Source organism: Tubulanus polymorphus, chromosome 5 (assembly GCF_964204645.1).
Source record: "Tubulanus polymorphus chromosome 5, tnTubPoly1.2, whole genome shotgun sequence".
Lineage (NCBI taxonomy): Eukaryota > Metazoa > Nemertea > Palaeonemertea > Tubulaniformes > Tubulanidae > Tubulanus > Tubulanus polymorphus.
Genome location: NC_134029.1, coordinates 23,171,492 through 23,304,434, shown reverse-complemented (window position 1 = coordinate 23,304,434; position 132,943 = coordinate 23,171,492). Strand labels below are relative to the sequence as shown.

General features: G+C 39.5%; 6 protein-coding genes and 1 non-coding gene across 14 annotated transcripts; 2 read left to right on the top strand and 5 right to left on the bottom strand.

Annotated features, from left to right (window-relative positions):
- Positions 1 to 9,262: 9,262 nt before the first annotated feature.
- Trnak-uuu (transfer RNA lysine (anticodon UUU)) lies at positions 9,263 to 9,335 on the bottom strand. Its single transcript has one exon. It is a non-coding gene; the product is annotated as a tRNA-Lys (tRNA).
- A 22,153-nt stretch (positions 9,336 to 31,488) lies between these two features.
- LOC141905712 (uncharacterized) lies at positions 31,489 to 44,147 on the bottom strand. Of its 5 annotated transcripts, none has more exons than XM_074794694.1 (4): positions 43,980 to 44,147; positions 43,601 to 43,698; positions 32,609 to 33,086; positions 31,489 to 32,432 (listed from the first exon to the last, which is right to left on the bottom strand). In XM_074794694.1, the coding sequence occupies exons 2-4, from the start codon at positions 43,668 to 43,670 to the stop codon at positions 32,021 to 32,023; spliced, it is 960 nt and encodes a 319-aa protein (XP_074650795.1). In that variant the 5' UTR covers positions 43,671 to 43,698; positions 43,980 to 44,147; the 3' UTR covers positions 31,489 to 32,020. The 5 variants fall into 5 exon arrangements, with proteins under 5 accessions (XP_074650795.1, XP_074650796.1, XP_074650797.1 ...); XM_074794695.1 differs by having other exon boundaries at positions 43,999 to 44,137; XM_074794696.1 differs by having other exon boundaries at positions 44,025 to 44,120.
- A 3,683-nt stretch (positions 44,148 to 47,830) lies between these two features.
- Positions 47,831 to 49,410, bottom strand: LOC141905744 (zinc transporter ZIP1-like). The gene has a single exon (XM_074794745.1). It carries the CDS (start codon positions 49,223 to 49,225, stop codon positions 48,200 to 48,202), a length of 1,026 nt encoding a protein of 341 aa, XP_074650846.1. The 5' UTR covers positions 49,226 to 49,410; the 3' UTR covers positions 47,831 to 48,199.
- A 1,021-nt stretch (positions 49,411 to 50,431) lies between these two features.
- LOC141905076 (regulator of nonsense transcripts 1-like) lies at positions 50,432 to 61,061 on the top strand. Its single transcript, XM_074793813.1, has 19 exons — positions 50,432 to 50,762; positions 51,380 to 51,522; positions 52,582 to 52,875; positions 53,139 to 53,277; positions 53,358 to 53,431; positions 53,512 to 53,684; positions 53,852 to 53,950; positions 54,155 to 54,263; positions 54,348 to 54,702; positions 54,793 to 54,881; positions 55,127 to 55,241; positions 55,324 to 55,467; positions 55,799 to 56,130; positions 56,835 to 57,134; positions 57,435 to 57,609; positions 57,978 to 58,071; positions 58,254 to 58,421; positions 58,734 to 58,885; positions 59,237 to 61,061. Exons 1-19 carry the CDS (start codon positions 50,568 to 50,570, stop codon positions 59,477 to 59,479), a joined length of 3,393 nt encoding a protein of 1,130 aa, XP_074649914.1. The 5' UTR covers positions 50,432 to 50,567; the 3' UTR covers positions 59,480 to 61,061.
- Positions 61,062 to 61,902: 841 nt separating this feature from the next.
- Positions 61,903 to 71,251, bottom strand: LOC141906116 (uncharacterized). 2 transcript variants are annotated; one of them, XM_074795326.1, is made up of 10 exons: positions 70,849 to 71,251; positions 69,942 to 70,071; positions 69,253 to 69,353; positions 68,690 to 68,838; positions 68,331 to 68,457; positions 67,823 to 67,998; positions 66,985 to 67,147; positions 66,010 to 66,096; positions 64,644 to 64,775; positions 61,903 to 64,389 (listed from the first exon to the last, which is right to left on the bottom strand). In XM_074795326.1, exons 1-10 carry the CDS (start codon positions 71,009 to 71,011, stop codon positions 62,537 to 62,539), a joined length of 3,081 nt encoding a protein of 1,026 aa, XP_074651427.1. In that variant the 5' UTR covers positions 71,012 to 71,251; the 3' UTR covers positions 61,903 to 62,536. The 2 variants fall into 2 exon arrangements, with proteins under 2 accessions (XP_074651427.1, XP_074651428.1); XM_074795327.1 differs by lacking the exon at positions 66,010 to 66,096.
- A 2,079-nt stretch (positions 71,252 to 73,330) lies between these two features.
- Positions 73,331 to 81,096, top strand: LOC141906090 (chondroitin sulfate synthase 1-like). Its single transcript, XM_074795282.1, has 2 exons — positions 73,331 to 74,448; positions 75,869 to 81,096. The coding sequence occupies exons 1-2, from the start codon at positions 73,612 to 73,614 to the stop codon at positions 77,429 to 77,431; spliced, it is 2,400 nt and encodes a 799-aa protein (XP_074651383.1). The 5' UTR covers positions 73,331 to 73,611; the 3' UTR covers positions 77,432 to 81,096.
- Positions 81,097 to 85,059: 3,963 nt separating this feature from the next.
- LOC141905819 (uncharacterized) lies at positions 85,060 to 128,449 on the bottom strand. Of its 3 annotated transcripts, none has more exons than XM_074794868.1 (12): positions 128,359 to 128,449; positions 108,134 to 108,229; positions 99,402 to 99,524; positions 98,677 to 98,807; positions 97,671 to 97,774; positions 97,067 to 97,162; positions 95,650 to 95,730; positions 93,737 to 93,784; positions 92,275 to 92,572; positions 91,629 to 91,728; positions 90,813 to 91,050; positions 85,060 to 90,252 (listed from the first exon to the last, which is right to left on the bottom strand). In XM_074794868.1, exons 1-12 carry the CDS (start codon positions 128,439 to 128,441, stop codon positions 90,082 to 90,084), a joined length of 1,569 nt encoding a protein of 522 aa, XP_074650969.1. In that variant the 5' UTR covers positions 128,442 to 128,449; the 3' UTR covers positions 85,060 to 90,081. The 3 variants fall into 3 exon arrangements, with proteins under 3 accessions (XP_074650969.1, XP_074650967.1, XP_074650968.1); XM_074794866.1 differs by lacking the exon at positions 128,359 to 128,449 and adding an exon at positions 113,159 to 113,342; XM_074794867.1 differs by lacking the exons at positions 93,737 to 93,784; positions 128,359 to 128,449 and adding an exon at positions 113,159 to 113,342.
- Between the last annotated feature and the right edge of the window lie 4,494 nt (positions 128,450 to 132,943).

Here is a 132,943-nt window from a genome sequence, read left to right as displayed (position 1 = left end):
ATAGGGAAAGACCTTCGAACTTCAGATTTAACATAATCATCTCTAAATGGAGTTCTTTATTTTGAAAATACGTAAAAAGTTACAGGTTATTCACCAGCCGATGAAGACAATGAAATCAACACGACTGAAGCATATTTCTACAAGACCTTGGAAATGTAAATGGCTGAGATGCGTATCTGCGTGTAATATTTCGAAGACGAAAATAGTTGACGGTTTGACAGTGTTGAAGATGTTTACAAATCATATATACGTGTGCATTAGGCACAACTGTCTTCAAGATCAGCGAGGATATAAAGAGATAAGAACAACTGACGTCGGTTTTTAAACCCAACTGAGCTCTGTGGTTGCAGCGGCGGCAGCGGCGGCGGCGATTACATACATATATATACACGAGCTACTTGCACCATGTGACTGGTATTTGATCGCTGAAACTTAGGTATAAGACATCCGGTGTATGTATTCTACCATCGCCGCCAGTGTTGGTACCGTACCCACTGATGAGCCAGCTGTCCTGGGTGTTACAGCGAGTTATATATAGCCCCGGCTTGTGAAACATATGGAAGTTGTAAAGGTGTGTTAGTTAAGCCGGAGATATCTGCGGCTCTTGTGAGAGGTAATTCTGCTGATTTCTCGGCGAGCACCCGTTCACAACGAGGTCTATATCGAGTCAATCGTCTCTCAAGCACATCATCATCATCATCATCATCATCATCATCATCATCATCATCAACGTAAAGCTATACATGATCAACACGATGATGAATGATACCAACATACTTTTATGATTTCAGCCGCGCTCACAGGCATCAATGGCGTGGCATTTTATAAGCGCCACACCAGCGCGGAGGATGATGATAGACGTTGAAGTTTGTGACTCATATTCAGTGAAGCAGCCACAGGTGCTTGAAGAATGCCAACTCGAAGAAGCCGCGGGGACCGAAATTCCTTGAAAAAGTAGTCACTTCATTCGAAAACGAAAGCGAAAGCAATGGACAAAAATGTTTCTGAACTCGTTGAGCACCTTCTACAAACACCGTATGGTCACATTTGCTCCAATAATAGTTTAAATATAATCGGTTTGGTGTTGCCACAAAACCAAACCCTCACTCATCATACTTACTATAAGTAACGGTGGCGAAGAAATGTTTGTCACGTTACTGTTTTAACGGCACCTAAACGGTCGTCTGCTCCACTAGCAGAACACCGGTAACATGCGTACAATGTCATAAGGGGTTAACATTATTCATTATTTCAATAAAGACCCCCTGAAATAGGATTTCGTACCTCGGGGACGTAACGGAATTTCATCGATTTCTACCGCTGTTGTGGCGCGAGTGTTCTCTCTCCAGTTATTTTTAGATAGCCAGGTTCGAATCACTTCATAAAATACAAAAACTACATCTCTGTCGGTGCCTCACTTGGACACATCGCTGATAAACAGAAGACATCAAAACCTGATAATCTAACCAAGAATAACATTATCTTTAGGCGAACAGCTGGCTTTATAGGTTGAATTACTTGTTTCTCCAACGTGTTCACAGTCATAATTTTCCTCCTGATCGCTTCTCTCCCCTCATGGTTAACACACGCAGCATCCCCCGGAACCTGAACAACCTGATCTGTGCAATAATTCTGTACACAGCTGAATAAAACACTTTTACACACATTAAGTCTCATTTACAACACGATGAAATTTAAAAAAAAAATATTCAAACTTAAACAGCAAACTGTCTGAGCGATGATTTGAATCGATGAAACGAGTTGACAACGACTCGTTTGACCCACCAGCCTTAATTTGAGGATACGCATTCAGACGCCACACTGGAAAATAGCCGAACATTTATTATTGAGAAATTATTTCGCAAAAAACATCCATCACTTTCGATCCGGGAAATATTTACGTGTGATTTGACACAGAGCGCGGGTTATTGTGTCTCCAGAGGAATGCTGTCCTTATTCATCCCTCGCGAAGTGAAACTATGTCAAGACAATAGGTTCCGACGTCGACATTTGTGCAGATATTGCAAATATGACATTCCTAGCATGACGGATGCCGGCATGTGTCGTCATTTTCAACATGCCACAGCAACCGTCACAGATGGTAACACCGAATAGAACTGCGAAACTGCTAAACTACCGACGTGTCAAATGAAATGCACCGCAGTTGACTGTCTGCTGCTATATACATTCAGGAATGTCACCGTCATCAACGCATTCTTGTCGTGACCCAACTGCTTCAGAAATGATAACACAGTATGATAACTTATAACCGTCAGTGTCTATATATCGGTTATGGTTGTAAGAATGGCCCCGTCTTAAATGGATTTAGACAAACCTGGGGAAACTCCTTAACCTGCTAACTATTACTTCAGTATAACAAGAGGAAAAGAACGACTTGTATTTAGTAAGTCGTGTTCACTAGGAGGTTGTTCTCAAAATGCTGGGATTTTAGAAGGACTGCAATCATTTTCTTCTGTAAGACTATGGATGCCAAACACAAACTTCCAAATCTAATCGAAATGAAGCGTAATTTTGGTGTAAGCACACATTAATCCATTAATACCTTACAAACTAGAGGGGGCTGCAGATCTGTGAACAGCGGTGACTCATTTTCAGGGGGAGTTGATGTAAAAATGACAGGGGTGGCCGCCCTTTTAAACAAATAATTATGAAATTCGACCGACCGTCAAACTATTACTTCGATTTCCGAGTTACAAATCAAACTCCTTGTATCGTTCTCGGCAGGTGTTGTGGATTTGTGGACACCAAATCAAAATCAATCAATCAATCAAATTAATAAGAGGGATAATCCCTATATCCAGATTAAAACCTCCGATGGAGAACATGCAGTGGACTGCGTTCACATCTGGACAAACACGTTTAGCGGCAGAAGTTGATTATGAACACACTGGACACTTGGTTAAATGGACTGAGAAAAGGAAGAGTCGATATCTATTAATCAACAGCAGCCGTCTGCTGCAAGTCACAAATCACAATCAACATCAACGACCATCAACTCGATTCGCCTCGAATGACAGGCCATTAGCTCTTTTTTCATCCCATCGATTACCTACGAGTGTACATACTTTCGACAATTGATTCTCGGCGCTGTGCTTATCGGTGGCTAATAATTGCCCGGCGTGATGCTGTGTCACCTGTCATTGACAGCTATCTGAATCGCCGAGGCTAACAATCGGCAATAAACACCGACCCGAGATGCAACGACCCGGCGTCGTCTTGATAAATGTCTGCGCCGTTTTGCCGTTTTTTTGATTGAATCGCCAGCGATTTCTCTCAAAGCGGAATAAATCGTACCGAATGTAATCACGACTGATGAATAAATCTGTGTCGTTTGTCTCAAGTCGTTCAGACGATCAACAGCCTCCGATAAACGGCCGGACAATAGGACAGACGGCAATCCGGTATTTGTTTCGAATGTCGAGAGGAAATTAAACGCGTCATAAAAAACCGAAAAACCATCCCGCAAGAAACATCAAATAAGAACAACGAGACAGCCACCTGAATGTCCATCACCGCCTGCTGACATGTTGACACATATTAAGTACAGTTGGATGCAAATTCGGGGCTTCATTTCCATAAGACTATCGGGCAAATGAAATGATTTTGTCTTATCGACTTTCACCACATCGCGGTGACTGTGTTAAGACTCGACTCGCTCAACTTCGGACACTTTTCTGAGAGTTATTTCTTCCAATAAAGCAACGTACGTACAGCGAAAAGGAGATAAAGATTCGTTTCTTTGGTCGTATACCAAACCGGGTTTAGGGGGGATTTAGCTGGGGGAAAGTTCAAATATTTTTCGTACAACAGTTTAAATCATAAGACTAAATCTATAATCGCTGCAATTCTACAATGTGTTTTCACAGGTACGAGAAACAATATCTGATACATAGATAATTCTAACATCACAGTTTAAATCTAATCACTGAATCTACGAGGATTGACAAACCATATCTAATACATTCAAAAATAATTTCAATGTTTAATTTCATATACTTACCATGAACTACCCAGCCATGCTTGCAGCCGTCACAAGTGCGTAAGTAAGACTTGCCCGGGGTGTAACAGTCACACGTACAGCTTGGTAAAGTACAGCGTATCGCCTGTAAGAACAATAAATACGGATACTTGAAGATATTGCCGTAATTTGACAATCCGTAATTTTGTCTGCGACTGAAATCTCTGTAGTAGAACCGGTCCAAATCACCACCGTACATCCTGTCATTATACCGATACATTTTTTTCGGTCGCAAGTTTTCTTAAAAAGTCTCGCACGCTAAACCTGAGACTGCATCGTATTTCGGTTTAACTACTTTTCCGAAGTTTTCGACAATTTCGGATACAAAATTCTTCGCCAAAAATGATTTGTCTAAAAGCTTTAGTCGATCCAGGTCGGCGTAAAAGCGTTAAATTCTAAACAAACGTTTTTGCACGCACGGGAATAAACAAGACAGCGCGTTACAAGCATCACAATTCCGGTGTAACAATGAATGAGAGGTTCGAAGCCCGAATGACATGTATCGATGAACCAAACAATTATACAAGCATCCTCAGCACCACCAATGATATATGCTAATTTCCCAATACAGACAATTTATTCATGGTCCATAAAAACTTGGCGTACACAGGCTTAAGTATCTGCAACCAGCCAAACTTTTTGATTTACGAATATCACATTGAAAAATCAGATGAAAAACCGATGATACCCGGTATATAAGTAAGTTTGTGAAGATCAAGTTACGTCGAAATCTGTACATGTGTGAAGAAATACCGTGTCCCTTAGTTCGGATCTCTTCACTCAGTGCAGAAACTGACAGAAATGATTATCCGTTCAAAAAACAATCATCAACGTTTAAAATCTCGGCCTCATCGCAATAACAATAATAACAATAGTTCTATCGAAACTTCAACTCGGAATAATATCATAAAATATCTAGATGTCTATAACACATGTATATGACAATGGCAATGTTGATACGACGATGACTTATGCATAATTGAACAGAAATAATCGGCAGGTAAGATATATATACTGAATATAAAGAGCGACACTTCAACAGCAATTGTTGTTTTTTAATTAACAGAAAATGAATATGAACGAGTCACGTGAAGAGCCAAGTGAAGTTTAAACTGAAAACACTCGTTTATTATGCGTTTATAATGATGACATATTGAAGAACGGCTTCACGAACGCGGGACTCATTGTGATACGAGTCACTTGTCGCCTGTAACACGCGTTTACAAGTGACAATTCACCGACGAAACCGTGATTTCGTTCGGCGAATATTTTCCCGATACCGACCGTTCGTCGGTCGAATAGCGGCGTATCGCTTAACGATACCGAACCCGTACTTATAATTGTCACAATGTTGGTATTTACTCTCGGAATCGGTTAACAATATACGAGGTGGATATCGGTAAAATACACGGTGACATAAAACCGATGACATATCTTGTTAATTGTCTTGTATTGCCGGTGTTATTCAAGTGACTGTTGAAATTGAAATTCCGATTCCACCTCCCCCAATGTTGCGTGAAATGACATGGCAAATCCACCGCACAAAAAAAGCCGTAACTATAAATTTCATTCATTCGAAATTGCCACCAGTCTGTTGTGGGTGCGAAAATGAACAAAGCTCTAAAGCAATTGAAGAACTAGAGCGAAATATATAAAAAAAGAATCAGTTGGCCAGATTTGTATCGAGCCCCACTTGAGATTTTCGTGAAGATGACAAATGACATTTACCAACCTTTGATGTATCCTATTCGGTGGAAAAACTTGGTCGCCTTTCGGAATCAAGTGTCACCATAAAAAATAGACAGCAAAAGAGCCGCCGACCAAATACTCCCTTCCCGCTTTTCCGAAGAAAATTAGTCAACGAGACCACGTTGACAAAAGATGAAAGTACCGAAAATACACATGTTATTAATGCACTCAAAGTGTCTCTTCTATTCCGCCAATAACAAGCAACATTTATACATCGTTTAAAACTTTATGAGCTTTTATCATTAATACAAAAAAAACTGAGGCCAAAGCACACGAAATATCTACCTTATGAAACGTAGGATATGGCCAACAGTTTGCCGGTAGTCCTAATTGGAAGATGTGGCAAAATATCGGTGACGTTTTAAAGAACGGTGACACTGGTGGACACCTGGGCGTGGTTAAATCTATAATCCTTGTCTCTGTACCGACCATACCGCCTGCGATTGCATCGTGGTTCACAGCAAACATTTAAGTTAAGCATCTTCAATTAGAAGGATTTAACAAAAATCATCTCCTTTTTCAGCAATCCAAGTCGCTCATAATCCTTTCATTGTTTAAGATCGAATGACCAGTCGGCACTTTGAGTTAAAATCGGTAACATCACAATTTAAATCGATCAGTTGCGATCAGAACGTTTAACAGATATACGAGGTCCCCAGGTCTGAGTTCAGAATCGACAGTTGAAATTCACCACACAAAAAACCAAGTCCTCAATCCGTAACAGCGATTTTATTGAATGGTGACGACATATCAGTGGCTATTGCCGACATCCAGAGCAGCGCTGCATCCGCAGATGCTGAATGGTCGGGACGAATGGAAACTTTTTGATTAAAACTTGCCGCAGTTATATGTGCGACCGGACAGACACCCCTGATAAGATGCTGCAAACACGGACGCGTGAACGGCGCACAATGTCACATGCCGACAGACGACCATTTTTATATTGATTGGGATTAGCACGGCAAGCCAATCCCCGCTGGACGCTGTTAATCAACGGCTTCTTTAAATATTCACGTTACGCGATCGCCATTGACGTTTCTTTATTCAAAGAGATGACGTTACGTTAACGTTAGAAACCGATGCCGTCCCCAGGGTCCCTTCTTCGCTACTATTTTATTACATCAAATTTGCGCCAATCACATCCCAACGAAATAGACACTTTAGATTTGTCATCTCAGGTAAAATTTCGGAAATAGAATGAAAATTCATCATCATTCGATCCAAAAAGATAAAAGGATAATCCAGAAAGCCTCACGAGTGATCCGATCTATAAAGAGAGTGGTCATTAAACTATGGCTATATGATATTGATAATAAACTCTTGTGTATGAAGGACTCGGGATCAAACTGATGTTAATGTCATCGATGGAAGAACTGAGATAATTTTTAATTAATTCTTCGGTTATCACACGATGCCGCGTGCATGCAGACAAACAGATCTCACAGTGAGTCGCCTAACATAAACCCCCCGATGACAAGTCCCCATCTGTTGTAATTGGCGGCATGGGACATGATAATTACTAATCAACAAATCACGGTCTCAGGCGAACAGCACAAAATTCATCCTACGAACTCAGTTGACATCATAATAGACAACAGTGAAAATTATGCAGGCAACTAAGCTGTATATAAATATATATATATATAAAAGTCTTTTACCGCCAAAGTTCAAAGAGCTGAACAGATATTAAAATCATACATCAGATGAAGTTCGTGTCAGTTTGCTGCATGAACACCGATTCAAATAATCCCGTTCATAAAGGAATTAGATTATCGGATTCAGATTCAAAGTTCTTGAGAAAAAAATTATATCTTAATACAACAACTTTCGATTAACGCAGCTTTAAGATAGTGAATTAATTTCCTGAATAGGTTTGATCATGTTCTGTGCACGATGCAGACCATCCCTTACGTTTCGCGGAATAGTCACCAGTTGACTCCCTCGACTACGAAAATTGTCATTCCAGCTCCGTACACGAGTGCATAAGAGGTTGTGTCACATTCTTTAAGAAAGTCCATAAGGAAATCATCTTCACCCCCGACTGACAACTGATACTGATAATAAACACAACTTTACATCGACGTACCCGGCATCGACGCGAGGAAATGTGGGGAACCCTGACAAGTGCTTCATGTCAATATCTGATAACTTGTCGCTGAAATGACATGAATTAAGTCAATGTCCTCCATCATAGCGGGATGTTTTTTCTTTATTTTCCTCCATCGGCATAAAATTTAATTTCAAACTTCGCTGTTACTACGATATGTCATCCTTCATGGAATTCTCACTAGAGTGGCACGCAAAATAGTCATAAAAGATTGGTGTGGCGACATTTTTCCAAGCTTATGAAAAAGCGAAGAGAAACAAAATAATAAATTAAACCATAGCTTTTGTTTAGATATATACGTTTAGGACCTCGAGGGATATAACAGTTGAATGTATAATCGGAAAAAGTTTTCTATTCTTAACGGGATATCCGCATATTAAAATTCTAACAAGCTATCAAATTTACTTCAGTTAAACCCACTATCGGAGAAGCCGGTTTTGTCTTGTAATTTTTGGCAAGAAGGTGGTGATCGATTCTAAGAAGTGGCACTTTGCCCCGACACTAGAGCTACGCTTTCGGCGATGTTGAGAATGCTAATGAAACAACAGAAATATGTATATGCGGCGAGCAAAGTCACCTCAACCGAAATACAAAAACGACAGCGGTCAACGACGTATAACAGATTCAGGGCTATAAAACTCATCTAGACATATAACGTCCATCCGTCTTGTGGACACTCTACGATCATTTAGTCTGCCGTATTGTCCAACGGCTAAACCAAGTCATCAGCGGCGGCGAATTGATGACCTCCATAAAATATCATATTCTATAGCGAACGTGGCATCGCATAAGATCTGATCGCCGCAATCTCGAATACGGCGCGATCTCACGTTCGCAAGGACATCTTTGTTGATGACGGTCTTAATGCGCTTTTTGTCGTCTGGAATAAATGCGCGGTGATTTTCGGTCATTTTTCACGTTTTGCGTCACGAGAAAGGCCAAAGTAGAAATATCTGAGCGTTTTTCGTTTCGAAAATCTATCATTTCAAAATGTCATAATAGCCAAAATACCATGTGTCGTATGTCAATTGTGAATGACTGTAATTAGACACCTGATGCCATTTAATATAACTTGTTCTTCGTGGCGCATAAAGATTGTGATCATCATTAAAACCATCGTTATAAATGGCCAGTGCAGTTTTCGAAAGTTGTAATTGAAGGTGGTAATCGATATAAAGAGTGATTTGGAAGATTTATGACGGATAATGAGACTATGACCGTCATCGCGTAATTATTCGCGAAGATCGCGAAGACACGTCATATTCCTTTCTTATCTTTATTGCTATCACGTCAAAAGAAAAAAGTATACGTCACGATGGATAATTTTTTTCAATTTTTTTCTATGAAGGAGGTATAAAAACGATTCTCGCCCGGTATGGGACTCGAACCCAGGACCCTCAGGTTAAAAGCCTGATGCTCTACCGACTGAGCTAACCGGGCAGCTCTGGCGGAAATATAGGTGGCTCCACCTTGAGCCTGAAGGGCATAAAAGAGTTGAACTCAGTTCACCAATTTTGAATATTTTGAATTTGATTGGAAACATGAAAATATTGGCAATTGCTTGTATCTAAATGCATTGCAGAACTTATATTTCTCTATTCAAGGTCTTAAACTAAATGAACTTAATATTGTTTTATTCTTTTCTAAACTAGTTCATAGTTCATAGAAGGTTAATAGCTCAATTATTATCCGCACTGGTCACACGAATGAGACCCGATAAGATTCTACTTTTCGAGTAGTTTTTACTTTTCGTATCGTCAGAAACAACACTCGTGAACCTTTGTCTTTGCGATGAAAATTCCCTGTGAGATTCGAATACCCGTATCGAGTGAACCGCCAGTAAATTCGGTCATCAGATCCTACACTGCCGCCCTTTACACTTACTGCCCTGATATTACCCCGTAGAAATAACAACAGTTAAACGAAGGGGAAACAAACTCATCAACGATAGCCTAAAATATCTCTCATATGTTACAGAAATCGTTTACATTATCTATCAAATATAACTGAAACGCTAAGAATGAACGGACCATTTCCTAATGATTATGAGTTGTTGATTAGTGCACTAATCTGTGATAAACGAAATCCCATGCACTTGACAAAAAATAATTATTGATTCACTCTCATATGATGGCTGAGAGGATACAATAAACTCGATAAACTCTTTTCTTTCCTAATATAATACTTGCTAAAACTCAACAATTCTATCAAAGTCTTATGAAAAATTCTCGAAATTATCTTCATTTCAGGTTTAGAATAAGAGCGCCATTACGATCGAGAAACGGTAAAAGTTTGTCAAACCAACTCGATAAGTTCTACGTGGATTCTACGTGGATGCTTCTAGTATTGCAAACACTAGCGCAGCTTCGTGAATTTATTTTTAAACGCTTTCGCGAAAACTGTCGAAGAAGTTTTGATAAGACCATAGTTTCCATAATTTCAACCGTAAAACGATTTACCGTCGTTTCGAAGAGGTTCATTCTGTTGGTCATAGAATCTGAAATAATCCTTCCGCGCTGAATCTACTTTCAAGAAATTTCAAAACGGTATCTGTCACGCGTCACTATTCGGACAAGTTTCTTAACAAAGGGAAAAAACTCGAGAAACATTACTCACCTGATTCAAATTGAAATTCATGATTTTCTCGATGTCGTCCGGTCACCGCAAAAAGTTGTCACGTGACACGCGTGTCACGCCGCTCGGTCCGTCCCTCGATCGACTATTAGAACTTTGACTAGATTCAACTTCTTTTCACGCGAAAAGTTTTCCGAGATTTAGAAATGGCTGCTATAGCTGCCTATATGGCTGAATCGCAGCAGCGCAGCCACACTGTTGATGACAGCTGCTTGACTAAAGTTATACAGAATGACTAGCATCATTATCATCCTATAGGAGGATGGAAGCTGGCTGCTGTCTCAAGCCAAAAATATCCCGGCTCTCTCTCCAGCTTCTCAGTCATCTAACATACACCACTGATCACTTATCTCACCTGAAACTTCACTGCGTGGTATTTTCGAGGAAGAATATTTTCACGGAATTTCAATCATTGCCCTCTCGACACAAATACAGAGACGAAGACGATAAAGTTTTCTAAGTATTTTCGCATTAAAGAGTTTTATTTATCAACGGATTATTATAATATAAATATCTCAAAAACAGTTTACAATATACTAACTCGTATTATCATTGTGTGGCCTGGTAAACCGCTTCAGAATATCTCCGATATAATTAAGAGGTTGGCTTTTAAAGCTTATGATTTTGCTATATCAAGTTTTAAAAGCTTTTACACTAACGAGACTAAGCAAAAGATTTTTCTTACTGAAAAGGGACTTTCAGTACTGTGTACCACGGAGTGAATTAAAGAATCTCACAAATATAAGAGTTTTATAGCGTTTGATCGCTAGAAAGGGTTAGTCAGGCGTATGTCAAACTGAGTTGTAATGATAACATACCTTTGGCGTTTATGTTCACTGCAGGGGGTTTGGATGTCTCATGGTCAACAAACAGAAACGATGCTACGATTAGATGCAGCTGCAGCTATTTTCATCCCTGCCTATATACATCGGGAGTCCGGCTGCACAAAGGGCTGAAGCTGCAGTCGGCTTTCTGAGATGTTTGATGATTGGAAACAGGTTTGTCAATTAATTGACGTAAATGATGCCAGAAGTGAAGGTAAATCATCATCAGTGTGTAACAAACTGTGTGTTTGAAACATCAATTTTATGGTCAGAGGCCCCGCGAAATTTCCAGTAACTGTATCCTGAATGGTATTATGGCGCGGGAAAGTAATTAAGATGCGCAATTAAAGAAAATAAAACAGAAATAGCCGCGGAAGAGTCAATGTAACATATAGCGCGCATAGTTTTGCGTTTCACAGTTCAACTTAAACGATATAAGACTCGAGGAATTGATTATATTTTAATTCGAACACCCCAAAAAAAATCCACTATGACAACTAACATTTTTCCGACACATTCAAGAGATAGAGAATGTCTCTAAAGGTTACGGTTCAACTTTACCAAGTCTTATACACGGAAAGTTCGCTCGCAAGAAGCCAAGCCATTCAGAATACATCATATACAGGTGATTAAGATTAAGTAATCCCATACTGTAAGATTAGAGGAGATCATGGATTACTGTTGAGGGTGACTTCAATAGCTTCACTAAACCAGAGGATCATTTATCTGTGTGGCTAGATATCATCATCAGTAACTATATTTAACTCCCCATACCCCACACATAAATGTGAATTATGGTGATTTTTCTTGCTCAACACGTCCCGGTGTTTGTACTGGTAAATGTCTTGTGTTCAGCCTTGTGTATGCAATCTGTTGGCTATGTTTAGATGCAAGTTTCTATAATTATACCCTGCCAACGTACACCACGCGAGGATGCGGATCCACGAGCACTGTGGCAAAGTTATAAACTTTGACTTCAGGACGGTGATAAACTGCGCGAACAGTCAGTCTTCAATCAACCCGATTCTGGTAATCTATCAAAAACGATATTTCTCCAAGATGGTAGACACCAGGGGCCGGTTCCGTAGTCATGGCTTAGACTTAAGCCCAGTCTAAGACCATGTTAGTTTTATAGCCAATCTAACAACTTAAGACCAATCTTAAGACTTAAGACTTAAGCCCACTTTTGGACTTATGTCTCGACTGTGAAACTGGCCCCAGAGCGTTCGAGCTTATAGTTTATATTTGACAAACAACTTCCGATTTATACGAAGATTTACCAATAAATAGATGAAATAAAATACAACGGGTTTTTTTTCTGATAGAAAGCTGGATTTCATAAAATTCTATCGTCGCGATTAATTTGTTGTGGCAACCCCACCCTCTCTAGTGTGGTTCCCGTTTCTGATAATATTGCGGACACCGAATTCCCTTACCGCTACACTGCGGGGCCACTGGCAACACATTTACATCAATCGCATTTTGAATAAAATTATCGTACGACGGCAAATCGTCCAATTGACACGGGAAAGTCCCGTAAACTGAACTCACATCGGCGCGTGTTCAGCAATTGGCCTAGAGACAATTGCCGAGTTGATTAAATTACGCCCATTCTAGTCGCAAATTGAGATGACAAAAAAGGCATAAGCTGTCATTTTTTGTTCAATTCCACGTTCAATTATGCTAAAACGTTGAGGGAACGCGGGCCATCATTGCGTTCTAAGTGGTCACTGATCGTCGCAGTCGAGGGTGCGTCACAATCCATCCCTCGTGCTGATGTAATAATGTCGTCTGCTATATGTACACCATTTGCTGACAAATTAGACCTTCGGGAGACCAAATGAATGGCGGCCCGAAAATTGATGTTATACAATATGAACGATGACAGCCTAGGACAATATTATATGCAGATTGAATTAGCACGAGTGTACTAAACACTTTCAACGGCAATCAACAGGACAATTTTGAATCGAGTTTTGAAAACTTCATCAAATTTCATCCGCAACACATCCGGTGACCCCAGGAGACGCGCACGAGTAATGAAATCCAGACATCACGGCAATAACGCATCTATCATCAGATTGGGGCAAGACTTTTGGACCGAGATAAAAACAAAAAGCTTATAAACAATCTGCGCATGACTGGATGTAACTGTACGGCTGATATGATAGAGCCTGAACTCGGTACAAAGATAATAATGTCTCAGTGTAATCTGACACTTTCTGGGACATGATCGACATCCCAGACATTTCCGCATCATTTCCACGTATTTTGTTGTATGTCATGTAAATGTTATACATGTATAAATGTACGTGAAAGTGAGTAAGAATGTCCGTAATGCTGCTCATTATAACGCCAAGGTATGGTTGAATTGAGCGAGTAAGTTTCTGTAGAGCGGTTGTGTCGTTAGTCAGTAACCTGTCTGTGGTTGGTATATAAGCCCGTCCGATCATAAAAAGCTTACCGCCAACCATGTGTCGTTTTTTGTCTGCATACAGACAATTTTCAAACTTCAGTTACAACTTCATCTAGATTCTAGACGAGTTTCAGCAGTTTCTGTAGCGCTAAAATCGTTTTGTCTCGCTTTATTTTAACTGGTGAATTGAGCATATCAATAAAATACATCTTGGACAAGTCAAGAGACGAAATAGTTCTGTAGTGTGTAAGAAAGACGAAAAATGTTCGCCCTCGTTTACTTGATTTTATCTACATTTTATCCTTTGTCGTTTTATCTTATTCGGAAAGAGCCGGAGGAAAAATAGCAGCCAGACATAATTATAATATTCGTGACATAAATAATGCGTGGCATTCAAGTATCACGGAAAACAGCCACAGGAAGTGACACGGGGTCAAATTAAGCCTGTGACAACATAACTTGTCAATTCTAATCAGTCTATAACAGCATATATCATTGTTTTTGGAGACAAGTGCTTTCACAGCGAGAATCTAGGCCATGTCCTTTTCCTGTTGAGGTCACATACGTTCTTGGTAGTGCTGTTGTGGAAGCAGCGTGAAGCCTTATTTGGTTGCGGAGACAATCGAGAGACTGAGAGTATGAAGAGCGAGAAGACCTAAATTGCCTTTTTTTTAGAAACGTAAAACAGCTCACGATGCCGGATCAAGTTACCGAAATCGAAAGACGTCGGACCGTGCAGATTGAGCAGCTTATTTTTCCATAGACGAGGTTTCCTCAATCGGCTCAATTCAGCAACTGTCACTTGGTACAAAACTCCCTCCATCTTGTATATAATATGTATATTTATTAATTTGTATATTCATGTCAAGCTATTCGTGTCGATAGAGTGCCTGGATGGCAACTTTCATCTTTATTGCCCTCTTGAAATTATAACCAGTCTGCTAGTAATTATTAACACAGTACGACACACGAGACTCAGAGACAGACATTATCTCTGAGAAACAGAACAACAACGACTTTGATCGCTTCCATCTGGTCTATCATGATAAATACGACGACAAATCTCTGGTTTCATGGAAGTGGTTTGCCCCAGTATCTAACCATCAGAAATGGGGACATCGTGTTCAGTAAGAACAGTGCATCTTAAATCGCTGTAGTCAGCTATTTCTACCAGTCGAAAACTATACACACCACGAAGCATTATCAAAATTTCTGAATAACAAATCTAGGTTGCCGCGTCTCTAAAATCAATACGCTTTACGCTTTAACAATCTTTTTAAGTCAAATCAAATTTACCGACGGGCTTCTTCAAATAACGAGTCTGATTATTCTTTTTCTGGGGGTTGGCAGACAATCATTCGATTCAAAACGCTGCGACTGATCAATGCGGAATCGATGAGCAATACTGCGAAGAGTTGACGCGTGTCGCAGGACTGCAGCGTGTGACAGTATCACTGGTGATTTTGTCGTCGTTGAGTCAGAAAAGTGTGTCGTCTACCGCCTGTAACTGTCACATACAATGACTCAGATTGAATTACCAGTGACAGTTCTCATTCTCTGCAGTAATAAGTGACGGGATGCAACTTGTTGGCTGACTGGTGACTGTGACGACGGACAAAAAAAAATTTAGTCACCAGCGCTATTCCCCGAGAGGAAAAAATTCCCCACCTCTGAATTGAAAAATGTGATACCCTATTGAAAATATCGTTCTAAAGTTTCTCTACGAAAAGCCACCGCACTGAATCAAAATCCGAAAAAAACTTAAACTAAAGAAATGTATTGAATTCTACTGAATATTCTATCTACTCCAGAATACCCGTAGCAGATCTGGAAAAAGGTTTGGTCACTATACTCAATCATAATGTGTAACAGCATGACCAAGAAATATCTCATTAGCTCGGCAACAGGGTCTTATTACTGCTGTGAGGACCTTCCGATGATTCAATATATAAACAGAGCATTGAACCGTCAAGAAGTTGCTGAGGGAGTTGTCTGGTCAATGTGCTGTTTACTTTCCAAACATTGCGACCCATTCCGCGACCCCCATTGCTTTCATAGCCATACCAGTTACATTGGCCTAGTTTAATATCAACGTGCGTCATTGTCTTCAGTGGATTTAGAAAAACATAATTTGAGGAGAAATTAAAGTAATTTTGAAAAAGTTTACTTCCATTACTTCCGAGTTTGTCAAAAGATGATTCCAAATAGTGAGCTATGAGTGGCTATAAATAATAGTGTGAAAAGCCAAGATAACAGTAATGATTTGTCGATTATATTTTTTTCAGTTTCGTTCAGGGTGAATTATGTGACATGGGTTGAAGGACTGTATTTATAGAATTCAGCTCCATGAGACAAAGAGAATGCGGTACAGACAGGGATAAGCGGTGATAAGCAGCCACATGTGATCAACAGACATACGTTTTGAGACAAAGACCTGGTTTGTTGTGACGAAAAAGAAGAGGGTCAAATGAGTCATCATCATCATCTCCTCTATCCTGTATATAGGAATCGATTGTGAAACAATGACACGGGAAAAATCAGCATAGAACAACAGGAACACTGGATTCAAAAGATTTATAAATAACTGACTGAATATCTTCTTATCATTCTAACAGTTTCGTAAGATATTCTAAAGGTCATTTTAATACGCCCAAATGCAACTTGATAAGTAATGATCGCTGTGATAAGCAATGATCTTTTTAATCGATCCTATTAAATAGTCCAAAAACTTCATTTCGATAATTATCAATGCAGACTTGAACTTGACTCGAAGTGGACACTAAAGTTTAAGCAATGTGTTAATAAAATAAGTTTCAGTTAGAAATTTAATCAATTTAACCTTAACATCACTACTAAATGCCTACGACGATTAATGTGAAAGAAATATCATATCAGCGATATATACATGCAGCATCACTCCATTAACCATGGTATAAGTTTTGCCCGCCGTGTTATTCGTAGCTGAAATTTAAATCTTAACTTATCGCAAAAACTTATTGGTGACTAACCTGCATCTAAGTTGTACAGCAATATGTAACGTAAATGTCTCTAGAACTTCTCTTCTCTTTCTTTGTCGTTGTTCCTCTATAAAATCTGTCTTCTAAAAGTTGACAAACTTTTCGTGAGTTAACTTAGTCAGTAGATCGAGTATCTGGTAGGTAAGATAGCTGAAGTAGTGGCGCAGAGGTGTGCCTGTCCCGCGTGGTCAGAAGAAAATGATGTGGATATTCAGGTCGCATGTGTTGAGTGTGTGTGTATAGCGTGTATACGACTATAGGCATGTCACTGTGCTACAGCACACTAGAGAGGCTGTAAAATGATGCCTGTTTCTTATCAACTGTTTTCAGTATCAACAGCTGTCACTGGTAATCAGCAGGATGCAGTACACATTGTCACACAGTGCATGCTGCTGCGCCGCACACACACACACAATGAAATCAAGCCCTCGACCCCTCACCTGGTCAAACTCTTATACAAATAACCGAAGCGAAATAAGTAGAATTCATTAGCGACAAGAAAAGATTTTGAAAAAGATTATGACGCAGATTTTAATGCGTGACGCTATATACGGCAACAAATGAAAATTGATGTTTGAATTGGCTCACCATTCATTCTTTCTAGAATTTTATCGCCGATATTGCCACACATTTTCGTGTATAGATTATTTTTTTCTGCCAGAACTTCGAAGTTTATATTTGAACGGCAAACGTTCACATTGTTGGTGCAGAAATCATCACACAGGTCTTATTTCCTCGTAACTGAGTCACTTCTACTAAAAATTAGATTCAAACACATTCTCTTAATATGAATATACGTAGTTCAAAGTAAACTGGACACCGGTGGAAATCGACCCAATATGAATTTCCAAGTTCATGGACTCAGAAACTGAGAGTAGATAGCGACCTCTCCTCTCGTACACAGCCACCATCTCATAACTATCTTACTGTCTGTCCCCATAATCTATTTGTCCAGTAGGAAGCGCGAGCACGAATTCATCAATGATAATTCAATTATAGCTGAGTCAGATGTGACGTCGCGGGTATTGAAGTCATCTCTGATCGGATCACGTCGCTGATGTCAATAGTAACAAGTGTCACACTGATGAGGAGACATTCCGCCGCATCAGCAGCAGCAGCAACAACAGCAGCGACAGCGTTGGTGCTCTCAGTCGCTGAAATAGGTGAATATAGACCTAATCCATAAAGGGAAATAGAATCTATTCATCTCAGAAGAACCGCAATATTTCACATACTACAAAAGAATGCATTATCAAAAGACGATGGATCCACTCAGAATAGGCATACATACTCTCCTAAATATAGGTGAAAAGATTGTTAACTTCAATTTTTTTATTTCATTCTTCATTTCTCCTTTTGTACCAGGTTTTCAGTCTGGAAATTATTTACCTTCAAGAGAAAACATGTTTTTCAAATTTGTCGTCCGTGTCCATAAACCTAATAACATCACATGCCATTGATTGAAACGGTCCTTAAAGAGCCGCGGGCTCAATTAGAATCGACGAGACCTGTCGCATTTCACAACACAATGCAAATACTTGTTGACCCGGTGATAAGTGTGAAATGTAATTAAATCAACCAGAGACCCCGTAGTGTGCTACATCTACTACCAATTAAGTGACTCATTTATGACACGACAAAAAAAGCTTCGCAGATATTCTATGTCACATAATATGTCATTAGGAATAACATTCGTCAATTATATGGGACAACTGAGACAGCTCGATATACGAATGTGCTATCGATTCGTATTATACAGCCATATCTACTAAGACCATTGTCCAGTGCGCATGGATGATGGCATCCCGGGGGGGGGGGGGAGGGGGGATACCTATCGATATCCCACGTGGGATACCTGTCATCGGTAAATGGAAGCCATAAAGTCAGTTAGTCATTTTTGAGTCAGTTTTAGGGCCAGGGTTTTTACTTTTACTTGCTCCATGGTTTGTAGTCATTAGTCAACTGGACTCTGATGAAACAATTACGTCCAATCTAAACTAAATCTTAAGTCATCGTTATATTTCATTAGACTCTCAGAGGTAGTTTCAAGTATGAAGTTCTGCTGACCCGTTTCCAATAGAACGACCCTTAAATTCGAAATTCATTTTCGAAACATTTGTTTAGGCGTACGTATATATATAGGAACTATGACGTACAGGCAGCCATACTGCGGTGATCTGTGACTAGCAAAATGATTGACAAACAGGAGACCATTGATCAGTTATTATGGAACATTCATTAATTACTGGTGTCTGTATGAGATAAGTCAGCAATCAATCCGTGAAGAGAGGAGGTATGCACTATTATACCAGATCCCGACTCAACCTGTACTGCTGGAAATGTGATGTCTGTTGCATTTTCATTTTCAAGCCCTATTAACATATTGCACAATACAACAATTTTCAATGCATAGTGAATAATTCAGATCACTTTAGATGATTAAGTATTTCTTGTCCCATTACTGTCTTTCCTCTTTTGACAAGTTACAAATTTGGGAATTCATTCTAAATTGATCTATGGTTTATGATTCTATAACAAAAAACCCAAACAACCCATATACGAACCATGAAATGTATATTACGAACCAGGCATAATTCTAGGCAATTAGTTAATTAAGGCATTCGCATTGCTTTTAATCACCATTCATAAAAAAGTTGTTTTTCACTGATCTAGTTGAGTCAACTGATAATTCTTGTCAATTGAAAGGTTGCTGGCTATTCAATTCGTAAACTGATACGTGTTCAAACTACCAAATGATGTTAACTACCATAGTTTTATACGTAGTATAGAGATGGTTAAATACATCGGAATATTTCCTCTTGAATACCAACATAACATTTCAATAATCCTCGAATCATACCCCCAAAATCTACCCTGACACAGTCAGGCCCTATTACGTATTTATCTGATGAAATACAGAAGCTTCCTTTACCGCGGAGCTGTAAGCGCTGACCAACATTATCATCTCATCTGACAAGATTCTATTCATACAATTGACTAGTAATTAAATCTAAACTGAAAACCGTAGCCTACCTCCTGGGCTGCTGGCATCGTGATCCCATCGTCGCAGTGTCATTCCGATTGCTTCATCAACTGCGGCTATATTGAGGAGACTTAGCGACATTGTCGTCACCACCGCAGTGCTTGAGTCAACAACTGTCTGAGTGTCACTGCTACACCATTCCACAGCACGTCAACCCGGCGTCAACGATACAGACCAACCCGTCACCAAGTTCACCAGCGTTCAGATGGTCGCCGGACACTGAATCGAGCGATTCCTATTCAGATTATTAACTATATGCGATGGTGACAGCGAATGCTAACGACACTAGCACATTACCTATAATAATTAACGGAACATACGCCACACAATACATGCTGCCAATAGATATATATATATATATATACACGACTGTGTATACGTTAATTGATATGAAGAAAAAAACTGGACGTAATTATTACAAAAAATACGTCAACCTTGTTTGTATAAAGTTCAGTTAGGGGGAAAACGGTAATGCCCCCCCCCCCAAAGATAGTCACAACGGGGCTGCTGACCATGACCCCCGCACACGAGCCGAATAACGCGGACGCAAACCCTACCCTTAATCCTGAGAGGGGAGCATGAAGGGGATTATGACACCGGTACTGCAACTGCAAGCAATCAACTGAACTGTTGTCAGGGTCCCTGAAGTTCAGAAGTTCTGTTTTAACTGATGTAACTTCTTTAACAGGATTCAGGAATTTGAAAGGTTTTTTTCATGGTACGAATTTAAGATGAATGGGTTTCAATGTCTTCGGTGGTTTTTCATCTTTTTCGAACTGTTGATATTGAGTCAACCAATAACTCAGTATAAGCCGTGTCAGTCGCGTACGATAAATAAAACCATGATCATGAATTTCATTTACGGAGATGTCATCTGGCAGATAGAAGCCACTTAAACCGTGATCAGGGTTTACCATAAACTATCTCATAAAACCAATCTGCATCGATCGTTAGTATTAGATCAAGGAAAATAGTTGAAACTGATCGCGAATAGTTATCCATCTTGTTCTGGACCCGGTTCCACAGTTCTGAGTTAAATTTGAATCTAGAGTTGAAACATTGAAAATCAACTAACTCAGAGTAAACTCTAACTTACTCACAACTGTGGAACTGGGCCCTGGACACTTGAAGAAACTTACGAGATATTCAGATTGGATTCTTATTCTGTGTACAACTTGGGGTCAAATCTAATTTTTTCCCGAAATTTCCAATGATTTACTTCGATTTAAAGAAGAAAATTCTGCTAATTCGACCGCCGATCACACAACTATATCTCTACTTCGATTTCCAATTTCAAAATCAAACTTCCTGTTTCGCTACCGGCAGGTGTGGTGGGTTACACCAAATCAAAACAAACAAATTACACCAAATCTTCCAATAGAATAAATAACAAGGACAAACCCTAATTTAATCCAAAATCTTAAGGAAGAAAAAATTGTTTCAATGGAGAAATTAATACAGCGCACTTTACGCGGGTATTGAAAATTTAGCTAGAAAATAATTACGTAATTAGAATACCACAATAAATAAAGGAGGTCCTGCTATTGAAGGAAATCTAATCATATCGGTGACTGGAAACATTTTTACGCACGAATAATCAAATGAATAAACAAACAAAACCTAAGCCGACGATGGACGAGATGGCGTTGACTTTGCATCGATGCGTCGGAGAGTTGCTATAATTGTCAAATCACCACAAAAGCACGATGCATCACGGCACGATCAGGCAAAGCGCCCGGCACGCTGATTCTGCAACGGTTTACGGGATTAAACCGCGACTATTCGATCCATCACTTTCCCCATGTAGCGACATTAATGACAACGATGTTTGTCTTCGGGAACAGCTTGGAAGTGGAACGACGCAATTGGGAATGGCGACGCGCCCATCTGTCGTCATGTCAGAGAGTATATTTGCCGTGTTTACCTCACCGACTAGTGGCACGCGGGGAGACAGGTGAATTATAACTATCCCGATACTATTCGCTTAATTTAATGAAATTCTTCCGATGCCGCCGTGTCAACGAGTCGGAGTTACCCGCACGCTGTCATTTTATCGTATCTCATCTTCGTTTTATGCAAATGAGAAGATTTTCCGATCGTATCAGACATTCGAAATGTCATTTTAGTATTTGCGCGGAGTAATGCGATTAGACGCGAGTCCCCGTATATCCGATAAATGATTTCAATTAGTGACTTGTTGATATCTGGACAAGTTGTCCTGGACTTCTTTTGACGTTGACATATATTTGCGGAATACAGACACTGAGTTAGACATATGTACGACCTTCAAAACCTTTCAGGGGACATAGATCGGTGTCAAATAGAGATGAAGTAATCCAGCTCTGCCTTCGTGATAGGTATAAAATGGACTTCTATTATACTAGATTATTGACGCTGGTCTCCGATGATGGAACCCAGTTCCTCCGCAACTATCAATCAATCAATATATCTCAATCGAGTTGAAGAGAAAGAAACTGGGGAATATGAAGACGACTCGAGGGAGATTTGTCGTGTGTGACACGGTTCTAAATTTGTCGCCGTCAACGACAGGAGATTGTCGCTAGTGAAGCGTTGAAATCACGCCGGATATTGGATCACTGATTTGTAACATCGATCTCATCTAAAGTTGACGTGTATCTCGTGACGACTGCCGACGACGAAGAAAAATAAATCGATTGCTGAATTCTTCAAATGCGTCTGACTCGTCGTTCAAATTTCAACATTTCGTCGTCGGCTTGGACATAACTTATAAATGAAACACTCTGAATCCGCGCTAAAACGATCCACAATATCAAAGAAAAACTACGAAATGTTTCCTAGAGCTTAAGTTTATTTTTCGTTTCAACTTACGTGTGGGGGTTAGAGTCCATATGATATATTAAGCTCCAGGGGCCGGTTGCATAGTCATGGCTTAGACTTAAGACCAGTCTAAGACCAACTTCGTTCTATAGCCAATCTAACAACTTAAGACCAGTCTTAAGTTTTAAGACCACTTTTGGACTTAGGTCGCGACTATGCAAACGGCCCCAGTTTGAGTAAATTACAATAGTTCCAAGAAAAACGTTGTCGGTGAAACTATAGAATTGGGGGATCGGTTATATCAAAAATATATAAAGAGTATTCTCATTATGTATTTTTGGTTATATTTATTCGAGTGAAATAAAAAGAATTATGAGATTGATATTCATATATATTTTATATTGGCGACTGTATCATAAAATTCAATGATTTTTTCCGTTCACTAAGCGTTTAATTGAATCTACTAATCGATGATCTTGCAGAATCCTCGCCCGTCATCGCAGACGAAACATTTTTTGTCGAGAATTTCTTTCCGGAGAAAAAAAATGGACGAATTTTTGCGTATAAGCTGCACGCGCTTCCCTCCCGCGAGACGGAAAGTGATTGGCGCAGGGGGGTCGCAGGTCAAGCTTTCAGTTGTCACACGTGATAAGGAATTTGCGTTGGATATCGACTGATTGCGATCCGCTCTGATGACATGACGGCTCTCCTCTCACCGTGCGTCGTGTCGCTAACTCCGATGCGAAAAAGACAACTTTCCGAGATGAAAATTGCTAAGATGTGATGGCGGCGGTATTCATAACTTCTAATAGGTTCCTCCCACGGTGTCAAAAGTAATTCGGACCGGAAGGAGTAAATGTTTGTTTGTCAAACGAATTCACCAGTCCATTTTCAAGAGATAACTGCATAGATTTCCATGTAACAACTGATTGAAAATCTATGTTCGAAAATAAATCATAATATGCAGGATCCAGTTCAACAGTTGTGAGATATAGTTAACTCTGAGTTGAAATTACGGCATTTTTAATGAGTTGACTCAGAGTCAAATCTTAACTCAGAACTGTGGAACTGGGTCCAGAACACCATACATGTCTTTATCAAATATATGTCAATCACTCGATTAAATTTCTTTTAATTCATGCGATAATTTCGTTCCCAACAGAAAAACCTCACGTTTCCGAAGAGAAAGTTTTCATAGCTTCCTTCTTGCTGTCGCAATGCTTACAACAAAAGAAAATAATCCAAATCATATCACAATGGATAGCAATGTGGGTTACTATTTCACCGTTAATATCATATGTAGAGATAAGAAACGCGATATTTCTTTGAGTTTGCCTGGCGAGGATCTCGGCTTGTCAAGAATATATGTAGAAGATAAGTAAATACGCATCAATGTCACAAATGACTGGCAGGAGTCAACTACGCTGCTGACCCTGAAATCCAACCAATATCCCTGCACAGACCAGGCGTCTCCGTGTGACAACCGTGACATGGTCAGCGAACCCTCTCCGACGTCGTGAATGAAACTCGACGATGGTAAAAGTTTGATTGCGGTGAGACCCGTCAGTCATCTCCATCGTGTCGAGAGCTCTGATACGGGGCTCAGGTGACTTATCGCAGCGGGTCGCGAGCGATTCTTAAAGCAGATTGATTATCAGGAAATATCGCCAAAAACACAGTCTTCGTTGTTCTCCAAAGGATGAGAGGCTTGGAAAACAACCGATATATTCTAAGTTATGGGAATTATTGCAATTCGAATGTCATATTTCTCTGAACTGCCTGATGATTAGGGGGTTTGGCTGGTTCCATGACTGTATGGATATATCTCAACTGCGGTTGATGATTTTCGTGACAAATGGAATATATCGAAGACTGACTTGCATTGATAATTAGGCCAATTAGTCGTATAAGGGACACTGCATTGATTAGCAATAGCATACCGCAATGCACTGGAGTGTCATCAAATATCCTAAACACAGAGCTTATTGAGTTGCCGGTCTCAAGGCTTGAAAATTGATCGATTACTAAATGATGACCGTCAACACTTTCTCCATATTCATTCCGTATGAAACAAAAACCTCATTGAGCCACCTGTAGCCAATTCAGTGACTCTGATTTGGCCCGTTCCAGGCACGGACCCGTTTACAACGGTCTAACTAGTGTGACGCGCCTTCCTTCGAACGACAAGTCAAACAACGCACCCAGTGTCGAGTCCATGCAGCTCAAACTAAACACAGTCACTCGAGAATGGTTGAAACGTCTTGTATCGTTTTGAAGACAAGTTAACATTCATAACAAACTCTTATATAATTTTTGGTATACAACAAAATGTATATACGCGATTGTGGATGGTATTTTAATATTCCGAGCAGAATCCATCATTGTCCCTCGTTACTGATGTGACTAGAGCTCTATTAGAAAGAGTGGTATTGTCCCTGCGATTGTACCATCGGGACGGTCTGCCATCGTCGCTTCGTCATGTATATTTCATTTTTCGGCCACAAAATCATTGCCATCGGCCTCTACTGGGGCTTCATAAAGAGCAGCCCTGCATCGTTTATTACGTGTCGAACTGCATTGTCGCAAACATCGCGCATGCATAATATTTCCATAAGCACCAGGTGTTTAATTCACCTCATGGCACGTTTTAGGCTGCGCGGTGCCACGGCATCATATCTCAGAGCCGAATGTCCAGACTCGTACATCGTTACCGAGTGAGTTGATAGGCCATCAAATTATGAGGCAATGATGATATGACAAAGGGCAAATGCCATCTATATTGCTCGCCGTTTCCCAACGGCCCAATAAAGTGTCACAAACCATAATAGCTGGCATATCTTGACCGAAGCGAGTCAAATAGCATTTGGGATCCTTATTGACCAAAACCAGGCGTTCTTCCCAAATTGCTTTTGCAACGAGTCCATTATTTCATGATGCATCCCAGCAACATCCTAGGGTGTAATTATAGAAATATTGTCCACAAATATTTTATGTCCTGATTTATTCCAAGTCTCATTTTCATGGTCTTGTGACGAGTATATATTGGAAGGTTATCGATGTTTGAAAGTTGAGCTGCGCCAACCGCAACTTGAATTTAATTAACCAATGTCTTCAATATGGCAAGGGTAATACCTACTGTCACCGCCGTCCCGTTCATGTCGTCTGTTTAATCAGTTAGTGTTTTTAGACCTGTCGTCTGCGCATACTCCAATTCAGACAATGTCGCCGTAATGTTTTTCTTTCAACGGAAGATGAGACAGCCAGCTCACTCGCGATTCAATCCATCAACGATGATGGTTTCCACTGTCATAGCAGCAGCTTTTTATCCGTTAAAATTTACTGGAAAATTGACTCATGACCATTCCTGGCATGTGCGCGCGTAAAATGCTTTCATGCGACCAGAAAAAAAGTTGCGCAGTTCCGCCTATTAGTATTTGTTCGGGAGTGAAAGCCAACTTCAGATCAAACCATCGGCTCAGATTCCAATTCCCGACGATTTTGAATACATTATATATATTTACCTCATTGATTTTTCCTGATGTATCCGAAATATTTCGTTATGTTTAGTGTTACACACTAACAGTAAAAGGTGTCATTTGATACGCTTTTTAAGATAATCTAGTATAATACCATTGTATTGTTTTAAGGTCACCCGCTTCTCTTCGTATTTCTTGCCATCCGTTTCAACACGAAACGCACCGCGGAAAAAACCGACGAGTCTTTTCTTCCAGTGGTCCTATAACGAATTGATGGAAATTAACGGAATGTTTTTAATTTCGCACTGTGTGCTTTTTCTAGACGATAGATTAAATGTGTAACGTTTCTTGAGGTTAAGATGCATTTTACGAATGGAGATAATTTGATAATAGGGAAGTTTCCAGTTTCCAGGCACCATTTTGAGGCGCGCTAGAGGTTTTAGATTAAAAAATGTTAAAATCTGTCCAACAATGCGGGACCCGTGGGACCGCCTCAAAATGGCGCCTGGAAACTGGAAACTTCCCTATTATCAAAAGAAACTAAGAGAGAGAGAGAGTGACGTTCCGACTCAATTCTATGAGCAATTTTCAAAACATATAACGTTACTTTTTTTTAATCATAATTGTGGGTCTTTTTAATTGTAGGTCTACGGAATGCCTGAAGATGTATTATATCTATTTGTTATTTGAAGAAAAATAATGTAAATCTGTATCGAATACAGGGAAGATGAATAGGGAATTATTGGCAGGCCACGTCACGACCTGCCGAAAGACGCATGCGGAATGTCAGTAGCGCAATGACACGCAATTTAGTCGGGTATAACGGCACGATCAGCTGGCATTGACGGTCGAACACTCGTCCTAATTGTCGATAGAGAAATCAAGTAGATACGGAGACAGTCATCAAGCGAGGCATGTGATGTTGTCACTAACAAACTTAGAGCTCGCTCTCTCTCTCACCCAACATTCCACGCGCGATTCATCAAGTGTCGATGACAGTTGCTCAATGTCGTTAAAAGCGCCACTAAAAGTATAGAGTCATGCGTCCAAAAATGCACTTCATAAAAAAACATTTCACCCCGCTTGTGGCCGATGAAATGTTCGCCTCCTTAATGGGGAAGATGTTGGAATATTTCAGCAACAAGTCACAATCATATTCGAACCCGTCGGTAGAGCGTAGGTCATCTATTAGGCTAAATAGATAATTTCAAATGGACTTTGTTACCAAACTAAACTAATCTAATTACATCGATGAATTTTGCGAAATTAGTATCTTAATTGTAGGTTAAATATTCGGTTCAAGATTGTCCGAGACTATCGCAGGTCAATCTATCATCAGAATTTAGTATCGAGCACTATACAACACTGATCCACACATTAACATTATCTCAAAGATAATCACAGTTTGGCTTGCATTCAATGAAGAAATTGTAGAAAACGTCAGGCAAAAAACCAGACCCGTTTGAACTCAACAGGTTTCTATGTTCGCACAAAGATCGATGCTGAGCCCGTAAACAATGTAACAATTGGTCAATCTCTGAAGTCATTGCTAGAGAAACCGTGGCGACCCGGTGCCAATACTGATGTGACAACATGAGACATGAAAAGTGAATTTCTCATTCAAATGACGGCAATAAATATCACAGAAATGTCTGCCAGATTGCCGCATGACTGCCAACTATGAAAAAGACCTTTATTACGCGTTTCCAGATACAAATTACTTGTACATATTATCACATGGCAGTTCAAGCTAAAACTGAAGTAACGTACTGTTAACTTATACCCCACATACACATTTCCTTAGAAAACAACAAGCGCGTATCCGGGGGAGGGGGCAGAGAAACTAGCCCCCCTAACTCCTTTAAGGTGCCCTCAGAATTTTTAGGGAAACAATTTTTTTTTCTTTTTAGATATAGGAATACGAATTATTCCCTCATGGCGGCCATGAGATATTCATCAAATAGCCTCGGAGAACACCAACATTTTAAAATCTTCTGGGGGCCATTCGCGATTACTTTGGTGCCCTTCAGTACCCTGGCTCTTCCAAAAATCCTGGCTCCACCCTTGAACAGGAAGTTACTGTAGTTGCAAGATTTCATGTGATAGATTCATGTGGTAAATTTGATAACACAAAAATTATTTTCACGATAAAATGAAGGAAAAAGGATATTTTGTTTGTCCGAGTCTTTGAGAATAAAATTAGAATCCTATTTGGTATGTTACGCATACAAGCTAGAACAAAAAACAATCTTGTGCTGTGCTGAAAACATAAAACCTAGTGGTGAACACTTGAAATTCTCCAGTCGTCAGTGAGCAGAGCGACTTGTGTGGCATATTTTTTCAAAATGACCTGCATGGCGGATACCGTGGGGAAATTACGTTTGACGACCAAAGACAAGTCGGCTCAGCAACCGCGGTTACATTGCAATCAATAATTTAACCTGGCACTATGTTAATTAAAAAACAATAATGCAATTACTATCAATTATTTATCAAAATGGCAGCTAAAATAGCCAATGTCGTGTCTACCGTGCTTCAAGACGATTCTTTAACTGCGCAGTCCGTTGGGAAATTTGACAACACGTTGTAAGGTGGGTATATGATGAGATGATGAAAAGCGCAGTGGATTTTTTTTTCAATCAGAACAACTTAAGTTAGAATTAGTTCGGACCGCCGTAAAACAGACGCAGAACTACGTGTGAATATGTACGTCCCCGAATAAAAAACTGAAAAATAATAGATCGCGAAATCTAAAACTTGTTGTTTTCCAACAAGGACAGACACAGCGGGTATATGAAGAATATATGTATATTTATCAAAAACCTTCCGTCAACTTATGTATAACAATGAATTTTTTTTTCACCAAGAACCGAAGCTATAGTTTAGTGGTTTAGGCCACGGACTATAAAACGATATATTCGTCTTATAGTACATGTTTAGGTGTACGATCCAAGTCTAGGACTGGGTGAATCTAAATTTAGAGGTTTACAACCTATACGTGTAGTACGTACGTAATGACCACGGCGTTTAGGGAGGTTTATCCATCATTCTACCCGCTGCGATCATCAAAAAGAATTCATGAATTACGGGAACTGTGGACCCGGTTCCACGTCGCAAGTCATAGTTAACTCTGTGTTAAGTATCAGCTCAATTAACTTGAGATTTACTTTAAACCGATTTTATATTTGAAAAATTATCTAAAGCGCTCTAATTTTCCATGGTGAATGCATGTCAACGCATTCTCGCCACCTAACGTTATGTAGCGCCATGAGAGCATGAACGCCGAGCCGGGTGGGGGGAGGTTATTTGATCAAATAAATACAATTTCTTTTCGGTTAAACGCATAATCTTCTCTAAGACATGAATGACACCGGTGAATTTTTTAAAGTGTTGCTTTCGGGTCGGAAAATTACGAAAAATTGGATATTAGTCAAAAGCGCCGTGATAAGCTTTTGTACTTTGCTCATTGTTATCTATATCTTAATGATTGAAAAGCGGGTTTGACAAGTTTGTTACAATGTATCAAAAGATAGATAGGAGTCATATAAGGGGTTATTTATTATGATTTCGAAAGATCTTAATCGGTTTATTTTGTCTAGCACTGGTAAAGAAAAATAGTTTTTTTCCAACATAAAAAAGCAAATCACAAGTTATTTTTCAAGCCTTTGGCGCCAATATTTATGCAAATTAACGAATTTAGTGCAGGGATGGATCCAAGGGAGATTGCAGGAGGTACGCACCCCCTAGAATATTCAAGTTGCCGTGAAATTTCACGGGAAAATTAAAAATGTTAAACCGATACCTAAAAAAGTTAAAATTCGCTTGTCCTCGTATTTCCAAAGTTTTCCGATGATTTTTTTTCGGGTTTCCTTTCTAAATCATATGATGCGTGCCCAATTTTGGGGTTGCATCCTTCCCTGAATCGACCCTATCCTTCCCTACAACATGTGAGTCCTGATAATTTTTGAATGGGTTATATTTGTACTTGAGTATATAAAACCAGGGAAGTGTCACACTTCCCTGATAAAACCTTCTGCCTTTTTCAGTACTGCAATTGTCTTGCACACATGGAATGTGCAATCTTCCGATGAATAAACAAATCCTTTTGAAATAAATTTGTGTCTGGAATATGCCGTGTATTGTAAACTTTAAGCGGTCATTACATGCTTTGAATGATTCCTAGAGGGCATCTGTCCAGACCAAAGACAAAACGTTTTGTATAGATTGAAATTTTCTTAAAACCATTATATTTATTATCTTTCTTAAAGTCAGTTCTGCATATCTAAGATGCAACAAAAACAAAAAAACGTACGGATTCCCTGAATCAAACGAGATCACTTATAATAATTACAAACATGTACGTACGATATATATTAAACCTATTAACTCTCTACCAAACGACCCCCGAACAGAATCTTAACAGTAAACCATAAGTATTTTTGTATAGTTTCTGGCTTTCAACCGAAATAATGTCTTGAAACAAAATAGACTTATATCGTTAAACGACCTTTCGTCACTTAGGCAACAAGTAATATCAAATTTATGTACAATGATAAATTGTTTAGTTTACATATTTCATCGCCAAGTCCATTCTCGTAAAAGTTCCATCGCCGCAGTTTTATTTCCCTATTACTGATTTTGTAATGTACTGTTCGAGCGCTATGATGCCGAATCCGATGATCACCATTAAACAGTTTATTATGTTGCCCAATTTCGTTCCATCGAATTTCAACATTTCAAAAAATGTCACGTACAAAAAGCTGCCGGTTGCAAATCCGACAAGAATCGCTTCGGTCAGGTGTGATTCGGTGACCGTTTCGGAGAGCGCCGTCGATATGATCCCACCTAATGGTGACATCGTCGAAAATAGAATGACCATACCCACGATATGCTTGAGACTGAGTATGTGTTTCAGTTTGTGGAGTTTAGAACCAAGACTGAATGCGACGAGGATTTTGTGGAACAGAAGCGTGAAGAAGAGCTCCCAGACGCTGACATCTGTTTTCTGAAATCCGATTTATTTATTCATTTGATTAGATGCGTTTTGAAAGAAGATCCGTTTTAAAAACGTCTGAGGTTATTTTGAAAAATCCAGTTCAACACTGCGAATTTGCTAACAGCAGCTGGGGGACTGGTCAAAACTGTTCAGTCGCTTTTGTACACTTATATCCAGAAATCAGATCATTGTAGCCTATTTTCCATTCTTGAAATAAAGGGACATTTCGTGATTTGCAAAGTACAACCGATCCCAGTATCCCTAGTTCGGAATATAGCCTACCCCTATAAGGTCCAATTGTACTTAAAAACAGACTTTCGGGTCGGTTTCCGAGGGTAAACCCTAGGTTTAACATGTTGGCGTGGAAGTGAGGGTGGAGGTTACGATCTCCGTTTTTCAGACATACGATATCATAATAAATAAATAAAAAAACACTTTTAAGTAATTTTTAGAGTCTAAGTAATTTTTTATTCGTCATAAGGTTTCGCCGTAATACAGGCTTCATGAGCAAAATTTTAATTTCCTGCTTCCCGTTTGTTTGCTAAACGATCAGCGATTAAAGTTAAATTAAATTGAAAACTTAAAGATGAAATGCAAAGGTTTTAGATTTTTTTCATTTTTTTCTGAGATGAAAGATTCCAATGAGATAATTGAATCTAGAAAATTTGAATGAAATCCGAATCATATTTTCGCAGCTATGCTACTCGAATATCGCGCTGAAAATGAAATCACGTACATATTATTGTTTAGTGAGGTCGATTGTATAATTAGAATGAAAAATCTCAATTTTTTCAAAAAGCTTTGCATTTGACCTTTAAATATCTTGAATATCTTAATTAGTGCTTAATTAAAATCCAATGTATTTTATAGTGTATTGTATCTGACTATATAGGCTATCGTTCGATATACGGAAGGTTCCTTTAAATATCTTCTTCGCTGACGTCACGGTAACAGTGCATGGAATCGACGCCACGCCAAATACCACTCGTTGTCACCATATGGCCAGACCCTTTAAATGAAAATATCATTTCATATGGAACTTCCGCCTCCTGCTCATGCAACATAACCTTAGCCGTAATTAACTTGCCCGCTGGAACTTTAACGGGGAATTCGAAAGTCATCTCTCGGCTCTCTGTAGTTACATCTTCAGTTGTCCAATGGTGGTCAGTTTCGAATCCCATGCTCAACGTTGCGTCTAGTTCGGCAAAAAGAGGGATCGAAGCTTTGAACCTGGTGGACATCCCAATGCTGAATTTGAATCCACCAGTATACGACCAACGGTGTGATTTTGACTGGGTGTATGTAACGGTAAGTTTATCTTCTTGTGTTAGGCTGAAAAACATTTAAACCAGAATTTTTACGCTATTGAAATGTCACTAATCATATCATATATCGGGAGGGACCCCGTGTTTTCACTGAAATGACCCAAGGTGATAACTTCAATGGGTAAAATTAGCCAAATTTCAGATATTCGCGATATACATATTTTTGTTGCGGTGTTTATATACCTTGTTCCATTGCGGAAGGTGCGTTGCGTGATCAGCTTCGGAGGTCTATGCAGAAATCTCGCTGAATTCAGTTTGAAATTGACAGCTGATATAGTTGGTTCCTCGAACATAAAATGGAAGAACTGGTCATCGTATGGGAATACATTACTACCACACAGTCCAATGTGGTTACTATGATCTCTAAAGTAAAGTTTTCTTCTTTTATCGTGACTTATGAGCTGGAAATTAATATCATCTTTCGGTTGAAATTTCCAGAGCTGGTCACTATATTGGTAGTATTCTGTACTGATCATGCCACACTCATTATCTCTATCCGAGCTGACGTAGAGCCTTTTATTTTCAGTCAAATTAATGATGAGATAATAATTGCTTTCGCGGCTTGGTTTTAGAGTCCACCAGCTACCATCATAGTAGTTATAATCGTTTCGTGTAGTGCACTCGCCTAGTTGTACTCCACCAACTGCTGTATAACCGGAACCTGTGCAAAAAAAAATCATACATTTAGTAGTGCTTGATCGTTTGTGAGGTTGGGGCCTACATAAATTTGGTCAAGGTCGCATTAAATGACCGAAAAAACATGACAAGTCAGGATGAACTTTTAGGATTCTCTTTACATAGGGGTCAGGTTAAATTCATATTCATGCAAAACTAGAAATAAAATTGAAAGACCAGTTATTGAATGAATATGATCACAGTATACACAAAAGCCAATTTTGAATTTTACGATTCCCATTAAATGGACCAACTGAATCTAACTTTGAAACTGTAATTTCCCTAGATAATGAAGAAAATCCAAAAATTTATCCATGCATCGTCCAAATTTTAATAGTATTCGTTAGGGCGGGCAGGTCGGGGCGGCTCGGCAGCCAATTCTATAGGCTCCCGAACTTCATAATACAAATTTCAAAATTTAATTTTTGAAATCCCTTTTTTAATAAAACTACTGTATAATTGTACGGAAAGTCGCTACTACCAGTTTTTTATAATAATATTGTAATTTAGCCCCCCCCCCCCCCCCGTCCATGATGTTACTAGGGATTTCAGGTCACGTGATCAAAATGGGTCATAATTAGCGTTTTCCACGCTTCAAATTTTCAATCGCTCATAAAAAACGTATTCTATATCCGATCAAAGCCAAACTTGCTCAGTATACTCACTTTACCGGTAATTTTTTGTGGTGTAAATTTCATGAGTGTTCGACGCATGTCAAATAATGTCAAACATGTAAAGTAGCAAGTTACTTCCTGGTTAAGATGGCGTCTCTGCGAATTTGCTTAGCTTCGAGCGATATCAAAATTGCCCTTTACAATGAACGGAAAGACATTAATTGCTGTTACAGAGAAATAAATCGTAGTTCAGCGCGCGTCGGCTCATTTCTAGGAAACAAGATGGCGGCCATGTTTGTTCATGCATTTTTCAAACACGTGAAAAACGCATGCAATTTTTTGGGTCAAATCCGCGAGCCTGCTGCTGATTGGCTGGATATTTGACCTCAGAATATTTTAAGAACATGTTTCATGTAGAGCATGTCAGTGCGTGCAAGTTTTGGTAGGCCCTGTATCACTCGGAAAAGGTCGTAAACATAATTCATTATATAAGGCTCAAAATGGGGTCCCAAAATTAAAGTTTTTTCCATATTACATGTAATTTGTAATAAAGTCCCTGGCTTCATTTAGCCTCAATTCATGATACAGCCCTATATACATGATATCAAAAATACATAAAGATCTTGATGTAAACTACCTAGTAATATTTGGCATAAATATGTAATTCAATGTAATTCGCTGTAATTAAAGTGTAATAAGCTGTAATAGCTGTAATAACCAGATAAAACATATGTAATATTTGGCATAAATCTGTAATTCAATGTAAATCGCTGTAATTAATGTGCAATAAGCTGTAATAGCTGTAATAACCAGATAAAACCTAGTAATATTTGGCATAAATCTGTAATTCAATGTAAAATTCGCTTTAATCGAGGTGTAATAAGCTGTAATAGCTGTAATAACCTAGACTGGTTACCGGTCTCTATCTTCAAGTAGAGACCAGCCTCGCTTGCCAGGGGTCCGGTATCACTTCCGAACTCGCTTCCACCAGCCCCCTGGCCTCACGAAGCGTGATTTCATTACTGGCGCTGTTGCGAATGACGTCATATATCGATTTGCGAAATACTTCCTTGTTCAGTAAAACGTTCGCTGATTGGTCCATTTAACGGGAAAACTTATAGAAGCCTAAAGTCGCTTGTTACAAGCGCTGTGATTGGTACGACCGGATTCTGGTCGGCTAGTAGCGACTCCAACGACTCGTGAGGTCAAGGGGTTCGGGGAACAGCTTTAGCGTTCGAATCCCTTGACGGGTGAAGATGAGTAGAGACCGGTTGTGCCCATCCTCCATTTTACATTTTCGACGCATGTCGAATAATGTCAAACATGTAAAGTAGCAAGTTACTTCCTGGTTAAGATGGCGTCTCTGCGAATTTGCTTAGCTTCGAGCGATATCAAAATTGCCCTTTACAATGAACGGAAAGACATTAATTGCTGCAAGTATCAGATAAATCCGCTGATAATTTACCAGGTACTCGGAATACAAACCAACAAGGATCGAAATCTAATACGAGGTGAGCTCTGCCGGGGTCCTGCTAAAGTACGAAACTACGAAATTACGAAATATGAAACGAAATTACGAAATATGGAGCGAAATTACGAAACGAAACGAAATTACGAAATGGAAATTTTTTTAGCCAGTAGTGCTAAAATACGAACCGAAATGGTCACATTTCAAACAAACGCCCATACTATGGTCAAAGCTCGTTATAACGCTACGGGACTGTAAAAATCTCGGCGGTGCATGTAAATGATCTTTTGAAAGTACTATATTCAAGAATTTATTTTCTCAAACTGGAAGGTTTTAAGAACGTCTACAATTAGTAGAAACTTGTAGGATGTTCTCAAAAACAAATAATGAATACGCTGCGCCATTTCCACGAACTCAGACGCGGTAAAGCATAGTGAAATGATAGGCCCTACACATGGACTACATGACGATCTTTTTACCGCTTAACAGCGTAGTGAAGAGCAATTTGAAAAAAATTCCGGCCGTGAATTTTCTTTTCGAATCCGCATCCCTTGCAAAATCCAGACAGGGTAAAGATCTTAGTTTATTTCATTTTGATAATGGAAAATAAATGATACAGTGCGATACTGCTGACCACATGTATCAATTATTAACATAACAGACGGGGGAAACATCATTGGCATATCGGGCTACGACTTACGCGAGGTATTTTGGATGAAATCAGAAGATTTGGAATTTATAATTGATACGACTTACGTGAAAATACGACTTATAAAGTACGAGTTATAAGCATTATTTTATAAGGTTTAAAGAAGAAAAAAATCGGGACCAAAATAATTATACGAGAGATGTGATGATACGACTAATTCGATGACTACTTATGCGGGGTTGACTGTAGCAGAAAGGAAAGGCAAGCGCTTCACGCGACACCGAGCTTGTAACCGCGATAGGATTATCCCGTTCTTGGACACCGGCCGACATATCTGAACCTGTCTAGTATCGATCATTTAGCTCAGAAAAAATTAATGTGCAGGGTAAATTAGCGGCCGGTCGGGTCAACTTTTAAGCTCCTCAGCAGAGGAGAAACGAGGTATCAATTTCTTAGCCTAAACACTAAAGGATATATTTTAAGGCACACTTCGTTCTCTAACCCGTAATTTATTAATCGCTACCTTCCAGTTGTATATGAGCATGCGCAGATCATTCTCCCTGATGGCATCGCTAAACTCAGTCGCGGCACGGAACCCTGCCACACTAGACCGGGTGCGCATGTTTAAGCCAGCTCCACGAATCCGCTGCTATAGCGCAAAAAATTACAAAATTTTCGTTTCGTATTACATTTTATACTTTAGCAGGACCCGCGAAAAAAATGAGCATTTCGTTTCGTACTTTAGCATTTCTTTATTTCGTTTTGCATTACGTAATTTCGTTGCATATTTCTTAATTTCGTAGTTTCGTACTTTAGGGGCGAACTCTTTTATCAGATCGGAGAATCCGTTTGCCTCCAATCGTACTCTTTTATTGGTCACGTGACTTTTTGGAGTCTCCGAAACCTCCTTTCTGTCGAGGTGGTGGTTGTTAAGAGGAAAGAATTTACCAAATTCAGAATCAGTTCTCACCACCTCCAAATTGAATCAGACAGATATGCACGTCCCAAAATCCCTGTGGCAAATAGAATTTGTTTACTGTTTACTGAGTTCTTTGTTTGGGTAAAATCCGAGAGTTCGTTGATTTCGACGCTCTCTCATCTGCGCAACAATTTTGCTTCCTGTCGTCATATAATTCAAACGACAGCGAAATAGGGAACATAGTTTGTGATCTAGTAAATTCTTTTATTTCGGAACGGGATTGTATTTTGAAATCCTTGTAGACTCTCGGGTCTATCAATTCGATTGTATCATTCGGCTGTTTCTTGCTCTGTTCGGTTTTTTTTTTTGTCTGTTTGGATTGTATGATGTAAATGACTGTATCGTATACTGTATGCTGCGGTAACCTCTCATCCTCGCCTGACCGTCTCTCCCGCCGAAGCTCATTCATTGATTCGGCTAGGTCGTCGGACCCTGGCAAGCGAGGATGAGGCAATTGTATTGTATGTATACCCTACCGGTCTCTTCTTGTGCTCGTTTTTTTGTTTGTTTGTTTTTTGTATTACACTTTCTATATTTTGTACTGTGTATTGCTTTATTGTACTTCTGCTACCGATAATGTTATGTAACATCAAGGATCAATAAAGTTATTGAATTGAATTGAATTGGTGTGATTCGGATTTTGTGTGGAGCGAACCGGAGATTTCGGACGGAGACTTCGGAGGTCATAAAAGAGTACGCCCTAGAAGTACCCGCTCTGCCGCGACCGTCACTGCAAGGAAACTAGGTGGCGATACAATCAAGTGAATAGAATATAAAAAGAATCAAAGTGTTGAACGGAGGGCAAATAAAGAGTTAACTAGGTTACATACAAGGCTGGCAATTTCATGGTCTCCGTTGTTATAAGACATCAAAAATAAGAATTTATCGAAAACACAAAAAGACTCAAACTCAGTGAAACATACAAGTGAGGATAAAATGGAAACTCTGGCAGGATGAAGCGAGGGACACTCGAGTAAAAAGTGGGATTCGTCCTCAACGACTTTATTTACAGTACAGTAGAGGCAAAATCTCTCATTGGCTGGTAAAAATGGACGACAGTGACGCCCTGTCTTGATTTTAAGCCGATGGGAACCGAGACGCAGTTTGGAAAATTCGCGTCTTTTAAGGAAAGAGTTCGAAATTATATATTTTTCTAGTTCAAAGCGTTTTTTAAAAAGTTTATAAGTTCTTAATTTGGGGTTGGAATTACTGTCGTTGATTTGAAATAGCCACGAGGAAGAATATAAAAGATACATTTTAGACTGGAGCAGCTTGATAATTTTATTGGGGTGGTTGGAGCCATGGTTAGACCAGCTAGACCAAACACCATGAAGATCAAATTATTTTAGTATTGAGAAAATGCCCGAACACCAATTTGGGAGTGTGTCCATACGTTGCACACAGTCCAGATAGGATTTATACACTAATGAGGCGGGATTCAATTTACAGAGGCGAAACCAAAATTTAACCATCAGGGGAATAAATGATATAAGCAAGGGGAACTGGCCTGAGTCACTGCGAACAGCCGCATTAACGGACCTTTTGTTGACACCAAGTAGGTATTTGCCAAAGTTCAGATAAAGCTTTTCGCAGGGCAGGGAGTTACAGGTGTTATAAAAATTAGAGGGTTTCAGCTTGGAAACAAAGAAGGAACACCAGACCTCAGTACAATAACCGATGATGGGACGGATTAGGCCGTTAAAGAGAAAATATGCAGTAGGGACACAATCCCTGATGTTAATAGTTTTTAATTTAAATAGGGCTTTAGAAGCACGTTCAAGCAGGAGGTCACATGCATTATTGAATTTACCAGAAGGAGTGAACGTGATACCTAGATAACAATAGCTGTTGACAATTTCAATTGGAGAACCTGAATAGAAGAAAGAAAGTTTGCTGATGATCCGACCCCCCTTATTGAATATAATTATTTTAGTTTTGGCAAGGTTAACAGATAGACCCCACGTATTACAATAACGGGCCAGTTTATTAAGGGCACACTGTAAACCAGAGTGGGATTTGCTAATAATGACAAGGTCGTCGGCATAAAGTAAGCAGTTTATGTCTACATCATATAAGGAAACTGGGTCACATTTGTCAAAGATAAGGGGAAGATCACTTATAAATAAATTAAACAGGATAGGACTTAGTACACAACCTTGTTTGACACCAACATTGGAATTGTTAGGAAATACATTGAAAATGGCAAAAATATCTCAAGAAGAGTTAATAAACCAGATTCATATGGTTAGAAATAAATTAGAAAACAAAGAGTCGGCTTGTTTTAAACCATGTACTTTTGCGGGTAGAACACACGAAGATGCTAGAACTTGGTTTACAAAATTCGAGCAATATGCACTTTTTGCAAATTGGGCTGAGGAAAAAAAATTGAAAGCATTCCCTTTGTATGTGAAGGGCCTAGCATCCGAGTGGTATTGGAATAATTATTTAGGGGAAGCAGAATATGGGAATGAAGACGGTGAGGTTGTCTTAATCAGAAATGCACCAAAATGGAAGAATTTGGCAGATTTGAAAACTGATTTTTTGGAAAAATTTGATTCTAAACAGACGAGATGGTTAAAAGAACAAAAATTAAGTGCACTCCATCATCGTATTGGAGAAAGTTTAGATGATTACATAACAGACATTCATGCCATTTGCTCATCCTTGGGAAAAACTTCAAGTGAACGATTAATGCCATTTATTTCGGGTATGCAAAATGGCATGAAGATGTTCGTTATCGCTAATGGTCCATCAACCATGTTTTTCACGCCTTTATGAATCTGTCAATTCACTTCAAAACACAGTTCCGATTGCGGGAATATCTTCACCTTCTGATTCTAAATTAAACACTGTTTCGCAAGTTGTTTCGGAAATGAAGGAAATAACAAAACTCTTAACCAAACAGATGGATAGTTTTCAGAGAGAATTATTGCGTCTCAAAATTCAAACTGAAAGAATGCATAAAAATTTGCCTACAAGAGACCAAAGAAACTATCAAGGCCGAATCATTTGTCAGCGTTGTGGTAAAACTGGGCACCATGAGCGCACGTGCTATCAGAATCCTAACAATAATTACCAGTATAATAGAAATAATCCACGTCAAAATGACAGGTCAAATTCGAACTCGGAAAACCAAAACAGGCCTGGGTTCAAGGGGTAGACTCTAGGTCTAACAGAGTGAATACAATCCCGACAATTAGCTTAGAAAAAATGATGAATACACGAACTCTGATAAAAATATAATTACAAAAAGTAATTCTAAAAAATCTAATCACATTTGTCAAAAAACCGGTTACCTCTGCAAGCGAAGTTCACCCATTATTTCGAGCAAAACAACATTTAATTCAAAAGAGTCAAACAATCGTGTAAACATCAATGCAACTAAATTACCCCCACGTCCATTTATGACATCGTTAGCGATGACAATAAACGCTAAAATTAATGGCCAATCAGTTGAATGCCTTATTGATACGGGTGCTGGAATTTCGGTTTTGAGCTTGAAAGTATACAATAGTTTAAATGAAAAGCCCGCATTTAAAAAGGGAAGTTTTGAAAGAGCAATTTCAGTACAGGGAAGTAATTTCAAATTATTAGGATTGACCTCGATTAATTTGGATATATACGACGATACAACCACTCATGATTTTTACAGAGTTGATAATCTTATTCATGATGTTATTTTGGGAAGCGATTATCTAGAAAAATATAAAGCATTTATTGATTTTGAGAATAGATTATTGACTTTAACAAAAATAGGAGTGGTAGCACCACTTGTTGGTCAAGTTAGTTTAGACGGAAGTAGTAAAATTGCAGCAAGACAAAGTGAGAAAATACCAGCAAATTCTGAAATTTTTATTATGGGTAGTGTTCAAGCACCTATATCAAATGGCACTCAAGGGATAGTAAATTCTGATTATAATTTACCAGCAAAATATAAAATATTATGTGGTCAAACATTAGGAACTGTTAATGAACTTTATATACCGGTTCGATTAATGAATGTAAATGACGAGGATGTAATTATACGTAAAGGAACCACATTAGGTTATTTCCTACCACAGTATAGTAATACGGGTAAGGAAATATTTTCTATTGAAGAATCTTCCAACAAGGAAGATAAACCAGAAATAAGTGGAATAAGGTCACCATTTTATCAAACTGCAAGTGTTAAAGACAACTGTTAAGCACAACTGTTAAAGCTAAATTCACTGTAAAGGAGGAATCAGATTTATTAAAATCCATGTTAATTAGTGATTAACTGGTTGTGACTTGCAACGATTAATCACAATTATCAATCTTATTGCCAAAAATGAAGATTTCGTCTGAGCAGTCAGCTTTATAAGCACTTTTCATTTGAGTTTTTTCATCATAAATGAAACTGGTATTTCATTAATTCCTAATGACTTAAGCCGGGCGTAGGTCGGCATTGCGACGGCTTGTGACTCACTGCGACGCCATTCCCTGCGATTGCAGCGACGATTGTGTCGCAACGACTCATCGACCTACGCTCCCTTGCGACGGGTTGCGACTGTCAGCATCGCAAGTAACAAGGAGTCGCACGTGTTCTACTTTCTGCGAAGCGACACGACTGTCACATCCGACCTACGCCCCCTTGTGACTGGCAGAAACTAGTCGCACACAGTCGCTGACAATTGTATCGCAACCCACTTGCAGCGAAACTTGCGATGCAACGCGAAACGCATTGTGTCTCAAGACCGACCTACGTCCGGCTTTAAGTTACTGCGGAGCCCTAGAAATATCTTTTTTTTCGTTCGAAAGACCTTTCGCTTGAAAATTCTTTCGTCAGAACAAAATTTATTTCGTTCAAACCAATAATATTCTGCTCGATTGAACCAATTTGAAAAAATCGTTAGAACAAAGTTGAACAAACTTTTTTGTCGAAACGAAAGGTTTTTCGTTCGAACAATCATTCAATTGAACAGAATCGTTTTAATTTGAAAAGAATTTTCTTGTCAGAACATTAAGTTTTTCGTTCGAACAAGTATATTGTAAAAAGTTTCACAATCGTTCATCGAGCAGAATTGTTTTCATTCAAACATTCGTTCGAAAAAATTGTTTTCGTTCAACCAAATTTTTATGCCCGGACAAAAAGTTTTTCATTTCAACAATAACATAGCTTTTTATTCGAACACATTTTTTGTCATAATGAAGAAAATTTTGGGTCAAACAAAAAGTGTATTGCTCGATCAAACAGAATTGTTTTCATTCGAACAAGATTTTCTTGTCGGAACATTAAGTTTTTTGGTCGAACAGCGTGTTAAGGTCGTTTTGGAAATTTACTCGGTCTGGTATATTTTGGATTACTGTGTATGTCATTTGTCAGGACATTAAACAGAAGACGACTTAGGATACTACCTTGTGTGACTCCACTAGTTAGACCGTCTCATTCCAAGATGAGGCGTTCCGTTGATTTTGGCTACAAGTTTTCGTTCAGAGATAACTGCTGAGCCATTTGGGCGACCTATCATTGATACTGTTTCCTAATAGCCTGTACAGTCGGTAGTCCAAAAAAAGGCTATGAATACCAACGCATGCGCTTACTGAGATCGCGTTTCAAGCTGGCGTTGCGAAAATGTAGGAAACAGGAGGAAACTTTTAAATCCGATTCTTTAGCAAATAGCCTATACGCCAAGGACCCGTGTCAATTCTGGAACAAAGTTAAATGTTTCAATAATAAGTGCGCACCTGTATCAACGTCTATCGATCACGCTACTGGTGATAAGGAAATAACCGAATTATGGAGAGATCATTATCAGAAATTGTTTAACTCCGTTACTAATGATAGAAATAGATCAGATGTAGAGGAATTGCTCTCTTCTAGTTTAGATGACCACCTCGTGATTTCGCCCCACGACGTGGATCGTGCAATAAAGTCAATTAAAACTGGAAAAGCTCCAGGTATTGATGATTTGCAAGCTGAAAGTTTAGTAAATGCGTCACCGATTATCGTTATATTAATGAATATATTACTCATATGCGGTCCTTGGTTTCACATCGTCACTGTTCTCAATTGTTGCTTTCAAAAATTCCAAGAATCGCCAGCAAATATCTGCATTTCATTTCCTTTAAAATGGTGTATAAATTGATTTCGTCGAGCGAGGGGCTCCAGAACTATATGATATTCAATCTAAACTTATGTTTTAAAAATGAGCGCAAATCATCGCAACAATGGGGACCTCGAAGGACCGCCACAAAATGGCGCCTAGAAACTGGAAACTTCTTTATTACTTACATGAATCCAAACCAACTTTGTATATTCAATTCAATTCAATATTTATTTCACGGAAAAGCAGAACAATCAAATCATAAGAAAGCTAAACAAATTTAAAAAAGAACGAGAAAAAAAAACTATAGACAACATACTGACCAAGTTTGGTTTTAAACGGATAAAAATTCTGGGAGTTATTTTGGTTTTAATGTTGAATTTAATTCATTTATCTGGCTAAAAAGCAGCAAAACCTAGACACTTCCTGTTGGAAATGAACTAAAGACAAGTGTATTGCGCAATCGAATGACAAAGATACCCAAAATTTCCACCCTTTCATTGCTTCTAACTTTTAAACCGCTTGACCAATTTTGAATCTGTAAAGTGCTGTATGCTTATACTATCCCCTTCTTCATTTTAAGCTATTAGAACTACACATAGGACACATCCTGAAATCCCTAATGTGACGATTTTCCTGAACCGCTCCCAGTCAGTAAATCTCTACAGCGGCTTTTCGTAGCGAAAGGTTAAATTTTGATTAAAAGCAAGAATTAAAATACCTACCTGCTTGAAACATTTTGTTCATGTAACTGGACAGTATTCTAAATCGTATCCCGGGAGTCGGAATCCACATTTTGGATCAATGAACCATCAAAACCCACCACAAGATAAAAGAAGATTCACGTGAGGAGTCCGCCTTCGCGCACCTGCTCCCAGGGCCAAATTCGGTTTTCGTATCTAGTCGACTAGTGGTCGGAACTAATAACCGAATGCACTTGATTTTCGAACTATTTCCGGAATATCGTTCCGACTAACGGACATTCGGTTTCGTTTAGTTCGACTATAGTCGACTAACTCAGATAACCGAAGGTGGCCCTGGCGGCGATGATCGTCAACTCGGTTATTTTGAACCGAAACAATCAATGGCGCCATTCACCATACCGCGCATCGCCACTTTTACCATCCTCCCTCTGCATGGACTCGAACCTGATGGCATCGCTACACTCAGCCACGGCACGAACTCCTGCATCAGTCATCCTCGCTTGCGGTATCGCTCCCGAACTCGCTTCCACCAGCCCCCTGGCCTGGCGAAGCGTGATTTCATTACTGGCGCTGTTGCGCATGACGTCATATATCAACACGCGACAATACTTCCGCGTTCGCTACGTGTTCGCTGATTGGTCCATTTACCGGGAAATTCCATAGATGCCTAATGTCGTTTGTAACAAGCGCTGTGTTTGGCTCGACCTGATTCTGGTCGGCTAGTAACGACTCCAACGACTCGTGAGGTCAAGGGGTTCGGAGAACGGCTTTAGCAGAGTGGGTTCGAATCTCTTGACAGGTGAAGATGGCATCAGTGGACCGATAGAGGTTTTTGTACGATTGCCTCTATTGGCTTGTGATCATTTTCAACTTTTACTTGACGAGCATAGACATAATGATGAAATTTCTCAAGGCCATAAACGATGGCCAATGCTTCTTTCTCGATCTGAGCGTAACGCTGCTCCGTCTCTGTTAATGCACGACTTGCATAGGCACATGGGCGGCCATCTTGCATAATAGATGCCCCCAGTCCATTTTTGCACAGATACACAACGCAGCATCAGAACAGTGCATGACACAGTTCTCTCAACACTGCCTCAGTTGTGAATTTCGGGTGTTTAAAACATTGGTTAAGACATTCATTCACGTAATCTTTGGATCAAAATTAATATGATTGGAATTTTTAGCGATATGTTCTGACCGTGTTGCCCACCCATATGCAGCATCTTAGAGGGGGACAGGCCCATTGCGTAGTTTTTCAGAATGGTTCCATACCACAGACAGGTTACTGGCAGTAGGGAGGCCCAAACCCAGCCTCTCGCAATGGCTCTGGGGGCTGCCGATGCGTGCGATGGTGGTAGATTTTATAAAAAAGCGTTCAAATAGTACATACGGTTTTTGGGGAGGGGTAACAAATAATGTACCGGTAGTAACTTTGTACGGGGAGGGGGTCAAAGAAAAATGTACGTACTTTTCTGACAGGAGCTCTCTTGCAAAATGTATGTATATACGAGAGATATAAAAGAAATAATGTCAAATAGTGATACAAAATACAGAATCCTAATTATCATCGTCGAGCGACTACGTTGGTATTTTTTCAATGAATGGCAGTCCCACACTTTAAGCATGATATCATGCAATTCGTTGGTTGAATGGAGGGGCTTTTTCAATGAACGTACGGGTGGTGTGGTCAATATAGTAAATGCTCGAACAAGAAGCAGGGGGCCTAAAAACTGTTGGGGCCGAGAATTTACGGTTAGTTATTTGAACAAATGGTTTTGTACCACAGACAGGTCAGACGGGTAGGGGAGCTGGTGTGGGGTTGGTTCCAAGAACTCTGAACATTTGAAGCATTTAGATTCATTTCCCGACCGATTAAAATGAATGTATTTCATAAGCAAAATGCAGGATGCAGGATTTATGCGCCGAGGTGGTGTGCTCACGACCAATACACCCATGCGCTCAACGACAAAGCCGTCCATTGGACGGGTATTTAGCTAGTATCTAATAATACTAGTCGCTCCCTACACTACGGCACATACGATCTGTTAAGGCTCTTTTCGAGCCTAAAAATGATCTTATTCTCTTTCACGACCTATCCGGTATGACATACCGGATACAGAAATCACGGAATAGCCCAGTCCGGTATGACATACCGGATGGCATTTTCTTTCACAGCAGAGTAGATAAACTTATGGAAGTTGTCGTACTGTCGTTCATATCAACAGCAGCATCCAGTGAAGCAAAAGTACAATGGTGATTTCATTCTAAAGGGATGTTGTGGGCCGTTTGGGGGTCAAATTGCCAGGCCTGGACCAGGCCTGAAAGACCTCCTAAGCTCCCCCTGGCGTTAGAAATGATAACAAAATTTGCATATGAATGAATAGTCAATTAGACACGAGCTAGATATGTTCTAAATATATTTTGATGGTTTTTACGGTCATAAAAAATCGGCAAGGGGGTCCTCCAGGCATGTGACCTTGACCCTAATTTTTGGTCTTTTGGACCCTTAAAATTTTGGCCAAAACTGATCAGAATCGAAAGACTAACACTAGAGACATTACGTGCATGCGTTATAAACATGATATAAGCCCTATTCTGCGTATTTTGGGGTTTTGAAGGTTTTGGAAAAAATGCCCGGGCCATTAGAGAACATATAGTGCGGTCGTGAAAGGGTTAAAAAGAAATCCTGTGGATTAGCTTTTAAATGATTTTTCAACTTCGAATGTTCTGGGAAGTGAGGTTCTTTCTGTGGCCATCCAGCGACGAGTATTTGTTCTGTTAGTTGTCGTTAAAACCTGAGTGGATACATTAGGAGTGGTTGAACTGAGTCGCCCTCAGTATATAGGAAAGTCTTGTTCTATACCAAAGGTCGAACATTATTATTAGGCCACGGACTATAAAACGATATATTCGTCTTATAGTACATGTTTAGGTGTACGATCCACGTCTAGGACTGGGTGAATCTAAATTTAGAGGTTTACAACCTATACGTGTAGTACGTACGTAATGACCACGGCGTTTAGGGAGGTTTATCCATCATTCTACCCGCTGCGATCATCAAAAAGAATTCATGAATTACGGGAACTGTGGACCCGGTTCCACGTCGTAAGTCATAGTTAACTCTGTGTTTAGTATCAGCTCAATTAACTTGAGATTTACCTTAAACCGATTTTATATATTTGAAAAATAATCTAAAGCGCTCTAATTTTCCATGGTGAATGCATGTCAACGCATTTTCGCCACCTAACGTTATGCAGCGCCATGAGAGTATGAACGCCGAGCCGGGTGGGGGGAGGTTATTTGATCAAATAAATACAATTTCTATTCGGTTAAACGCATAATCTTCTCTAAGACATGAATGACACCGGTGAATTTTTTTTTAAGGTGTTGCTTTCGGGTCGGAAAATTACGAAAAATTGGATATTAGTCAAAAGCGCCGTGATAAGCTTTTGTACTTTGCCCAGTGTTATCTATATCTTAATGATTAAAAAGCGGGTTTGACAAGTTTGTTACAACGTATCAAAAGATAGATAAGAGTCATATAAGGGGTTATTTATTATGATTTCGAAAGATTTTAATCGGTTTATTTTGTCTAGCACTGGTAAAGAAAAATAGTTTTTTTCCAACATAAAAAAGCAAATCACAAGTTATTTTTCAAGCCTTTGGCGCCAATATTTATGCAAATTAACAAATTTATTGCAGGGATGGATCCAAGGGAGATTGCAGGAGGTACGCACCCCCTAGAATATTCAAGTTGCCGTGAAATTTCACGGGAAAATTAAAGATATTAAACCGATACCTAAAAAAGTTAAAATTCGCTTGTCCTCGTATTTCCAAAGTTTTCCGATGATTTTTTTTCGGGTTTCCTTTCTAAATCATATGATGCGTGCCCTATTTTGGGGTTGCATCCTTCCCTGAATCGACCCTATCCTTCCCTACAACATGTGAGTCCTGACAATTTTTGAATGGGTTATATTTGTACTTGAGTATATAAAACCAGGGAAGTGTCACACTTCCCTGATAAAACCTTCTGCCATTTTTTCAGTACTGCAATTTTCTTGCACACATGGAATGTGCAATCTTCCGATGAATAAACAAATCCTTTTGAAATAAATTTGTGTCTGGAATATGCCGTGTATTGTAAACTTTAAGCGGTCATTACATGCTTTGAATGATTCCTAGAGGGCATCTGTCCAGACCAAAGACAAAACGTTTTGTATAGATTGAAATTTTCTTAAAAATATTATATTTATTATCTTTCTTAATGTCAGTTCTGCATATCTAAGATGCAACAAAAACCAAAAAACGTACGGATTCCCTGAATCAAACGAGATCACTTATAATAATTACAAACATGTACGTACGATATATATTAAACCTATTAACTCTCTACCAAACGACCCCCGAACAGAATCTTAACAGTAAACCATAAGTATTTTTGTATAGTTTCTGGCTTTCAACCGAAATAATGTCTTGCAACAAAATAGACTTATATCGTTAAACGACCTTTCGTCACTTAGGCAACAAGTAATATCAAATTTATGTACAATGATAAATTGTTTAGTTTACATATTTCATCGCCAAGTCCATTCTCGTAAAAGTTCCATCGCCGCAGTTTTATTTCCCTATTACTGATTTTGTAATGTACTGTTCGAGCGCTATGATGCCGAATCCGATGATCACCATTAAACAGTTTATTATGTTGCCCAATTTCGTTCCATCGAATTTCAACATTTCAAAAAATGTCACGTACAAAAAGCTGCCGGTTGCAAATCCGACAAGAATCGCTTCGGTCAGGTGTGATTCGGTGACCGTTTCGGAGAGCGCCGTCGATATGATCCCACCTAATGGTGACATCGTCGAAAATAGAATGACCATACCCACGATATGCTTGAGACTGAGTATGTGTTTCAGTTTGTGGAGCTTAGAACCAAGACTGAATGCGACGAGGATTTTGTGGAACAGAAGCGTGAAGAAGAGCTCCCAGACGCTGACATCTGTTTTCTGAAATCCGACAACCATTCCGTCAAAAACCGAGTGCAGCGACAACGCAACGACTATCGCGTACGAACGTAAAGCCAGCGTAAAATCTACTTCCTGTTTTTTCATTTCTGCTGACTTTTCGGCATCTTGATTGTGATCGTGTTCGTTAGGTACTTCGTGTTCGTCGGTTTTAGGCGAGAAGCTACCGTACGAATGCTCGTCGTGGCTGTGGTGTAGAAGGCCACATTCGGATTCGTCGTGTATGCCGTCGTGAGCTTCCAAGACTGCAACCACATGTCGTGACTTAGAGTCAGCGCCTACTACTGATCGGTCCAAGCAAAACAAAATGAAATGCTCCAGAACTAGAAACATCAGCAGTCCAATCGCTACAACTAGATACGCAAGCGGGAATTCAGTTTTGACCTTCGCCTCTACGAACTCCTCCACTACATCTGGTATTAAGTCCAATGTGATCGTGCCCAAGAAAACCCCACCAGCTACGAATGTTAGCAGTCCCAGCACGGCAGTCACGTACCTCTTGTGTTTATCAGTGCCATAACGGCGGACAAAGATATCAACTAAAATTGGTACTGTTCCGAAAGTCAGTGTCACAAACCACATTAACGCCAAAGCGGCAATTTTCGCTACTAGTACTTCCATACTGGCTAAAGATTGTTAAGTGACCTCTCCTCGCCCAGACGTCGCAATTCAAAATGCTTTCACATATCTTACAAAGTAGGCTAGATATGTTGAAACGAGTTCACATATCACGTTGACAGCGTTTCACATTACACTGACCCATACATAAACAAATATATATATAATATACACTGACTGCATGTTCTTAGAACGCGAACAAAAGCAAGATATCTAAAATCATACGCAGTACTTAATTTTGTGAAGACTAGCATTCCTACTAGACATGAACCATACAAATCTTAGACTTGTTTTGGTCTTGTGTATAACAGCTTGTGTATAACAGCTGATCGATCTAAAAATCTTTTAAAAAGTCAGCTGATCACACCTGTACATTTTTTCTGTGGCCGGAATACTGCTCCGGATACCAGTTTTCTTCTTTGAAGTTGAATAGATATTTAATGAGTATTTGTCTTTATTTCCAAATAATATATAGGCCTATACAAATCTTCTATTCAATACTGATAGGGCTACATTTTCATTGAACTACCATAGGGACGTCAAAAAGCGTCGTCCAAGAAACCATCGCTAAACGTCCCTAATTGTATGCGCAGTAGACCGGGTAACTTAACTGTCACGTTTTTGAACATTGACAACAGGTCAAGCGCAAGTTGAGTCGTGCAAATTATGGCCCGGGCCAATCTTGTCGCATAAAGAAATCGAATTACCAGGTCGTACAGTAATTCTCAGGTATGCCCACACACTAGTCTGTACCTGTCTGTCGCATCACGCACAATAAAAATAGGCGCAACATGCAGTTCCTTTCCTAAGAAATTCGATCTTTATTTTACGAAGTTTATTCTAGCTAGGCCTACGCATTTTTCTCAGACGAAAATAAATTTCTCATGGTGTAGATTTGAAAAATCACATCTGACTCACGACACGGCCGGGTCCACGCAAATGTCTTAATTAGGCCCGGTACACTTTTGGCGAGTTTTGTGGCCGTCTGAACAATTGTTGCTTTGATGAAAAAAATTGAAAAATTTCGGATAATTTTTATTTCATCTCATGACCAGAACATCGCAAAATTTTAAATAAACGTAAGTCATCGAAAATAGAAATTGTTGAATAAATTTGAATTTGAATTTGAATAGGTACCATTAATGCCTACGTCATCGATCTAAGCGTATTGACCCAGGGTTCATAGTGACGTCATCAGCACGAGGATACCATGGCGTGTCAAACTTAGCTCGAGTAGAGACATATTCCGAGCTATTGAACTCGTTTCTCGCGACGAACACTCGAACATTTGAGCGTTTTCTTTAAGGAAACGCGAACTAGATGCTGGACTAGATAATCTGAGAGAATGACTAGCGTTGATACGTACGCACCGACCGTCGAAACGCCTCTGACGTTTTACGATCCGGAAGATGCGACCGTCGACCTGTTGGGCGCCGATACTCAGGGCTCCGAATTCGATAGCTACGACTTTACCCTGCCCTCGCAGACCCAATCCCAAACTCAAGCGTCTCAGCTAGACATCGGTCAAAGTCAGAGCCAGGTAATATTATCCCCAGACCTAAATAAACCAGTGAAGGCCTAGGCCTCAAAAAGTGAAGGGGTCTGGACCTGTGCAAGGTTGGGAAATTGTTATTCACATTGAAACCAAAATATATAAACGATGAAAGGTGTCCTCGACCTCAGACTAGTTTTATAAGTGATACTATGATTTTCAGCAAAGTCTACATGAATTTCTTCACTGTTTGAAATTCAATACTTGGTGATTTTTCGTAACCGCATACAGAAATGAAAGTGGATATTTTGCCGATACGGTATTGTTTATAGGCCGCCCTCTATAGGCTACAGTGTGAGTGACATAGAGACGGCCGGGTTGGATCACCAAAACTACAACATGTGCGATTCATTGTAACTGCGGTTGCGTAGCTAGTCGGGTCTCTTTGAGATGCGATCATCATCGTTGGTGGTCGTAGAGAATCATGTAACGAGGCTGACCTATACCGGCCACCTCTGTGCGCATGCGTCATGTGAATTAGCCAATTGGAATCTGCATAGTAACGTTAATAAGGATAATACCACTTCGGCTAAATTTCCACTCTTCCATAAATTAACCGTTAAAAACCTTCAATGATCAGTGTCGGTTTTTTCAATGTTTAACAGGTGAATGGTCCGGAAGGTTTAACGGTAGTGAATGGTTTAGATGTTGATATAAACGCGGTAACTCACGGTGTCGGTGAACTGACGTTCGAAGAGGATGAAGAAGATACTTATTACACTAAAGATTTGCCTAAACACGCGTGCAGGTAGAGTTTATATTTAAGCCTGCTAGGGCTCGGCTAGCAGCCGGGCCCAGATTGCCCTTACCTATATTTTTTAACCCTTTCAGTGCGGTGTATAAATCAGTGATAGATTTTGCTAGTACACCGCACTGCGGTGTATTGATGTAATTAGTAATTAGTAATTATCTCTCTTGAAAAATGGCAGCACGTGTCAAACATAGTGAAATACTAGTAACTAACGATACACCGCGCTGCGGTGTAGACGCACTATAGTGGTATTCCCGTTATTAAACACACTAGGGTGGAATTTTTCAAAATTTTCAAATTTCCCTTACAACTCATGCAATTTATTTACACGCGATTTTTTTCAAGAAGCTTGAAAATATCTTTGTACGTTGGACCACCAAAATTGTCTCATTACACTGGCACTTAATCGTGCCCTTTCACCTTCCTCCGTTCCCGATTAGGAAGCAAGGAATCATAGTTTCTATGTATTTCAGTCAATAACGATTATTTAAGTTTGACTCGTTGCTTGCCGATGAAATGTATGGAACCTATATGTAATAAACGAGCTCCGACGTCATTGAGAAAATCTGTTACTATTGATAAAAAATCTATACTAAAAAAATATGCTCAGTTCAGTTAAAGGTGTATGAGCAATTCTATCTGGGTAAAGCATCAAAATGCCAGCTGGTAGGCCTATAGGCCTGAAGCTGATACTGGTACATTGTGCTAATGTATTGCTACTAACTAATTGTCACTGATATAGGACTAGCTGGAATGTAAAAATATCAATGATCTGGTAAAGTGAAGATGTCTCGTTGCAATTTGATCCATAGTATTGGTCTAAAACTGGGTACAATCAATACTTCTGCACTTATCTGTAACTTCATATATAAATCCATCATTCACATTTTACTGTGCACAATCTGTCCCATTGTTCACCTGAGATCCTATAAAAACCTGAAAATGAGGTTACAGTCATCTTCGACTCTGAAAGATGAACATCAACGCTAAACATCAAATAACAGGTCACAAATCTTAACGTGAAAATTATTGAAATTAATTATTTTATAATTTCAGTTACTGCGGTATTCACGATCCAGCGTCTGTCGTTTATTGTAATACGACGAAGAAATGGTTCTGTAACGGACGCGGGAACACCTCGGGTAGTCACATCGTTAATCACTTAGTGCGCGCGAAAGCAAAGGAGGTGACGCTGCACAAAGACGGTCCACTCGGTGAAACGGTGCTCGAATGTTACTCGTGCGGTTGTAGAAATATATTCCTGCTCGGGTTCATTCCGGCGAAGGCTGATTCTGTAGTCGTGTTACTGTGCAGGCAACCCTGCGCAACTCGGTCTAACGATATGAACTGGTACGTGTTTGAAAATCTCAGAAAAAATCAGGGAAAACTTGGGGAATTAGGATTATGTTATTGACCTTGCGTTTCTGTATCAGTGCGTTGATTAAATGAGAAATGAATGAATTGTAATAGACTTTCGATCTAAGATCACTTTATTCACGACTGTGCAACTGGGCCCTGGGGATTTGTAAATGGGCAGAAAGTAGCCACTGTGCATTCTGATCAAATTATTTCGTGTTTCCCTATTGAAGATATATGAATTGTTCTCTATGTAGGGAGGCTAGTTCGTGGCAGCCTTTGATACAAGATCGGCAACTGCTGTCGTGGCTGGTTAAAGTTCCGTCCGAACCGGAACAACTAAGAGCGAGGCAGATCAGCGCGATGCAGATTAATAAGCTAGAAGAACTGTGGAAGGTTTGTGAAGATTAATCGGATTGTACAGGATTCAAATAATCCCGTGAGATGTCCTCTAAAGTCCGTGGTTTGTTTTTCAGGATAACCCAGAAGCGACATTGGAAGATTTAGAAAAACCTGGAGTTGACGAAGAACCTCAACAAGTTCTCTTGAGGTATTGTACTCAAAGGTTTTAGAAACAATAGGCAAAATATTGTTAAGGTAAAATGTGACAGGTTATGTTTTATGTTGAAGGTATGAGGACGCGTATCAGTATCAGAATATTTTCGGGCCGCTCGTCAAACTAGAATCGGACTACGATAAAAAACTGAAAGAATCGCAAACGCAAGACAACATCATCGTACGATGGGTGACCGGTTTGAACAAGAAAATCAACGCTTTCTTCCAGTTCTCAAAGGCTAACGAAGGTAGTGAAAATTCAGAATCTTTCTTCTCAATCCAGTTCTTAATTACAATTTGCCGACGCTTGGTTTTAAAACATCGAACATTAACAGAATCTAACTCCTAGAACTGTGGAACTGACTCTAAATGCGTGCCTCGTGTATATATTTGTGATGAAAATTTTTTCTTCCAGAAATGAAGCTGATGCACGGCGATGAATTGAGACTGCGGTATTTAGGTGATGCTCATAAACCTTGGTCAGGAGTGGGCCACGTGATTAAAGTCGCGGACAGTATCTTTTTCAATCTAAAATGAGATGCTAGTCTCTGACATCTGGACACAGAGTTCTATAGGGAGATAGGTTTGAATAATTTCGTTTTCAAATAGGTCAAATTTTTTATCTGAAACTCTGGAACGTTTCCCAGTGGAGTCAATTGTTGAGTCCTCAGTCGTGTCAGTATAATGCTATGTTGTTAGATCTTTGACCGAATTGAAGATTTTGGAGATGAAGTTGCGATAGAGTTGCAGAATAACGTCGACGTTCCGGTCGAATGTACGCGGAATTTCGTCGTAGATTTTGTGTGGAAGGCGACGTCATTTGAAAGGTAAGAGTTTCATCGCGACATCCGCGGAGCTTGTTGCAGCATTCAGGGTTCGATGTTTTGATTATTGTGTCGTGATGTTTATAGAATGCAGTCGGCTATGAAAACGTTCGCCGTTGATGAATCGTCGGTGTCGACCTACATCTACCACAAACTTCTGGGACACGAAGTCGAAGACGTCGTACTGCGTTCCAATCTACCGAAACGTTTCAACGCTCCCGGACTTCCAGAATTGAACCCGTCTCAGCGTTACGCCGTGAAAACCGTTCTGCAGAGACCTCTCAGTCTAATTCAGGGACCTCCGGGTACGGGTAAAACGGTGACATCGGCCGCGATCGTCTACCATCTCGCCAAACAGATAATGGGACAGGTTCTCGTGTGCGCGCCGTCGAATATAGCCGTCGATCAGCTCACTGAGAAAATACACAAAACAGGACTGAAGGTAGATTAGAATCTGCTTACTCAAAATTTGCTGAAATCATTACAATTTAGAGAATAAATTATTGTATTTTCGTATGTCTTTATTTTGTAGGTTGTTCGACTTTGCGCTAAAAGTCGTGAAGCTATTGATTCTCCGGTGTCGTTTTTAGCGTTGCACAATCAGATCATGAACATGGACGGGTAAGTGTGTGTCTGAACACAGACAACTCTTCAATTCAGAACTGTTGTGCAGGATTCAGACCTATTCATTGAATCTTAGTTTCCTGAGAAAGCAAAATTTTTCATTTAATTTCTATTGGTTGCTTTGTGCTGTCGATAAGGATAACAATTAATGATTAACCGTTTTTAAGCTTTAATTTATTTATGAAACTGGAGTCTGATCTTTGATCGATGTATGTTTGTTGTATTTCATGTTTTGATTGTAGATACGCGGAGTTGAAGAAACTGCAACAACTGAAAGATGAAACCGGCGAATTATCATCGACCGACGAACGTAGATTCCGCGCTTTAAAGAAACAATGCGAGCGAGAGTTACTTCAGGTAAAAGTCGATAGAAACCCCCGTCAGATCGAGAGATCAATCGATGTTTTATATCTAATCATTATCGCGATGTATTTTACAGCATGCCGATGTGATCTGTTGTACTTGTGTCGGTGCTGGTGACCCGCGTTTATCTAAAATGCAGTTCAGATCGGCGCTGATCGATGAAAGCACTCAGTCTACCGAACCGGAATGTATGATACCGGTTGTACTCGGCTGTAAACAGGTAAGTCTTCACACTGGCCTCTGAAAATGTCCCCCTCATCGAGATAGACTATACTACTGAATCTTCAATTGAGTTCTTTTAAAATTACGAATTACTGAAATGATTTAGGCCTTTTAAAAAGTAAGAAATGTTTCTTCTTATATGTTTTACCTTGTATTTTAAAGATAGTAGAAACTGCTCAAAATATTTCTACCACTAAATGAATTATCTTTAGTCACTCTCATGATATTCTAAGATTCTTATTTATCTACATCTCAGGTGGATTCCGTTATATTGTCATTCGTAGTTTATTTGATCTTACAGTTATTTTCATTTTACTGATTTACTGTAGTTGGTGTTGGTCGGAGATCATTGTCAGTTAGGTCCGGTAGTGATGTGTAAGAAGGCGGCTCGAGCCGGTTTATCTCAGTCGTTATTCGAACGACTCGTCGTGTTGGGAACGCGACCGATCCGTCTGCAGGTTCAGTATCGTATGCACCCGGCTCTCAGTTCGTTCCCGTCGAATATATTCTACGAGGGTTCGCTACAGAACGGAGTAACCGCCGACGAACGTACGCGCAACAATCTCGATTTCCCGTGGCCGCAATCCGATAAACCGATGTTCTTTTATACGACGACCGGACAAGAAGAAATAGCAAGTTCCGGAACTTCTTATCTCAACAGGTCAGTGTCATAATTAATTACGGGCCGGTTTTATTGACCTTATTCCAAATGTGGTCTTGAATTTTAAGACGAGTCCCAAGTTTGATTGGCTGTAGAACTAAGTTGGTCTAAGACTGGTAATAAATCTCATGAATGTGCAACTGGCCCCTTATTTCACATCCTCCCCCGGCAGGGATTCGAACCTGATGGCATCGAGATTGCCACGGCACGAAACCCTGCCATAATCGACCGTGTGCGCAGATACATGCGCAGTTCAGATGATGAGATTTTTAGCCAATCAGAAATCCCGTTTTATTTTAGCCCGGGTTTTCCCATTTATAGTTCTTCCTTGAAATTTGCCTCAACGATTATACAACGAGCAATCTGATTGGTGCCGCCAGTTTTCGTTCGGAAAGCTGCGCATGTACCTGCGCACCCGGTCTACTGATGCAGGGGTTCGTGCCGTGGCTGAGTGTAGCGATGCCATCAGGTTCGAGTCCCTGCAGAGGGAGGATGCTTATTTCATAGATCAGAATTATGAATGTGAAAATGGCCCCTGATTTCATAAATCCTTCATAGAGTTTGACTTTACAGTTAAAAGTAATTCATTTCCAAATATTTGATCCTGGAGTCTGATACATAAATGATTATGGTAGGGGTTGGGTTTAAATAGTTACCGAAATAACTAACTGAAAATAACAAATGCACTGGTTTCAATTTTCTAGGACTGAGGCTGCAAATGTTGAAAAGATCGCTACGAAGTTGATTCAAGGCGGAATTTCTCCGCTGTCAATCGGAGTTATAACCCCGTACGAAGGTCAACGGTCGTATATCGTACAGTACATGCAGTACAGCGGAAAGATGAACTCGAAACTCTACCAGGAAATCGAGGTGGCCAGCGTCGACGCGTTCCAAGGTCGCGAGAAAGATTTCATCGTGTTGTCGTGCGTACGCGCCAACGAGCACCAGGGTATCGGGTTCCTGAACGATCCACGACGTTTGAACGTAGCTCTCACAAGAGCGCGGTAAGTAGGAGAGAGAGAGAGAGAATCGACTGAAATAATAATGATTGAAGAATGTTGTCATTTCAAGCAGACATAAGTTTTAGTCTTTTTACAAACTCAACTACTCACAAAAATATCATAATACTCTCAAAATCAGAATAATTTCTGCTTCATTTTCATGAAAAATTAAAAAATTTGTGGTTCAATATTGCTGTTTGTAACGTCACGTTGTCAATGAGGAAATCAATTTAAACTTAACGATTTTCAATTTAAACTTACTTATGAAACTGGAGCCTGATCTTGTTGATCATATCGTTGTAGGTTTGGTATAATTATCGTCGGGAATCCGAAGGTTCTTTCGAAGCAACCGTTATGGAATCATCTGTTAAACCACTACAAGGAGAACCACGTGCTGGTCGAGGGACCGTTGAATAATCTTAAAGAAAGCATGATTCAATTCAGCAAACCGAGAAAACTCGTTAACACAGCAAACCCGGTAAGTTTAAATAGTGAAAACTAGAACCAATGTAGTACTAGATGGCGCCACATTCACTTAGTAAAAATTGGTTCATTTTAAATGAAATACGTAGAAGTGGAATTTTCTACTTCCAAATTCTAATGTGATTAAAAGCGAGTCATTGAATGAATGTGATATTCTCACTTGGTGCACGGTATTGATTTCGTCGTAAATTTATCCATATTCAACCAAAGTCAAATGGAGTTTGCTCAAAATGTAGAAGAAATTTAAGCGCAGTAACTAAGTGTGATACTTGGTACATCCTCGCGGTATCCTCACTTGCCACGCGTCCTCATTCAATGCTGAAGTGCCAGTAGATAAAGATCTGTTGTAATGATTGGTTTTAGGGCGGAAGATTTATGTGCACTACAATGTTCGATGCGAGGGAGGTTTTAGTTCCTGGAAGTGTTTACGATCGCGGACATATGAATGGAGGAGGAGGTTAGTAATGTTTTAGTCATCAGCAGACGCCAGTTTCACAGTTCTGATTCAAAATGGAGTAAACTCAATTTGAAAATGATGTAACTTAATCCATGGTAGAGTTAACTCTCGACTTACAGCTGTTCAACCGAATCTGAAAGTTCCACTTTTGATAATGCACGTTGAATTTATTTTCAATCTAGGTCCGAACTATCGACACGACGGCTTCGTACGACATCACGATCAGATGGGTTTTATCGGACCTAATCGTACGTATAACGGAATGGGTTTGAATTTCCCGGTGCCGGTGAATATGTTCATGCCGACCGGACCTCCGCCACCGTTTCACAATCAACACGTCGTTTCACCGTGTAAGTAGTGTAGATTCTCAGTCAATCTTGTTCTGAATTTTAACCCGCATTTATTTTGTCAATTATCTCGAAAAAGGTCTTAAGCCCATCTAACCTTGGGCCGGTTGTATAATCACGGCTTGGACTGAACACCGGTCTAAGACCAACTTAGTTCTATAGCCAACCTGACAACTTAAGACCATTCTTAAGATTTAAGACCAGTTACATCAAATGCGTATCTGATATATGGAAGTTTGAGTTCTTCGATTATTCCGGAAGATCTGCCCTGAATATCCACACATTACTCTGATCGATGAAATTCTATTATTTCAGTTGGACACGGCGGTAAAGGGTCTACTCGTGGGCGCGGCGCCGGCGGTAACAGTTCGCATTACCGTAAACCACCTCGATACGGTAATACGCAACAGTCGATGAATAACAGTCAAATGAGTCAGAATACACCAGTTGATAGCCAGGCGAGCCAGGTAATAGATCGATCAAAACCTGTCCGATTTACGAATATAGATTCAGGACCCAATTCCACTACTATTCCACGTGTTTATTTACTTCACTGGTGGTAAACAACCTGGTTCTATAGTTCTGTGTTGATATTTGTCTCGGTAGTTTAAAACATTGGAAATAAAAACTAATTTTAATATCACGTGTTATACAAAAAAGTAAGAGCCAACTGTTGAAGCTTGATCTAGTCCCACAGTTGTCCAGTCCCTCAAACTGTGACGTTGAGGCGATAAAAGCCGTTATATTCAAACTCGTAGATCAGTCCTGTATGTTATATACTGACATTGTTTAAACTCTTGTATTTTGAATATTTCCAGGATGCGACTCAATCGTACTCGCAAGGCCCACTAACGCAAGCCGGTCTCTCGATGAGTCAACCGTTCCCGATGAGTCAGCCGGGTCTGTCGCAGCCCGAGTTCTCGCAGGATAGCTACATGGGCGACGAGTTCAAGTCGCAAGTCGATCCGCTGTTGTCGCAGGATTCGACGTACCAGGGCGACCGCGCGTACATGCACTCGCAGGCTTTGTCGCAGGGCGGCGGACAGTTCTCGCAGTTCTAAAACGTTCGATCGGCTGAGACTGTGACGTACACCACGCGACGTGTGGCCGCTGTTTAAATTCAAGCTCGAAGCTGAAGAAGAGAAGTTGTGATGATCACGCGATCGTGAGTGACCACCTCATCCTAACGACTGACCGACCGACTGACCGACCGACGGTGTCAAAAATACCTCCCTACGATTCTTACCCGCGCATACAAACGACGACCAGACAATCGAAGCCCGAATACGCGATGAAAGAGCTGAATGCACCAACCGCATTTCACGCTGCCGACCGACCGGGTGGGAGCCTGCGTCTATTGAGTCGTTATACCGATGTATCGAAATGATGATAATATCGTTACTATTATCATCATCATCATCATTGAAATCGAAATAAGGGAGGGATATTGACTGACACGCGCACAAGAGACCGGGAATGAGCGCTCGATGATTCGAGCGCGGGTTATGGTTGTTAGGTTCATTAATCAATGATCGGTCCTCCGATGAAAAAATAACAAAAATAAAGACTCGACGTCAAACGAAAGTAGTCTCCGCTGCTACTGCTGCATTAAATACTGGTGTAACATGTGTCTGTGTACAACTACAACCAACAACATATTCTGGAAGCGAGTACCTCGCGACAAAGCGACGCCAGCCGCTCAATAATCGTTGGGCAAGAATTTCCGAAATATTCTGAAAGTTCCGTGGCTAAACGATGTTCGAGTGGGCCTAGTCGCGAGTCGTCGTGCTGGTATTCTGTGGGTTAATCTTACGATACGTTAATTCAAGAATTGAATTATTATAATTCACCTGGTAGGAGACGTTTTTAACGATGAAGCGTTCCCAGTGTTCTATCTCTTTGATAGCGGACTGTTCGTATATATATATAAATCGTGTTTATTTAGTTATAGGAACGCTGTAATGTCTTGTTTTATTAATCAACCATTTTAAGATATCACCGTTATTGCATGTCATAGATTCTCGAGCCAGACCTATTTTCGAAAACTAAGTCTGTGGTTTTTTTTTTTTCGTTATTCGAAAATATCCGCTTGGCTTCTTGATTTAATGATAGAACAATTGCTCATCTTTTCGAAACAGCTATGATGAGTTGAAAGTTGACTAGAATTTTACACTCAAAAAGCACTTGACATGTGTTCAGTTTTTCTGATTATAGGACGAACAACCATTAATTTTATCCTTAGTTTCATTCTACTTGCGCTAATTTATCGGACAAGAATTATTTATCCTACGAACTTGGAAATTACCATTATTCAATATATATATACTGCATATACATATACGTGTACGTACATGTACGAAATCATTATTGCTTACTGTAACATCTGTGAAAATGCCGCTTATTCATCATAATAGATAATTTTGCGCTCATATCTTGAGTTAGTAAACAATTGATTTTGTGGATATTTTAAGCTTTGCTATGCATGACAGCTAATGAGACATCGACATTCTAATGTTTTACCTATTTGAGACCGAGCTGTTTTATTTATCTTGAACGGTGTTAGTTTCCGGTTATTTGTGTAAACTATGGCTGTGGGTAAAGAAACTATCAGTAAAAAAAAAAAACGTACAACCTTCTTTAAAACGAATCTAAGCATCAATTAATTTCATTATTCTTCCATTGTTATTGTTGTTTCAGTCGCTTAGATCCTTCGTCGCTTATCAAAATTTTATACATTTTTACCCCGAAGTTTCGAGAATTATTAGCTCCTCACCAATGTTGAGATTGTACCGAGTATAGTGATAATGCGAATTGAATGAAGTTTTAGAAACACTGTGAAGATCATTGATCAGGAATTTCCCTTTCAGTTACGTACTACATTGTTTACGTTTGAAAATTCTATCCAGTATGTGATAATATTCTGCTTATGGAAGGGTTGAAATGTGTGCCCCGTGAAAATCATTCTTTGGGTTGGAACAATAAAGTCTTGTGCACTTAATTTTCGAGTTGTTCATGAATTTATTATTTGTAGATCTTTGCATCTTGAGATTACTGGAACATAAGAGGCCAGGATCCACCAGTAAGATGTCATTACCCTATTCCCTCTGGTTAGAACTGAAGGGTAGTTGAAGGTCAACTTGTGACTTACCACTAGCAATAACTTAGGTAGCTAACTAGAGATAGTGGTAGCCTATATTGTCATTGTTACTGGATCCAATCCCTGTGATAGCGACTGACTGATGGTAAGTAGGACAAGTGTACTGGGCTTGAGCTGCAACTGGCATAGCTGGGACAGTTGCAGAGTGTTCATGATATCCATGCATGGCCGAGCTAAACATCCAAAGGACCCAGCATTTTTACCGACTGACACATCTGGATGAAGTGAAGGGATACCAATAGTTATCCATATATTCTTTAACAAACAGAAAAAGAAACATAAGAAGTAAAAGAGCTGATGAATTAATTAGAAAATAATGTGCTGATTTTATTTTCATCTCAGTTAAAACGATTTTTCTCCTAATGCATATTCTCCAGGAGAATCTATTCAACATCATGATCTCACACATTAGTGACGATTATAAACTAGATTTAAATTCTGGTCGCTTTTAAAACCTTTTCGATAGAAACATTCATTACAGCAGCCGCTATTTACATACATTACATAAATTTCTATTTACACATCGTACACAAATACAACCAATTTTAATTGTATCTTACAGAACACATCAATATACACATTCTATATACAACTCTTTAACCAACAAATTATGAAAGCTTTTGAAGCAATTTCACCTCTATTTACGCGTATACAAAACTGTAAACAATTAGAGAACTCGGTGATCGGGCAGCAAAAACTAAGAATCGAACAGTGGTCCCCGCGATGGCTTTCGAGAAATATGAATTAGGCCAAGCTCGGTGAACTTAAAAAATAATCACATTTTTGGACATTTAAATATTTCATCTATGTCGTAAACTTCATCAATTTCATAATGTGACGAGAACTGAACTAAATGAATGGTTTTCATTAAATATATGTAACTTGATTCGGTGAAAGAAAGATAGATAGAAATCAGTGGGAGTTAAATGCAATTACCATTCAATACGAGTATGAAAGTATATCAGTATCTGGGTCGGTAAAAACCGTACGAGCCCGGGTGCGGCCCGCGACGTCTAGGGCTGTGCTGGTGCCGAGGACGATACATCGGCGGCCTTCCTCCTCGAAAATGATCGAAATGTAGCATCGGTCGTAGCTGCTGCGGCTGGTGCGGCCCGTCGTGACTCTGAAAACTGAAATCATCCTCGTAAAACTGGTCGCGATGATGATCGAGGAGTGGAGCCGGATTGAATCGTTCCATTTCTTTCGTAGTTTGCTGTGAATCAGTTTGATGTTCGTTAATACGACCGGTCTGTAGCTGCTGCTGCTGCTGCTGGTGCTGCTGGTCGCTACCTCCTTCATCCGAATCTAACTCCATAGCCGACTGCGTTACATCTTTATCAGGCGCTCCACCTCCTGCGGCCATACTCGTCACCGGTTCTAATTCCGACGTGGCGACCGCCTGCTGAGAGCTGCTATTAACTAACGAACTATCGGCGGCGCCGGCGTTGTAACTATCCGTTTGACTAACTGACACCAGATTACGTAAACTACTACCGGAAAACGAGCGATAACGACCGCCGCCCGTATTCACCGAAACGATATTCGAAATGTTGTTGCTTTTCTGTTTGAGTTTTTGTATGAATTCGTCTTGTTGTTCTTCGCCGTCGCCGTGGTTTGATTTGTTGGGCATCAGCGGCGGCGGACCAGCCGGACGTAGAACCGGTTTATTCCTCGTACCGCCGATCGTCGGTATCGTCCTCTGTTCGTCGTTTCCATCGTCGTACATCGACGTTTGATGATGATGCTGCTGATGATGATGATGTTGATGATGATGATATGTTCCTCCTCCTCGTCCTCCTCCTGCTGCGAGGTGATTCATCTCGACGACGACGTCGGACGCCGCGTCGAATCCTCCGTTGCTCGATATCGTTTGAATCGATTGCACCGTGTGACGACGATGATCGATTACGGGATAATCCTGACTCTGAGACAGCGCGGGAGGCGGAGGAGGCGGGGGAGGTAAATTAGGAGGCGGCATGAACGGCGGAAGATTCATCATCGGGTTCGAAGCCATCGATTGTTGCTGATGCGGACTCAACATCGCAGTCGACGCAGACGGCGTCATTATCGGAGGAGTGAGTGACATCTGCATCGAAGAGGGCGGAGTCTGTACGAGCGGGGGAGGAGTTACGCCTGATGGAGGTCGTAACATGATCGATGACTGTAGCTGGGGTGGAGGGGGTGGTGGGGGTAACGCGAGACCCATCGGCGCGGGAGGAGGCTGCATCATTTGAGGCAGAACCATCGGTAGATTAAACGGGGGTACGTTATTGATGAGGGGAGCTGGAGGGGGTGGAGGGGGAGGTGGTGGAGGAGATTCTTCATCATCCTGACCAGACGTCGATTTCGCGCCTTCTTTCTGAGCTTTCCAAGCCGTCCAGTTATCGGGTCCTTTCTTCGCGGGCGGCGTTTTCTCTTTGTCGAGTAGAACTTGTTTTTGAACTTGGTCGCGGAGCATCGCGAGATTCTGTAACAACGTCGGATCGGTTTGTTTCGTTTGACTGATCAACTGATCGAGTAATTCCACCGATTTCGAAATCGACGATGAATTCTGCGACGACGACGACGACTGTTGCTGGTCGAACATCTCGTCCTGGGTCGGAGTCGTATCTCCGTCTCCGGTTCCTCCGAACGGCTCGTCTTTAACCGGAGTAGAATCACCGCTGCCGCCATCGGCGTTCATGATTCCAGCCGACAGTCGCGCGTGTTGAATAATCTCGTGAACGCCCGATTTCTTCGGTTTTAAGGCTTCTTTCGGGTTATAAACGGCTGATTGCATCGAAGCTAATCGACTTTCCAAACCATCACCGATTCCTGATATAGAAAACAGATATTGTTTGATTATTACACACGATCTACACAATCTCAACAAACTTCACCGACTTCCTGCTGATTTTTAGCTTTTTTACAGAATTCTCTTGACTATTCCCGACCTTTTTAAAGAAATTAAATTCCCAAACTTTTCTCTGATTTCCAGGTTAGTAAGAGGCCACCCTGTTTACTATATTTTCCATATTATCTATGCCTTAATAAGTCCATGTTCTCTCTTTCTCTCAACCGGTACTTGCCTTTAACGATATTGAAATCTTTCTTTTTAGTTTCGTCTATAGGAGACAGTTGTAGTTCAAACGGCGATCCCTCCGGCGATGGTGCCGATATTTCTGAACTAATCGAATAAGCATCGTCATCAGTTTTGATTTCTGAAAAAATTGAAACGATTCATTTTTCAATCATCACCGAATTATTGGATCATGAGGAGGGGTTGGGGGTAGTCACCATCCCGGTTGACATTAATACTAGTTAACTTTAACCAACTGAAACTTATGAAATATATGCGAAAGAATGTGACCAAGAGTTTCTATCGTAAGTTCATGAATTCTTTTACTCTTACGAGCTTCATATTCATTTGCATAAATACTAGAGTGTTATTATGAGGCTGTCTGTACATAGGCCTATGGCCTTTTTTGATGGTAAATAATGATATGATATGATATTATTTGATACTTTATTAAACGCAATACGTAATAATTCGAAAAGAAATTATAACACAATTCGTGAACTAAAAATCTTAAAAATATAAGTCTATCATATTCTAGGTTTACGACTAAACGACGTTTGTTTCAGGGCTCAAAATTTCTGAACGGTTTCAAATGAATACATCGAAAAAATCAAAAGGGATGGTGACTGTTTCGATACGTCGAGTGCGCAGAATATTAGTTTATATAACGTGTTCAAAGCCGTGGTAACTACTTTGCTTTCGCCTGCAATCAAAATAATAATGATGAATATAAATAATTTTTGGGGATGAAAGATAATTCGATTTTCGTTCGCCAATGAGAGCCCTGAAATTTCACTCGACACAACAGACTGGTTGATCAATCACGAAGGGCGGATCCACAATCGAACGCTGTTTAAAACTCATCGCAGCTTGAATAGAAAAACTGTTTTTTTAGTAAAGTGTATTAGTTTTTTCTTTTCTATTTACGGTACGTTCGTATTAAAAAGAGGGTACAGTAAACCACGCGTAGGTCGAATGTTTTCTGACAGGAAGGTTTTTTCCTAGACTTGAGAAAAATTATCAAGATTTTGAATGAAAACTACGTCTAACAATAGAAACAGAGCTCGACGTTTGTTCCTTGTATCGACTCATCATTCATGAGAGGTTGCTTCTGTAGTCTGACTACTAAAGCAACCTCTCAAAATAAAATCATTGATCTATTTGTTCAGTGTTTAATTTGACTTGAAAAAGAGAAATATAAAACAGGATGAAACATTTTCCCGCGAGCCTTCATCCCACCGACGACGCATGGTTTACTGTATGATAATCTATTCCGATCGCTAGTCCGTACGACCCTGTTTTTAATAAAACGTTTCCGGATCCGCCCTTGCAATCGAAAACGATATTCGAATTGCAAGGATACAAAATGGCAGTACCTTCGGCCGCAATAGTCGGAACACTGGATATAGGACGACAGTGAAGCGAATCGGTTGTGGACGTGTTGGACCCCGGTCCGTAAACAGCTGAAAACCACAACAATATACACGCTATAGTCCAACACACACAGCGTAATTCTATTCAATACCACGAGATAAACATATCAGTGATCACTGAATTCTATTTCATCCTCGCACTATTGGCTTTTCTCCACATTTTTTCACAACAAAAACAGGAACATGAAAATATCAGATGTGGTATCGAATTTTTCATATTTTTGTTTTCCAGCAGACATGCATTTTTCACATCAATCTAATCCCTGAATGAATCTGTTGTCCCTACCCGCACCCATCAGACAATAGCGTTTTGAAGCGTTAAGTCTGAATGATCTAATTTTCAATGTACTGCGACGAAATGTCTGCGAGGGGCCCGGGATAAACTGTCATTTATTCTCGAATAGAGATGCCAATGATCGAGACAGGAGATCTTGTGAAGACCATCAGTTTTTGTAAGAAGGATGGCAAAAGTCTGATTCTGAAGGGGGTGGGTACAGACTGCAGATTGATAGGAGATTGAAAATCAGCACAATCAAAAAAGGTTTTTAAATCATTTGTTGGATTGAAGCCAGTTATACTTGTGTTTTCAGTTAGAATTTGACTAGGGTTAGATAACTAAGTGCCTAATACATGTTATATAACTTTAAATCGCAATAGCCGTGATGGAAAGTCCCAAAATTAGCTAAAGGGTTCATCAAAAATACCGAAATATATTGCCTCCACTGACGATGAAGGGTGATAGCTCATCAGAAATATTTCTATATTTTCAATTAACCTTTTTAGTGGACTTCGGCGATCCACATCACGGTGAATTCTTGGCCGATGCAGAAACCAGTTCGAAAATAATGACGATTGAATATTAACGTTTGCAAAAAGAAATTAGTCAAAACGAGTTCACGAAATTCTAGTCGTACTTACGTTTATACATGCTATCCTGCTGTTCGTCTAATTCCATATCGATGACATCAGTATTACTAGAATCAGTATAAACCGACTGAGGTTTCGGTTCTGGCAGTTTACGTCGCGTTTCGTCTAAATGCTTCCGTTGTCTATTGATCCGCGAACCGAAATTTCTATACGCCTACAACACAAACAAACTATATTTAATCAAAAGAGGATTTTGTCTCACTCACCAATTTACTCAATTAACCTGTATATGTACCCCTGTTTTTAGTCTATATCTCACACCTGACGATGATCTCTAGTGTGAGATCGAAACATCGTGTATTTCATATATTTTAGATTGTTCGAATATTAAATAAATTTCTTGTTTTTAAATGCTTTTAATTTGTAGATTTAAAGTGGGTTTTTATCTTAATAACAACATTTAATATCGAGTCAAATTGAACTAGTACAATACAGCATAGAATCAACATTACAGATAATCTGTTGTATTGTAGATGATGATGAAATAACTAAGTTTATTAACCTATTAGCACTCAAGCCCAAATGTGGCTTTTCCCTTGAATTTTCTGGTAAGAAATAAACAGCGAAATTCCTGGGGTCGGTTGCATAGTCATGGCTTAGACTTAAGACCAGTCTAAGACCAACTTAGTTCTATAGCCAATCTAACAACTTAAGACCAGTCTTAAGATTGAAGACCACTTTTGGTCTTAAGTCATGACTGTGCAACTGGCCCCTGAGCGCTAATGAGTGTCAGAGTTGAAATGAAGGTTTACTACTGAGTATTCCATTTCTTTACCGCTACATCTAGATGACAAATTCACTTATCTTAGAATCTAACCACTGAACTTACATTTGCGACAACTTTAGCTTCTCCGTATTGAGCGTCGTAGTACATCTCACTAGTATCGAGCATTAGTAACAACGATTCCCGATCACCGGCGACCTTCTCTAAATATTTCACGTAATCCTCCAGTTTATTACACGACTCTTCGAACTGACGAGCGAAATCATATCCGTGACTTCGATCTGAAATATCGTATTCATCGAACATTCAATCTGATCTACGCAGAAAGCTTAGATTATCATCAAAAAGTTTCTTACAGATCAGGGAATCATAAATTACCATATTTTCCCTGACCCTTGACCAAAAAATCCCTGGGGCCAGTTTTATTGACTGAAAATAACTTTAACCCGGGCTAACTCTTTCAATTACATTAGCCCGTGGGTTTAAGTCAATTGCAGTCCAACAAGAACAAGACACCGTCAAAAATGCAACGTCAGTTTTCCATGATTTCTGCGCCGGGAAAAACAAATCCCAGATCCGTCAGAACCCTGCATTGAGGTGAATTCATTCATACCTTTCAATCTTTTAACTTCTTCAACTGTGTTGATGTCAAAACGTAATCGAGATGCATTCAATTCTTTCATTTCGGCCTCTTTAATTGTAGCGATGAAATTCACCATCTTTTCAGCCATTTCTTTCGGCTGCAGTCGAAGAAAAGATGATTTTTTTAAATCACAATGAACGTCAGTGTGCCACAGATACTTGTTAGTAATTAAAGCGAGTGACTAAAAATGTATGTTAATTGTGTACATGGAGGTTTGGTTGAATATCAGCTGAATTTCAAATACACACTTAACGGCCCCTACCTGTTATACACCTGATTTTGTGTGCCATTATTTTTTGTAATATCTGCACCGGACTCAAAACAATTACCTGAAAATCTTGTAAAAGTTTAGGATCGATAGTTTTCTTTTTCTTCGGGGGAGGCGCAGCTTCTGGTTCAACTAATGGTATTTCCTCGGGATAATCGGGTTCGATATCAGGTATTGGTTCTGGTTCTGGTTCTGTTGGAATGTCTTGCACTAAAAACAGGTCAAAAGACAACAATTTTACGGATCAGTTGAAAGTTGACTCTAATAAAGATATAATATGTAGGACCCAGTTCCACAGTTCTGGACTTAAGTCACATATTCTTAATTTACTCATTTTCACTCAAGAGTAACAGTAAGTGTGGAACTAGACTTCTCCGTTAAATATGGCTTTTGGACCAGTTTAAAATTCTTTTAAAAAAATCTCATTTCAATTCAATTTCTTCATGAATCAAGAGTGAATCACGTTTGTGAAACTTGACCCAGAAACCGGATCCGAATCAGTTGAATTTTGAAAAGAAATGAAGAGATTTTGATAAACGATCGAGGCAACCTCAACCCGAGAGGGTCGAGCTCCGGAGAACCGGATCAACTGAATCAAATCTTCAATGAACGAAACAAACTTACTTAAAGTTGACTGTAGCTGATCGATAAAATCTGTGTGATAAACATTTCGTTCCGTCCAGATTTTTAATATCCGTTCGATATTTTTACGTATACTTTCATCTCTGCAACGAAAATAAAAATACTGTTTAACCCTTTCATAATCCGCAGTGCGGTGTAAGAATCAGTGATGGATTTTGCTAGTACACCGCACTGCGTCGTATTGATTAAATTAGTAATTACTAATTATCTCTCTTGAAAGATGGCAGCACCTGTCAAACATAGTGAAATATTAGTAACTAACGATACATTGCACCGCGGTGTAGACGCACTATAGTGGTATTCCTGTTATTAAACACACTAGGGTGGAATTTTTCAGAATTTTCAAATTATCTTCAGCACTATAGGGTATTAATTAGCCAGCACTGAAAGGGTTAAGAAATTCAATCATTTCAACGTTTAACTTAAAGACAACGAAGCAATTGGGTTCATTAGAGGAGTATTCATTCAAAAGGAAAAATATTAAAAATGAAAAAGGTTTACAGCGGTAAATGTACCGGACATGATATCACAAGATAGTGCATAGCAATCAGAAAATTCAAGGAGTTTGGTGCAATTTAGGAGATTTAAGGTCCTCGTAAATTAATTAATTCTTCAATTCAGAGGAGTTTTCAAAGGAATCAAGTTGTAACCTAGGTAAGAATGCGACATACCTGACCAATAAAACGGCGTCTTTCAATACGGTTTTAAAAAGCGTTTGAAAAATGACGGCGTTTTTTCGTTTACAATTCTGAACGACGTCGTTACACAAATAAAACAGCGTCAAACGCTGCGCAGGTTTAGCTGAAAATATATTTTACAAAATATCGATTAGATATCTAAAAGAAGGAATCATTGGCCGGAGTCAGATGATCGATCAAAATGTCACCTAACCCCTCCAGCTTCACATCCGTGCCCTTTAAGGAGTGGATATTTTGCAAATTACGAGTAGGGGTTAGGTTTAGGGGCAGAAGTAACGATCTAGTGGTAGAATACTGCACTAGACCATAGTAAGTAGGCAATGGTTTCAAATCCATTAATTTCTCTTCGATGCTTTCTTCGATTTTCAACACCTCAGTTGTCGATCAGCAGATCAGAAAGCGACTAGATTCAGGAATTATACCATTTCAGCAAAACGATCACTTCTTGTTTTCGATCTTTATCCGACTATAGCCAGATTATCAAGAAAATGAAAAAGAATTTCAGAAAAGTCGCGTAATGGGGTACCCGCAGTGCTACTGTGGCAATCGAGGATTCCACGTATGGCAGGCGAGGATCCGCCAGGTGTCGCTAGTAGATAGTTGGTCGTCCACGTTCGATTTCGTCTACATTTCAATTAAACCTAAATTAACTTTTCTCTTAAATGAATGAATCATTTTTGGAAACTTTACCAACATCCGATTAGAAGAATGAAAGTATTGTATACTGGTAGGTGCTGTGATAGTATATGGATTGAGGAGTTCAAAAATCCAGTTCAAATGTCATTGAAAATGAACTAATTTTGACAACGAACGACCTACTGCTTGTTGCGCCATCTGGTGGGATAGCTGGTTTCGCGGGTACCCCATTGGTCATAATTACCGTTTTTCATCACATTCATCCAGAGTACGACCAGTTTACTGGCGTGAGCTTTATAATGAATCATCCACTTCGATAGAGTTTGAATACCTTCCTGGGTCGGGGCTATTGACTGAAACTTCTTCAGCACGACACCGTCTTCCAGGGGTTTTGATTTCGACGACATGACGAGATCGTCGTTTCTCAGTACAGGGAGATATACACCGACAACCAGTCCAAAATGGCCCGGTCGAGAAAGCTATGTTTTCACGGAATTCCTTACGAATTAACGAAACTGGTCGTCAAATATATTGATCAATACATTCTTCGATTATCTCTTTAACAGATTACAGGATTGTTTATGCACATTATCCACGTACGATCGAGTATTCCGCTGAAAAAGCTCGGGAAAATTTGATCTAAAACATTGTCAGGCCGTCCGCCATGTTTATGGGGTAACTGCGACACGCGATAAGCGGAAATAGAGAAGACGAAGAAACTCTCGCGTGCCGCAGTTTACTCGACGGTCATCCTTATTACCGATATGATGTATTTTACCGAGATGAACCGAGATCAACCGAGATGAAATTAAATATAACATATTTATTTATTCCATATCGATTTTAACCATTGAAATCATATCATATCAGTAATAAATGCCTGCTGGGTTCATATTTTACATATTTTGTCGGATATTTTTGGAAAAATAACTTTTAACTTTATCGATCGTCTTTTCTCTCTCTGCCATGGGGACATACTATTAGAAACATCTTTTTTAGTCTTCTTTGCGGGATAATTTTTCACCGACTTATGGCGTTTTTCTCATAGCAAATCCGCAAGAAAAAACTAAAAGAACTAAACGTGAGACATGAAGACTAAGTTAGATGAGTCTCGACAACTTAATTGCGCTGCGGCGCCGCTGTTTTAGAGATGAGTCACGCCGGGGTGAACTCCAGGGACCGCTAGCCCTGGGAGGGTAGCGGAACTACGGGTTTAATCATAGAACTATAACGGAATAATAGTTCTATGGTTTAATCCACAAACGGTCAGGCCCTACCACCAAAATTTATGATAATTTACCGCTTTTTGGTGCAATTTCCAACCAATGAAAATGAAGTCACTGGTGCAAAGTGCTTTCTAGAAAATTGACTTACCTGCACTTTTTTCCGAATTGATGGACAACTGAAAGAGCCTGGCATGACTTGTAGGTGCCCTTTTCTACTTTTGGGATGAATAGAGACGACGATAGGCCATTTTTGTTGTTTTTTTTGTGTTCCAGGATTGGGACAACTGAATGCGCCGTTTTGTTTGTAATTTTCTCCTCTCGTACCCTTTTCTACTTTGAGGATGAAAACAATAAAAAAGGGCACGTGATTTTTGCGACCGGTAGACGTGCCCTACGTTCAACCAGTTTGGGGATAGCTTAACGTCATCCGATATCCTAGCAACTCTGTATAAAAAGATTTCATTTTACTGCCTATTCATCCCCCAAACTTCAACTACGGGTCCCTGGGCCCTGCTTGCAGTGTCCTCAGTAAGCTTATATAACCGTATTACCGACCGTGGACCTGATCGAAGTTGCATGCGTACTGGCCTGCGCTCACCCGAGAGCTGACATTACAACCCCGCCGGAAATAATTACTGTGTGTATTTATAATTTCAATAATAATGGTCATTTTCAGGAATACTTCAAAATGTAAATTATGTCTCAAAGTCATGAGGACTAGTGAGGATTAGATCTGAGCAGTTCCGATTTTTCATTCTCTGTGCGGGATTAAGTGACTTCCGATGTGAGCCGGGAATTATCCCGATGATCAGAATATCATTCTCACATCCCGGCCTTCACCAAGAACCTTAGTGTGACTGTCTGATGTACACTAGGATTGTAGAGCGACGGAGATCATTGTGGAGTTAGCCACACTACAGGACTGGGTGAAATCCGGGCCGTGATCAGAATATCTTCAGTATCTCTCGTGTGTTCAGCGGCGGACCAATCCGGAGTCAACCCAAACCATTTTTACCCGTATTGTATTTTCTCTGGAGCCCCAGTCTGTCTCGTTACGTCACTTCCTGTAGTCAATGAACGCGGAAGTGAAGTGAAGAATAGAGAAGTTTTAAAGTTCACATGGACTCCATGTGTCGCGGTTAATGAAGCGTGAGAAGTGACAGAACTGTTTGAAATACGTGGCGAGCGGCGCGCGCGCGTCTGTGTTAAACCGCAATGACATCTAAGTGAACATTCAAACTGAGGAAACCTGCGAAGTCGAAGAAAGTGAAGAGTTAGTATAGGCTGGCCTTTTCAACCTGATGATTAAGCCTGATGGTTTCGCTGAAGAGAAAGGCCGATGGATCGGGCGATTGTAGGATAGTATTTGGAGTTAATCTTTGACTGACGACAATCATGAATGGATAATCAGCTCGCAGAACTGTGTGAGTGTGCGTGACTTTAAGCTGCAGATATTGTTGACTGTTAACGTTGTTGAAGCTTCGACGACTGAATGTGACCCGAGAAATTATTGTGCAAAAGAAAAACTGAAAAATTCACTTATTTCAGTTTCACATGTTAAAGAATTTCATCAGAAAAATTTGTGGATTCTCGTTAAATGGGAGACAGCGGTGTTAGTCGGAGTAATGAAATTGTTCGCTCAATGATTCATTCATCGTTCAAATGAAGAAGAACAAAAAAAGTCTGAAAATTTATGAACTGCACGAAGAGTTAGCGTTGTAATAGATACAGTGAGTGGTTGAGAGAGAGCTGTTTTAGTGCTCTGAATAAAAACACGGAATATGAGAAAAATAGGACACAATTTGCGTAAATGGTCGAGGTACAGCTGGTCGAGATACAGGTCGATTGTTTTGTTGCTAGTCGGTATTTTCATCGGTTATTTCCTTGTAAAAAGATACCACAACGCCGGCAAATATCCACCGCGGTGCGTTTATAAAAAAGATAAATTCGATCCACGCGTGTCATCATCATCGTCATCGGTAATTAGGACAACTACCGACTCCGCGGAAACCACGTTGACGGCGGCGGCGAGAAAAAAAAACGATGAGAAATTTATTTTAGTCGGCGTGATGACCGCGAATAAATACCTGGGAACTCGCGCGGTCGCCGTTCAGAACACGTGGGCGAAAACAATCGACGGCGAGGTGAAGTTTTTTTCGAGCGCCGATACGGGTAACGGGTCAGCGACGTCCGGTCTACCCCCGGTGATTAATCTACGAGGGGTCGACGACACGTACCCGCCGCAGAAAAAATCATTTTTGATGTTGAAATATTTGCACGATAATTACATCGATCGATTCGAATGGTTCGTACGCAGCGACGACGACGTTTTTATTCACGGTAAACGACTGGCGACGTTTTTACGGTCGTTGAATAGTTCGAAGCCGTTGTATATCGGACAGGCCGGTAAAGGCGTCGGCGGGAAGAATCTCGTGTTGCGTTACGATGAGAATTATTGTATGGGCGGCACGGCGATCGTTTTCAGTCGCGAGACCCTCAAACGAATCGTTCCTCATATTAACTATTGTTTGAAACATTTGTACACGAAACACGAAGATGTGGAAATCGGGAGATGCGTTCGCAAGTTTGCCGGGGTTCAGTGTCCGTGGGCGTTTGAGGTGAGTTACGGAAATTTGCGGGTGTCCGGGCATGGATCTGATAGTAATATTAGGGCTAATTATCAAGAAAAAAGTACTCTGGCAGTTTCGAAGAATTTCTGACAAAATTGCGCCTTTGTTTACGGAAATTACTTTAAAAAAAAAAAAAAAAATTATGTCCTCTTTGAAAAAAGTACCTTTAAAGACACTTGGAAGTTTTGAGGGGCTTGCTAAGCCCCCCCCCCCCCCCCCGGATTCTACAGAATCCTTTCTTTTCCTTTTCTTGGGAATTTAGAACTTTTTATTCACCCTTATATGTACAAGTAGTTACTTTGAGTAGGTTTTGTTTATAGAGTCAGAATGTATTTATTCTAACTGTTTCAGCTGATTGATAATGCTGCTGGGGTTGAGTGTTGTTCAGTGCTCTCAAACCTTGTATTCGTTTTAGTAGTAGTTTTAGTTTAGTATAACAGGGAAAACGGGTAACACTGCAGACTTTACCTGACCTGGCTATTCTGTTTATATAAACTGATTCAGCTGTTCCCACAGTAAATGTAGATATCAGCTGCAAACTGTGCTAAACTGCCCTTTTCAACTCGAATTTGTGTCAAAATGCTTCTACTAGGCAACATTTCAACTTTTACCTGGCCTTGGCCCATTCTTAAATTTCTGCTCATGGTCGGTTAGAAAATATGGCCAATTATTAACACTACTTATCACTTCTCAGATTTGTCTTATCCATCGTTGACACTTTGTATCTGGTAGGACATACCCGCCCGCCTCCTCAAGACCTTCTATGATTTTTTTGTGATGTTTTACCACCACCAGAATTAAATCTTAGAACTGTGTCCAGGACCTGGGTACATTCTCTCAAAAGTTGGTTAAAGTTAGAAAAATATTGGATATTAGAAATAGTGACTATGAAGATGGTATTTGTCCAACAACTTTAACCAACTTTTGCAGGGTCCGATCTAAGCACTTGTCTGATTGCCCGGGACAAGTATATTCTCATCAGGGCAAGTAGGTTATCATTATCACTTGTCCCCCGGGCTAGTGCAATTTTATGTCACAAAGCTTTTTTTCCCATTCGATACAACGGATTTCTTAACGCATTTCGTTTTCGCGTTAAAATGGAAGATTTTTCAGAAAAGGAATCATAGTGCCACCAATTAGACTGTCTCTGTAGGACAAGTAGCTCTTGGAGGGGGAAGCAAAATTTCAGATATGCTTGCCCCCCCCCTCCCCCCCGGGCAAGTGGCTTTCATTCCTTAGATCGGACCCTCTTTTTGAGCAACTGAGTCCTGATAAATACCAGAGAAACTATGCAGTTTCACAGCAGTAATTCACTAGATCACTATGAACAGCCTTTCAGCATCTGGCCATTGAAACATTTTCTTTCACACGAAAATAACCAGTTTTATATCTTTATTTTTATTTTCAGATGCAGTCATTATTCTATCAGAATCACGAGGATCCTCAGGGTTCGTTCGGTCGCGTCGGGAAACTACACGAAATGTACAAAGCGATCACGATGCACCCGGTGAAAGATCACCGACATCTTTATCGCATGTATAATCATTTCTTATCGTTAGAAAACACTGATCGACGACACGACTTGAAGCTACTGCGACGAGATATCAATCGAATGCAGTGGTATTTAAACGAGCGTCCCGTCGGCGAGACCGATTCCAATCTAGCCATTTCATTACGAAAATTCAAACCTCGCAGCGCCGACGAAGTCCTGACGTGGAATTTCCTGCACCGGCATTACTATTCGGCGACCGATTTAAACCCGCGTCGCGGTGTCGATAAATCATTTCATAACGCGTTACATAAAGTGATCATTCAGGTGATGAAATTGATCAACGGTAATTCTCAACAGAAAGGACGCACGATCGATTATAAAGATATCCTATACGGATACCACCGCGTCGACCCGGTCCACGGAGTCGATTATATATTCGATTTGTTGTTGCTGTATAAAAAGTTCACCGGAAATCGTAAGAAGTTGGACGTACGTCGACATACGTACGTACATCAGACGTTCGCCGATCTGGAGATTTCATTCCGCGCAGTCGACGAATACGACGCTTCTCGTCGCGGCGGTCGCGAAAACGCTGAGAACAACAACAAACCGAGTCGTATTCGAAAAGGAAAGTTAAGAAACCCGGCATCGAAACGAAAACACGTTCAAGTTTGCTCGAGTTCCACGAGAGCGGCTACCGTGCATTTGATACTTCCGATTCAAGGTCGCGTGGAGACGTTCTCGCGTTTCTTGCGCAATTTCGCGACGACGTTCCTATCGTCTCCAGGCGACCAACCGGTGACGCTTTCGGTGATGCTGTTTCAGCGGACGACCAACGGCTCGTCGGAAGCGTCGCGGATAATCGATTTGGTTGATCGCGCGAGGTCGGAATATCCGTCGGCGGAGATCGTCGTTCATCGAATGGACGGAGTGTTCTCGCGATCGATCGCGCTCGAAGCCGGCGCCAGGAAACGTCGCGATTCCGATCTGTTATTTTTCGTCGACGTCGACATCTATTTATCGCGCGACGCGTTGACGCGAGTTCGTCAACACACGATACGAACGAAACAGGTTTATTACCCGATCGTATTCAGTCAGTACGATCCGGAAATCGTTTGTAAATCGCGCGATTGTTCCGACGATCCGTTTAACTTCGCGTCGTGGCGCGGCTACTGGAGAATATTCGGCTACGGCATCGCGAGTATTTATAAAAGCGATTTGACGCTCGTCGGCGGATTCAACACGTCGATTAAAGGTTGGGGACTCGAAGACGTCGATATATTCGACCGGACATTGTTGAGTAGTTTGCGAGTATTCCGGGCGCCGGACCCCGGCATGATTCACATCTTCCATCCAGTTTTCTGTGATAAAAACTTGTCGAAAAGTCAGCACGACATGTGTATCGGGTCGAAAACAGCCAGTCTCGCGTCAGTGGCAGATTTGATAAGAATGATCGATCAAGAAGAAGACAAAAGATGATACGAGTAGTCTTTAGTGTCGTTACGTATTATCACAAGATTTTGCGCTGTCTTTCAGAAAGTATTGAACCATGATGTATTACAATATCTATTACAGCGGAACCTCGGTATAATGATTCAGCATTTAATACGAACTTAGAATTTCGATCTCTAAATAGGACGATTTCAATGATTTTATACTAGATATAACGAACTATCGGTTATAGCGGACTGATTTTCTGGTCCCCTGAAGTTCGTTGTAACGAGGTTCCACTGTATAACAAATACCCAATTTTAGCCAAATCATTTAGGACCAATTATAGTCGTCCAGTTAATCAGAAATCTGGATTGAACATCATATTTTACAAGGTGACCAATAAATGATATCCAGCAGAGATCAGATCATTCATAAACGTGATCGGGATAAAGCGGGGCATTCTCTATTTCTGTAATGCCACATGGAACCAACGGAACGTGTACGAGTAAATCAATTTTCAGTGAAAATGATATGAAATACAGAGTAGAAAAATAAATTGATGGTAATATCTCATTCGATGATGTTAGGATTCCAAAGAATCCAGTTGAAATTTGATTAAGAATGATATAAAACCAGGGAGACGCGTGAGAGAGAATGTTCCCGTTTAAACCATCTGGTGAGCGCCGGTATCTTATTGTCGATGTTAATCTCTTTGATGTGTGTTTATCTGAAAGAAAATCTTGACAATATTTGTCCAAATGTCATGGATGCATATTTGTATTCATGTATAGGCCTGTCATGTCAACACTGCCTTAAACCTTTTCTGCTTGCATTTTCCATAGTCCCGGTTTTGAAACGTTTCTTTTATTACAGAAACGACAGTGAAGTAAATATTGAAGTAAATATTGACGTATTGTCCGTTTATCCGCGCTACTCTCAGATACCGCTCAATATCAGTACGTTTTATGTTTGATAATCTCTGAATGTGTGAAATATTTAATCGTTGATCTCAAATATTAGAAACTGATAAATATGATCGAGGACGGAAGTATAATGTACTTAGTAATACGAATTGAAACCTGAATCTAGCTCATATCCGAAATGTGTACTTGACGAGTACTTGACATTTCGTCGTTTGGTCAAATGAAGGAAAAGTAACTTGAACTATGCACTTTTAATAGTTTAAAAGGATCGGTCAAATCCTCACTTGCCAGAGTAACTGCTGTTTCTCATAATTGGTGCTATAATATTTGCCAGATATCTACAGTGCCTGCGCGGTTGTTGTGACAGTTTTTTCAGACAGTTTTCTATTCGATTAAGTTAATATGAAATGTACGCGAACCCGACTTGCCGTAATGTATCAATAGTTAGCGATGTTAATCGTGATGTTGATTGTGGTAGATTGAAAAAAGTAGTACATATTAACGCAGAGAAATATTTCATTGTTATTTTAGCCTATTTCGGCTCGTGTTACATGAGATGAAACTACCGTTGGATAATTCACGTCGATACCTGTCCCTATAGAGGGGCCATTCATAGTGTGTGTACGTAACCATTATCGGCCACTGCTTCAAATGTAAACTGCGTTCATTGAGGAGATAAGGTTAAAAGCCAGTCAAAGTTTTCCTAAGTACATTATGTATTACGCCCCTATTCAGTATTAACGAGCATTTGAAGCTATTGTACTTCCGTGTACAGTGTGTTCTAGCCTATATGATGATATCGTTACATTTAATCGATCATTAACGAGATGTATCATGATTTTCTATGAATTACTAATGTGTTTAGTTACAAGCTGCGATCGTTGATCGATTGATTGAATTAATACGAAACATGTGGCTACTTGATTTCCGCGTGAAACACTGGCGCAACTTTCTATAGGAAATGCGCAACAATTTAAGTTGGGTTCAAACTGTGTTCAAGTGACATCTTTTTTTGGTAGTGATATCCGAGTCGAACGGTTTATTCTATGTATTTAGGATCAGTAAATATATTTCAACAAATATCCCATAAATTTTTAGGGCCCTTCCTAAAGCATTTGATACTGAAACTGGCGTATATTTGGTCATATGGAAGCATTTGATTTATGGTGGGTCCGTTTGTGTAGGGTGAAATTAGTACACGCGAGTGTATATTACAGTACAATATCGAATTACTGAATTAAACAGATGCATGAGTGTTTTTATGTGTAAATTTAATGTAGATTGATATCAAAATGGGTACTGATATACACATGATGGCTGTAATAGCTTAGATTAGTTTTATAGCATAAGGCGATAACGAGGTGATAAAGCTATGAAACAATTCTATATTGATATCAATAATTGATTTTCATCGAATGTAATGGACCGTGAGTCATTAGTTAAGTACTGTAGGTATGAATCTGCTACCTGAGCCCTGTCTGCCCTCATCACACATTCAATACTGTATCACCATTCTTATAATTGTCCAGACAATGTGTGTTAAGGACTTGTATAACTACAAAAACCTAACGTTAAGCATTTCATCGTCATAACTTCGATAACTTCGTGATTGTTGCTGGTCAAGATATAACACTAATACTGGTAAATGTCTGAAGAGGTGATTGTGGACTGGTGAAGATCTGAGGGGCGATTTAGGGCTGCAAATTGATACCTACATCAGTTTATTCATTACCTGTTCAATGCAGGATATTTCATTATAGTTATTTAGTCTAGAATATCTCATTCATAGATTCTCGTAAAACGCTCTTCGTTTTCTAAATCATTTCTTGCCGTTAAATGTTATCTTCCTTCATGTCTAGTCTAAGTATATTCTTTTGAAATTATTTTTCTAAGGCGATCACTGGTTGAATTTTATTAAATACAATGGCCACGAATACAATTGCTCGTCCTCGCTTGCCAGGGGTCCGGTATCGCTCCCCCGAACTCGAACGGCTTTAGCTTAGTGAGTTTGAATCCTTGACGGGTGAAGATGACATTGGCTTAGAATACGTAAGTATCGGTTATAGAGCCGATTTAATCAGATATAAGACAATCAAATGAAAATAGTATTCTCAACATCCTAGTCTCAGTTCTACGGTTGATGCATTGTCAGTGATTTAAAACTATTAAACTGAATCCAACGATGCCAGTTATGGTTTTTCCAAACGACTTTATAATCTAATATTTATTCAGTAGCGTGTGTTGCTTCCGCTTCTGATGAATGAATGAGTATTTAAAAACTTCACGCGAGAGAAAGAGAGGAATGCTGAAACTTGGTGTTGTTCTAAGAAAACCGGTGTGTGCTATGAATTCTTCATCCACGTGGTGTATTTTCTAATAGGCGCCCCCGTACTCATAGATGTCGTCGACGCGAATTGTTTATTCAGACGGTTGTAATCTGATGAAAAACCCGTTGAAAAAACGTTGGCTTTTAAAAATTTGAAATAACTTTCATATCGTATTATTATTATTATTATTATTATTATTATTATTAGTCCGCAATATAGTAAAGGCTCAAATGATATTCTGTCTTACCTTTAGTCACTGGTTAGAAATGTTGAGTCTGAGGATTGTAGTAAGAATTCTGTCCACGAGAAAACGGGATGTTTTTTAACCAAGTATTTTGCCGACTTGGTCGAGAGTAAACTGCCTTAAAAAGATCGATCCTGATCATATTTCATTATACCTACGTATTAATATATCTCTATTTGATTTTATAAAGCACGTATTTTTGATTTGTCTGTATATGAAAACGATGAATAAAGATTAAAAAGGTATTTTGGTTATTAAAAATTCGAATATTCAACGCTTGTTATTTTTTTCTCGGCGAGGAATTTTGCGCATGTCACACTGAGGATTTCATTTCTTAGAAAATTCCGTACAATCGTGTGGGGGTTTAAAAAGAAGGCTCTCTACAAATAACTGAATGAATCATTGATGACGAATATCTGGACTCGGTAACACTCGCCTGGACATGGACTGTATAATTGACGGTTTTCTACTTGGCAAAAAAGATTCGAACCCTCGCGAGACGTTAATGAAAATGTATTAATCCTTTTCGTGGAACCTCTGAGACACTTGATCTAAGAATGCGTGTACTCGTTTTATATGTTCAAATATTATTGAAAAAAATCAAATAATTCACTTCATATCCAACCATAGACTAAGCCGCGACCGAGTCTGCTCCGTAGGACATTTTCTGAAACCCATTCAGGACTGATGAAATGATGTCGATTCGGTGCAGTTCGACTAGCTTTGATAAACATAGTGTTTTCAGTGGTTTGATGAGCGTGGCTCTGTTTCCAGGTAATACCATCTATAACCGGGGTAGCCACTTGTATTTCATTTCCGTATTGCGGACGTGGTTCGATTTCATGCCTGAAAATTGACGCTAAAATCTGCGAGAGTCATATACAAAACGAGATCAAACCAATAGAAATATTTCATTTTAATCTGGGGATCAGGGCGGATCCAGGAAAATTGGACGTGGAGGGCCCGGAAGTAAAGAAAATGCTTTCTTAGGGAAAACGCTGCCACGCCTAAACGTCTGAAGCGAGGGTCAACCTCGGTGCTATTTCTTTCGCCCTACTGCGCTGATATATTATACGAATGCTGTAACTTCTAAGAATTTGCCTCGATGCGTCAATTTCAGTTGATTCCGAGTCTATTACCACTATATAGATCAACATACAGTAGTAGTAATAACACATGAAGGTTTTATCGACTCATAGTGCTTGACTTGATTTATAAATTGTTAATAAATCAGATTTGAAACATCTGTACATGTGCACTGTCAAATGGTCGATAGAATTCACCCATCTAGAAAATACCCCCGTCGATGTATAACAAGATTCGTTATATATCAATATTCCATCCACACATCCTACATTCTGATCCAAAATGTTAAAAAAAAGATAATCTATTCTCTCGAAACTGTTTATGAGATGAGAATATGCGTAATATCGGAATTTTGGGTTAAACACTTACTCGTAAATGGCTTCCATCCATTGTAACGAAGGACGCAACTTGCGAATGTGAATGTTTGGTTTGGAGACTTGAGGCAGTTTATTTGAAGTGATGCTTTTGTTCTTTTTGCTGCTGCTAGTAGATTCAACACGATGGTACCACCAATCCCTCACTAGTTTGGTTTCTGTTTTAACAATTGAAAGTCAACTTATTAAGATTCAGTCTTCTTTGACAAACGATATTGCTTTGAATTGGAATATCATACATAAATGTGTAATTACGGTGATAGTACCCAATGATAATCATTTCTTTAAAAGCCAAAATTGAATCATTCGTTAAATCACTCAATCCAATCAATGGTCGGACAAACGGTCGAACAAATCTAAAGTCATTTCTCCTCAATCAAAGAAAGTAATGAAAAACCCTTACGTTTTCTTCTTGAAACCAGTTCTTGTCCTCCCATGTTGTTGACCGACGGAAGCCGCAATTCTGGAGACTAATCATAGATAATAGACTTGAGAAAAAAGTTTAACTAAAATATATATAGTGTACGAGGCCATATATTAGAAATGATAAATCAATTAGTTGTTGACTATGTGTGTAGGCAATTTGCTGCTGTATATAATGTATATACATACTTTATCCCAGAACACGAGAAAAATGTTGTCAAAGCTTTTTGGTCTAAAAAGAAATCTACCTTCCTTCTATTTACTTTCGATGAAAACTTACGTTGAGAGTGTACGCGCGATTTTCATCCATCAAAGCTGTTTATCTTACAGCGAACTTATCATCGGTTTGGTTTGGTCTAACCTCGAGTGGTGCTTAGTATGGAGATGAACTGTAAACTTGTATAAGAAGACTATTTGTAAAACTTGAAAAAAATGTCCTCACTCACTCGTATACAACTGGTCGTGATTGATCGATCATTGACTCGTGTAACAAATTTTATACGCGAAACTAGCGCAAAAATAATCGGGCTCGTGTTGGAATATTCAAACAAAATTCTATCAAAGGTTTTAGTATCGTCTGACGGAACGCTTGATCACTTTTTTATTATCGATGAAGACAGTTACTTTCTTCAACAGGTGAATTCATAATGAAAACGGGTTTTGTAATTGATCGTGTGTTAGAAAAGAGCATTTATTCTACACCTGACCCAGTCAATGGTTATACAAACGTATGTTAAAAATGCAAACGTCCTAAGAAAAACCTAAAGGTGCAAAAACGAATATTATTCACTTGACTTCAGTACTTCTTTTGCTTATCGAATAAGAATCCTCCTCTGTGCACAATGGACAGTGAATTTACTTGGTAAGTGAATGAGTGAATGGCCATATATATTGTTGTATTGATCTCCTCTCTCTTTTGCTTCAGGTACCGAGTATCGAGTGGATTAAACCCTTAGAGGACAAACGATTAACTTCGATTGAACATATCTATATTTTTCCATCTCAAACACGCTTCTCTGTAGCGTCAACGCTCCCTCTACAAAATCACGTGACTCTTACGTCACACTTACGTCACACAATCAATATTACTATATAACAATATCCGTCAACAGTTCGAGACAAATCCCGCCAACGATCTCCTATACCCCGACCTCTTTCAACAAAATTCATAAGTTAAATTTTGATGGAACAATGAGGCTTTAAACTGTCATCTCGAAACTTCACGATTGATAAAACACTTACTCCGTGTTGAAGCGATGAAGAGAGAATCCCACAATGATAACGAAATGACATTATTCCTGAAGATGACTATTAGGATAGTCGAAACGTTGAATAAACTACACTAGCTCAAAGTAACATTGTCGGACTTTTCGTTATCATTGTGGGATTCTATCTTCATCTCGAAACTTGCTTTTTACCCAGCATTTTAATGATTCAGGTCGACGCACTTAGATTAGATATACTTTTACGTCTTAAAAATAGGCCGCCAGTTTATGCAAACCTCTTTTTACTGTTGTTTGAGGAAATATACTATCATCATGGAGGTGAGCGTAACGCCCAGTTCTCATGGGGCGTACATCTTTCAAGATAGATTTTTACACTGACGGTTAACATTTGACTCGAAATAGAGTTTGCTTTCTAGCAATTAACTCAGTCGATCCCGACACTGTTGAAAAAGGCTTGAATTAGTAAATTAAGCAGCGGGTAGAACAGACATTATCGGAGGTTGTGGTCTTGCTCGTCTTTGGTACAGTGAAAAAAATATCGTTGAATAAGTCTTTCTTGGATCCAGAACTACTGTCGAATATATAGACGAAACATGGACTAAAATCAGAATATCCGATATTACTGACTGGAGAAAGGTGATGATATAAAGAACCAAATTCCTTGATAATGCTTCCTTCTTAATTGAAAACCAAAAATTCGGATTTCTAATAATAAATTTTAACGTATCGATATTTTTAAGTTAACTTTCGGTACGGATCGCTGCCGATACTAAAGCCGATGGGAGTTGCTTAATCCTGATCAGTTCGGTGTTTTCTTTTTATTCAAAAAAGGGAATTGTGTAACATTCAACGGCGCGTATTCGTTCACAAGTCCAGGTTGCACAGTCGTGGCTAAAGTCCAAAAGTGGACTTAAATCTTAAGACTATTGTTAGATTGGCTATAGAACTAAGTTGGTCTAAGTCCGGTCTTAAGTCTTAGCCATGACTATGCAACCAGCCCCAGAATGCTAAAACAAAACAAAACAAAAATACAAAGTGCATGTATTCTTTACTCATCATATTTATTCCGAGTCTAAGACCTGTCGTCTATTTCTCACCACATCTGATGTATATATCACTTCCAATTAAAAATATATAATATATGTATAATAATATTATACGCAATCATATTTCAACAATGCTTTATTGGTTATATGGTAATAACAACAAAAACGACCAAAATATTCGCGTGAATTCTTTTAAAACATGAACACTATTTTTACTAATAAAAATTTACCCCGAAAAAGAAAACCAACAGATTTTTTTCAAATGAATGATTCTCCTAATAATTCTGCACTTTTGCCTGGGATAGTAAAATTCTAATTATCAGTTATTTACGGATTAAATTTGCGTTGAAAATTAGCATCTGATTTATTCTTTTTCTGGCCGCAACAAACACGTGATAGTCAAAGCAAATAATGTACGTATAGAGATCAGAATCATGAGAAAAAAAAACATCTCCCGTGGAATTCGAGTTTCAATGTACACATAACCGCAAGAGAATTGACCCTACTCAGTGCAGAAACTGATGCAATCATCTTAAGCCGTGATCGCAAGGTTTTCACCATTTCGATTTCATTTTTAGCATGGACTCAAAATCAGATTTTCAGAGTCGATGATTTTAGCAACGAGTGAGTCATTTACATGTTCACGCACTCTCTAATCAGACATGGGTCGACAGGTTTGACTGGGGTCTCGTCCCTGCCAGTTTGACCCGGGCTGAATCATTTTTGTGTGATCTGAATTCATAGCCAAATATTGAGAAAACGTTCAGAAAAATGAAGATGATTTTTATCATATGCAATGAAATCATCTGTGGTTACAATTTAGCCATTTACCGCGGCTGAGTAGGGACGAGTCTCACCACTGTTACATTCATGCCACTAGAAAAGCCACTAAAATTCAGGACTGCAATAAATGCTTTCATCGTATTACACAAATGTTTAATGGGCTTTCATATGTTTATGATGAAGTTGATAAGTTGACATTAAGTACAAATAACGATCGGTTATAACTGGAATAACGTTAATATATAAGTGCACTAATTCTGGGTCGAATATTATCATTCAGTCGGCAACTGAAGCTGTAACTTTCAACAATACCGGTTCTTGTCAAACGAACGCGTATAGCAAGTAGAAATCTAAACGATAATGGATTGATAACGTTTCAGACTAAAAAAAAAGAGATAAAATTCTGTGAAGCAAATCGTGAAAACAGGTGACTTTTTCACAAAAACGCGACGAAATATATCAATTCCATTTGTATAAGATCTGTATCAGTTGAAATATGAACACGGAATGAATATCGACACTGCTTCAAGTTACAAATGAAACAATGAAACCATCGCAGCACTCTTTGACCTGTTATTCTAATTGTACTGTTACGATTAAAGTGCTAAACATCCTTAAATAATGCGATTTCTTAAGCAATTAAAAGTCACAAAATGACCCGGATATCTCTAAAATATTTACTCATAAAAACTCGTTTAAATCGAGTTTTAATGACCAAACGTTAGTTCCGCCGGAGCAGCTGTTATCCGTTCTTAGGTTATAAGTATCATCACTGGCAATCTGATGGATTTCATCAAACAAACTGATATGAAGTGAGGGGGTGCATGTACTCAGCTGACAAAACTACAGACCAACAATCTGCGATAAATGTCACATTATACTTTTCAAGTTTTTGCCAAAAGTCTAACGTGTTCTTCTTGACTATAAAACCAAACACAATATTCACTAATGTTAGCAGTAATATGATGCACATTTTACGCTAAAAACCAAAAACAGAAGTCACAGGACAAAGAATGATAAAGTAACTCTAATGCGCGCTTACTATAGTTAAGGGAATTCGGAAATAAAAATTGCACAAAAATGGCGGCGCTATCACAGAAGCAGCTAAAGGATGAGTCCATACTCTACAACAATTCATTAGTATTTACAATGTATCCATTCAAGCCAATCATACTAATGCACTTTCAAACATAAAGCCGAGCTCAGGATGACTTATATACGACCTGATCAGAATGTCGTAAGAACAGCATTAGTAAAAACGTGACCACCGATTACCGATCTTAAGAGCACTCGATCATCGCAGAGTCGAAAAGACATGTGACGTAATGCTCGTCGCTGATTGGCTACAACGTTAAGATCGGTCGCAGCAATTAGAGCTTGTTCTATCCTTGTGATTTGGCTTACGACGGGTCTGCGTTCAAACCATCAGGGTCGTAATTAAACTCGGCTGAGCTCGGCTAAACAATATCCATGTCATTAACTATTCAAAAGTCCAGTCTAGGAGTAAATGTCATTCGATAAAACTAAAAAGAGAAATTCCCTTTCTCCACGCAGTTCGAGGAAAGAGTTTTAATATTTCAACTATAATTATACAAAACTAATCATTTGGCACTCAATGCTGACATATACTCCTAAACTTCACAAACATCATGGATTTACAAAGTCCGATTCCTCCCCACGAGAATTCGACAGATCAAGAAAATTTTACCCTGCAGAAAGACATAGCTTTGTGGAAGAGGATTCACAATCGAAATATTTTGAGCGAAGACCGTTTGTAGGCACTGTTTATATACGACATATAGTATGCGATTTGGTGCGTAAGACATTTTTTTGGGGAATTTACCAATTCAAGCTCAAATGAAAAATTCTTGAATTCAATTCAATCGCTTTAAGACATCCCTTGAAGCTCATTTGATCTTCTAGGCCGAAAAACTATCCAGGTTGCCTAGAATTCCAAGTCAAACAAAGGATGCATCCGACCAGATTACGACCAAAATGTATTTAGAATTTAAAGGACTTTCAAGAACTTTGAAAATCTTAAATCGGTTAAAGGAAGGACCAACTACACGTAGATAGTTCATAAAAACAATTTGAAAAATCTGTAAGACACTTTATGAAATATCTCGATGTCGCAGTCAGTTCAAAAATATCAACGTCTTTCATCGGCTTCGCTCGATTCTGAATTGACAAAGAAGCACATGATTTTCAACGTCGAATAAAACGATGTCGAATACTGTGGTAGTTTGTTAGTGAAGAGATTACAAATAATCGATGTGAAATATGTACACGCACATACTGTACAACACGAGTACTTTGCACAGATATGAGAAACAATTAAACATATACATATACATGTACGGTTATAACATAACGATGATGTACATCAGCTTTACATTTAAATATTATGAATTCCATAGCCCTGCTACGGCGTAACCGCTTCTAGTTTTTACTAAGGTCAGTTTCGATGCGATGCGATTGTGGCCTTTATCTGAGACATACAACGTCAATATCCCTAATGAGCTGTAATAACAACATCTAAATACAATGTAATACTCGATATTCGCAAAGGAAACTTGGCAGTTGAGTAACTTTTTAAGTACCGAAAATTATCTAAAATGGCAAGAATTTCGATATTGAACGATCAGTTTCAAAGATACAGTACACCTGATTAGCATTTGAGAATATCTCTGTAGCTAGGTATCTAGTTCTAGTAATTTTGCACAGATGGCAGCATTGTATGAACCATCGCGAATGGGAATGATTTTATCGATATTGCAGAGATCGTCACTTTTCGATCAGATCTTAACTTCATATAAATAACTTATAACTAAATGCACTACTTTAAAAAAACAGATTTTAAAACAAACAAGTCACAGCCTAATATCAGTCATTACGACTAATTGATTCTGTTTTGGATATGTCTATCAGATTATGGTTAGCGATGCCAATGTCAATGCTGTCTACATTTAAAGATTTGTCATAATAAAACTCTCGAGAATGCCTGCTTTTCAAAAGGGTTTTTAATGAAGAGCTTCATTAGTCTTAAATATGAAACCAGGTCTCGCAATTTATTGAACACTAAAATATCAAAATACGACATCCAGAATAACATCAATCGCAGTAGTACATTAAACATACTATCACTTCAGATGTATAACTCAAAACCCTGAAAGTTCTACAAAGTAAGGATAACCTTTGATAGGGTTTGTATTAAATGAAAATCTCCATTCTGGTCGGCCGATGTTTTATACATGTACCAGTGTGTAAGGATGCGATGAGGAAATACTCTTCTGGTAGACAGCACTTGAAATAACAACATATCCTACCATAATCTTACAAAATTCCTAACATTGACAATATTCATGAAATTCTTTCTTTTACAAAGCACCAACACATGATATGTAGAGTGCTGTGAAAACTTGAACCCCTAATCTGCATTTTTCTAAACAACTTCAGAAAATGCTCGTAAGTCTATAATTTCTGTCAGTACCACCAATTATCGCTAGATCATTTTCTCAACTCAGAAGCTGATCATGCAGTATTACTATTTACAGTCAGGGGTTCAGGTCTGCTTTACAAGAAAACCTTTTATCAATATTCACTGATTTACTGCCGTATCACCACACTAAACATATGATGCAAGTAACATTACCCTTATGAGGACTTTCAGTGCCCCAGTTTTTGAGACCTTTAGAAAAACATTCTCGTACACTGTCGTAAAGATTCTTATTTTCAAATAGACGGACAACAAATAAAACTGGATAAAACGATGATTATGTAAATACCTTTATAGTTAAACAGGTGACTATAACTATAAGTAAGTACATATTATTGGACATATACAGGAAGAAACTTTTCAATAAGATTTTCTCAAGACCGGGCAATATTTCAAATCGTATTCAAGATCGATTAAAAGGCTTTAAATATATGGAAGTTAACTTCAAAACAGGAGATGTGTACAAAAAGAGCGTATTTGTATCTAAAAATAATAACAAAACAACACAAATATTCAGCTGACTAGATAAAGTATCACTTCTACAGTTCGTTAAGTACATGACTGTGTGTAATAGAAGTGGTCAGCAGTCTCTCGCTGTGAAGACCAAACTGTGAGTTAACTATATGAAATAGCAGTGTTCACACGTGATTGTTACACCAAAACAATATCGTCAAAAAGTAGAAATATTTCACTCTTGACTCCGATACGAAACAGTCCCTCCTAATACTGCCAACGTCAGGCTGTGTGTTTTACGTGGTTTTATGTTTTCACGGAGGTACATCAGGATCGACGCCATTCGAAGATGTGAATTTGATGCAGTCTTCATGCGGTGAGTCCGTCGTACAATGTCCAGCATCGTACGGTTGTTTATTGTTGTTTTTGTATTGGTTTTGTTGAGATAAATGTGTGTTCTCCAACGTCTTCAACGATCGATGCACCTGCAAGAAATAAAATCATTTAGAATATGTGATGGTATTTCAGGTGGCAAAATCCCATGCTCTATCCATGTTCCCCTATACATGGTGATAGAACATCTCAGTGCAGTGCTCCAGGTGCTCTTCAATTATGGGCGTCATATTAACAGAAGTCATTACCGGTAAGCACAAAATTCTTTCTCAGTTTCATAAAACTCAGTAAATTGTCCTCGATTCAATTCAACTCAACATATATTTGATATAAAAGCAGTAGAAAGTTAACGAATCAAAATGCTAGAAAAATGCACTTTAATACTAGAGAGGAGAGCGCTTTTCTATATTTGCCTTGAAAAGCCTTTAAAGCACCCGATGAAAGTAAGAGAACAAAGAAAGAGATTAGAAGGAAACAGAAGAGCTGTAGATATTTCTTACGTAGACTAAGGTTTCTAGTTCAGGGTAGCCTTAATTTAGAGTATGAAGCCGAATATCATTCTAGAACTGCGGGATTGAATCGAGGTGCCAATATCGATGATTCAAACTGCCCAGAAATTCAACCCAATCTAAACAGTTATCTCAGAACTTACATCTTCGAGAACTTGTATATTGGCGCTGAGAACGCTGTGTAGTTTTTCAACAGTCGCGATGTGTCGTTCGTTGTTGAGATGATAGAGATTTCGATACAGGTAAGAGGTATGCGACGCGACTGTATCGGCTGATAGCGGCTGCTGTTGCTGCTGCACGGGAATACGTCCATCGATTTGCGCCTGTAATACCATAACCTTGTACGCCAACACAGACGCCGATAACACGAAGAAAAAGATGCTGTAAGAAAAAAACATCAGAAGAGAATTATAAGCGTGTAGATGTAATCGAGTATGATGACAAGCGCCTACTCAAACCCAACACAACGAGGAACTTAATCAATAATTTCTTACACTTCACGTCTCATACTGGATTGGGTCGGCTTTTGTGTAATATTTCTCTACTTAACAAACGAGTAATGATTGTTTCATCCTCCCCTGGCAGGGATTCAAACCTGATGGCGTCGAGATTGCCACGGTACGAACCCCTGCCACACTAGACCGGGTGCGCAGCTACACGCGCAGCTTAGATGATATCATTATCAGCCAATCAGATATCCCGTTTTATTTTAGCACGGGTTTTACCATTTATAGTTCTTCCGTGAAATGTATCTCAGCGATTATACAACAAGCAATCTGATTGGTGCCGCAAGTTTTCGTGCGCTAAAGCTGCGCATGTACCTGCGCACCTGGTCTAGTGTGGCAGGGGTTCGTGCCGTGGCTGAGTGTAGCGATGCTATCAGGTTCGAATCCCTGCCGAGGGAGGATGTGATTGTTTGTGAATGACAAAAAACCTGTTCGAAAAACTGAAAAACTTACAGAACTATACACAGAGTGATGAACAATGTGATTCGTTGCATTCTCTGCAACTTGAGTAGAAATCGGCAGAATGATTTATAATGTCCACTGAGATCAAACCCTGCAAAATAGAATCAATTCACATTAAAACGCATCAGAATAATTTTGGTTTCCGTAGACGAGGGACAGTCTCCGTGATTCCATCGAAGGAAAGTCTGTAATATCGAAGAAAAACCCAGGAGAGTAAGTGAATTTTCGTCTTCATTGCTTTGAAACATTTTTAATAAAAAGTTTTGAAAATGGCTCATAGCATCACTTAAATGTACTAGTTTTTCTTCAATATCGAGGGTCTATTCTTGTCAAAACTTGTTCCTGTGGCCACTTTCCGCTTATTTATAAATCCCCTGAGTATTCCATGTGATAACACAAAATTCCCTGAGTGAATCAGAGAAATTTCTAGGTTTGAAATGTAAAAATTCATTCATTTTCATAGAATCATGAATTGATAAAGAAACACGCAGTCAACAGCATTATCCTAATTCCCTGAGTTTTTGGTAAAATTTGTCAAATTCCCCGAGTTTTCTCGGTTTTTTCTAGATCTTTCTGATAGGTGAGTAGCCACCCTGTTTTAGGTGATATCTGTATCACGTTTGGTGGTAGTACTTACAAAATAATACATATGGCAGTAATATTCTCAAATATGATATTTGTTGGTCAGTTGGTCGATGTTTTATATCGATGTGATTATTGTTCGGTTCTTTACGTTTTTGCGGCAGTTTTCGCGAGACGAGATGCGTCGGGAACGGTGGCGCCGCCACGTCGTTCGGCACGGTTTCGCGCAGAATATCGCAACTTGAACACGTGCCGAGTTCTGAATCGGTCGTCGTTATGTCAAGGTCACCGGTGACCGTCGATGTGTCGGGCAGAAACGTCAGACTTTCAGTACCGGAAAATGATTCGATATCCTGCAATGATAAATATTGTTTATTGAGTTTTGAGGCGAGTGAATAAAAGTTTTGCATTCAGGTAAGGAAATCATTGTTTTATAAAATGCAGGGTGACCACTTTATGCAAATTTACAAATTACAAATTTACAAGTTTTCCTTGATTTTCCATGATATAACACAAAATTCCCGAAGAATTTCTTGGTTAAATGTTTCAATTGATTCATCGTTTATGAATCATGTATTCATAAAGAAATACGTGGTCAATAACATTCTCCAAATTCTAATGAAAATTTCAGGTTTTTTTGCAGAATTTGTCAGATTTCCTGCATTTTCTCTGATTTTTTCTTTATTTTTTCTGGTTCCCTTAGTTTTCCAGGTTTTCCAGGTGGTCACCCTGAAAAGTAATCATATCATCGCTGTGTATTTACACAGATTACGAGCGACTGATTCCAACAGTTTGATGGATGATATGAATGCTGGAAAAAATGTACTGATCACAAAATTTTTACTCTTTAAAGCGGACAATAGTAAAAAAGAGAATGAATGGATGTAAACACTGTATGGAAAAGTTGTCAGAAAAAAAATATATGAAAAATCGTAAAAACAATAAGCTATAAAATGAAAGGTACCTAAACCTAAAAAGCTAACAGCATAAATCCAAATTTCTAGTATGAAAGGCACTATTAAAAGCAATATTGTTCCTACAGCCAGTAACTGCTACATCTTTACTGTCTTAGGTGAATCTAGTGCATAACAGTCTAGAAGCTTATATCTCGATCATTCTTATACACGAGTGTGATATAAAAATACATAAAACTATCATAATAGTACCATGCTCAATATGAATCTTACAATTCCTCAGACAAGAAAAAAAAATACATAGGAATGAAAAAACAGCAATATCATATGAAACACATGGGCATTTAATTGAAATAAGCTCATTACGAAATCTGCTTAGCTTATACGGTATAAGATCGAATATTTCTAAAGAATTGGACAAAGCATTTACCATATATCAGGCGTATTCTATGTAACAGTTATAAAATGCCCATGTGAATCAACAAAACTATTGAAAACTATTGAGCTATTGAAAATACGAAGGTAAGAAGACTAAGGTACTTATAATATTAATAATAATAATAATAATAATAATATATGCCGATGTATCGAGGACAAGCTTACCCCTTGAGAAAGAAGAGAGGGGTCCAAATCAGCAAATTTACTCTCGGCCTAAAATACGGAGAGAGCATAAAAACATTCCATCAAATTCATCTTTCGAAACCCGAGAAGACTTCCGAGAAATTGCTTCAATATTTGCGGAATATGGAGAAGACGAATGGACAGAACGTGAATTAATGAAGCTAACATTCATTGAATTTCATTGTATATCATAATCAGACCCAGTAAACTTCTACCCGAGTTTACAATCCATTTTCATTCCTTTATCGTGGTTCTACGCGACAAACAATCCTCCGTGTTTTCTACATCTCGTCCCTTATGAAGTCGGATGAAGCAATCAAACGAATAAAAACATTCGACAACAAATTCCTGTGGGTAAAATAAACGTCTCGGCGTATAAATCGATATCGTTCGTAGCTGAAATGCAGCACTGGTAAGTGAGCGCGCGTTGTTATACAAGGAGTTATACTAGAGGGAACTTCGGTTTGCGTAGTTAGACGACTGGTAATGGAACTGATAACTGAATGTACTATGTCTCAGTTGTAACGCATTTCACAGTGACAGCCATCTTGAAGTTGGTCAGAACTAAAGCGACCAATCGCGTGGTCAACGACTTCCAGACTATAGTTCCGACTAACTGACATTCAGTTTCGTTTAGACTATGTTCGATAACCGATGTTCGCCCAGGTTATCAAGAGCATTCGAACACTACTGTTTGATGGCTTGCACTCGAGAAAACGACCAAATAATGGACGAAATCAATCATGTTTTTAAAACAGTTGTTATCACTGGTCCAGCTAGACACAATACTGTGATTGACAGGCAATAACTGTCACTAGACACACACAGAGAAATAGTTTGTTTTGAAATTCAGAATGAATCTGGATCTAGATTTGGATCTGGAGCTGGTCTAAATTGCTTTGTCTGGAACGGATGAATTTAGACTGTGCTGAATAACACAGTGTGAACACGCGGCAATACGCTCGTGTGACAACTAGAGCAGACGCAAAATTGATCGGTTTTCTTCAAATTCAGGAAATGAATTCAGATTTCTCGAGATTTGAAGTTCTCAAGTTCGTTCGATATGTCTACTACAAAGTCGCCGATTTATCAAAATTAACGCACGTTATTGCGTGGGCGATCCATAAATTTCAATTTAGATTCGTCCTTTACGAATAATGGATGGCGCTTTTTCTATCGAATGACGTCAAAACGTTCGTCAAACTCTCGAATTCACGCGGGCGGCTGATATTTCAATTCAGTCTCTAGAGCGGAAAACACCAAGTCGCAATAATCCCGATGTGTCTTGTTACTAATTAGTACGCGCGCCGATGTTTCACAAGTTTTCACACAACGGGGGAAATTAATTTGTCAATCCTCTTATAATAATTCACTTTATAAATTATTTTGCAGCGGAAATCCATCGGGAGCGAATATTCTGCCTAATGGCATATCTCATTACAAATTGCAGTTGTAATTTTTTCCCGGGCCCAGCTTCTAATATGATAAAGGCTCTGTGAACATTTTTATTGAGTTTCCGAAAAAACAACAACTTATAATGCAATTTGGTAGACCAGCCGTGGAGAATAGATAATAACCCACAATACATTCCTATACACATTTGAAAGATTAAAAACAAAATTTATCCATCAAGAATTGAAATGAAAGATTAAGGCATCGGATGATGGTCTCTACAGAGAATCCAAGACATTGCGTTTGACTTCAATTCTTGATAAATAAATTAGATTTTTCACTTTTTAGATTTGTATAGAGTCGGCTATCATCTTCTACACACTGAGTAATGTCTCTATGCATTAATACATTAATGGCATACTTCAACGATATCGTTTTCACTGTTGCGTTGTTTGGTTCTGGGGATTGATTTCAGGGGGAGGGAGGAGGGAAGTAATGCGTACCTGGCATCCATTGTGCTTCCGCCATAAATTCAACATTATACGGAATGTACTATCTCTCGATATCAGCGAACCGAACACATACTGAAAATGTAAATCACATATTAATCTTATTAATTAAATCTGGGATTTTCTATTTCAAGGTGATTCAAGCGCCCTTGAACCTCATAGCGATAAGTCACACAACCGTGAATCTAGGCTAAAACCGCATAAGTGGAATCGCGTATAAACCAATTTCGAGCAATCAATGAAAGTCTCTCCGGTCGGTCGGTTATACGTTCGGTTATACGCGGCTAAATGCGTCTTTCATCTCTTAACAAGGAGCGGCTGAATGTGGAAATATGCAGGCAGTAAAAGCATTGTCACTCGTATAGATTCAAACCTGGTAGTATCGCGAGACTCTGATACAAAACACAGATTCAAACTCAATGATATCGCTAGATATCGCCACAGATATTACACCCTCCATTAATAGAACCAGTTCTTACATTAGCCGCGATCACACAAGATGATTCGGCCAAATTGGCACAGCTCAGACCCAAGCCAAATTAAGCCCGTATCTGATTAGTCACTCAATTGATATTAAACAATACTCAAAGTGAGTCAGTCAACACACAATGATTTGACCCATGCCAAAATTTGGTAGGGCCGATTTGGCACCTGTGTGAACAGGTGTTGGCCCAAAAGTGCTTGCGTGATCGCGGCTATAGTTTTGTAATAGCTATATATAGCTACTACTAATTTTCTGCGAAAATTTCATCAACTACTGAAAGACTACGCGAATTTACGTTAATCAACCAATCTACTGATCAGGCACAACATCCCGGCAACGACACTTTTCGTTCGTAATTTCGCATGTTGCTCACGTCGAACTAAGAGATAAATGATGATAGTTTTGTCGGTGGATGTGTTTGTTGTGGTTGATTACGGCTGCTAAGACCGAGCCCAATTTTCCGAGAAAAACGCTTCGTAATTACAATGAATAAACTAATCAGCGTGTATGAAATGTTCTTTCCTGTTGTGTACGCATTGTTCCCGGCGTTTCTGACTGCATCTTTAATCATTAAGCACGAATACAACAGTGTATGAACCCAGGTTTTCTTGGAAATAAAATTAATTAATGCCACACGAGAAAAATATAAAAAAAAACTTCACACGCACATAAGTTGTCAACATTGATAGATTACCGGGGGGGGGGGGGGGGGGTAGAGGCTTCCATTTGAAAAGTAGAGCAACAATTTCTTTTATCAGTTTCAGTTTTATATATATATACATATATATATGCATTCAAATGAATTTAGATCATTTCGAATGATGCGGTATCATCTGATGATTGAGTACTAGCATTCTTTTCTGTATCTTAAGATATTCAAGAGTTTCGCCAGTGATTAATTTTCTAATTGTCCCAATCGTGACTTACCTTGTCAGTATCGGTGACTACACCTATAGCATTAGGTATAATAAATGCAGTTTTTTCGCGTGTGATGTCGACCACTTTCTCAATCGGTATTTCAATCTGAATATAAAACACAAAACATCAACATCACAAAGAGATTCGCTACGATGAATTATCGTTTTATGCTTTAGAATAAGTAGATGATTATGCGCTAGACACTGAAGATCCAGTGTAGCTTTAAACGCAGAAGTTTAAAGCATTGAGCCATTTGAAAGCAACTAAAGCTGAAATATGGGTTTCATCTTTGGGTGGGATTTCTTTCGTACATTGAAATAATGTTTTTTCTGAGACGTGCTGTGACGCTGCGTGTTGTGTTATCACGAGCGGGTCTTCTATTTCAGTCACTTCTGCTTCTCTGGTGATAGTTGATTTGATTGTATCTCTAAGGCGACCAGGCTAGGAGAAGCGGAATTAAGCGCGACTGGCATTTAATGAATAAATGGCATTGGGCAGCCATCATTAGAAACACTCAACACGACTTATTCAATTCTAGAATGTCAGTCGAAAAATTCTTTTTCTTTTCTAGAATTATAAACCGGGAATTCGTGTAACTATGGCTACGACTTACGATTTTTTTCTTGCCGACGATCTTGGAATGAAAGCAGAACCAGTTTTGTGTGATGTACAGACTTCCTTGCAGCAGGATATCAGCAAAATATGCGCAAGAGAATTCTGCAAATATAGAAATACCATATTCATACATCATATTCACTAGTTAATGAATTCTATTTTTTCATTCCTATTTCACATAATTTTTGGAGTATATAATAATGATGAGGCTTATGCAGAACGCTCAGAAAACGCTTTACATATATGTTTCCATTAGTTGGAATTTCTACCCAAGCCGACCCGGTATATCTAATTCTAACCATGTAGTCATCTCTCCCCGAGGAGATGTAACATCCGAGCAACTCTACTCAGCGCTTGGGAATCATCTATCAGGCCAGGTACCCATTTGCTGCTGGGTAGAGAGAGGCAATGAGGGTAAGTGTCTTGCCCGGGGACACTTTGGTAATGTAAGGGGTTCGAACCCATGACCCGGCCCATCCCTAAAGTCGGTTGCTCCATGTGCATTTAAAAAAGTCTTAAAATGCATAACAATAATGTGACTTTTAGACCTATTCCAAATATTTACTCCAAAACAGCGTGAAATATCCCAAAAACAGGGACAGGAGTATAAAAAGAAGACTTGATACAACACTGAATCTCGACGCGTTTTCTGTTCTACTTCACAGATTACAACTGATCGTTTATAACGATCAGATCGATACGCTTAGAGACGATTCTTTTACACGGAATGTCATCACGTTCAATGCGATTATGTTGTCAGACGTTGTAAGTAGTAATTATACATTTCTCTACACCGGCTGTAGCCCGAGGTATCGCGAGGTATCGCGAGGTATCGCGAGGTATCGCGAGGTATCGCGAGGTATCGCGAGGTATCGCGAGGTATCGCGAGGTATCCCGAGGTATCGCGAGGTATCGCGAGGTAGCCCGAGGTATCGCGAGGTATCGCGAGGTAGCCCGAGGTATCGCGAGGTATAGATGTCACACTGATTACGACTGAAACTTACGTTTGATGACCTCCTCATCTTCTGGTACGTTGCGGAACAATTTATGGAATTTGTCATGCGCTCGGTGTTTGTTCATGATTGGTGAATCTCCGGAGGTATTGCGGATGCGATTGTTCAATTCTGGACTCGGTCTACAAATGCAAAAACCAAAAAAAGCCATCACGACATGAACTAAACTTCTGTATAACAGTAAATATTATTACTGCGTTATTTAAAGCAAGTTCCAAATTCAGTCCATTTCAAACCAATTCTCTGTGTGTGAATAGAAACTTTGCTCTAATTGTCCGTCGATCACAAGAGCTGGACCAGTGATAACATTTTAAAACATACGTGCACACACGACATTGATTTGGTCCGTTCTAAATTGGTCCCAAACGCACGGCTTATATTTCTATGTAACAATTTATTCCACTTATTTCCATGTTCTTTCCGCCCTGGAGAGCTTCTACTGTCAGAGAGCGCAACAAGTGACAAAATAAAACAGTTTACCAGGAATCAGTCATATTTTACCCCGGGGACCGATACAGGGTCTGTCAAGTCCATTTACTGATGTAATATAAAATGCACCGGTGTCGCTACAGTGTAAGGTCAAGCTAACATCTCCCCGCACAATCTCGTAATCAATCGCTAACAAACTTACTCGCAGATCTACTACCGTTTATGAAAAATTTCCAATCGGGAAAAAGTTTGTCGTTGTCGCGATTAAAGAATTCGTTAAAACTTACGTTTTGCTTTTTGCTTTATGCGAGTCCATATTATCTACATTATTGATCAGTGATGAACGACTGTCACCGCTGAGGATATGTTTGATTTCTGCTTCAGGTGTTGACGGTGCTGTACGAGATGTTCTGAAATATATCAATATAAATAGATGAATTTATCAATCAATATATATATATATATATATATATATATATACATCAATGACGTTATGTTCAATACAAATTTAACCCCCTAAACCTCGGACATAGATTTAAAGTTTGAAATTTCTGTCGATGAAGATCAAAATAAATGTCGTCTGTGAAAGTATTGATCCATGTTCACTGAAAATGTTTTCATACTGGAAAATAGTGTCTGTTGCATTTTGCAAGGTTTTGCAATGGCATTCTAGAGGAAACAAGTATCGAAGGATACAGCCTATCAGTGATCAAATTACATTGTTTCATGTTTTTGTGTATAGCCTGGGAAGTGGGAGTGAACACCTCCCTGATACAACAAACAAGTCAAAGTTAACAATATATGATAGAATCCCACATTACAAACGAGTCTGGAAATGATTTTCCTAGAGTTACAGCTTATTTTGACTATATCCTAATATGAAGTCATCTTCATGAATATCAAACTTACAACTAAACTATCAAATATATGTATAAAATCCAGAACAAGGAGACAAATTAATCAATCAGAAGTGAAGTTTTTATTGAAGTTGTTTCTGTTTCTCATGTTTCAGCAGGTTCATATATTGCGGTTTGCACACGGCTTTACTGTTTAACAGAGTGACAGGATGCGAAAAGCCATCAGGAATAGAAAACATCAATGCTGTCAGTTTGCAATTTAAAGAACGACTGATGACAAATAATCATCTTTAAATGCGTCAACACGAACACGACGCAGCGAGCAATGAAAGGAATCTGTTTTAGTTACGTGACTGACCCTGAAACCGAACGAACAACAAGTCGATAAATCCCCAACTGTAAGATTCGAATCGGACGAATAACACGAACGCATAAAATTGGTCGGTATTAGAACGAGTGAATAGAATCACATACACGTAGCATCTCACGAAATCCGCTCGCCTATAATTACATCCTTCGAGGAAACCTCGCTCCTGTCTCACCCGAAAACGTTCAAACTAATATCAACAGAAAGTGGGAGCATTTCAACGGAATCGCAATTCATGTAGGAAGATTCACGCATTAGAAAATACGTCATACGATCAGATGATTTAAGAAATAGTTTTTACATGGAATTACAAGATGTATCAAAACTAGGACGCAATAGACAGCGGAATTCAATAGACAGCGCTATCGACTTTATGAGACTAATTTCTACAACTTATCATTAATGGTACCGAGAAATTCCACTCAAATCGTCATCGTTTAATCTTCGATTTCTCTTCTATTGACAGTTTACTTGATGGATAATTCCGTTACTTTAACCCTCGCAAACATCAGGAGCAGCAACGACATCGAATTTACAACTCGCGATCAGACGGTTTATGACCGGATACGGATGGGCATCGTCGTCGATGGTGAAGTGTATGAAGATAATGAAATCGCGGCTGTATTTCTGCCGCCGATTTTCAATGCCAAAATATTTATCCGGCGAGCTACAAATTTATCCATCGAAGACAGGTCATCGATCTTATCTAAATATAAAAACTGAATATCGATCCTGGTACCCGATGCCAAACCCCGAGGTGTATTACTGGTATTACTGGTGTCAGTTGCAGTTCAGCCAAATATTCACTATCAATAGTCAATAAATCAAAGTTGTTCTGAGACCCCACTGATGAATAACCATAGACATTATATAAACAATCTACCTAATTTAGAACGTTCTAAACTTAGTCCCTTCAAACTTAGAACCCTAACAAAATGTTCGTTATGAATTGCTCATTTCCGATTTTAAAAAGGACTTATTAACCCTTTCAGTGCGTCTACACTGCAGTGCAGTGTATAAATCAGTGATAGATTTGCTTGTACACCGCACTATGGTGTATTGATGTCATTAGTAATTATTAATTATCCCTCTTGAAAAATGGCAGCACCTGTCAAACATAGTGAGATATTAGTAACTAACGATACATCGCACCACAGTGTAGACGCACTATAGTCGTATTCCCGTTATTCAACACACTAGGGTGGAATTTTTCAAAATGTTCAAATTATCTCCAGCACTATAGGGTAGTAATTAGTCCGCACTGAAAGGGTTAAGAGATGATCCAGTAATAGATTTGAAATTTCTGCACGTGATTGATAGAAACTCTGCTTTAATTGTCTGTCAATCGCAGTGTTGTGTCTAACTGGACCGGTGAAAACAGCTGATTTAAAAACAATGTGTGAGTGCATAACATTGATTTGGTCGGCGCTCAATAGGATTGTTCCAAGTACGAGCTAAATTAGAACAGACTAACCGTGATGTGTGGACGAGACATATGTTTGAAAGATGAAACAGCGAATTCATCCAACGTTTGGAGGTTCAAAAATGTTTTAGTAATACTTGCTGACAAGGAACGAAATAAGTTTGTTTATCTTTTTTATGGGAAAAACAAAAACAATATTCAGAAAACTTGCTACAGGCGTAGAAGCTGTTTGTGCGGCGATCGATCGATGATAATATTACAACGTTTCAAATTGATCAAACGTAGTTCAACTCGTTTAATAACGACACCTAGAAATCAATTATTCGCAATAATACGATAAAATCATAACAAACCAAAACAACGATCGAATATCATATAAAATCTTAAGACTCGAATAAAAGACTTAAATAGATATCGTAAGCAGCCGAGCAAATAACGAATCATCAAATCGAAACTTTGAAGCAAAGATTTGAACGAAAATGAAACCAGCGATTACGAAGAATTCTACAAAATAATACCACTTCAATCATTGATATAAAGACCTACAGAAGATTAAAAGATGAACTTTTTCATTTCTAAAAGAAAGTAAGCTGTCGTAAGACAACTGGATGAAACGAAGTCGACTGTGAAAAAAACGTCTTACCTAAATATTTTCGGACAGATGCGATACCGACCGACGGTCATAATTAAGAAGTAAGCGCACGAGTGTCTTATCCACAGCTCTGACTGAGCATCAATAACTGCTCGACAGTGAGAGAGAGAGAACGAGAGGGAGAGAGAGAGAGAGGTCGATAGTAGCGCCACAGTGCTGTGTCACTAAATAACCTCATTTACGTCACCCTGATCAGTTTCCAAGTATCAACACTGATCATAGGATGTGTTTCTAAGACAATGAACTCGCAGTGCAATGAATAAAATCAGACACGTTCCCTAATTAGGCTCATCAGACAGTCTGAGCCTACAACTGACCTAACAACATCTACCAACCACAATTCATAATGACCGAAATATCAATGTGAAAGATAGACAGGCTACTTTTGATTCAACCTGAAGGAGAAAGTTTCACAGATGGTCCTATAGGGTATCAGATCAGATCTAAACGCTTAGGTTATATATATTTGAGAAAACCATTGAAATGAACGAAAGCATTGAGATAATTCATTTAAGTTGATATCGAAGACGAGCCACTACGTCCCACACGTCAAGTGAAGATTGAGAGACCTTAATCACAACGATTGAAGTTGCTTTAGGTCTTATTTCGTGCTTCCCGCAGATGAAGGTGATGTAAATGTGACCTTCGATAATCGTTATTAGCATCGATAACGAGCTAATTAACACAAATTAATTAGTATCATCCCGGTAGACAATAGAAGGTGTTGTTGATCAGATGATGTAAAGACAGTACACGTTATTATAACTGAATCACTATGAAACAATACTGTGTATTGTAACACGCGGTGTCTATAGCCACCAGTGATGGAAGGAAACTTTCTGAGAAATTAGACATATATCGGATGACGTAGATCAAGTCACAAGCCGCCGTGCGACAGACAATGTGTCTTCCGATCGTGTCGATGTCATTATTCCTGTCGGCGAATCGTGCCGACACAGAGCACCTCTCGAATACCGTGAAGAATTCATAATCAAACGCAATCCCCGCGCCGACGACGTTAAAAACACGACAGATCAGATACAAAAAATCGGATCTAGACAGAATCATCATTTAGTCATGAAAAGAATGACCCCTTTATATGACAAGACCTGTGACCTGGTGTAGTTTTTTACTTCCCTGATTGAAATAAGATGCTTTATACATATCATTACATTTTTGACCTGTGCCAAATTTGACCCCTGCAAGATAAGCCCCGGGCTAACCAATCACACAGGCTAAACGGCGTGCCAAGGCGGTGCTAAATTATTTTTTAATGAATGCTAACTAGTTCTAACCTCACTTGCCACAGCATCATTATGATAGTATTTCAATCAGTGATATACGCGAGAACGTTTAGGCACGGGCGTGGCCCGAGTCATCTGACTATCGTGTGATCCCAATTCGGGACACAGATAATCTCGGTAACGTTTCTATCGAGTGATATTGTAGTTTAGCGAGGGTAATGAGGGTGTTGCAGTAAGGCCGTGCATGGATGAATTCACTGAACGCTGATTAGTTATTGATCGATCAGTGTTTTATTAGATCAGGTATAGATTGATCGCTGTAGATCAGTAAGAAATAACTACCACAGTAAATTACTGCTGAATCGATACTGACCTGATTAGATTCTTTTGTACGGAGAAACTAGATTCCAGTTTCAAACGGAGCACCTAGCTTTAGATCATCTCGTTTTGAAAGAACTCATCAACTTGCATCTATTATATATTAGTATATCGAAGCCACGTGATCACATGAAGACGAATTTTGGTCTGTGTAAAACTGGTCCGATCCACAAATTTGGCCTGTGCTTAATGAGAGAGCGTAAATCAATCACTCGTTACTGAAATGCTATCAGAATGATACTGTGGCAAGTGAGCCAAGATTTGGCACGAGTCCCGATACGACATCTTGGGTCCGGCCTAATTTGGCATGTGTCAAACAAATACACACCCTGCGAACTGTTGGCTTTATCAGAGCTCGTGTAGTTGCGGCTTAAAGTTATTGAGCAGGCATGTGGCGATATCATGAGAGATATCAGCTGCAGCGGGAACTATGAGAACTGAAACTGGTATTTCCCACAGTTAGTTATACCACGTATTGAGAACGAGTTGAGGTAAATTCTCTCTTATGAAACTAAGTATTGATGATATCGACGTTGTTTGTTGACGTCATCAGCGCAGCAGCATCGATACAGCTACACGCAGTTAACACGTACTGATTTATTCAAATGTCACGTCTCGCATTCAATACACGACAATCGAAGATATCCGTGAATGCATTACGTATCTACAAGCGATTGTTTCAATTATATCTAGAACCTTGAAGCGGAAACAATTCAATAATTACAACATCAACAATTGATGAATTTGATTAAGATTTTATCTAATGTTCATCCACAGTACTTTGTAACCAGGGGCCAGTTGCACAGTCACAGTGACTTAAGTCCAAAAGTGGTCTTAAATCCTAAGACTTGTCTTAAGTTCTTAGATTGGCTATAGAACTGAGTTGGTCTTAGACTGTTCTTAAGTCTAAGCCGTGACTATGCAACCGGCCACAGGACCCAGTTTCATAGTCAGGACTTAAGTCTAAAAGCGGTCTTTACTCTTAAGACTGAACTTAAGTTGTTAGCTCGGTTATAGAATAAAGATGGTCTTAAATCTAGAGCAGCATCAGGACTGGAAGCATTGCAGTTGAATATGCGCGACTCATTGCGTTGTCACAAGTGTGCTGAGGTTGACGACATCATCATCGCTGGTGATCGCAGCAAGTCGCTGCAAGTACGCCCAGCTTTATGGTCAAATTCTCAGACACTTGTGGAGCTGGATCCAAAAAATAAGATATAACACTCAAGTGAAACTAGCGACATCACGCGGATGAAAGGAAGTGAATCGATTACCTATTCACGGTAAAGGTTGAGACATTTATAGCGATAAATGTCAAATGTGAACCAGGATATCCTTTCATTACCTTCAATATCATTCGCGACCTCAAACCGAAGGCCAACACTGAAACACTCCTTTCATCGATCAATAAGTTGCGGGTAGTGATCTTAGGAAAGATTCTTGAAGAATAACAATTTTTATACAACATACGATCGAAATGATCAACTTCAACTTTTCTGCCAATTCAGTATCAGTTAACGTCGGAATAATAAATGCATTACATATCATATACAGCTGAGTTCTTTCAATTATCAGAACTTCACAACAAATACGAATTGTAGAGCATCTAGTAGAGCATCTAACTGAAGAGCCAATAACTGATAAACTGGAAAAATATTGAGATACATTAATAAATGATACGTCATGAAGAGAGCTTGAAACTGTTGAGTGCCAGGTCTACTGCACACGTATCACTTGAAAAACCCGATAGTATCTGACGTTATTGATGCGGTAGGTTTTACCAATAAGCTTTATAAGTTCTGAAAAAATCAATGCTAAAAACTAAGGAAACAAATAAAAATAGTTTACATACGCAAAACTGGGTGCTAGTTATCAAGGTAAATGAGCAATAAGAGGACAATTCTGTGAGTAGGTACAGCCACTTTCAACAGGCTTCTCACGTACCAAAAATAGACCAAATCCGTCTAAGAATATCCAGAATTATTTTCTCCAAAATGTTTGAAGCTCTATCTGAAATTGATGTAACGTTTCGTGGGTTTTCAGCCGAAATAGTTTCTCAAATTGGCTTCGTCTATTTACGTCAGAGCGAATGAAGCTGTTTCGAGTGTCTTCATCATAGCTCATTATCCCGAAGCGCCGCCACAATTACGCGGAACGGCAAAAACTGATCAAAATATTTTGCCAGATTTGACGCACGCCTTTCATTCGAGCAACCTCTGCCCTTCAAGAAGATCTCATCTGCGGAATATTAATGATTTTACGATCATCCTCGTATGAAGCCGAGTGTGAGGCTTATTTCCACAGGATTATTGATGGATATAGAACTGTAGCGGGTGAGATGATGTCACATATTAGAACGGGCGAAGAAAATCATGCATCCACTAACTCATCTACAAACGAGTCTGATTTTTATTACAATATACTGTTCTAAAACCTGAAATACACAACTAAGTTGTGATGACGCAGGTATCTTTGACTCAGGCCGAATTTGCTCTGTTTCCAGGCCAACCATTTACACCAGTACCAAATGGCTCAGTACCTGTTTTAACAAGGGCAAAAATTTGCTCGGAACGGTCAAAACCTCTGTGTCGTAACCTCACATATTCCTCTCATTCTGAATTTCAGCATGCAGCATTTGGAAGACATGTTTTCTGATCAGAAGGATCATGGAACTTTACATGTCTGTCGCAAAAGGTCACTGATGGCGTAGATGACACAACGTGACATACCTTGAATATAAAGGCTTCTCCTAACAAGCATCATATTAACACTCGCGTGACGATCCCAGATTTGCTAGTGCTAAGAGATATGTCGTAACATCGATGACCAGAAAATAGATGGATGTTTAAAGTTACTACTGGAGACTCGACTGGAACAACTAGTAATAAACTGTGATGAGACTGCAGACTTTTCGATCATGGCAATTGAGGAAAAATCTGTCTCCAAAAAAGTACATTGAAAAACAGGGCATTGAAAATTATTTTGAAGACAATATGTAAAATCATGCAGCATTATGCAGTATATGTCGGAAAAAAATCCTACTTTCCAATTACACTCAGAATATCACAGTAAACCTATCAAATACATTATTTGAAATTACGCTATTGACGATCAGTTTTTAATCATATGATTGGTAAAGGGGCTAAATGATTTAATTAGATTACTTGGCTATAACCATAGTTACCCCTTGCCACTAGCAGCCTATTCATCGATTTTACAGCTGCTTATCGCGCACACGTGTTGCATGAATTGTATTTCGATATATATACATATTAATTTTGATATATCGCTGGCCCGTTCCCAGGGTGCGATTAAAACGATTGAGTTTAATAAGAGTGATATTACAGAATGTGAAATCTGTATCATACGCGCAGGGCAAGGCCCAGTGGAAAAATACCGAAATCATTTGTTCAGTTTTAGCCAAGGTTTATAGCGCTGCTGTACCCTGTGAATGTTTAAGTGAAGGACATACGTTGCCACTCTTTGGAATGACCTTCCCCTTAATCCACATCATGCAACATCTATTCAATGTTTTTAATCAAAACTAAAGCCTCATTTTCTATAGTGTTCAATCGTTAGATTAAATTCAGGTGTAATCAGAATCTTTTCGAAACAGCTATCTAAAAATATCCTGTAATTGTCCTAGCTTTAATAGTGGTTTTATCGTTTATATATTATGTGCAACCTGATGACTATCCCTTTTAGATGCGTTCAACAAGAACAGAAATGATCATGAGTGTTGTAAGTATTTTCAAACTGACAAGCTCTTAAGCCGCGTTCACATTATCGCTAGTTAGCCCGTTCTAATTTGTCCTTCCCCTCGGTACCTGGTTTGGACGAATTAAGAACAGACCAAATCAATTGACACAGGTTTCTTAATGAGCTGTTATTACTGGTCCAGCCAGAGACGATTACTGTAATTGACAAACGAACACAAGAGAAATGGGCTGAACGGACCTGGATCAGTATTTCTAGTTAGTCTAAATTAGTCTGTTCTAAAATGGAAAGGACAAATCTAGAACAGACTTACTAAATTCAGAACATTCTGAATGACGTAGGGTAAACACGGCTTAAAGCATTTCTTATCTTCAATCTTACCTTGATTTAACGGAATCAGAATCTTTCTCTGGTGTTTCGCCATGGTTTGTATCGATTTTACTGCGGCTCGTTGAATTGCGATTGAATGAAGTAGATCTGCAAAAACAAGGAGATCAATGTCTTATAAAACTCGTATACAGCGTGAAAACTGACAAACGCTCAGAGCCGAGCATTCCTGAACTGCGGCCAACAATCTGTTCATTTTTTTATCCATGAAGGTGAAATCAAATTAATCATTCAGAAATCAATCTCGATGCAGCCGTTTCAAGTCGAAATAAAGGATGTCATTAGTTGCAAGACAATCGGTACAATGGGCATGCACAACAGGGCTGTATCTAGCATTCCAATGTGGGAGGGGGGCAAAGAAACCCAAAAAAGGGCAGTTACCTGAAGTGAAAAAATGATACAATGATTCTTCTTATATGCCGTTACAAAATTTCTTGGGAACTAACAGCCCCCAGCCACTCGCTGTGCGAATGAGCTGTACTTGGGATTCAAACATAATAGAAGCGAAGTGGTAAGTACAGATCAACGTATTTGAGACAAGTGCACAAGAAATGTTCCTCTGTTTCAACAGGTCGCCGATAATTTTCGGATAATAACTATCTATTTCTTTCATCGCTTTCATTAATACATACACAAAAAAAAAAACCGAAAAAACTGTTAGTTATAATATTTCCTACTGTTAAATATTTTGATTTACACTATTGCTGAAATTATGACAATTACCTGACGATGATCGCAAGAATTCAATGACTTATTTCTGGTTTTTTTTTTTTAGTTGAATGCGTTGCTGTTCATGAATTCACCATTCTTCGCAAGTATTTATTAATACCGGATTAATACCTGAAGCTAATAGCGCAAATCAAGCCCTATTACGCAACCAACACTGACAATATGCCGCGTAATTAAATGAACTACTGAAGAATCATCGGTTCTTATCCATACAATGAACTTGAGCCATTTGTATCCTCAACCACACCTAAATAGCACCTAAACGGGTTCGCCCTTTAACGGTTCATGTTTGTTTCAGTTAGTCGGGGACCATATGAAATATCAACTGTTACAAACAAAACATTGCATTTATTCCTTGCTTCAGATTGCTATTACTAACATGAAATCTAAAAATTCATCAACACTATAGCCGCGCTTACATAAAATCTGGCTTGGGCCTGATCCGTGTCAATTAGGCTCGGGCCTGATCCATGCCACTTTGGCTCGGGACTGATCCGTGTCAATTTGGCTCGGGTCTGATCCGTGCCAATTTGGCTCGGGACTGATCCGTGTCAATTTGGCTCGGGCCTGATCCGTGCCAATTTGGTCTGTGTGATCGTGGCTTACATCAGATCTTGTTGATTTGAGCGCTAACTTAACCGAGTATGCAGCTTAATAACTGACGCAGCCACGTTAAATGTCACTGGGTTACAATCAATTTCATTTGAGGTGAAGTGATTGATTTCAAATACAACCTCACCCTTTTACACACTCATTACAGCCCTCCTCACCCTTAGATACTCATTGCAGCACTCCTCACCCTTAGATACTCATTGCAGCACTCCTCACCATTAGATACTCATTTCAGCCCCCCTCACCCTTAGATACTCATTACAGCCCTCCTCACCCTTAGATACTCATTGCAGCACTCCTCACCATTAGATACTCATTTCAGCCCCCCTCACCCTTAGATACTCATTGCAGCCCCCCTCACCCTTAGATACTCATTGCAGCACTCCTCACCATTAGATACTCATTTCAGCCCCCCTCACCCTTAGATACTCATTACAGCACTCCTCACCCTTAGATACTCATTACAGCACTCCTCACCCTTAGATACTCATTGCAGCCCTCCTCACCCTTAGATACTCATTGCAGCACTCCTCACCATTACACACTCCTCCATTTATTTGGCTTCATTGCGTCTATTCATTAGATTCGTCATATACAGACTTTTGTCTAAACAGTGATATAATCAATTGATGCATATGTATACGCAACAACATAGTTTGATATTTCATTCTGAAAAACCAATTAACGACACTCGAACTGTTGCACTGTATAGCTGAAAGTTATCAGTTACAGCAGATCCTATAGATGTAAATGAAATAGAGACTGGCCTTGAAGATGGATACACCATTAGACTGTGAAACAATCCGAGCCTGTGTTGTAATAATCTAGTAAATCCCATACTTACAAAAGAAAAATTATACCCAGAGATGAAAAACGTGTTCAAAAAGGTTTCATTTAGTTAATGATTAATTTTTGACATTTTGACTATATTCTTATAGTCATCTTCAGGAATACTGAGTGAGATGACTACTTAAGATAATTAGATGACTACTTAAGATAATTAGATGACTACTTAAGATATAGTCGAAACATCGAAAATAAATCATTGACTACAAGAAACCTTTTCGAACACGTTTTTCATTGCCGAGCGTAATTTTCCATATAATAGATACAATAGAATCTGTTCACCATTTTTAGTGACAACAGCTACATGAAGCCATAAAGTCAATATTCAAATAAAACCGGGTGATAATTAAAATGTATAAATGATACTACATTATACCACGCCTAAAACGTATGACATTCAAGTGATGCCAGAAATCTGGCGTATATCACGAGGCTACTAACAACGGTTTGTTTATCACTGCTGTTCATAGAATCAATGGCCTGTTACAAACATCAAGTGAAACTAAGACCATATGTCGCGCTCTACGTAGCCTTACCTCCTCACAAAACCGTTAGTATACGACAGTGACTTGTTAGTCGTCGGGTTGACATCGTCCGGTGGGTTGATGATAATGTTTATTCCGTGCGCTGTAGCGATGATGTTTCTGTTCACCGCTGCTGTCGTGGCATCGCTCTCCATATTCCCAATAGCGCTCGCTCGCGTGTACACCTATAACAGGCTAGCTAATCTATAATATCTCGATAAATATTACATTATTACCGTCGTCGCTGCGAATGATTTCAGGCAGTCAATCATTTGACGGGAGGGAGGAGACGCGCACATGCACATGTAACAGTAACAGCAGCAGCAGCAGCAGCTGTAGTTTAGTGCTGAGCATCCGATTATTCGATCTGTTTGACTGTGTTGTCACTGCCGGAGACTCCAATCAACGATGATACTAGCGACAAATAAGTAACTCATCATTAATCCTTTGCACTCGGAGTTTGTACAGATAACTTCTCCTTCTAGACTCCTTCATTAGCGCTTATTCCTTCGTACTATCAATGACGGAAATTAGCAATTCAATTAGCTGTTGCACGATTTCTATCGTTACACAATATTTGTAGTATGACAAATCATTCCAGATGTTACTATATGTATGTATATAAGGTGGGTGTTGTCCTAAGCTATCGCAGTATTTAATGTCCAGTACACGCCGCCACAGTTCATGAACACGTGTTTCATTTAAACAATGAAATTATAAAACATGCGGTGGTTGCCTTTACCTAAAACATTTCATAGTCCAGTTATTGACCTTCTCAACATGAGATTACTGAAAAAAGACTGTCCTTCAAGGCATAAGGATCTAGCAACTGCTGTAAATATTTGGTTGTGGGGTAAATATCACCGGAAAAACACCGGGCTTATTAAGGGATTAAGGTTACTTCAAATATATATCTAGCCATAAAAACCTGATCAAAAGAGGTTGATAAACTTTATTAACCCTGTTATACAACTTTGTTATTAGTCATAAATTAGGTGGGTGTATGTGGACAACACACCTATTGACCCGCTAGAAACCATTATTTATTGCTATCATAATATTGCGTATCTATCCAGTTATGGTCAAAATGACAAAATGGTGGCTCCAGAAAAATGTCCTTGATGATGTTCCAGCAAAGCATATCCTATACAGATTCAGGTTGGGTGCTTGAGCTTGCCAACGTTTCCCCAGAAATTTGGAGATAAAAAGAACGCAGCAAAAACTATAATTCCAGCGAGGAGCTTCAGTGCATTAACCAGCGTCAAACATGATGCAACAAATCATACCGTAAAACCTTGAAACCAGCACGTTTCATAAATGTTAGAAGGAATGGGAGGATTAAAAGGATTTTGAGAGTCAGACATCCATAACTCAGCTCTGGCAGTCTATCAGCAGCCCTCAGCTTTGCTATTCAAGTCTTCACAGCAAGGAACATTGCTTCATTTTGCTCGAGAAGGCTTATGGATGCCAATAACTATTTCTCAGAAATATAAAAAGTCTACCTCCACAGACAAACGGTTTTTTGTGATACCACTTCTAGGTAAAGAAAAACGCTACACGATATGACCCACACATCCATGTTAGCAATAAAAAGTACAAGGCATGACCCACACATCCATGTCTGCCATATAAAGTACAAGGCAATCTGGAGGATGTGTAGATTGTTTGAGTGCTAGTGGAGAGTTGAGCGAGCATGTTACACAGTACAGATCTTCTATCTTCTATCGATTAATAGTAATTACATAAGATGAAGACAGATGGCAGCAGTGAATTTACACAAACAAAGGAAACCTCTATATAATACCCAAATTTTGGGTTTACATGACAAAGTGATTTGGAAATTTCAATGCACCATCAAAGTTTATGCTGAACACTTCAATTCAATCCACATGAACTCTTTCATGCGCATTTGAAAAGATCTGTCATTCATCACTTTCTTTTTCTCAAAAAAGATCTTAAACCCTAAAACACCTTCTACTGCATTCAACATTTAAGTCACTTGATAAACCTATATCAAGGGCAGCTCCATGAGTCTTGTACAAGACCCTAAATCATTCTTTTTGAGTCACCCTTTTATGAATGTCTTTAACTTTTAACCGCCTTATTACATGGCATCTTATAAATTTCGCTTGCATAAAAAAACAAGTTCTACTTGGAAATGCAACTGACCGATCCACAAATCTTCAAAGGTAATTACACTTCCAAGTATAACAATGATCGAAAATGCCCTTAAACATGTCACAAGACTTTCAAACATAGTTCATTGGATCTGGCCCAGTATTCTGGAAAGTGAAAACAAGTAAAATACCTTCTGCATTTCGGGTCAATCATGGACGCTCTTCGTTTTCTGCGGTAAGCCTGGTATAAATCTAAAGTCAAGTCTTTGATAAGGCGGGTTACTTGCGTTGAACCGGGCTTCACGAGTTGCCCGTTCATTTTCGTCGAAGTTTCGATCATAATTAACGTTATCCCGTACAAACGTAGTAGTCGTATAGCGACGAGTGAAATACAATCAAAACCGGTTGTCTTTAAAAATATTCCTTTCTCGTTCGGCGGCGAGACTCAATGGGGACTCACTGAGACACTGCGATCCGTCCGTCCGTCGTCGTATACACAGTTTCACAATCCATTCACCACCAACCTTCAAACTGATGACTATTGCGATTATGAGAAAATAAACCTTCGGCGAAGCTGTCGGTTTTTTACGTCTGCTGAAAAATCCCCCTATCGCACACATGTACGCTAACTAGGCACATGTGCTGTTGTTATTGCTATTATAAAAATCACCTTATAATCAAGCGATTTTATTGGCTCTCTAAAACTCAGCCGTTGTTTGAACACGCCCATTTGACTCACCCACACTTTATCCTTATTCAGCGTGATATTTCTACTGTATTCAAGAGGATGATATTACTCCTGTATTCAAGAGGATGATATTTCTGCCATATTCAAGCATGGTATTTTCACTGTATTCACGAGGATGATATTTCTGTCGTATTCAAGCATATGTCCACTGTATTCAAGTGGATGATATTTCTACTGTATCTAAGAGAATGATATTTCTCCTGTATTCAAGAGGATGATATTTCTGCTATATTCAAGCATGGTATTTTCACTGTATTCACAAGGATGATATTTCTGTCGTATTCAAGCATATGTCCACTGTATTCAAGAGGATGATATTTCTTCTGTATTCAAGAGGATAATATTTCTGCTGTATTCAAGAGGATGATATTTCTGTCGTATTCATGATTTCTCAAAGCAAATAATTTTCGAAGGTACTTGAAAAAAATTGATCTGCACAATAACTTCCCTCGTTAACGCCTGGGAGGATATTGAAATGCGCTGCGCAGTAAAAACAATAATCATACCCTCTCCAGTTCTAATGTATAAATTGGCTGGAAAAATTATCCCAATTAAACAAAACAGGCAGGAAAGAACATTTTTCTTACAATAAGTATTAGTAGTTTTATTAGCAGTATTTGTCGATCGAGGAATCTTGATCGCACGATATTTCAAACTTTATAAGTGCTATATAAATTCGAGCAAAAATTCTATTCAATACAGTTTGAATGTGATCATTTTCTCTTTTTTGGTATCATCACCGATATGGCACAAGAGAAGCAGCATAGTAGCATAGACCTGCACTACCTCCCTACAACAATACCTTTTAAAATTGAATAACCGATAATGAGTTTACGTACATATGGAGGGAATGCATTCAACCCGATCTAGAAAAATTCAATAAGTTCAATCACCTTGTCATATCCCTCATCAAGAAACCACACCGCAACTAAACCTGATCTTAATTACTACAGAATCGATCCAACAACAATTACATTAAATGTTCACAGCTTAAAGCGAACATTACGCTATCCCTTTTTACAACAACAAAAAATGACAACGTTTGTCGTTGGATTAGGTTAATCACCGAAATATTTTAATCTTTTTAGTTTTCATGCTTGTGCAAATAGACAATAGATTGAGGAAACAAAAGACATAAGACCAGATGAAAAATAAAAATAAAAGCGAACAATTAATACTAAAAAGCCAGTTGCACACCCATGGCTAAAACGATCTTAGTTCTATGGCCGATCTAAAAACTTCAGTTGCTGAGAAGTTGGTTAGAGTAAACCAGTCGATAGTTGACAAAGTGACAATCAAAAGTTCATTGTTACTATGGTATCTATCCGCTGGTTATCTTCAATCTACTTTTCAGCAACGGTTCCCAGTCTTAGGATTTAAGAGCCTATTTGGAGTTAAGTCACAACTGTGCAACTGGCCCCTGCTGAAGATATCGAGATCCGATTGCAAAAATCAATACAATCGTTTTTGATGTTGTTCTCGAGTATTTGCTGAAAGACTGTCGGAAACTCATCGAGTTGACTTTTTAAAGAGTTAAGCCCCGATTAAACGTCATCGAGTCAGACTAAAACCTACCTGTATCTGAACGTAGAGAAACTGATCTACAATACGTGAAACACGCGCGATTAATTCCAATCTTTCACTGATCGATGATTTCGATGGCGCAATCTGATGCTACATTCGATCGGTACGTGCACGCTGCATCTTCCCCAACGGCAGTCTCCACCATCGGTACACCGTTACTGTTATACACGCGCGCCCGATATTGCGATCTCGGTTTCCTCTCCGCGTTCCCTAACTTCTGTAGTAGCGGGGTTCACTCGCGTTACCATGGTAACAACGAGCACGGCAGCGGCTAACGGAGAGATGGCCATCACGCGCGTCGCGTGCATCGATGGCTGAGCTTAGAACGTCATCTCTCTCTCGCTTGATGAAACTAATCAACGAGTCGTCAAAATAATTAGTAAAAAAACACCTACTTAAAACTAAGACGACGAAGGTTTTCACCACTAATCATTTGATATCGCATCCATTTCTGATTAGATCGGAAACTAGGGTTACATCGAGCTTCATAATCATCAGGTCATCGGTTCCGATAATAGATTCAGGCATCACCCGATACCACCACCGGTGAACTGACTGAGCATGCATTATTAAATCGGGTAATCAGTGAAGGGTTCTATGTATACAGTTCAGAGCAAACACCCTGAAATATGATCATAATGACGACAGACATCGTTAGAGACAAATCGTAATCAAATTAAACTGCGAACCATCGGCACCTGCTTCAAATCTCTCAATAATTCACGCCTATTACAGATAATTTGTCTGTGAATGTATAATGAGGAAAGGGTTGTATTCATCACTCCCCTTCCTCGTCACCATGGGAAAGGGTTGTATTCATCTCTCCCCTTCCTCGTCACCATGGGAAAGGGTTGTATTCATCTCTCCCCTTCCTCGTCACAATGGGAAAGGGTTGTATTCATCACTCCCCTCCCTCGTCACAATGGGAAAGGGTTGTATTCATCTCTCCCCTTCCTCGTCATCATGGGAAAGGGTTGTATTCATCTCTCCCCTTCCTCGTCATCATGGGAAAGGGTTGTAATCATCTCTCCCCTTCCTCGTCATCATGGGAAAGGGTTGTATTCATCTCTCCCCTTCCTCGTCACAATGGGAAAGGGTTGTATTCATCAATCCCCTTCCTCGTCACAATGGGAAAGGGTTGTAATCATCACTCCCCTCCCTCGTCACAATGGGAAAGGGTTGTATTCATCTCTCCCCTCCCTCGTCACAATGGGAAAGGGTTGTAATCATCTCTCCCCTTCCTCGTCACAATGGGAAAGGGTTGTATTCATCACTCCCCTTCCTCGTCATCATGGGAAAGGGTTGTATTCATCACTCCCCTTCCTCGTCACAATGGGAAAGGGTTGTATTCATCTCTCCCCTCCCTCGTCACAATGGGAAAGGGTTGTAATCATCTCTCCCCTTCCTCGTCACAATGGGAAAGGGTTGTATTCATCACTCCCCTTCCTCGTCATCATGGGAAAGGGTTGTATTCATCTCTCCCCTTCCTCGTCACAATGGGAAAGGGTTGTATTCATCTCTCCCCTTCCTCGTCACCATGGGAAAGGGTTGTATTCATCTCTCCCCTTCCTCGTCATCATGGGAAAGGGTTGTATTCATCAATCCCCTTCCTCGTCACAATGGGAAAGGGTTGTATTCATCACTCCCCTTCCTCGTCACAATGGGAAAGGGTTGTATTCATCTCTCCCCTTCCTCGTCACAATGGGAAAGGGTTGTATTCATCTCTCCCCTTCCTCGTCACAATGGGAAAGGGTTGTATTCATCTCTCCCCTTCCTCGTCACAATGGGAAAGGGTTGTATTCATCTCTCCCCTTCCTCGTCATCATGGGAAAGGGTTGTAATCATCTCTCCCCTTCCTCGTCACAATGGGAAAGGGTTGTATTCATCTCTCCCCTCCCTCGTCACAATGGGAAAGGGTTGTATTCATCTCTCCCCTTCCTCGTCACCATGGGAAAGGGTTGTATTCATCTCTCCCCTTCCTCGTCACAATGGGAAAGGGTTGTATTCATCTCTCCCCTCCCTCGTCACAATGGGAAAGGGTTGTATTCATCACTCCCCTCCCTCGTCACAATGGGAAAGGGTTGTATTCATCACTCCCCTCCCTCGTCACCATGGGAAAGGGTTGTATTCATCTCTCCCCTTCCTCGTCATCATGGGAAAGGGTTGTATTCATCTCTCCCCTCCCTCGTCACCATGGGAAAGGGTTGTATTCATCTCTCCCCTTCCTCGTCATCATGGGAAAGGGTTGTATTCATCTCTCCCCTTCCTCGTCATCATGGGAAAGGGTTGTATTCATCTCTCCCCTTCCTCGTCACCATGGGAAAGGGTTGTATTCATCTCTCCCCTTCCTCGTCACCATGGGAAAGGGTTGTATTCATCTCTCCCCTTCCTCGTCATCATGGGAAAGGGTTGTATTCATCACTCCCCTTCCTCGTCACAATGGGAAAGGGTTGTATTCATCTCTCCCCTTCCTCGTCACCATGGGAAAGGGTTGTATTCATCTCTCCCCTCCCTCGTCATCATGGGAAAGGGTTGTATTCATCTCTCCCCTTCCTCGTCACAATGGGAAAGGGTTGTATTCATCTCTCCCCTCCCTCGTCATCATGGGAAAGGGTTGTATTCATCTCTCCCCTTCCTCGTCACAATGGGAAAGGGTTGTATTCATCTCTCCCCTTCCTCGTCACCATGGGAAAGGGTTGTATTCATCACTCCCCTTCCTCGTCACAATGGGAAAGGGTTGTATTCATCTCTCCCCTTCCTCGTCACAATGGGAAAGGGTTGTAATCATCTCTCCCCTTCCTCGTCACAATGGGAAAGGGTTGTATTCATCACTCCCCTTCCTCGTCACAATGGGAAAGGGTTGTATTCATCACTCCCCTTCCTCGTCACAATGGGAAAGGGTTGTAATCATCTCTCCCCTCCCTCGTCACAATGGGAAAGGGTTGTATTCATCTCTCCCCTTCCTCGTCATCATGGGAAAGGGTTGTAATCATCTCTCCCCTCCCTCGTCATCATGGGAAAGGGTTGTATTCATCTCTCCCCTCCCTCGTCATCATGGGAAAGGGTTGTATTCATCTCTCCCCTTCCTCGTCACAATGGGAAAGGGTTGTATTCATCTCTCCCCTTCCTCGTCACAATGGGAAAGGGTTGTATTCATCACTCCCCTCCCTCGTCACAATGGGAAAGGGTTGTATTCATCTCTCCCCTTCCTCGTCACAATGGGAAAGGGTTGTATTCATCACTCCCCTTCCTCGTCACAATGGGAAAGGGTTGTAATCATCTCTCCCCTCCCTCGTCACAATGGGAAAGGGTTGTATTCATCTCTCCCCTTCCTCGTCATCATGGGAAAGGGTTGTAATCATCTCTCCCCTCCCTCGTCATCATGGGAAAGGGTTGTATTCATCTCTCCCCTCCCTCGTCATCATGGGAAAGGGTTGTATTCATCTCTCCCCTTCCTCGTCACAATGGGAAAGGGTTGTATTCATCACTCCCCTCCCTCGTCATCATGGGAAAGGGTTGTATTCATCTCTCCCCTTCCTCGTCACAATGGGAAAGGGTTGTATTCATCACTCCCCTTCCTCGTCACAATGGGAAAGGGTTGTATTCATCTCTCCCCTTCCTCATCACAATGGGAAAGGGTTGTATTCATCACTCCCCTCCCTCGTCACAATGGGAAAGGGTTGTATTCATCTCTCCCCTTCCTCGTCACAATGGGAAAGGGTTGTATTCATCACTCCCCTTCCTCGTCACAATGGGAAAGGGTTGTAATCATCTCTCCCCTCCCTCGTCACAATGGGAAAGGGTTGTATTCATCTCTCCCCTTCCTCGTCATCATGGGAAAGGGTTGTAATCATCTCTCCCCTCCCTCGTCATCATGGGAAAGGGTTGTATTCATCTCTCCCCTCCCTCGTCATCATGGGAAAGGGTTGTATTCATCTCTCCCCTTCCTCGTCACAATGGGAAAGGGTTGTATTCATCACTCCCCTCCCTCGTCATCATGGGAAAGGGTTGTATTCATCTCTCCCCTTCCTCGTCACAATGGGAAAGGGTTGTATTCATCACTCCCCTTCCTCGTCACAATGGGAAAGGGTTGTATTCATCTCTCCCCTTCCTCGTCACAATGGGAAAGGGTTGTAATCATCTCTCCCCTTCCTCGTCACAATGGGAAAGGGTTGTATTCATCTCTCCCCTTCCTCGTCACAATGGGAAAGGGTTGTATTCATCACTCCCCTCCCTCGTCACCATGGGAAAGGGTTGTATTCATCTCTCCCCTTCCTCGTCACAATGGGAAAGGGTTGTATTCATCTCTCCCCTTCCTCGTCACCATGGGAAAGGGTTGTATTCATCTCTCCCCTTCCTCGTCACAATGGGAAAGGGTTGTATTCATCACTCCCCTTCCTCGTCACAATGGGAAAGGGTTGTATTCATCTCTCCCCTTCCTCGTCACAATGGGAAAGGGTTGTATTCATCTCTCCCCTTCCTCGTCACCATGGGAAAGGGTTGTATTCATCTCTCCCCTTCCTCGTCACAATGGGAAAGGGTTGTATTCATCACTCCCCTCCCTCGTCACCATGGGAAAGGGTTGTATTCATCTCTCCCCTTCCTCGTCATCATGGGAAAGGGTTGTATTCATCTCTCCCCTTCCTCGTCATCATGGGAAAGGGTTGTATTCATCTCTCCCCTTCCTCGTCATCATGGGAAAGGGTTGTATTCATCTCTCCCCTTCCTCGTCATCATGGGAAAGGGTTGTATTCATCTCTCCCCTTCCTCGTCACAATGGGAAAGGGTTGTATTCATCTCTCCCCTTCCTCGTCATCATGGGAAAGGGTTGTATTCATCTCTCCCCTTCCTCGTCACAATGGGAAAGGGTTGTATTCATCACTCCCCTTCCTCGTCACAATGGGAAAGGGTTGTATTCATCTCTCCCCTTCCTCGTCACCATGGGAAAGGGTTGTATTCATCACTCCCCTTCCTCGTCACCATGGGAAAGGGTTGTATTCATCACTCCCCTTCCTCGTCACAATGGGAAAGGGTTGTATTCATCTCTCCCCTTCCTCGTCACCATGGGAAAGGGTTGTATTCATCTCTCCCCTTCCTCGTCACAATGGGAAAGGGTTGTATTCATCACTCCCCTTCCTCGTCACAATGGGAAAGGGTTGTATTCATCTCTCCCCTTCCTCATCACAATGGGAAAGGGTTGTATTCATCACTCCCCTTCCTCGTCACCATGGGAAAGGGTTGTATTCATCACTCCCCTTCCTCATCACAATGGGAAAGGGTTGTATTCATCACTCCCCTTCCTCGTCACAATGGGAAAGGGTTGTATTCATCTCTCCCCTTCCTCATCACAATGGGAAAGGGTTGTATTCATCACTCCCCTTCCTCGTCACAATGGGAAAGGGTTGTATTCATCTCTCCCCTTCCTCATCACAATGGGAAAGGGTTGTATTCATCACTCCCCTTCCTCGTCACAATGGGAAAGGGTTGTATTCATCACTCCCCTTCCTCGTCACAATGGGAAAGGGTTGTATTCATCACTCCCCTTCCTCGTCACAATGGGAAAGGGTTGTATTCATCTCTCCCCTTCCTCGTCACAATGGGAAAGGGTTGTATTCATCACTCCCCTTCCTCGTCACCATGGGAAAGGGTTGTATTCATCTCTCCCCTTCCTCGTCACAATGGGAAAGGGTTGTATTCATCACTCCCCTTCCTCGTCACAATGGGAAAGGGTTGTATTCATCTCTCCCCTTCCTCATCACAATGGGAAAGGGTTGTATTCATCACTCCCCTTCCTCGTCACAATGGGAAAGGGTTGTATTCATCACTCCCCTTCCTCATCACAATGGGAAAGGGTTGTATTCATCACTCCCCTTCCTCATCACAATGGGAAAGGGTTGTATTCATCACTCCCCTTCCTCATCACAATGGGAAAGGGTTGTATTCATCACTCCCCTTCCTCATCACAATGGGAAAGGGTTGTATTCATCACTCCCCTTCCTCATCACAATGGGAAAGGGTTGTATTCATCACTCCCCTTCCTCATCACAATGGGAAAGGGTTGTATTCATCTCTCCCCTTCCTCGTCACAATGGGAAAGGGTTGTATTCATCTCTCCCCTTCCTCATCACAATGGGAAAGGGTTGTATTCATCACTCCCCTTCCTCGTCACAATGGGAAAGGGTTGTATTCATCTCTCCCCTTCCTCATCACAATGGGAAAGGGTTGTATTCATCACTCCCCTTCCTCGTCACAATGGGAAAGGGTTGTATTCATCACTCCCCTCCCTCGTCACAATGGGAAAGGGTTGTATTCATCACTCCCCTCCCTCATCTTAATCGAGGCTATTCAGAATTCTTTTCTAGCTTCTTTGACGCCATAAAAACCGTTATAAAAATATTTCTATATATTTTGATAACTACAAAGCATTATTCTAGGAGAACCACTACGTCATCAGTTTATTTAGTAATGAAATAAATTTCACGACTCTTGTATTTTCTATTCAATTCATTTTCATGTATTTCAAAAAGTGAATTGCGATATCGATTGGAATATTGTGTGAAGTTTTTCAAGGCGTCAATAATATAAAGTTTCAAGTTGGTTTTCTTGTTTTACTTTGTGGCGGCATATCGCAGTTATAACGTCGAATAGAAATTTCCTCTCTTCAGAACTATGTAATGGCCGCAAATGGCTTATTTCGGGAAGTAATCTTGCGGTCAATCGATGTTCATAGCTCCCATCACCACCCGGGATTTACAATATAGAATTAGATGAGGCGAACAGTAAAACAGATTATCCGGCAGTTTTACGATCCATTATCCATAATCATTTTCCCTACGTCTCGTTTTAGTCGCTGCGCAAAATTTGGTAATAACAACTTGTTGAGTAGAAATGCAGTCGACGCAGTTTGACGGTTCTCTGCTGAACTCGTGAGTTAGCATCAGACGCTTCAGTCAAATAACTCAATTCAAAGAGTTAGTTAACCAAGATCCAGTTACACGCTTTTAAGCTAAGATTTTGATTTTCATCATCATTAACTCAATGAAAATGAACTGATTTTAACTCTAACTCGTGGAACCGGATTCAAGAGCCAAATATGTGTTTTTCAAATTTCATTAACTTCGAAATCCGAAGTCATATTCAGCTTCCAAATCAGCGGTTAACAACAAGTTAAAATTTAACAAACCGGATCCAGGTCCGGAATCATACCAAAACATATCGAGGGCTTAAGGGGTATTAGAATAGCCGAAAAATTCTCACTCAGCATCCTTATATAACTATCATCGATGAAGTCTGTGCTACTTATTAATTAAAAGTGACCAGACCTTCAACTACCATTGATATAATAATCTATAGAATCATATTATACACAACAAGTTCTCATATTTACATACAAATTATCAAATCATTCAATACATATTCACAGGTCACTAGAGGTAACATGATCGTTATAGTCACCCGGTAAATTAGTGAAGGATATAGTTATTCCTGACATGAATTACCGCTAATATGATAGATAGAATGTGTTTTACATATGTACGCAGTGACTTTTGATGGAGTATTTAAGGCGACTTTTGGTATTTTATAGCATAAGTGACATTTTCATCACAAATCGTAAGAAAGATCCATATTCCGGATCGCCTACGATGGATGTGTAAACTATACTTAGTCCACAATACCACTTATTATCGTTCATTCACCATCAATTTCATCTGAAGTTGAGGCGCGCCATTGAAGTTGGAAACCAACATATCATTTGCACCTCATCGTTCATCCTTAGGCAATTATTCAAATACAAATTTCAATGTAATGAAAATAAAAGCGTCCTTTGGGTATTTCTGATATAATATATTCAAATATCAGTTTTCATAGTAGGTTATCTATAGAAAGTTCCGAATTCAAACTTAGATCGGACCAAGCGTTCATACTAGTAAAAGGTCTGTTCTAAATCGGTCCATTCCATTTTAGAATCGAAACCGAATAAAGAGACCAATTCTCTGTGAATAGAAACTTTGCCTGTCAAACACAGCATTGCATCTAGCTGGACCAGTGATAGCAGCTGATTCTAAAAACAATGTGTGAACGCGCAACATTGATTTGGTCCGTTCTAAATTGGTCCATTCAAAGTGCGGGTCAAATCAGAACGGACTAACTAGCGATAGTGTCAGCGCTGTTTATAAAGAATAAAAAATGAAAGAGACGCTCCGCAGTCTTTTTAACATTACAGATAGCTTTTCATTCAAACCCGATACATGAATCATATCTATTACGAACGCTGAATTTTACCCGAGTTATTTATTGTAAATCATGCGAAGCGCGCTGTGATTTATATTCGATATTGAAAGCAGATAATGTTTCATCGTTGGAAATCAAATTATCACAAACTGCAGCTTGTTGCCTTCTTCCCACCGTGTGTGTATGTATGTATGTGCGTGTTCAATATTACATGAATCTCAAATTACATCACTCTACGCAATATATGTAATCAACGTCTAATATTCACAAAATGTTGATCGATGAAAAACCAGAAATAACAGAAATATCACTCCGTTTCGATGTTGTTTATCTGTAGTAAACGAAAGTGAACTTTACGGTTTGAAGTTTTAAGAACGTGTTCTCGTCGTTGGTTCCTGATCGTCGATTTAAGGATTTTTAACGTAGTTACCCTGTGCTTGCGAAGCGGAAATCTCGGGGTGCTATAACTGAAGAATGAGCTGGAATTATCAGTTGTGATATCTGTGAGCAATTTACTGATTTAAAATTTGTAGTTTGTGAATCTAGAAGCAGCTATTGCTCGAGTTGATGTCGCTAAAGCTGCGTTCATTCGTAGCTGGAGACTGCGATAAGGATTAACTACGGATATAAAACTTAAAGGTCTAATTGAGGAAGATAAGATCAAACTTTTGTACAGGAAGACGAACTCGGACTTCGACCAATTTCTTTGAAGAAATAGAAGCTAAGGAAGCATCTCTAATTTCATTCGAAATATAGAATTCTCATGTTGTCGGTAAAACTACTGAAACCGATTTAATGAGTTGATGAGACCGCCGCAATCGATGATGTGAAGAGCGTATGAAAAAAAACAAGGCGACCTACCTTAATTTACGAACCATTTCTGTCTCGGACAGAGCTCGATGCAGTGATGTGAATTTATTTGACGACTTCGAATGCATCCTGGTTCTAATGATTTGAAACGTGTGTTTGCCAGCAGTCGTTCTCTCAATAATTCCTTATTAAAACGTGCTGCGCAAATATATCAATGGCGATAAAACGTTCAACAGGTCTCACGATAAAACAACCAGCCTGCACGCAGAAGTTGATGATTTCATGCGATTCATGTTGGATGGATTCTTTTCAGTTACTTAAATGCTGAATACTTGCATTATCATAATAATAGTATAAGTAGCTGATCATCGTTGAATGCATGAGAATTCACATCTTATCAATGCCATCAATTTCACTCATCGACTCAAATCTGAAGAATCCTCGTTACAGATGAACGTACTCTTCACTATATTTCAGAAATTCTTTCGGCACTTCAAATATTTACGATTTCGATCGATTTCAGGTTTGAATATCTTCCTCGACGATCGACTAACTTTCCATTAAAATCCAAAGTAAATACGTTCAACACCTTCCAACATATCTGTTCGTCAAGTCGTTCATCAAACAACACATTAAGACGAAGTGATGCCTCAGACTTGAAGCTCGTTGTATCCCCAATAAGATATATATGCCATATTTCCAAATCTAACCCAGCACGAACGGAAGATGATGTTTAAACGTCTGCGACACAAGTCGTCTGAAGTGGAGAGCGATTTCATAAAGTCACGTCAGAAATAATAAGTAATCCAACCAGAAATGGTTTAAGCTAAGTCCGGCTATGGATATTCACTTCTTAACAGTACATCCTTGATGAATGCCATACGGCGTGTGCATTTAGCACCACACGCGTAGTTTCCCGGCTGGTGGCCAATCAAAGTTCATCTTCGTAATAACTTCCTATTTCATTTCACTGACTACGATTCATCATCGGTTAAGACATTTTAGAAAATAAAATCGAAAAGTAATTCATGAAAAAATTAACTACAGAAATTTGAAAAAGCGCAGAAAAAATGATTTTCAGAATCAGGCATGACTTTATGTACACTAAAAACTACCAACGACACAAGTGCCCAGTTAGGAGTTCTGTGGCGCTTTCAATCCTGAGCGCGTCGCAACAATAACTGCTAAAAAGTCAGAAAATCCGGCAAGCATATCAAGCATAATGAACTAATGAAAATGCCGTGGGCTGTCGTCAGTTAATGACAGCGTAAATTTCTTTGTGCGCACGAACAAAACGTGGGGGGATGCAAAACGATCTCGTCGATCATTGAAACATCAAACCAGGTTCACAACAGGCCAACTCCCCCCCCCCCCCCCGGCGCAAAGCATCAAACTGAATATAGCTTCACAACAGAATGAATGTAATAGGAAAGGTAATCATTTAAGAAGATGCACACGAAACGAAAGGAAAATTGAATAGGAAACATCGGACATCATCATTGAGATAAAGACATCGTGTTGGAATATTACTGACACTGCAAACAAGAATTCAGTCCATCGTGGAAACCAGAAACTTGTTGCAACTTGATTCTCTGCAACTGTCTGCAACTAGACAGCCTTACAACTGCCAATGATACAAGTGGCAATGAGTTGTACATGTTCTACTTTCTGACTGACTCTTTCTTGTGACTGAAACGAGTCGCACAATCACGATTGGTAGAACACTATATCCGTCACACAATAGCCGCCATCACAAGGAGACAATTAGGCCAGGGCCATATCGGCACGGATCAGGCCCTAGTCAAATTTGGCCCGTGCCTAATTAGAAAGTTCGCATGTAAACCACTCTTGTGATACTAAACAATGCTCAAACAAAGCGAAGTGAGTCACTTCCAGAACCAGTTGCAATTCATGCTCAACTATTTAACGGGCCAAATTGGACTCTGGTCAAAAAGGCACGGGCCCATTTGGCACCCGTGTGAACAGCTTTTCCGGCGAAATTTGGCCTGGGCCAAAAACCACCCATTTTCGACCAGTTGCAAGTATCATATGGACCGACACCTGCCTTTATAACTGGCCAATACTTATAGAATTCACAAAAGCCAATTAGCAAGACTTATACAACTCTCATGATAATTGGAAGGATAATTAATACCTCCACTTGTAATAAATTCGCTAAGTAGGAGGCATTCAAAACCAACGTTTCATAAACCTTCTCAAGGGGGTCATCAAAAACAGCTCCCAGGATGAATGAGTGGTTGAAAAGTGATATATTTCATTTTTAAAACATGAATATTTCAGGTATTTTCATAAGCCACATTCGCAACGAATTCGCAATTCGCAGTGTGTGTTCCTAATCGACCCAAACGGACCAAATTAGAATGAATCAAATCAATGTTGTGCGTTCACACAATGTTTTAAATCAACTGTTTTCACTGGTCCAGCTAGACCCAGCACTGTGATTGACAGACAATTATAGCATTCCATTTCATCCATTCTAAACTTTTCAATAGACCTGGATGAATACTTTTGATGCATTTAAATTGTACATTCTGAAATGAAATGGAACAATGTAGACTGGACTGAAATGAAATGGAACAATGTAGACTGGACTGAAATGAAATGGAACAATGTAGACTGGACTGAAATGAAATGGAACAATGTAGACTGGACTGAAATGAAATGGAACAATGTAGACTGGACTGAAATGAAATGGAACAATGTAGACTGGACTGCGCGAACTGTATATCGAGTGAACGTGAATATAGTCAGGTTTTATCTGATATCATGATTTATATACAGCAATAAGATTCACCGATCTCGATGATAACACCTCTCTCTGTCTCCGCGTCTAGTCTACAGCCAGAATCCATAGAATAACGAGTGGCTTACTAATTAATCCGACTAATTAATTATTGATTACTGATAGCAGCGTCCTTGATTGACATCGGGTTCATATTTTGTCTCGACCATAATTCAATTTGGAATATATCCGATCATTAACGGATTCATGAAGAAATCCCACACTTCGAATTTAAAATTATACGATCAAATTTATTATTATGAAACCACAACGTTTCGGCTGTTGACTAACAGCCATCGTCAGGTGGAAGCCATCATCATTCCACCTGATGATGGCTGTTAGTCAACGGCCGAAAGGTTGTGGTTTCATAATAATAAATTTGATTGTATAATTTTAAATTCGAAGTGTGGGATTTCTTCATTTATCTACAGTATACACGGATTATAGTGTTTATTCGACAAATAAACCGATTCGTTATAAGCCAATGTTAATTTCTGCACTGGAGTCTTTTATCGAGATACGATAAGATTAGAAAATTATTATCTATATAAAATATAATCTTTATAATTAGATTTTTACAGATATCGTTTAGTTCTATTGATAATAATATATTAATAACTTATTTTCTCATCTTCTTAATCAAAACGCTTTACGAAGTACGTACAAAAATATCAAGATCATTTAGACAGAAATAAACAAAATGAGAAACTAAGAAGATGTAAAAAGATAATCTCACTTCAAATGTTCTTCTAAAAAGGTAAGTTTTAAGATTACGCTTAAAGATATTAATAGACATATCAACAGTTTTAGAAATAGAATCCCATAAGTAAGGTGCCGAAATATTGAAAGTTCTGCTTCCATAATTTCCTATTGGCGAATGTCGCTAAAATAGTAGGATTCTATTCCATTCTGCCTAAAACATCATACCGTATTGGGATAGATGTCATACTTGTGTTTTCCTCTTAGCTTTTCCAAAAGAATTTCTTAAATATTTCTGTCTTAATCTTAATTTTCGATCTAATGACTTGCCATAAGTTAATTTTCTCCCTTCGCCCTTCCATTTTCTCTTGATAAAAACTGTACTCCAATTATCAAAAAAAAGCCTGGATACTACATACATGTATGAAGACCCTGACAGACCTGTTAAATTGACAACGCATCAATCAGCAAGATTTTTACAGGTTACATACAGCTAAATAAGAAAAAGAACTTACCTAAACCTGATAACTGATTTCTTAAAGATCTTCAAAAAGTGACTGATCCAGGAAGTTGCAGACATGAGAAAATGATGGCGCATCTAAAAGTCTATATAAACCGAGTACGCCTCCTCTCACAATTATATAATGATTAATAAGTCCGCACCCCAAGTGTTTATTACACTGTTGTATAATACAGACTGAGAATTATATATCTCTTAATTAGCCACCCAGCAATATCATTAGCTTATCAACGACATTGAATATTTAACTTCCCTAACTCAAAGGTTTTTTTTCGAATATGAAAATGCTGGTATACACTTGATAAAAAATTTTTACGATGTATTTTTACCATAAATCATACATTGATTAACCATAATATTTCAACAAACAGCTATAAATCAAGATAAGCCCGGTCGAAGCGCATTTAGTTCCTATAACCAATCACACAGTCAAAGATTAAAGTCAATTTCAGAATTCAATCTTCGACTATGGAATTATTGCCTGTGATGATCAATTCCCGAGATAAGACATAGTTCAGGTGAAGCTGGTATCGCACGGAGATGATTTGGATGATTTGGCCCGCATCAAACTTGCCCAGACCAGACCCGAGTCAAACTTGGACTGTGCCTAATTAGAGCATATTCACACGTAAATCAATCACTCGTTACTAAAATGCTATCAAAATGATGCTGTGGCAAGTGAGTTGAATCACATCCAGAATCAGTTAGCACGGACCCATTTGACACCAGAGTGAACCGTTGCCCGGGGCCTAATCTGGCACGGGTCAAAATTGTCATGTGATCGCTGCTTTATTTCATAGGAATCGAGCCCAAATTTGGAGTTAAGTTTTGACAGAGGTGATGATTATTTCTGTACGGTTAGATATCAGTGAACTGAACGCCGCACAGTGGCACAAATGAGAACTATATCTTACATGATAAACTGCACTCTGGTGGAAGTTTCCGGAATCTCAGCACAAATCTTCATTATACGGCGGAAAACAATATAATTTCATCTCTGATTCTAAGAATGAGGAGATGGTGTTTGCGCGAGCCATATTTGGCCAAAGCCTAATCAGAAAGCGCCCTCATACACAAACCACTCACTCGATACTAAACCAATGCTCAAATGAAGCGAAGTGGGTCATTTCTGGAACCAGATGCAATTCACACGCAATCATTTGTCCCGTGCTAAAATTTGGCACGGGCCTGGTCTGATGTTTTTGGTCGGGCAAACAGGGCCCATTTGGCCCGTGTGAACAGTTGTTCAGACTAAATTTGGCCCGGGCCACAAATGCTCGCGTGATCACGGCTATACTTTCACCTTTTGAACAATAAGATATTTGCCAAGCATGAAATATCATTTAGAGATGAAAGCATCAAGAGATTCTATTACAGGACTTGATCAACTGGAAGTGACAATCTATGTCTGTAGTATATTCAGCCTGATGTTGATACAATATATGTACTTCCCATTGAGAAACTGGGTGACCAAGAGTTAGAAAAATTCCAAGAATCAAACAATAGACTTCCCTTAAAAATAGCAAGATGGAAATACTTATCTCTGCCGTACTAAGCACTAACACTCATAGGAAAAAAATAGATATCAATATGAATTTTGGCGACTACGCGGAAATCGATGTGCGCGTCATCGATAAAAACAGCTGCTGACATTTAAAATCAGACATTCAGAAATAAATGCCGATGCGTACGAGAAATAAAACTGATCGGAAAAATCGATTTCTGATTCATATGCATACTCAGATAACCCTCGACGGATTGGATATGTTAAAAAACATATTCTATTCGAAATAATTTCATCCATTTGTGTTTTATATCGATTTACTGTAACAATCACGTGAACATTACATATAATCACACACGTGGTCTACATGCAGATTAAAACTGCAGATTACATTAAAATAACGCCAAATGACTCCAAAACCTGTAGAGCAACGTTCAGCAATATTACATCATGGACATACAACCACAGTTTCCGGCAATGTTACATTATTATCACAGACATAAAACTAAATGCCCATGGTTACATAATGGACTCTAAAAACGAATTTCCAGAGTCTATGGTTTAGGCAGTCTAAAATCCCAGCATAAGGAAAACACTTGGTGCTGGATTGACATCTATCTGACTGGGTTTGGAATGATCACTAAAACACATTCGTCATCAGACAATAAAGTGAAAGTGTTGATAGCAATAATAATAAGAACGCAACTATCACAATCTTCATTTGAAGCCTGCAGTGGCAAGCGAGGATGCCGGTTCTAGGCCTGCTGCGAGCGTTTGGCGATGGATTACTAACCGTTGTGTTTGAAAGTTTGAATCGTGGCTCCCGTTAAACGTGCGCCCAGCACGAGCGAGGCGTGGTTTAGCGTATCGCTCAAAACTAGACAACCCTGTAATATGTATTGCTAGATGTTAGTCAATCAAACACGTAAAACATTATCGTGAACAATATTATCGCATTGTGAATAAGAGCTGTAAATTAGAGTGCAAATACAGGGTTCATAGTAGTTCGTATGAGGCTAAAGACAAAAGTAAGCAGCTGTGATGCGTAGTACAAGTAAAAGTAAATGTTTAAGCATTTTTGTAGGAGCGTAAGCACTTTTCTTATCATAAAATTTTGGAAGAGTATCCAGATAGTTAAATAATAATAAGAACGCAACTATCACAATCTTCATGATGATAATGAGTTAATTTACATGTTCAAACGTTTCGACTCATCTCTTCGAGTCCTTTTCAAGAAATGACATGAAAAGATACAAACTATGTATAGTATACTGTTACTAATTACAGAGAATATCATGCAGGCGTGAAGTGGCCTAGTTTACAAAGTACAAATGGATTATAAACATATCAAAATACGTTCAGTAAAAAATCGATCGAAACGTTTGAATATAAACTCATTATCATCATGAAGATTGTGATAGTTGCGTTCTTATTATTATTTATCTATCTGGACACTATTCTGAAATTATATGTTGATAGCAATGTCTGTATGTAGTAACACAGTACATTTCAATACTGCTAGTGAAATGATATTCAATATACTGGGCCTGGTTTCATAGACTGAGTATCAAAGTTATCCCTAGGGGTAAATCCCTAATCTGGGTAACAACCACCATGGTTACAATGAGAAACCATGGTAATAACTGACATATTTCAAAATGTTCCCAGGGACTATTTTTCTTCCACATCTATGAAACCCAGCCCTGATGTTTTTGTTTTTTACTACTGGGAATTGGCCTTTATCAACAGATGAGCTTTTTACTGTGACAATGAATAAAATATGGAACATCGTGTGTTTGCTGAACTGATCAAAACTAATTTGTTTCCGTCGTCAGCGGCTGGGGATAAACACCCATCAGGCAGCAATTAATATCTCAAATTGCATCCAGCGTTTTCACCATATTAACCCTCTACCACTTTCACATATCATCATCAACCCATATGAAATAAACATTATTGAATTCTCTTCAAATTCGCGCACATTATATCAGACACGTCTTTCAAACATGTGCACTTTGCTTATTACGCGATTGTGTACATAAAGTTTACCGTACTTCCGCATGAAACGGAATTCACTCTTCAAATTCTGAAAAGCTGAGTTAAATCTACGAGCAATCATCTCAATGAGGTTCAATCAGCCGATAGGAAATCGGCTGTGCGTCAAGCGCAAAATACAGCATAATCCAACTACAGTCAGTGTGTAGTGGAGATCGGTTTGAGATTGTTGGTTACTTCAGCAAATACTCAAAAAATGTGTAATTCTTGAAAGCCATAAAACACAAGTTTTCTCGAGAAAGCCCTTAGCATCGAAACTCTGACAGAAAATCGAATATATAAGATATATGTCTTATTTTCTGAAAGATGACCTATTTCTTTACATAATACAGAACTAGATGTACAGAAAGCGAGCATCAAAACAACGAATTAAACTTGAATAATTCATAGAACATACCGATAGACAGTGCATGCATAGACATGAAACCGAATTAACAGAATTTTATGAAGCATCAAACCATCTTTAATGAAATCTCGAGTGAGCAGTGAATACACCAGACACAAAACACTCATGTATCTGATGATTGTGTAATCATTTACTCTGAAAGACTTCGTTTACGTCGAGGTCAACAAATCAAATATCCATTTCGAACTATCAGTTATAAATGTCTCTTTGGTAAAGATGTATTAGCCACGATCAGGTCCAGGCCCGAGCCAAATTTTGAGACAAATGATTACGTTTGAATTGCAACTAGTTCCAGAAGTGATTCGCTTCGCTTTGTATGAACATTTACGGCCCCAAAAAGTCCCGACTCGAGCGGAGTCTACGGTACATATTCTAGAAGCATTACGTATTTTCACATTGGAGCAGAACACCAAGCAAGCTGTTCACAAGTGATGTGGCTTCGTGCCCTCAACTAAATATACTAAACTACCTCGTGTCTACTACCCTCCCTTCGACATAAGCTAAACAGTGACAGATTGACTGAAACTAGTAAACGAAGCCCTTCAAATACGGTATCCGTCCAATATATACCGATATAATGGGCCATTAGTCATTAGTTGATACTTACTTGATATA

Bases quoted from the DNA above. Each gene is read 5' to 3' on its own strand.
- LOC141906116 (XM_074795326.1), bottom strand. From the start codon at position 71,011: ATGTCGTCGAAATCAAAACCCCTGGAAGACGGTGTCGTGCTGAAGAAG. The intron at 69,354-69,941 runs GTATGTCGCATT...TTTTCGTTGCAG, and splicing joins GACGCCGTTTTATTGGTCAG to AGATGAAAGTATACGTAAAA. The intron at 67,999-68,330 runs GTATGAATGAAT...ACGATATTTCAG, and splicing joins AGAAGTTAAAAGATTGAAAG to ATCGAAGTCACGGATATGAT.
- LOC141905819 (XM_074794866.1), bottom strand. From the start codon at position 113,307: ATGATCGAAACTTCGACGAAAATGAACGGGCAACTCGTGAAGCCCGGT. The intron at 108,230-113,158 runs GTATTTTACTTG...TTGTTTTTGCAG, and splicing joins ATTGACCCGAAATGCAGAAG to ATCTACTTCATTCAATCGCA. The intron at 98,808-99,401 runs GTAAGTTTTAAC...TTGCATTTGTAG, and splicing joins CATAAAGCAAAAAGCAAAAC to ACCGAGTCCAGAATTGAACA.
- LOC141905076 (XM_074793813.1), top strand. From the start codon at position 50,568: ATGACTAGCGTTGATACGTACGCACCGACCGTCGAAACGCCTCTGACG. The intron at 51,523-52,581 runs GTAGAGTTTATA...TTATAATTTCAG, and splicing joins TTGCCTAAACACGCGTGCAG to TTACTGCGGTATTCACGATC. The intron at 55,468-55,798 runs GTAAGTCTTCAC...GATTTACTGTAG, and splicing joins TTGTACTCGGCTGTAAACAG to TTGGTGTTGGTCGGAGATCA.
- LOC141905712 (XM_074794694.1), bottom strand. From the start codon at position 43,670: ATGTGGATTCCGACTCCCGGGATACGATTTAGAATACTGTCCAGTTAC. The intron at 33,087-43,600 runs GTAGGTATTTTA...TTTTTTGCACAG, and splicing joins GAACAAAATGTTTCAAGCAG to GTTCCGGTTATACAGCAGTT. The intron at 32,433-32,608 runs GTATATAAACAC...AATGTTTTTCAG, and splicing joins ACCTTCCGCAATGGAACAAG to CCTAACACAAGAAGATAAAC.
- LOC141905744 (XM_074794745.1), bottom strand. From the start codon at position 49,225: ATGGAAGTACTAGTAGCGAAAATTGCCGCTTTGGCGTTAATGTGGTTT.
- LOC141906090 (XM_074795282.1), top strand. From the start codon at position 73,612: ATGAGAAAAATAGGACACAATTTGCGTAAATGGTCGAGGTACAGCTGG. The intron at 74,449-75,868 runs GTGAGTTACGGA...TTTTATTTTCAG, and splicing joins AGTGTCCGTGGGCGTTTGAG to ATGCAGTCATTATTCTATCA.